Source organism: Podarcis erhardii (assembly GCF_964252035.2).
Source record: "Podarcis erhardii genome assembly, chromosome: 5".
Lineage (NCBI taxonomy): Eukaryota > Metazoa > Chordata > Lepidosauria > Squamata > Lacertidae > Podarcis > Podarcis erhardii.
Window position 1 is genome coordinate 21,681,600 of NC_138509.1, and position 121,896 is coordinate 21,803,495.

At 42.1% G+C, this 121,896-nt stretch overlaps 6 long non-coding RNA genes across 9 annotated transcripts; 4 read left to right on the forward strand and 2 right to left on the reverse strand.

Annotated features, from left to right (window-relative positions):
• Positions 1-27,945: 27,945 nt before the first annotated feature.
• LOC309341628 lies at positions 27,946-30,576 on the forward strand. Its single transcript, XR_014156462.1, has 2 exons — positions 27,946-28,080; positions 30,086-30,576. It is a non-coding gene; the product is annotated as an uncharacterized lncRNA (long non-coding RNA).
• Positions 30,577-37,414: 6,838 nt separating this feature from the next.
• Positions 37,415-39,946, forward strand: LOC309341650. The gene is made up of 3 exons (XR_014156497.1): positions 37,415-37,527; positions 37,928-38,244; positions 38,373-39,946. It is a non-coding gene; the product is annotated as an uncharacterized lncRNA (long non-coding RNA).
• An 8,493-nt stretch (positions 39,947-48,439) lies between these two features.
• LOC309341678 lies at positions 48,440-59,496 on the forward strand. The gene is made up of 3 exons (XR_014156526.1): positions 48,440-48,536; positions 55,222-55,381; positions 58,994-59,496. It is a non-coding gene; the product is annotated as an uncharacterized lncRNA (long non-coding RNA).
• Positions 59,497-60,312: 816 nt separating this feature from the next.
• On the reverse strand, positions 60,313-93,764 carry LOC309341625. Of its 4 annotated transcripts, none has more exons than XR_014156453.1 (6): positions 93,679-93,764; positions 86,385-86,500; positions 81,093-81,283; positions 80,849-80,951; positions 60,645-60,755; positions 60,313-60,544 (listed from the first exon to the last, which is right to left on the reverse strand). It is a non-coding gene; the product is annotated as an uncharacterized lncRNA (long non-coding RNA). The 4 variants fall into 4 exon arrangements; XR_014156454.1 differs by having other exon boundaries at positions 80,849-80,997; XR_014156452.1 differs by lacking the exon at positions 81,093-81,283 and having other exon boundaries at positions 80,849-80,997.
• On the reverse strand, positions 66,911-70,452 carry LOC309341667. The gene is made up of 3 exons (XR_014156516.1): positions 70,352-70,452; positions 68,368-68,572; positions 66,911-67,088 (listed from the first exon to the last, which is right to left on the reverse strand). It is a non-coding gene; the product is annotated as an uncharacterized lncRNA (long non-coding RNA).
• A 14,719-nt stretch (positions 93,765-108,483) lies between the features above and the next one.
• On the forward strand, positions 108,484-109,703 carry LOC309341674. Its single transcript, XR_014156522.1, has 2 exons — positions 108,484-108,986; positions 109,520-109,703. It is a non-coding gene; the product is annotated as an uncharacterized lncRNA (long non-coding RNA).
• The last annotated feature ends 12,193 nt before the right edge of the window (positions 109,704-121,896 follow it).

A 121,896-nucleotide genomic window follows, 5' to 3' on the forward strand; every position in this document is an offset into this window, starting at 1 on the left:
GGAGCTGGGGACCCTCAATATTCCACAGCTGTGATGGGCCCTGTCGGACCCTCCCATGGTGGCAATAGGCCCCACCAGGCCTACCCACAGCCATGATGGGCCCCATTGGGCCTACCCGCAACAGCAGTGGGCCCCATTGGGTCTGCCCATGGCTGCAAGTGCCCCATTGGGCTTCCTCCTGCCATGTGACATCACACACATGCTGTGCTCATGAAAGTTGGGTGGAACCCGGCATATGTGACTAGACCTTAGCATCTTTAGCATTCCATCCTCCTCGGCCCAAACACATGCCCTCAGTTTGCATCAGTACCAGGTTGGGGCTGGAACAGTTTAGAGCTCCTGCCACATGGGATGAAAGGGGAAAGGTCTCTTCCTCGGTTCTGATGCAGCTTTGGTTTCAGCTCAAGACATTATGGTACCCGAGGTAGAGAATTCATATGGCACCTTCCCTTTGACAATTTATGCAATAATTAATGAATTAAAAAACAGCTGCCCCATGTTGTTTTGTGGAAGGCTCAGTTTGGTACCAGGACTAGTTCGTTTGCTGGGTTTGTAAGATGTCTGTCCCTTACCAGATTAAAGAATTCTTCAGATTGTATAGAATCTCTAATCTAAAAACAAGGATTATGAAAACTGGCAATGAAAAAAATTAGTGCATCTGCAGTGGGCCAGATTTTGCTTCCTGGAGGAAAACTGGCAGGTAGGTATATTCTGATAATACACCAGACATGTTTTGATATCTCCATCTCTTCTGGGCTGCTTGAAGCCCATAACATTTCTGCCTCACTGACAGATTTCAGCAGCAGAAATGTAGAAAATGCTTTGAAATTATACATTTACAAAGTCAATCCTTAGGGACAAAATACTGTCTTCTTGACAAAACTATCCAAGCTCAAGAATATAAATAGTTTACAAAAGTAACTTTTCACTTTTTAATTTTTTTCTAAATTCATATTGCATGAATCTTTGGAGAGAGATACCTAACTCTGTGTATGTATGATTTGCGTCTGATATATTGCAGCCCTATCATAATTCTTGCAAATACAGTCATACCTCAGGTTACAGATGCTTCAGGTTGTGTTTTTTCAGGTTACGGACCGATGAAACCTGGAAGTACTGGAACAGGTTACTTCTGGGTTTCAGTGGTCGTGCATGCGCAGAAGCACTAAATTGCGCTTTGCACATGTGCAGAAGTGCCGAATCGCAACCCATGTGTGTGCAGATGCGGGTTGCGAACGCTGTGGGTTGCGAACATGCATCCCGCATGGATCACATTCGCAACCCGAGCGTCCACTGTAAAAGAAAGATACAGTGGTACCTCTGCTTCAGGTGACAGATGCTTCAGGTTACAGACTCCGTTAACCCAGAAGTAGTACCTCGGGTTAAGAACTTTGCTTCAGGATGAGAACATAAATCGTGCCGTTGCAGCGGGAGGCCCCATTAGCTAAAGTCCTCAGGTTAAGAACAGTTTCAGGTTAAGAACAGACCTCCAGAACGAATTAAGTTCTTAACCTGCGGTACCACTCTAATACAGGGAGCAAAATTTGGAAGTCTTGATGGTTCAAATCAGAATTTTTACTCTAAAATCATTTCACTGCATCATAGCACACAGAGACCCCAAAAGCAAAACACACCATCTGCAACTTGTGTCCAAATATGGATTTCCCTTTCCTTCCTCCTCTTGTAAGTAAAAATATACTTTTAATTACAATCTATTTCCATCACCGCAATGAGCAGTGAAGCAGCATAGGAGAGGAGAATGGAGACCTTTGCAGCTCAGCTGGGGAAACATGGAACTTGCTTTAAACGCTTAGATGAAGGTTTCAGAAATATATATAGAAGTACTGAATTATCAGCAGGTCCGTATTTACAATTTTACGGAGATTATAAGAATGCACATTTTTTTCCTTGGTACGTTAAAAAAAAAAAAAATCAAAGCATGTTGAAATGCCACATTAAACACGGAAGACCATAAGAAAAGGCTGTTGGATCAGGCCAATGACCCATCTAGAATCCTGTTCTCACAGTGGCCAACCAAACGCCTTTGAGAAGCACACCAGCAGAACCTCTGCTGCTTCTGGTCCTTGCCAAACACTCTCTTCCATATCAGGGGACTCTGAGAGTTCTGACTCTGCCCTGACAACCTGAATGTAATAGCACAATCTCCTTCTGTGGTTTCCAGCAACTGTATTTTTAAGAATATGCCCCCCCCCTTACTTTGTAGTCTCTTGAGATTGGATTGGTTCCATTTTTATATGGATGGAATGCTGAGAGTTGGGCGGAGGGGGGGGTTAGTTGAGAAGTGTTATTCACAAACTTAACATGTTGTGATCTACGATGTTTTCACCAGCCTTATTTAAGGGATTTAAGATGATTTAAAGGGAGTTTTATTATGTTATTTTCAGATTCCTACATTACAATTTTCCATCTCGAAAGTGGATTTATTAATGTCTCTTCCCTACTGTTTTTAGTGTACTATAATATAAGGCAACAGGAGCCTTAAATAATAATAATAAAAAAGTTAAATGTTCATGTTCTTCGTGTGCAGCATAATCTATGGCTGGGTTTTTATGGCTTTTTAAATTTTATTTGTTCGTGCATAATGAAGCAACACAATGTAAATTTAATTTATCCTGTTTGGATTTTCTCCCCTTGTTCTATTCTGGTGTGAATATGCATTATGTATACGGATTTCATTCTGCCTCTGGTTATTGTCTTTTTGGTATGTGATAATAATAAAAGGATTAGTTATTTTCTTCTGGATTGGATTTCCCCCCTTTCCTTTATATTGTAGTCTAGAGAGCAATTCCTAGCTTGTTGGTGTTTACCCTGTGATTAGCATATGAATATTGCAAATAACTTGAGCTTTATTGAGAGATAAGTGCTGCTTAGTATGTTTACACATTTAACTCTCAGAAAATGGTCTTTTCTTACCTAGACATCCCAGAATACAAACAGTTAGGACTATGCAAAGGTGTTTTCCCCTTTGGTCACTGGCCTGAGTACTAAGGACTGCTTCTGCCCCCTCTCTCCCAATATTTTATATGAGAACTATGCATAATAAATAGAGAATGTACCCAATACAGTTGAAATAAGCACATTCCCCACAGTCTGTTGGTGATTATGAACACTGGCCAGAGAATGTACAAAATTCGTATGGGAGATTATGCATATTGTCTGGGAAATGTGAAAGGACTGTGTGCACATTCTCCATGAGATCTGCTGAATATGTACAATGACCAGTTGTTATGTACCTTAACTACTCAACCTACATTCCTATATATGTATATATTTTCTGATATAGAATTGTTTTTAACTGCTTTGACATATAGAATTGTTTTTATTGTTGCTGTTTTTATAGTTTCTAGATATTTTAGAAGAGGAGATTCAGAAAGGGAATTCAATAAATAAATAAAATTATGCCACATGTCAGCCAGCAACTCAATTATTACATTCTTATCCCTCCTTTCTTTCTTGGGATAGCATATGTTGTAGTCTCCCAAAAAGTCTGCCGTCTTGGCGTCAACCAGACCCAGCACTGCCTAGCTTCAGAAAAGTTGTTGCATCGTGTTTGTGGGACCCATGCTAGCACTGTCTCACAAGTGTGTGTCAGATATTTCTGAAACAGTAAAGTAGAAGATGGCTTTCCAAAGAATCACAAGTGTCAGTTTGCAAAGTGAATGTACAGGAAAGGGTTTGAAGCAAATCAGCAGCAAAGGCAGTCAAAGAGATTCAAGAGGCTTGAGAGGCTTGCCCAAGAGACTGTCGTAAGTGATAACGACTAGGAAAAAGAAAATAACGTGTGCAAGTTGGCTTGGGAGGAGTATGTCTATCTGGCACACTGAGAAGAAAATATCAACCGGGAAAAACAGCAAGGGGTAACACAAACAAAGCCCAAATAGTTTATTATAAAATGTAAATATGACATTTTCAGAGTAAGATGTTAGTTATGGAGTCTACTGGGAGGGTCCAAGGATTCTAACAGACTGTTTATTGACAAAAGGTGTGTCTTGTTAAAAATTAGATGAATTATTTTCTCATGACTTCCCAGAGGAAAAGAGGGAACTCAGCTAGGAAACAAATTTCCCCGGGGGGGGGGGGGGGTTAAAAGAAGACATCCAGGAGGAAATCAAGTGCATAGTAGAACAGATTCTTAAGAAATTGAAACGTCTGAGGGCTGGCAAAATGCCCAAGGCTTATCGCAGTGAGAAGTGGTGTGACTGACCAGAGAAGAGGTTGCCTCTACCCAGAAAGACAATGTTAGGAGATTCATGAAATCAAGGTTGAAAGTATTGGCCTAAATTCTCTCAGGCAACTCTAACAGCTCAGTCTCTTTGAAAGGAATGAACGGGTACAAATGTGAGAAGCATAGCAACATTCAGGCATTGCTAGAAAAGCACTTCAGTCAGCAGTGGTTGCCCATAAATAGGCATCATAGCCCACTTTGCAAGATCAGTGTAGGCCCAAATTAAACACAATGTTTAAAAAATGCATTTTTATTTAGCACACATGCTTGTTTAATTTGCATTTTTTAAAGTATTCAAAGATTGCACTTGAAAATGGGGGGAAGTTAAATGAAAATAGCAGTGACTACTATAATCTGGACCACAGATGCACTCAGCATTCAAGGGGTTGTGGTGAAACTGGCTCATTGTGGGAAGCCCTGTCCCTAGCCAACACTCATGCAGTTGATGGATTGATAGTTTGCATGTCTACAGTAGAAGAAGAAGAGGAGGAGGAGGAGGAGGAGGAGGAGGAGTTTGGATTTGATATCCCACTTTATCACTACCCTATGGAGTCTCAAAGCGGCTAACATTCTCCTTTCCCTTCCTCCCCCACAACAAACACTCTGTGAGGTGAGTGGGGCTGAGAGACTTCAAAGAAGTGTGACTAGCCCAAGGTCACCCAGCAGCTGCATGTGAAGGAGCGGGGATGCAAACCCGGTTCACCAGATTACGAGTCTACCGCTCTTAACCACTACACCACACATAATTGGGGGGCCTTACTTTTTGCTCAAAAAGCTTTTGTACAGAGTTCCAGCATGAAGTTTTGTTGGGTTAAACTTCATTAACAGACTTGATTCTGTGGGTGTGGTTTCAATATTACTTGGGGATGGCTTTCTAATTCTAGAAAAACAACTGCCCCTCTTTAGGTGATAATAACATTTTTTCTTGCTAATTGGAAAGGGACAGTCTGATTTTATCTTGATTAAGTAGGCCCATGATAATGTAGCATCTTATTTATTTATATATTTAGAGTGGCATTCAACTATGTTTCACTCAATGTAGACCCACTGAAATTAATAGACGTAGCCACATTTATTAATTTCAGTGGGTCTACATATTCCCACCGCCTTTTTTGTAAATCCATCCATACTGTACTACAGCACTCTCTGGGCAATTTACATAAATAATTAAATAAAATGCTCAATAGAGCCTCTGAAAGGTTATGCAAAATAAACAGGTTACTAGCCAAGTCAATAAGTAAACCCCCTTGAAATCAATAGGGAAGGGATTAAAGGTAAAGGTAAAGGGATCCCTGACCGTTAGGTCCAGTGGTGGCCGACTCTGGGGTTGCGGCACTCATCTCGCTCTATAGGCCGAGGGAGCCGGCGTTTGTCCGCAGACAGCTTCTGGGTCATGACTAAGCTGCTGCTGGTGAACCAGAGCAGTGCACGGAAATGCCGTTTACCTTTCCACCAGAGCGGTACCTATTTATCTACTTGCACTTTGACGTGCTTTCGAACTGCTAGGTGGGCAGGAGCTGGGACCGAGCAACGGGAGCTCACCCCGTCACGGGGATTCGAACCGCCGACCTTCTGATCAGCAAGCCCTAGGCTCTGTGGTTTAACCCACAGTGCCACCCGCATCCCCAACAGGGAAGGGATTACTTGCAGGTAAATGGGGTTAGAATTGCATGCTAAATTGGATTCCTAACCCTGCTGAATTCAATAGGACATGGGGAGCAGTGGGTAAGTTTCTGGGGGTAAGCCCACTCCAACTAATTCCACATGCCGCAACACATGGGTGGTGGTGTTTATAATTATGATTAGCGTAGCTACATTGAATACAAGTGCAACCTTAATATGACTGTTTCCCAAGTGAGTACACATAGGTTTAAGCCACATTACAAATTGTGGTTTGCATTGGGAATGGTTAAGCCAGTTGCAGCCATAGAGAACAGAAGTTCCCAAGTCTATAGGATTCCCTTTAAAACATGAGAATTGGTAAAGGGCATACATATGATGACTAGCACCATAATCCTAACCACATCTGTTCAGAGGTGTGATCTATTGAATTCAGCGGGGAAGGGATTACTCTCAGGGAAATGGGTTTAGGAGCACAACCTGAGTTTTTAAGGTGCCAGAGGATTGTTTATAATTGCTTTTCTCATCCACCTGCTGTTTGATTTGGACAAAGAAATGCAGCATAAGACAGAACAAAACCGACTTCCGTAGCATTGGATGAAGCAAGAACAGCAACCAGCAAAATAATAGATAATTGTCAAGAGACCTACCATTTAATTAAGAGAGGTGCATGAATTCCCTTACTAGGAGATCATGTGAAACAAATGTTATTGAATTCTCTTTAACGCTTTAAGTCACTGGGCACAAATAACACCATGTAAGGGCTTCCTATATGGCAGCTATAGTTAGTCTAATTATGATACATGGTAATTACCTTATCATTGTATGCAAGCGCTCAGTTGTTTGCATTCTCTAAATTACAGAGCAGATTAAAAGGGAATTATTTTGATCTCATGTGCAAAAGCTGGAGAAATAGTTCTAATTACTACGGGCCAGTTCAACTTCTAGCGCAATAAGGTGGGGGATATGGGGTGAAGATCAGCTTGCAGACGTTTGCCCCAATTGTACCAGTGAGGGGACGAGTTGCGTTTCTCACAGAAGTGGCAAAATGCAAGTTCTGGGACAGCATGAATTGCAGACTGAATAGCGGTACTAAGGCCTTCATACAGAGCTAACGACAGAAAATATTCTGCACAGGCTGGATTCAAGCTCTATTAATTTTGCACTGGGTGAGGGGAAGAGGTCATACAACTGCAGCCGGCACATGCTACAATCCACTTATACTGAGCTTTTAGCACAATGCAGAAGCCAAACATGACTGGGGTTCAGAAAATCCATACCCACCATGGAGCCAGATGTTGACACACACTGGGCACTTTCTGGTAATGGTCACTTGAGTGAGCCAAACCTGAAAGATGCTGGGAGGAGGGGTGTTGTGTCAAGGGGCTCATATGATGACCAAAAAGATCACAATATTTTTCTGTGTATAAGATGCCCCCATGTATAAGACATCCCCTATTTGGGGGGGACTCCAAATTAAGAAAACACCCCTTAGCATGACCTGTGTATAAGACGAGCCCCAATTTTAAACCTTTTTTTGTGTGTAAAAAAAACCCTAGTCTTATACATGGAAAAATACGGTATTGCTGATTTTTTTGTCTCGAGTTGAAATCTACTTGTGCCCAAGTGCCCACATTAGAAATGATTGACAATGATCATATGGGAAATGGTCCTTTTATTTTTTAAGTTTAAGAACACACTATATAATATCTACATGCAATTTTCTAACAGCTTCAATAGAAGTCCAGATATTATACTATAGTTCTCAAAAGTAGTCTGGTCCAGTATCCCATTTCAGTTTTCACACTGTAATGATGACAATGATCACTGTATCCAATACATATATAGTTTTGAGGCGTGGCAAGTTTCCTGTGTCCTCTCGTAAGTTAGAAATGAATAGTTCAGGGCATGGTAGCAAGAGTTACCAGTACCATGCATTCTCACTGATAATCTCAATTTGAAAAGAGCTCAAAAACTCATGCAAATTTACCATCTGAGTCATTCTGTTTGAAAGACCAAAGCTGTCTTCTTTCTTTGGCGATCACTCATAGCCGAGTAAGGTTGTCTTCCATAAACACAGTTTAAAAAGTGAGCCCGTAAGTTACTGTGGGGGCCAATTCTGGATCCACACATCCTTCCACAGTGGGGTCATAGGTTTCCAGGTGGGAGTTGATCATGGTGAGCGTTTGCCAAGCATGCCTTCCTCTTAGCGCGTTTCTCCCTTTTTTCCTGAGTTCAAGCATCTTCAAAACTGTATTAATATTCCAGCAGTTCTATACACACTTACTTTGGAGTAAACTCCACTGAACTCAATGGGAGTTACTTCTTTATAAACATATATGGAACTGTACTGTAATTCAATTTGTGTGTGTGTGTGTGTGTGTGTGTGTGTGTGAGAGAGAGAGAGAGAGAGAGAGAGAATGGTTTTGTAATAGCTGGCATGTTGATTTTGATATTTTAGAATTTGTTACTGGGACCCAAGTCACTGCAGTTGTTATCTGTGCAAAATGGCTCACAAAATCTCCATTTAACTGCATGGTTTTAGCTGAGCTAGAAATAATAAGAGCTGACCATTAAAGCAGATGAAGACAACTAGTTGCTATATTTTAATACCTCTTCCATGTATCTGTGCTCCAAATCACTTAGCCAAAGCCCATTCAAAATTAATGAGACTGACCTTATTTTATCCAGTGGGCCAAATCAAATAATGCTTTTCAGCCAGGGAGCAAAGAATTTAATCCTGCTTGGTGCCGCTTTGCCAAAGTGTTCTCTTCAGGGAATGTGATGGCAGAGCAGACCCCTGCAGAAAATAAGACTAAAGTCTCTGTTCATCAGCTGGTGAGTGGAGAATTCAATCCTGCTGAGTGCTGCTTTGGAGAATGTGCCGGCAAAGTAGAACCACTAACCCACTATGCCCCAGGAGTCAAGTTTCCTAGGTGGGCAGTTCTACCTATCATGATGGTGCCAGGTGTCAGAAATTGAAGAGTGGGGTGATAAAGATCTGGCCCCCTGAGAAGAAGAAGAAGAAGAAGAAGAAGAAGAAGAAGAAGAAGAAGAAGAAGAAGAAGAAGAAGATTCCCTACTCCTTGATAAATGCTGTGCAGATGGGCATTGAGTATTTTCCTCAGGCTCTGTGAAACAAGAAGGAACCATCAGCATTTCCTAGGGTTGTCATATTGCCATACGTCTGCATTTTCCTGGATATTTGTCTGATTTCTGCCTGGACACTGCTGCCGACTGCAGTATTCCAGATATGTTCAGGAACTTCCGGACATATGGCAATCCTACAGGACCCCGAGGTTGACATCACAACCATGCCTGTTGGAAAAGAAAAACAGAAAGGGGAGGAAGGAGAGAAGTGGAGTGCTGCTTAGAGGGAATGGCTGTCTTGCACCATCCATGAACAGGAAAATACAATCAGCCACTTTGTTAAGTCAATGAACAGTTCTAATAGGACAGGAAACCACAGTTTCAGTCGAATCCTAAATGCACAGAATCAAACTTCTTGATAAATTCTGCTTTAACAAAATCATGATGGAGTTCACCTTGTATTGTTTCTTATGGGGTTAGGAAAGGAATTGGAGTCTGTGAATCTTAATGGCCCATATTTACAGATAGTTGTAAGCACTGGCTAACTAGAAATTCGGCAGGTAAAGCTTTCTCCCAGCATGCTGATGCAGTAATTGGGAAAGATTCATCTGCTGATTTTCTGCTTGCCACGCAGTTGTCAGAGGCACAGAAGACCTGCCAGGGAGAAAAAAAGTTGGCAGCCTTACTGAATATTGATTAAAAGCTCAATTGGGGTAGGGATATTTTCCATTAGGAGATGAATGGAGTGGGAATCCCTTGTGCATTAGCAACATTACATTATTCTTAAGGTGCAAAAACAAAGACAGCTCAGGATCTGTTCAGCTCCTGAGCACCTTTTACAAAAAATTAAGATCACCAAGGACAGCCATGGTGACAAGGCCCAATGGTGTAATCACCATGGTAATTGCTGCAATTTGGCAAGGAAAGCCTCCTGCAGGTGGCTTGGTTCTAATGTTGCAGCACAGAATCCAAGCTCATTGAGAAGAATGAAATTACTCTGGTCCATAGATCTGCATCAAGCCTGCTATGACTTTGGCTTAATCCAAGAATAAAAGGAGGGCTGTCTTTGATCAGTCTCTGGTTTCCACATAGCTGCACAAGCTCTGCTTTAGCTCTCTTAAGAATGTGGTGCGGAGGGTGATGGAGCTTGCTTTCTGTTCTTCTAATTAAAAAGGATCATTCTTGAGAAGCTATGAGCCAAATAGTTACTAGTGGTTAAGTTGACAGATAGCAATATAGCTTCAATTAGCAGAAGAAGGGTGGCAGAACTGGTGCCGATTAGTACTGCCAATTAAAATGAAGGCTCTGTTCTTCTGTTGGGGAAGAGCCATAGCTAAACGATAAAGCATCCATCTTGTGTGCAGAAAGTCCCAGGTTCAGTTCTCAGCTTCTCCATGTAGGGCTGAAACTCCCTGTCTGAAACCCCAAAGAGCAGCTACTAATCAATGTAGGCCATACTGAGCTAGATGAACTTTTGATCTGAGACAGCTCCTTGTGTTCCAAAGTGGGAGCAATGCAACAGTCTTTTAGACCCTGGACCTATCAACTGAGTTGAGTAGAGCAAATTCTATTCAGAGTCATGCTGCCTTGGACAGTCGAGGTAGAACAGAGCCATCGCATGCATTAATAAACTATTGGACAAAAGTATTTATATATATTATATATGCAGGTTTTGGTGTCCTCGGGTGTCTTCCCGTGTAAAAGTTGGGGTGTCTAGGCGACGTTTCGACGAGGTCTCACTCGTCATCTTCAGGCTGGTGCTTTTGGCTTTTGGAACTTCCTCTCTGCCCAGAACATTGGAGGCTATACACCACACCCCCTCTACAGTATTTATAGGAACTCAAACACTGAGATCCTGCTCTGTTCCAGTAACAAGAAGCCAAAAGCACCAGCCTGAAGATGACGAGTGAGACCTCGTCGAAACGTCGCCTAGACACCCCAACTTTTACACGGGAAGACACCCGAGGACACCAAAACCTGCATTCCTGTACCCGTGAAAATCTACGAAAGCAAATATATTATATATATATATATATATATATATATATATATATATATATATATATATATATATATAATTATTTATTGAAAAATAAAAGGTACAAAACTACAAGTGCACAGAGTAAAATAAGGCTGGATCTAGACACATCAAAGAAGCGTTTCAGTGAAACGTGTTGTAAACTGTGTATGAGAAATCGGGTTGGGCAAAACAGAACTCAGCAGTGCCGTCTGGTGTCACAGTGTTAAAATGCATATAAAGCACTTTTTCTTTGCTAATGTAGCTGAGTCCTAAGACACACACACACACACACACACACACACGAAGAAACAAGAAATGGTGCCCATAAATATTGGACAAAACTAATGTTGATGTGATTGCATGCATGATCATGCTAAAATCTTTTATCCCCTTGCAGTGTTTTTATCGATGTGTGTATGCACATCTGCAACACAGAGAGAAGATGCAAAGGAACTGAAAGCTGCAGCTCTGTATGAAATTCAGAATGATATTTGTGTTTGTGTGTGTGTGTGTGTGTGTGTGTGTGAGAGAGAGATAAAGGAGAAATACTAATGCATTGCTTTCACTTCATAAAAAAAGTTCTGTTAATTGTGAACTCCAAAATCCAAGGACATATTTGAATAAAGAGTATTTCAAAAGCAAAAATATAGTATCTCCCCCATTGTAATGGGAAGTTGGTTCTTAGATTGCATTTTCCAGTTGCAGAAAAACTCTTGGGTTTGATTCCATTGCTTTAAAAAAAAACATAGAAAACATCACTGAATGTAAGCAGCAATTTTGTTTTAATGAGGATAGGACCAGTAACGGACAGTGTGATGGAGCAGCAGGACTTGGCCTCCCAACTGCTGAGGTCAGTGTAGTGTGAATGCACTGGCAGGGCCAAACTGGTGTTCCTGTTGGTGTGTTTGCACCATGCTTACCTTCCTATCATCTCACCCTACCTCCTCCTTCCCAGTAAGCAGCCTCTCCCCACCCCCAAATTGTTACAACTGACTTTCAGTGAGAATATGACTAAATTAAGAGAAGACGTAATACCCTGTGGAGAGGTCTCTTGTTTTAAAATGACATTTTCAGATATAGGATATTCCACGAAAGTAGGGTAACAGTTTAGATATAACAGATTTTTTTGGGGGGGGAGGGAGTTCTGAAATTACTTACTTCAAGCTATGCTAACAAGAAAAAAAATAAAATATCAATTTGCATTTTTCTGTTCATGGAAAATTCCATTTTAGGACACCAGCTCCTAGGTTTGGTATTTGTTTAACTAAACATTTTCTTTTAGAGGTATTAAAAGGTAAAGGTAAAGGACCCCTGACAGTTAAGTCCAGTCGCAGATGACTCTGGGGTTGCGGCTCTCACCTCGCTTTACTGGCCGAGGGAGCCTGGTCATGTGGCCAGCATGACTAAGCCGCTTCTGGCGCAACGGAACACCAAAACCAGAGTAGCACACGGAAACGCCATTTACCTTCCCGCTGGAGCAGTACTTATTTATCTACTTACACTTTTTCTCATGCTTTTGAATTGCTAGGTTGGCGGAGCTGGAACCAAGCACTGGGAGTTCACCCCGTCACGGGAATTCAAACTGCCTACCTTCTGATCGGCAAACCCAAGAGGCTCAGTGGTTTAGACCACAGCGCCACCCGCATCCCTCTTAGAGGTACTAGCCTTGGCATTTAGTCAAGTGACAGCAAATATCTGAGGTTTTCTGATCCCAACAACAAACCCCTGTACATTTGCTGTTGCTGAAAAAGTGTTCCCCTACTCAGTCCAGTAGTTCATCTTGTTCTGTTTTGAAAGTTGGATGGTGGATGGATTTCTACTGTACAAACAACTGTGGCCTGGAAAGGCCTTGCTACCTTATATTAGTGCTACTATGATATGACACGGATTGGCGCACAAATTATTGCAACCCAGCCAGTCTCCCTTTGCTCTTATGCCCCATCAACCTAACTGAGGTAGCAAAACCACACCCTGCCTCCCTTGCATAAGACAGGCTGTGATGTGCACAGATGTGGAACCGCTGTCAAGTAGCTAAGCCAATGGCAGAAATGATGTGCAATGTATGTAATGCTCGACTTGATTCCAGTTCTGCACTGCAAATACCACATCATTGTTTGCACAGATTGGTGCCTTGAATGTGTGATGCCAGTTTGCAAAAAGATTGGGGCATTTGTGAAAATCAAGAACTCAAGACCAGACACCCCTATTGCTGCCATAAGTGATCCTTCTCCATCAAAAGATGTTGCCATAACAAAAGGCAACTGGGTGTGTACCTGTCTTTCTCCCTCTCCCTCCCTCTCCCTCCCTCTCTCTCTCTCTCTCTCTCTCTCTCTCTCTCTCTCTCTCTCTCAAAATTCAGTAATGGAGCCTTTCTGGAGAAAGCTGTGTTTTGATTAAGGAAAGAAGAGAAGGCAACCAAAGAAGATTGATATAAGAAAGGCTGCAAAGCTTATTTTCTTGCAGTGATATTCATGTCAAAAGCAAAATTAAACTTGAGTAAATGAGCAGAGCTTTGACATTTGTGGATCACGGTGAAGATTACTAAAGACTGAAGTTATCAGTGGGGTGGTATATGCAGCCAGGCGCCTGGATTTCAATAACCTCTTGATTGTCTACTTCATGTAATAATTATAACATTTATTTTTATTTCATATTTTGCTCTGCTTTTCAGACAAAATTGACAGAGTGGCTTATGACAATTAAAATGTGGTACATAAATATCCATTATCTTCCTCCTACCCATCCACTCAGCTTCTAAAACCCTGAAACACATTGACTAAAAGGGGCTTGGGGCTTGGTCAGGCATCCAAACTCAACCCTTCTCCTGCCTCACCCCCACCCCAGTAAAGCACTTAATCACCAAATTGTGCTGGCTGCCGTGTCTGTAATTGCAGTTTGGATGCCTCCTTCCTTTCATAAATCAAAATTTGCTGCACTTCATCATTCAAAAGATGCCGCTGCAGAGACATTGTCAAGGATATTTGTGGTGTTTGGGCAGAAAAGTGGTATTTGTGCAGCATGGCAGCTGCAATCTTAATAATAATCACAATTCTAAAGATCTCAGATGTCAGATGCACACTGGGATAAGATGACAGACGAGTGCATGGAGAGCTGCTACCAGTTGCAGAGTGTTTTCATTTGAAGTTTTCCATAGTGCCCGACACCAACATGCTCATTACATGTAGTGGCTATGGGTAAGAAAACAAACATACTCTGCTTTGTGTGATTGAGGTAACTTTGCCAGGCACATACATGGGATGCTGCCTTATGATTTCAGACAGGGGGCACTCCTAGCCAGTGGTGGAGGAAAAGGGGCCTGGGTGGCGGTCCGTCTTGTGTGCCGTCTCTGAGGGGGGTGGCAAAAAGGCAAAGCGCCTGGTGGCGCATGTGCAGCGCACTATGTACGGTGCATGCGCCACATGTAGCGGCACCGTGCATGCACCGCCGGGTGGTTTGCACCACCCCTCAACATCCCACACCGGGTGCCAGTTAGTCTTCCTTCGCCCCTGCTCCTAGTGCTTCTGGAGATGCCAGGGTTTGAATCTGGGACCTCCTGTGTGCAAGCAAATTCTCTACCGCTGGGCTAGGACCCTTGCTATGGTACAGGAGCATCCCATACTCGTGATAGATTTATTGGGAGAGTTTATTTTAACTTAATTTGGATCTCAGAGTCCTGCCTCTGCAACAAGGCCTTTTCTGTGGTGGCTCCCTGTTTGTGAAATGTTTCCCCCAAGGAGGCTTGCCAGGTGCCATCATTATGTATCTTTAGGCTCCAGGTAGAAATTTTCCTCTATAACCAACTCCTTGCCCTTTAACTACCTATGGCCTTTGGGTGGGATGTTTTTAATGTATTTTACTTTCATCTTGTTTTTAATGGATCTAGGTGGGGGTTGGCTGAGGGCACACTGAGTTTGGTGGGGCAGTGCCCACAATTCATCCTAACGTTCTAGTTCTCATTGGCACACATTTTGCCCCTGTGTTCACTTCCAGACAGGGTTCCTTCACACGACACACACAAAATAATTTCAAACAGCATGGCGTCTTTGGGATTAGTGCAATTATTCAAGATTATTTTCATACATCTCATTTGAAACATTATTAAAGTAAATAATACACTATACATGTTCCGTACACTGAAGCAGCTAGCGATTATTTTCCTTCCGGGATAATGACGCCAACCCACAACTCTTTCAGATTCAGTGTTCTTATTACTGCATTTGCCTTCTTAAGAAAATTGCAGACTCTCCCATGAAAAGTTTCTGCCTAATTTGCACAACAAATTAGACAAATTATAACCCCCTTGTGTATATATTATCTCCACCAATTAACAAAAAAAAAGGACAGAGGCTCTTTTTACTGACTTGTATATAATTGCGCCATTATGAAGCTTTAAAATATTCCTTATTGTGACTGGGGGTGGGGGAGTACACAGAGAAATGTACAACCTGGTTTGATAAAAACAGTATTAAGTTTTTGACTGTGTGCAGCTCCTAGCTATCATTGATTTGAATGCCTCTCTTTAAGAAACAATTATGCTGAATTTCAAATGCAAGAGTTGGTGTTTCCTTTCATGCCTTTGTGCATCATTCTTAGGAGAGTGAAGGCTCTTGAAAGCTACTTTACATGCAAATTGATATCCACGCTCAAGTGTCTCATTTTTGTAAGTGTAGTGTAATCACAGAGCTGACCTTTGTTTATTTATTGATAGTCTGTCTCATCACACAGGCTCAGGTGGCTAACAAAAGAGCCAGGATTGTATCAAGCAGGGGTAGCTAACCTGAAAGGTTCCATCTTTGTTTTGGCAAAATACAGGACAGGGTGGCAGTAGGGGGGGGGGGCAAATTCTTTTTCCTACCTGGTACTGAAATACATGAGCTTTCACAAACATGCAGTACTGTATGGTACAGTATTGTACAGCAATACATGTAGCCCAAGGCAAAAAAATAAATACATAAGTGGGCATGTTCTGATGAGGGGATGAGCTTTGTTCCACATGTTAAATTTTTGAAGGAAATATTAGGGGGCAGTGAGAGGGCAAGCCTTGTGGGAAGCTATTTCTCCCTCACTCTCCTCCTCTCTCAAATATTAACCAGATAACTATGTTCAGAACTCAGGCTTCTGGGCTGCACTGACACAACTGCTTGTTTCTAGAGACTCAGAGCGCGTTGCTCTCTGAGGGACAAGGCCCACTGCTCCCAGGGTGCAGCTCTGCAGATGGCTGCCTTAACCCAGTCAAAGCTCAGGGAACTGGAAGTGACAACATGGAAGTCTTGCCTTGGTTTGCTCCTCCTCGGGGGAGAGATGAGGAGAGGGAGAGAAGGGGGGAAAGGAAAGGAAAGACGTGAGAGAGCAGAAGCAGAGTGAAAATAGGGGAAATGCAGGAAACTGCATCCTGTATTGAATCTGCATCTTGTATTGAATCAATACAGGACAAAATGGAAAATGAGCGAGGTCCCAACTAAAGAAGAATGGCAACTTAAACTGATGGAATATGCACAGCTTGCGGACCTATCGTATAGAATAAGAGAAGAAGAACATATGTTTAAAGAAGATTGGAAAATGTTTATTGACTATACGAGGGGAAATTGTGTACACTTTAAAACATTGACAGCCTTAAGATGAATTCAACGGTGTAAATAAGTTTTGATGGATGTAATAATGGAATACTGAATGGTTTAATTTATGTAAAATATGCAGGGCTTTGTGTTATGCAAAATGAACCATGGAAAGAGAAGAAGGGAAGTCACTGATATTTTAAGGTTGTTTAAATGAATACTCTAAACTGTAAAACAGGAATCAATACAGGACATGGCATTTTACATTCTAACAACAATTGTTGTTGTTGTTGTTAATTATATGCTGCCCATCTGACTGGGTTGCCCCAGCCACTCTGGGTGCCTCCAGCAAATTAAAACATCAAAGTAAAACATCAAACACTAAAAACTTCCCCAAACAAGGCTGCCTTCAGATGTCTTCTAAAAGTCCAATAGTTGTTTATTTCCTTGACATCCAATGGGAGGGCTTTCCACAGGGCAGGTGCCACTACCAAGAAGGCCCTCTGCCTGGTTTCCTGTCACCTCACTTCTTGCAGTTCACTGAGCTAGATCTCAGTGTCTGGACTGAGGACGATCCTGTATAATACAGGACAGGTGGCAACCCTACTAATCTGTAGCCATCTATCTGTTGCTAGTCTGCAGCTTGCATCGTCCCTGACCGCTGGCCATGCTGGCTGGGGCTGATGGGAAATTGGGGTCCAACAACATTTGCAAGAACAAAGGTGTGTCATGGATGCAATGCAGGAGTTACATCTGCAAAACTTTGATTCAAACCCCTATTCAGCCAAGAAATTCACTGGATGACATTGGAGCAGTTATCTCAAACTAACCTGGCTCAGGACTGTTGTACTAGTGAAGGCAGGGAGGAGAAACCATAACAAGCACACCACAATATATTCAATAAATATATGAATGAATAAAACAAAACCTTTTTTATTTTAAAAAAATGGCATTTCCCTACCCTTTGCCATTCAGCCCCTAAATCACTAGGACTATGGAAATACTGGGTGCACTAGGAACATTGAGTTTCCCAGGGCCCTTGGCTGCAGCAACATGCCAAGGACCATTCTGTAGTGGCAGCCAAAACAGCTGACAGGGTAACAAATAGGTAAAGGCTTTGAGTTCTCACAGTGAACTGAGGAGGGCACATGGGAAGTTCAGGTGGGAAGTTCAGGTGAGAATTCCCTTCACTAAACCCCTCTTTCACGTGTGCAACTTTGCTTAAGAATAATCCTACACAGTTGGACTTTTTGAGCCCCCCCCCCCCCCCCGGAAAACTATTGAGAAGCACCCTCAAGGTTGTGTGGGTAGGGGTGGATTTATTTATTTATTACAAGATAGTTAAAATTTGGATAATATTAACACCCCACAGCTAGTTAAAATGAACATGGTCAAAATGAACCTTTTCTTCTGATGCCATCGCATCAGGTTTTCCTTAAACGACCGAATGTAATGATAAGTAGCCCTGTAGTTGTCTTTATTTTTTTAGCATTCAAAGAAGTGCACCCCCCACGTTAGAGGTTTCACCCAAGTAGGTCTTCCAAGTTCAATTTAAATTTCTCCGGAGATGTAGGGGGCAGACCACTCCCCCTGCCCACCCTGAAGGTGCAGATGATATTATCGAAGCAATTTTTCTCTTTCCTTAAAATTCCTGCAGTTGCTTTGTCTTAGCAGTTCAAAACCTTAGGTGCTCTATTTGGCTATGCTTCTTTTAAAATCCATCTATGCCTGGAAGCTCAACTTAGCAATTCTCTCTCATCCTTGCAGCAGCCGCATATGCAAGGATTATGCATGCAGCTCATGCATTCTAATTATCAAAAGTAGATTTAAAAGCATTGGTAAGTGTTTTCACCTGTTTGATGAAGGAAGCTGAAGATCAGCCTCACGTTTGTGTGTGTGATTTTTATATTAGTTTAATGGAACCATATCACCACACTCTTTGAGCTGTTTATCCAGAATTTTCTGCAGCTAGTACAAAAACCGTATTTTCACTGTTGCAGACAATGAAGGATGTTGCTGGATGATGCCTGAGCTTAGCTTGGATGCAAACCTAAAGCGTTCAGCAAACCTGCCTCAAAATAAGAGGAGAGTCTTGCATTAATCCCCCCCCCCACGCTTTCTTTCCCACTTTGATCAAAAGCTGGGTGCTTAGAAAAATGTCCTTCTTCCTTCCTGTCATCCCTCCCTACCATCAAAATCCTTTCCCACTAACCCTACTCCACAAAATACAGTTTCCCCCCTTCCCTTATTTAATCTTTCTAGTAGTGATGATGGCTAGCCACAGAAGAAATTGGGGAGCCAAGGCAAGGTAAACCGAACCCCAGAGTGAGCTGCAGGGATCAGCTGCACCCCAAGTACTGATCTTGCTTAACCAGGTAGTGACCCACAAATTGCAAAGTTATTTTTATATTGTCAGCTTAACTGAGAGGATTCCAGATTCCATGGTCAAGACTCGTGCATACCTGAGACAGTACAGGATGAGTCAATGTCACTCTGTCTCGGGAGCTGTTAATGGACCACAGTTTTATGCTAAGGGAATTGGAATCACAAGACAGAGGTGGACATTTACATTGTTTTCATTGATAGTAAAGGTAATTGATAAGGCGGTGGGGGGACAGGTCAGTGTACCCCTCCCCGCAGTGCTGGATCCATGCACAAGTAAACTACAGTTTAGGGCCTCCAAATATGAGGGGCCTCTAAGTAAATAAATAATGTTTAAGTTTTACATAATTACAGAATAATACCCGAGGGAGGTGGTAATGCTATGGGGCCACTTAACCTTGACATAGGGCAGACCTACATCGATGGCCTTTAGCGTTAAGAAGGGTTTTGATAACATAGATGGACACATGAATGACATCCTAATTTTTACGTTCACAATGTGTTATTAACTTGTCTTTTTATCACTTAATATTTCATTGTTTTATGATGCTATATCCATGAAACACTGTTCATATGTCCCTTTGTAGCATTTTACCTTTTTTATTAAAAAAAACTGCATTCAAATGGTATTCGAGGGGCGTTGTTCAGCTTCTCCTCCTGCCATTTTGCTTCTTCATAAAAATGTGGCACCAGAGGGCATAGCAGAGCAACCAGCGACCAGCAGAGAACAAGGACCAGAGTTTTGGCTGGGTATTACTTACATTTGTCAAAAAAAAAAAAAAAAAACACCAAGGTGAAAACCATTTTAAGTAACAAGTGTGCCTTCTGACATTTTAGAACGACATATTTAATATCTTTCTAATAGGGAGAAATAACATTAAACTGGTCAGTGTAGGTCCAGCTATAGTTTAGGGTCGTAACATGTATTAACCCATCCTTGCCTCCCTCAATCAGGGATTGACAAAAAGAATCAGCTGGTCCACTCTGGTCTATGGACACAAACAAAAAAGCTTCCTTAGCTGCTTTGGGTTGCCTCCCTATAATTCCCTCCTTTGGCCAGAACTAAGTGGCAGCATACTCCCTGGGTCCCTGCCTCACATTTCTCACACCACCAATTTAAAGCCTTCTGTCAACTGCATCCTTAACAGTGGCTCCTTTTCCAAGAGAACAATGAGCCTATTCCTTGGACTTCCTGATTGCAAGGTTGGTGGTTCGAATCCCAGCACCAGAGCGAGCTCCTGTTGCTCTGTCCCAGCTCCTGCCAACCTAGCAGTTCGAAAGCATGCCAGTGCAAGTAGATAAATAGGTGCCGCTGTGGCGGGAAGGTAAATGGTGTTTCCGTGTGCTCTGGCACTTGTCAAGGTCCTCCGTGCGCCAGTAGTGGTTTAGTCCTGCTGGCCACATGACCTGGAAAACTGTCTATGGACAAACGCTGGCTCCCTCAGCCTGAAAGCGAGATGAGGGCCGCAACCCCATAGTCAGCTTTGACTGGACTTAACCATCTAGGGGTCTTTTACCTTTTTACCTTTTTACTGCTACTTATTTTTTTAGAATATTGCTAGCCCTTCATGAATAAGGAACTGTGTGCTAGCTGAACAAGTGAGAGCAAGATGTGCACATGCTGCATGTGAAGAAATTTCTGTATGAGAAAATGTGGCTCATGGATCAGAGAGGAGAGGGGTGAGAGCTTCCCCGTGGCCTTTGAAAATCCATCCCTGATCTCTGATTTCCTGCCGTCTGCAAGTCCTGTCTTCAGGGCTGGTGCTGAGCAAACACAGTATGTGGATAAATTGCTTAAGGAATTCGTACAGACATGCTCTCTGGCTGTGTTGGACTAGCCCTTGTTCAGTGACCCATTATAATGTGTACATCTGCTTTACTCAAAATCACTGCAGAGGAAATGCTCTTTATTCCAGCTGTGAGCCGATAATTCTGCTATTTCTCCTTTTTTGGAGAAAAAAAATCAGAATGACACCTCGGCGAACTTCTACCCCGAAGGGATAAGAAATGCCACACACTCCTTTTTACTCTCACCCCTTGCATTAGGCATAGATGCTGATATATATTCCCTTAGACTTTTCTCAGCCTGTTGTGTGTTTATTGTCTTGTCCATCCATCATTATTTATCAAGATTTATGTTATATGAAACATTGTGGTATGTAAAAAGTTATTAATTATATGATCCATCAGTACTCTGGATGGCAGCCTACACTACAGGTAGGAATGAGTGTGAATACATTCAGTTCATATTTTTATGCAAATCTAGTTACCTCTCACTTCTTGAACCAATGCACAAACACAGCTAGCATTTGAAATTCACACTCCTCCGAACTTTGTAATACAATTCATCAACAACAACAACAAAGCATATAAAAACCTTATACTGAAGGAAAGTATGTTTTTAAAATGTATCACATTAGGAGAAATTGCTTGCCAAACTATGTATATTGGGAAACTGCTTGCCAAACTATGTATATTGGACAAGCTGCTTACATACCTTAGGGGAAATTGCAAGCAGAGAAAAGAGAAAAATTCAATTGGTCTTATGAGAAACCGAGTAAAACTGAATTTAAGATTGGGAAAATGTGGAAATGAGAGGAAATGAAATAGATAGGTTAATCCAGCCCAAACTATAGGCTTAAACTGGTTTATTATTAAAACATATTACTATTAAAATAATTTATATACTGTCTTTCATTTCAGAAAAAATACCAAGGCAGTTTAATAAGCCTTCCATCTCCTCAAAGAACCCTGACAATTGCAGTTCTATGAGATGGGCTAGGGAACTTGAATTCTTAATATCTTCACCAAACTGCAGCTCCCACAAATCTTTGGGAAAGCCATGACTGCTATAAACCTGATGTTTGCTGTGCCCTGAAATATTTTTTTAAAAACCTACGTGTTGTAATAAAATGGAGACAAGTCTCATATAATTCACACAGAATTTCATATGGGATGGTGGGCCTGTGTTTATACTCCTATTTTTTCATTCTTCTTTTTTTAATGTTATGATTGCTGGACGAAAGAAGTTCTTTTTATTGCATTTTGCTTCTGAAGGGGCACATGCCAGAATAAAATAAGGATCTCTTCCACCCCATTTATTTCCATAGAGAGAGGGAGCAGGATCATGGCTTTTGCATTTTTCTAAATCCATACATACAAGCAAAATAATATGAATTGCACTCGTTGAGGTATGTTGATGGAAAACCCAGAAACAAAAGAAAAAATCAATCCTCATGGCATCTTTGAAAATGGAGTAATAGGGAACAAATCAAACCAAAATGCCTCATTTTTGAGTCACACACACTAGATAATGCGACTTGGGGCTGACGGGCTCTGTGTGCCTATTAGTTGTCTGTCTGCATATCTGTCTGTAAATGTCAGCTGCCTTGGCTCGCATTTTTGCTTACCCGACCAGACTTTGCTTTATTGATCTCTCCCTCCAATATTCATCTGTCCACCTGGCTCATTCCTTTATGCGGCCAGCCTTGTCATCATTCTCTGTGCCAGCGCGACTATATAATGAAACATGTCCTCTGCTATTTTGAATATGTCTTTTGAGCTGCTTCGGATGGCGTTGGAAGCCAACTGTCCTCGGACGCATGGTCTTGCGCTGAGTTTGGTCACATGAAACAAATGGGGGAACCGAAACGTCGTTGCTTCTGCCAGCCTGCTCTAGGTGGTGCTAGCAGTTGGAAGAAACAAACAGAAGCCCTCCAGATAGATCTCTTCAGGTAGCCATGCAATGACAAAGCATTTGCCAGTGCCCTGCAGCAGCTTACAGCTGTGTGGGTTGTTGCAGCTAGGAAAAGTTCCAGCTTGCCTCATCTGAAATAATGCCACAGCTATCTAAGTGGTCAGATGAGTTATTTGTCCTGGGTGCCATCCCCAAAAAGATTTCCCAAAGCTCCTTTTATAATGGCGATGATGATGATGATGATGATGATGATGATTTATACCCCGCCAATCTGGCTGGGTTTCCCCAGCCACTCTGGGCGGCTCCCAACAGAATATTAAAAACATGATAAAACATGAAACATTAAAAACTTCCCTAAGCAGGGCTGCTTTCAGAAGTCTTCTAAAAGTCAGATAGTTGTTTATTTCCTTGACATCTGATGCAAGCACGTTCCACAGGGCAGGTGCCACTACTGAGAAGGCCTTCTGTCTGGTTCCCTGTAACCTCACTTCTTGCAGTGAGGGAACTGCCAGAAGGCCCTCGGAGCTGGACCTCAGTGTCTGGGCTGAACGATGGTGGTAGTGACGTTTCTTCAGCTATACTGGGCCATGCAAAGGAAGTTTTTTATGTTTGATGTTTTATTGTGTTTTTAATATTCTGTTGGAAGCTCCCCAGAGTGGCTGGGGAAACCTAGCCAGATGGGTGGGGTATATTATTATTATTATTATTATTATTATTATTATTATTATTATTAACATCAGTGGGTCAGAGAGGTTCCAGTGGCCTTTTGGGCAAGGTTGCCAAGGCAAGACTAGTTCAAAGTAGGAGAAAGTGCCACTGTAGTGCTAGGGATGAATGATAATCCACAAATTAAAGTGAAGCATCTTGCATCTCACAGGGTTATATGCAGTTAACAATCAAAGTGCACAGTTCTCCACATGTTGCAATGCATTTCCACTTCAAGCAATGTGTACAGCATACATAAAAATGCATATTTTATGAGGGAGGGAATGCATATTTTAGGGGGACATGCACAGAAGATAATATAAAAAGTGTTTTATTAGGGGAAAATGCATACAAGAGAAGCATATTTTAGAAACAATAGTGTACCAAAAAAAATGCATGGAAGATAAATGAAGCTTTTTCCACACAATTAAAAAAAAAACTCCCACAGAAAACAGACTGCAATGGTGTTGCAACTGAACGTATGTGAAACTGACATGAAATGGAAATAGGCTGATCCATTAATCCTGATGTATTGCACAGTATTATACAGACAGCACCCTATGCCATGGTGTGAAGAGCAAGAAACACTGTGGCAGTTAAGGACCAGATTCTCATTCTTAGTAATTCTTACAATTTAGAATCCGGCAGCCAAGTTATATATCCAATGTAATAAACTCATACACGGCTCTCCTGAGTTGCAATCTTTTGAAGCATCTCTACATTTTTGCAAATGTGTATATAGTAATCAATAGCTGAAGATAAACTATATTTAGAAATGTGTTATTTGAAAAAAGACACATTTAAAAATGTGTTTTTGATTTTTCGGTGCACATTTTTTTTTTTTCATTGAAGAAACGGGATGGAAATAGACTTTGCAAGCAATACATGTGAAACTGACTCAGGCTTGGTTACAGACCCAGCTGCCCATCCTTACCCTGAACGCCATTTCTTTTCCGAGAAAGAAAGATCCAGTAAGTATAATTCAACACAATCAGGACTTAAGTTGCACTGAGCACATTGCAAATTTATTACAATTTTTGTGCGGGATTGTTGTGCCAGAGTTAAACCTCCTTGCCCTCTTTTCTCTTTGCGACAGAAGACAGCAGGCAGGGAACACTCAGGAGGGCTCAGAAGGTGGTTCAGTTGCAGCATCATAAAAGCAATTCACTTGTAGAGGACAAAAATGCTCTGGTTGAAAAAAATGAATTCTCCTCTGAGTTCTTTTCATTTGGGGTGGGGGAAAGAATGCCTAGCCAGGCAATTTTAAATAGTGTAAAAAAATTTAGTTTGCGTTGAATATGATTAAGAAGGCAAGAGCAGCTAGGACAGTTTGTTTTTTTTTTGTTTTGTTTTGTTTTTAAATGCTTGTATACCTATTTCCTTTCCAACCCTTTTAAACTATAGTAGTTTTGTTTTTGTTTTTTTGTTCTCGAAGCTACCAGCATGAGTTTGACCAAACTGCGGGAGGCAGTGGAAGACAGGAGTGCCTGGCGTGCTCTGGTCCGAAGAGTTGGACACGACTAAATGACTAAAAAACAACAAGTTTTTTTTTTTAAAAAAAGAAGACAGGGAGTGCATGTCTACTATGCTTAAGCAACTGCTGAAGATAATAAACAGTGTTTAAATAACACATTTCATTTGATTGTGCATTGAACTGAAATGCTTATGTGAAGACTGCAGCGTATTAATTCATTTCTCTAAGTCCACTATTCAGTTCATTGTGGCCAAGTATAGCCTTCAAAAACTGCTCTTTGAAGGACCCATGGCTCCATGTCTTCTGCTGATGCATCTTGTACATGCGCCTCTTTGTTGGAAAGTCTTGGCCAAGGAAAAGGAGCCGGAGGAGCTTCTTGGTATCCGGGATTGATTTATGTAGCTAAATGATAAGATATGGACAATCTACACAGACAGGCAACTTCTTCTGTCTATTGCAATCCTCCCATCTGTGCTGAACAGCCTTTCAGAGCAGAGGCTGGTGGGAGGGCAATCAAGGTAGCCCACGGCAACAGTGTATAGTGAGGGCCACACATAACACACATTCCCAATGTAGAATATGGTTTCTCAGAGCTCCATTAAATTTTTACACATCATCCCTCACAGGTGACTGCTGCCGTTTCATTTCTTCTGTAGGTAGAATAATCATTTGCATTTGCCAACTTCCACAAGCCTTGTAAGAAACCAGTCTCACTGTCTCTGGATGTCACTGGAGTTTGTTCTGCAACTTTTGAAAAACTATTAATCAGCCCATCAGGTGCTTCATGATGTGGCTCAGAGAATCCACTGTGTATGTTTTAAGATAGGCCTTCACAAACTCCCCCATCTAGGTACTCATACCTTGCTTTTCATAGGCCTTTCCTTTTACACAGTTAACAAAGTTGGGATTACCTCCACAGCACTGCAGCCATACACATTCATGCTAAAGTCTTTGCTAGTAAACCTTGGGGGGGAAAGTGCATATGTTGTGTTGTGGCACATCTTTGGGAAAAGAAAAGGCTAAGGTGTACACAAATCTGGAGTAGAGTCCCTAAGATGGTTGGATGGCACCTTGTATGGCTCCTTCTGGCAACTCCTGCAGCCAAGCTGGTGCCAAATGTATTGCTCTGCTTTCCTTTGGACCACATCATTGAGGCCAAGGGGCAGAGTGTCTTTTCATCTGGGCTGCTCAGGACCTCCATACACACTAATCAGTCTTGCGCAATGGAGAGATCAGTTTGGTGCCACGAATACAGAAAAACAACACAGGAGGCAGCATTTATAAGTTACCGGTCTCTGCAGCCACAGCAAATACTATGAATCTCCAGTGGTGTGACTTCACCCCCTAAGGTACACTCCATTGTCTGTTGAGGCAGTCAGATGCCAACAACAGATTACCTCAGGTTAAGGTAATCAGTAGCCCAAGAGATTATGTTACCCTGAACTGCCTTGGTGTGCTGACGGACTGGTATGTCCATCTTCAGCCTGTGGGAGGGCAGCCCCTTGTTTTCATGTAGGGTTGTCATCAAAAAGCATGGGACACAAGTGGTGCTGTGGTCTAAACACTGAGCCTCTTGGGCTTGCCGATCAGAAGGTCGGCGGTTCGAATCCCCACGACGGAGTGAGCTCCTGTTGCTCTGTCCCAGCTCTTGCCAACCTAGCTGTTTGAAAGTATGCCAGCGCAAGTAGATAAATAGGTACCGCTGCGGCAGGAAGGTAAATGGTTTTTCCGGGCACTGTAGTGTCTGTCACAGTGTTCCGTTGTGCCAGAAACGGTTTAGTCATGCTGGCGACATGACCCAGAAAGCTGTCTGTGGACACACGCCGGCTCTCTCAGCCTGAAAGCGAAATGAGCACCGCAAACCCATAGTCACCTTTGACCAGACTTAACCATCCAGGTCCCTAAGAAGACAGAAGTGCCTGGCATGCTCTGGTCCATGGGGTCACAAAGAGCCGGACACGACTAAACAACTAAACAACAACAAACCATCCATGGGTCCTTTACCTTTACCTTTTACCTCATCAAGAAAAATTCAAGGAATTTCAAACGGGGCAGTACCATCCCAATACTTGCTGAAGCTTACCGAGGGCCAGTGCAGCACTTCTGGAACAGCTGTCAGTTCATCCCCTAAGCCCTATTCTCATTGCTACCCACTGCACTACATCCCCATACAGGTGAGCTGCAGTGATGCCACTGTAGTGAGAGTGGATCCACCCTACCACATCAGCCACTGCTGCTTAGATTGGCTAGTCCTGGTACAGACATTCAGAGCCTGGTCCTGTGCAAATGCTTGGTCATCAGAGCAGGACCCTTGGCTTACTCCATTCTTGCTTCCTCTCCCCTTCCCTCTGAAGCCTTTTGGGTCTAGATATGGGGAAAGCTAGCCATAGCCATGACAGGTACTAGAATGTGGGAAGGCTGACATATCTATAGAAAATAACAGATTTTGCATGTTGCTCGTGTAATGTTTCTTTCTCTTTTTTTCCTCCCTGTTTCCCACTCCTATAATTCCATGGATAAAAGCATTTTAAACATTTAGGGTCTTCATTCTCAAACCTCACTGGAGGGAAAAAAAAGACCTCAGATTGTAGCATGTCGCAGTGTGCCACCTGCACACAGCCAAAACACACTGCTTGACACAACATCTAATGCTGTGGGCGTAGCTGTTGTTTGCTGCAGGAGCTGTAAAAATTGAGCATGCCTGACTGGTTGACCGGTTGACTGGGCAGCTGTACAGGGGATGCTGAGAAATTTCCCTTAACAGTCTGGTTACACCTGCTTTGATTGTAAAGAACTGCAGCATTTCTGCCTCTTAATACAGTGAAGCAGGCGAACCGTGCTTTCTGAGAAGAGTATGGAGACATAAAGAAAATAAATTAATCATGTATGATTTTCCATGCTCACACAGATGTTAAAAACTTGAACACCACCCTCAGTGCATAACATTTCTGCTTGCTCCCATACAGTATTACCATAAATCGCTTTACAGCTTGAAATAGAAAGCATGCACAAAATGTAGAAGATGATCTTCTCTGCCCAAACTGGCACTGCCACCTACACTTCATCAAGATTTAAATTAAGTAAACGTGGGGGGGGGGGGGAGTCCCCTTTCTGTGAGAAAGATTTGCAGAATTGTGTGGGGAGCCAAAACAAGTTGAAGAAGTCAGGGAAAATTTATCAGAGCAGTTCAGCACACCCGACCCATGAATAGCTTTGAATCTCCCAAGATTCCAAGGCAGTTGGATCTTATTCACAATGGCATGTGCAGGTCTCAAAAACAGAAACCCAAAGGTGAGAGCTAAGCTAGAGTCCTGCAAAGTATTTCTATAAGGCTAATATGACATGGGGAAGAACCTGCCTTGACATTGTGTATCAGGTGTGGAAAATCATGGCCCTCTGAATGTTGCTGAACATTAATCAATTCATTAAAGGATGTTTGGGATCTCAGTGCTTCCAATTCCCAACTTTGCCCCAATATGGTATACAACATGGTATCTATACTGACAACATGGGCCAATGGCCTCTTCCTTGTTATCTGTTCTTTTCTTTTCAAAATTGAATACTGGGATTTGAAGCGCAGCTATTCTTAGGCAAATTTGAAACACTATGATTCTTTACAAATTGGTCTGTGGCGTCTACTCTAGACTAGACTAGACAAGGATCTAGTCTTGATGCACAAGTTGCCACAACTCAGTTCTTAGCATTTCCAATTTGAGGGCCGCAAATGAATTTTACTACAATTGAATTCCTGAGGCAGTTTTAGAGGTCTCTTCTTGGGCAAGAACATCCAGATAATTTTGAAAACAGCTAACAGCTTTGATGAAGTGAGAACATTTTCTTGTACTATGTGTATGTGTTGCTTTAACTGTTACTAAATATGTGCGATTTTGAAGTTATAGGCTGACAGAAATTGGAATGATAAACATTATGAGTACAATTAATGGACCCTGGAGTGCTGACACACTCAGTAGCTGCACAATTATCATAAGAGCAGGGAAATTACTTAATAATGGGACCATAGAATATCACTGTGCTATCTCCTGTGCTGCTGTGCAGTTCTGGCATGTGCCACATTAACAAATATAGGCCTTTCTTCTATATCTTACCTACATAAGATGTGACAGCCAAACTGAAAGCAACTGCCTAGTCCTGCTTTGTGACATAGTTCAGAACTGACCATGTAATGAGGCAGAATGAGGCAGCTGGAAAGGCTACAGCTGTTGGGGAGTAGAGAGTAGGGGGCTCTGAAAGAGAGCCCAAATTTTACTTATATAGTGGACGCGCGGGTTGCGAATGTGATCCGTGCAGGATGCACATTCACAACCTGCAGCATCCGCAACCTGCAGCGTCTGCAACCTGCAGAGGTGCGTCTGTGCACATGTAGGTTGCGATTCGGTGCTTCTGCGCATGCACAAAGCGTGATTTAGCAATTTTGCACATGCGCGACCACCAAAACCCGGAAGAAACCCGTTCCAGTACTTCCGGGTTTTGGCGGTCCGTAACCCAAAAAAACAAAACCTGAAGCGTCTGTAACCCGGGGTATGACTGTAATTTACTTATTTGATTTTGCGTGTTATATGTCGGGGCAGATTTACACACACAAAAGGGAAGCCTTTTTAATGTATATTATTATGTTTTTATATATGTTGCAAGCCGCCCAGAGTGCCTGCGACAACCCAGTCAGATGGAAAGGGTACAAATAATAAAATGATTATTATTATTAAGTTTCATGGTACCATAGAATTGTAGAGTTGGAAGGAACCTTGAGGATCATCTAGTTCAACCCCCTGCAATGCAGGAATATGCAGCTGTCACATGCGGGGATCAAACCTGCAATCTTGCAGCTATCAGCCCCAATTGAGCTATCCAGGCTCTCAAGCAAAATGGTGCAAGCAAATGATACTTTAAGAATCCTTTTGAGTGCCTGCAGCCTAAATGGCTTTCTAGGACTTTCTAGGTTTCTTAAGATGCAAATACAAAAAACCTCAACAACAATACATGTTTGTAGCAATGGTTAGCAAACAGGCATGGCGTTTGGCAATGGGTTCCACAGCATGTCTAAAATGGAAAAATGAGGTGGCCTTGATGGACCCCCTGAGGCAAGCTATTTACTTATCAGTGTTACAGGTCTTCTCATCCTGCCTGCTCCCAACAAATAGCATTCTGTGGCTGCTGAGTATGCTCAGTCCTCAGGGTTTTCTTTCCTTCTCTTGGGTTTTGAAGAAGTTTATTTGTTTCTACTTCTGTGAACCTTAGGGCTCCCCTAAATCTGTTGATACCTCCCTCTTGTGCATAGATGTTGCCAGTTTGACTGCTCGATGATCAGCCCTCGAGAGAATGAATTCCCTATGAGTGTCTATGCAATGGAGCCTGGTTTTTAAAAATTCCTCACACTAGCTACATCTCAGGAAGATCTTATAGGAAAGCCAGGCCTTCTGCCGAGATCCTGAAGCACAAAAACAGGAGTCCATAGAACCAGCCAAGTATGTGAACACACTGGTATTTATTGAGATAAATGTTGTTTATGTACACACTCCCAGGAAATGAACTGAGACTACAGCTTGCTCAGTCGCATTTTTAACAGTGGAGAATCTGAACAATCATCAGGCTAAAAGGTATATGGAGATTAATAGGGTTCATTTTTCTTAAGAAAGATTGTATTTATTAAACCATTATAGGAATTTAGGTGGAGATAACCTGTGTGAGAATTCAGATTAATGTTTTGGAAATGAATAATCAACTGTGGATGTACCAAACTCCAGAGAAAATAAAATCGTTGAAGGCTGGTGTGAGGGCTATTTGATCTTAGAATGAGCACACAGGTTAGTCAAGAGCACCTTTGCATGCTATTCTTATAAAGCAGCATAATCAAGGGACAATGAGGCTGACAGAAGCCAACTCCTCCAATAAAATATTTGAAGGGGCTGCCCCCAGTTGATGGGCATTGCTATTCAAATGGTGTTTGTGCAGCACATCATGTGATCAGTTATGTGGGTTGGGGATTACTTGCCCCCCCCCAATATTTTATTCAAGTTGGCACCCTGATGAGCCTGCACAATTGCCCTTCCCCCAAGGGCACATGGCTTCCCTTACCTCTGACATCCGTGTTATGTTTTCTCTTCCTCCGTCTCATGCCTCCTCTTCCAACTCCAACTTTCTTGCCAGGAAACACTCTTGACAGACACCTCCCATTAGCCATTAACATCAGGGGGTGGGAGTCAAGGAAGCAGAAGAGACCTCCTGATGCATTAGCACAGTGTCAGTGGTAGTGAGCTTTGCCTTTGTGATACAGAGCGCAGGCACCACTGAACATTTTCTGTCGAGATACTTCCATTTTTTACTGAGATAATGTATGTGTCACACTCTGAATGCTCAGCAAATCAGCAAAGAAATGCTTACTGTTATCATTAGTAGTGCCAGCTAAAAGCCTGTCAAGTTGAAATGATGGGAGAGGAATGGAGAGCTCCCCATTCTTTCCTTTGCCTGACACCCAGCCCTCCCATCCATCACAGAGGCCATTTACACTGGGAAAGCAAAGAGCTGGGGCCTGGCATGCTTCCCCCAACCTACAGTTGGTTCCTCAAACTGAATACGGCCTACAGACTAGGCCCAGAGGAACTATGGAATGGTTATCCCCTCCAGACTCTGCATTGTCCGCTTCCTGCTTCTTGAAGCTAATCCCTGTTTTGTGTGTGTTGTGGATGACAGAGACACATTGTCCCTCTCTCATAGTCCTGGACTTTAGGATGGAGAAGATGCGTACTGTTTCCATTGCATGTGTTTCCTGGTCACCTACTGTCAGGGTTGTGAGTACTCCCCCCCCCACCTCCGTACATACATACACACACACCATAACCAAGAATTGATTTCTCTATGGGAATGAGTGATACCTAACATGTTCACAGCAGAAAGTAAACGGGTCCCTTGGGAACAGAGTGCGGACTAAATCTGCTTCTTGCCCTTGGTGAACACAGCTACTGAGAATCAAGAGAATCACGGTTTGGATTTTGTTTGTTCGTCACACTATAGTATAGCACAATATGGCATTAAGGGATGGGGTAGGATATGAGGGGCCTCGTTTTTTTCATCTATAGGTTTAATTGAACACAACTGCTTTGGACTCGGACCACCCATGCAGTATGCTTTTCTTTAAGGCTGGGGTGTGAGAACCTTTAGGCTAAATATGGTCCCCAGGTCCCTTTATCTAGTCCTTGAGAATCTTCCCAGACACACCCTTCCCCAGCTACATCTCCTCTCCAGCTCTGTTCTACACCCACTTTGAGTGTGTTTTCCGGGAAGAATGGCAGATGAAGGTGATGGACTACATGGAACTGGCGGAAATGACTGGCAGAATCCGAGACTTGGGAGAAGAGTCGGTGGAAGAAGATTGGAAGAAATTTAAAGTTTATTTACAGAAACATTGTAAAATTAAGGAATGTTAGAAGGAGGCTGGAATGAAGTTATGTGGCTTTAGCAGAAATATTATCAAGGACTAAGTAAAAATAGACTGTTAATGGATGAAAGGAGGAAAGGTAAAGTTACATTATATTAAGATAAATTATAGGATAAAAATTGGGAAGAATGGAAAGGATTTGCTGAAATAGCTAACCGAACTAGAATACAAAAAAGGGAGGTGCGAGGAGGTCAAGGAAACAAGCAAATGAAAGATAAGTTATGGGAAGGTTCGTTGTGGGTTTTTTTTTAATTGTTTCTATTTTTCTATTTTTCTGTTTTTTATAATTATTTTTTTCTTTTTTCTATTCTCTTTTTTTCTTATTGTGACGTGTTGTTAAGTTTGTGTTTAACTTGGTGTTTTTTCTTTTTCTTTTTGTAACCTTTAAAACTTTAATAAATATTATTTTTTTAAAAAAAGAGTGTGTTTTCCACGTTGGAATGCATCCTTAAACCATGATAATGCCTCTTGCTTGCCCAAATGCAGGAGTGTGTGTGTGCGCGCGCGCACGCATGCGCACTCAAGCGCCAAACCCTTTTTGTGTGCCTAAAATGTACCCTACCATAGGAAGATAAGAAATCCCATCCGTTGCCCCACCCACTTTCTTCTCTAGCTGCAGCCACCACTGGAATATGCACTCTGGAAAACATTCTGCCAATTAAAATTGGGACAGGCATCTTTCCGTGCTGTGCTTTCTTGTGAGCCAGCTGGGGCTTCCTTGTCCCAGCCTCCTGTTTCTGTTACAGACAGCAGCTCCCTCAGCAAGCATCACAAGAGCACCTCCAGCTCTTCCTCTTCTTCTTTGTTACGGTCCTCTTCTCCATTGGCTTCTCCTCCTCTGGTGGGGGCAGTCTGGCCTTCGCCACAACCAGCTCCCCCTCCCTAGGCTGTAAATTGGGTGCCTTCCTTCATGCAAAAGACATGGATCTTTTGGTGCCAAGCTCTTGTGGGAGAGCTTGGTGCCGAAAATGGGTCATCCAATCAGAAGCTGGAGTGGCTTCTGTAATTCTGAAAGATTTATACAATCTGAGGTGAAACCAGAGTATGGCTTCAGAAATTCTGGGATGTCCTGGTCAAATCGTGTTGACAGGTATGGGATGACTGTGAATGAGAAAATTTGGCCGCTGGGCTGAAAAAAAAAAATTTCTCATCTGTGTAAGAAACCCATCCACACAAGTTCTTGCCTTCAATGTCTTTTCATTTATATAGATATAGATATTGATTTGTATCTGGAAGTTCTACTGAGTGGGTGTTTAATCTTACCTATATACAAGCAGGTGATTCTCATTCAGAAAAATCTCCATCGCTGCCAGCATTATTGCTCAACATAAATCAGAGTGCATTTAGAGTTCTGATAAAAGCATCCAATAAACTTTTCTCTGTATCATGAAATGAGACCTGTTTGACTCCACTCATTGCTAGCACCACCTTTGGAATGAATATTAGTGAAATGGCTATTCCAAGACTTATTAGAAGGGATGGAGATTCATTCTTTCTTTTTGCTGTGCTCGTCCTTAACCTGCGCAGCCCATCAACACAGCATAATAACAGCAGAAGGAAAAAGTTGAATATTGATATTAGCTTTACCGGCATGTGACAAGCCTGGCATTTGCTTCAATTGGGAGCATCAGTAAAATAGACTCCGAAAGATTATGGCACAAATCATGGTTTGCAAGGAGTTTTCAGGGGCAATGTTTCCGTTCCTCTTTGAAACCTTAACTGTTAAGTCAATTTGGGAAGAAAAGGCAATTATTATTGAATTATTATTGAATATATATGGCATCAAAGTCCAACTTTAGTTTGGGACACTGTTCACATATTAGCAGCGTGGACAAATTGGGTGATCGTCAGCAAGTCACTGTCACTCAGTTGTCCTCCTATAAAATAAGATGGGGGGAAAACACATTTGTCACACTGTATGACAAAGAGGATTGGAACATAGAGCGGAGACTGTTCATTGCACTGTGCATTCTGGGCCTTGCATGCAGGTAGCATGACTGGTTCAGCTGCACTGGGCACCAGTACCACAGGGGGCACCACAACAATGATTTAGAACAGAAGCACAAGAAGCGAGGGGTGCCTTAAATCCGCATCTAAATCACACACAGTTCTTTATTCAGGTCAAAACTGATTATAGTAACCATTGCTGCATGATGATGCCTTATCAGCCTACAAATTCCTTTTTTAAAATTATATATTGGGGATTTTCCCCCCTCTTCTTTTCCTCAATACTGCAGCCATACTGTTTTCCCATGCAAAGCTGGCTGTTTTTCAAGGATTTTGTATACTTTTCTTCATCAAGTGGTAAACAATTCAGAATAGCTGCACATTGCACTTGATGTAGTCTTATAAGTGGGAGGTGACAGCTTAGCTGATCTTATCCAGAGTGAAAAGGTTAAATTAAGGAATGATTTATTCGGTCTTTGCCTTCCATTAGCAATGAATTTATTCATTGAAGAGATGAAAAATCTCCAGTTGTTTATTGTGTGTATATTTTATTTGAAACATGCTCCAAGGCCTGATTTGGTTAAGAATATGCTAACAATGAAACACACACGCACACCCTAATTAAATTGCAACCACAAGTTCATTTTATCTTGACTGCCTTAATAAATCCATTATGCACAGGTTAGTAAACCATGGAGTGATTGTGTTAATGAAAGGGGTGGAGTTAGAATTAGAGTTATACCAGTTTATCTAGGTTTCTTAGGCCTAGACTATGCGATCAACAGCCATGCAGGATGCAAGTATTGCAGGACTGTACCACTTCAGACAGCAGGTAGGGGATCAAACATATACCAGCACAAAACCCCTGAGCGGAGAAAGCAAAGCCTTGATTTCCCCTCTTTTGTACTCCTCTTGAATTCCCATTGAACTAGAAGAACATTAAAAAAATAATTCATGAAAACAGACCAGGCAATTTTTAGAACTTCAAAATTCTAGGGGTGAAATTTGGTTGTGGGGCAGTGGGGGAGGTAGTGCTGTCCTCTGCTACTGATGCACATGGTAGCTACACACCCTGCCAATGGCGCATTCTGCTAGGACGTGCAGTTATGCATGTGCGTTGAGAGCTATCATAGAAGGCTATGCAGCAGCTCTGTGCATGAACATGTGTATGCACTTAGAATTCCTTCAGATGCTAGCCTAATGTGCAGATGGATGAGGCAGTGGCAAGGGGTAGGACGGGTCCATGGGGCCCTGCAAGAATCCCCATGCATTCCTTCAGTAGGTGGGGAGTGTCATCTGAATCCTTCAAGAAACGTGCATTCCAGAGACCCAATTGCATCCCAACAGAAAGAGCAGAAATTATATAATGGACAAGAGAAATTAGAGCAAAAATACTTAGAGAACATTTAGGAACATGGGGCTTTTATTACTCCCACATGATACTGTACAGATGGAATCTAGACACATATTTCAAAAAAACATACTGTGAAAATGCTTTTTTAAAAAAAGCGTTTTGAAAAAAATATTGAATTTGCCATGAGCTCATCATTACCAACTAGTGTCACATTTGCGTAATGCACTTAAAACTCACTTAAAACATTATATTTGCAGCTGTATAGCTGAGTCCTGTATCTTTAAGCATAGCACTTTACCAAACACGGTATCTACTGAATGTTGTCCCAAAATTTAATTTATTATAGACTTAGCTCATTGGCCGATGTCTGGCCAAAAATTAAAACTGGCAAGGGGAGATGGAAGGAATCACTTGCCTGGTGATAGCAAAAAATAATCATATTGGAGGAGCAACACCTATAACCTGCAGGGCTTATTATTCCTCCAGAGCAGGCTATAGCAGCACAGAATCATAGGCAGGCTGTCAACAATGGCTACTCCCCAAACTGTAATAGAGGAATGTGATGGTCATAGTGAAGTTTAGAATGGGATCTGGGTGAAGGGTTGTTAAAAGCAGGACAAGGTGCATGGGGATATTTTGGGAGACAGGTGTGGGGCTGCCAGATGAATTTATTTATATATATATAAAAAATATTTATAAAAATGAATTGAAAATAACAAGGAGCTGATGACTGGTTTGCTGGATTGATAAAATAGATCAAAGTCCTTAATTGGGTTGCTGTTTTTGACCACAGTTGTGACCCCTTACTACAAAGTTCTGATTATAATCGATCAAATGTGGTTCCAAATAATAAAGGCTGCTATCTGCGCCAATTCTAGTGGAGACCTGGATTAATGGAGCTGAGCCATTGCAAGGAGAACATTATAGCATGTACTTTACTATAGATTTCTTTGTTTATAACCATCCACAAGTGCAGGCATTTCTCTTGTCCCATAAAGAGTATATTTGGAAGTTTGGGTTCCCTATATTCCTCACTGCAGAGGACTTAACTCAAACACCTAGCTATTTTTCTTTAAAGAGACCCTATTTAGGCAAGCGTATTATACCTCTTATCAGGCTGTCTTCTTACATAAGCAGGTTGAGGTCACGTAATAAGGATAAGCCCCACAGGAAAACGTAGATGTTTCTTTAAATGGCACTGATGACTCACAATGTGACATTTCCCCCCTTGAGTCACTATGGAACAAATTCTGCCATAGTGTCTGGGCAGGGAACTGAGCAACTAAAAGAGCTCTTTAAGGTGAAATGATAAGTGGTTATAAGATATTTTTTGGGTTCCCTTTCAGTCCTCAGGCCCTGGCTAATTTCTTTTTGCCTGCAGCACATTAAGAAATAAATGTTCCCCACAGCTTCTGTTAGGGAAAAAAGTTATCTCAACTTCACAGCCCTTTGGAAACAAAAACAGTCTTGTAAGTCATGCCACATTGGCCTGGTTTTTAACCCATAAAATTTCTGGAAGCAGTGAAGGATGGATGAATAGGGCAAATGGGGCATTGCCCCACCGACTCCTGTCTATCCTCAGCCAACCCCCATCCAGAGTGGAGCACTTTAGAATGCATCCCAGAGTCTTTGTGATGTCAGCAGTCAGAACTTACTGGAACTCAGTTCTGGCACCTCTCAGGTGGGCAGCATTGCCATTATAAGAGGAGGAGGAGGAGGAGAAGAGTTTGGATTTGATATCCCGCTTTATCACTACCCGAAGGAGTCTCAAAGCAGCTAACATTCTCCTTTCCCTTCCTCCCCCACAACAAACACTCTGTGAGGTGAGCGGGGCTGACAGACTTCAGAGAAGTGTGACTAGCCCAAGGTCACCCAACAGCTGCATGTGGAGGAGCGGAGACACGAACCCGGTTCCCCAGATTACGAGACTACCGCTCTTAACCACTACACCACACTGGCTCCCAGAACAAAGGAGGCGTTCATGGTGAGTTTAAGCACCTCTTTTCCTAGAAAAATAGTTCTGCCCCTACTTGTCTACTGCCTCATTGGCTCTGGCTCCACCTACCGTTGGTCTCCTTGTTTTCTGCCCTGTCAATCCCAATGAGCACCACCCACCACTGATGGCAGTTGATCAGTTCCTGTCTATATTGCAGTCCCTGCAAAACTGGGTGATGAACAGGGTTGGGAAGCTGTTTTAGTCTACTCCTAGAAATACATATACAGAGCGAATGCTGTGGCTCCAGCTTCATGCTAAGAAGCATGAACACACATGAAGCGACCAGCTTAATCCATGCTAGTGAAAAGCTACCAAATGGGGAAATATGTGCCAACTTCTGTTCACGTCTATATGGCAACATTTCCCCTTCCATGAACTTTGCTTACAGGGTCAAGGAAGGCTGTGCCTTTCTGAAGTGTGAAATCTGTTAGTTGCAAGTCATGCAAATAGGACTGAGATGAGCGTGGGGATTGGTGGAATGGCTGCTGACATCACAAAGACTCTGGTGACACTCTAAAGCTAGGAAAGACAGTGATATTTCTGCATACAGTTTCAAAGAGAAAAAATACTGGCTGAAGACTTGCAGGACCGCCAACTGCTATCAGATACTTTCACCTCTCAGTTTCTCTTCAGCGATGCCAACAAATCAATTCAGAAGGAAAAGGAAGAGTCCCAGATGAAATGATAGAAGATTGTGCAAAACAGGTGAGGAAAGGGGGAAGATCTTTTCTCTTATGGAAATTATCACCATTCCCAATAAAAGGAACAATGGTTACACAAGTATTAAGGCAAGGTAACTATTGTTACTCAAACATTTCATTATTGCACTGTAGGCTGGAAGTGCCAAACACAGACCTGAGGTACAATTGCTGTTTCTAACATCAGAATTACCTGGTTAAAATTCAGCTGCTCTGTGAAGCAACTAAATCTGCTCAACACCATCTGGCAGCTACGAAGTGGGGGGCAGGGTGATCTACTTTCTGCACAGGTATAATTAACTGATATTTCACTAGCAGAATGCAGTACGAGACATGAAATGCACATCTCATTTAAAGCACTGACATTCTGTGACATAACTATATGAGACCTTCAGTGTTTCAGTTTTAATATTTCTGAAGGCTTTGATTTCATTAGTGTAGCCAGAGAAAGTGGTAGAAGGGGCAGCCTGTCATGTCTACAATAAAGTCTATTAAATATAAAGGCGCTGAAATAGCCATTCACTTTATAATGTATTGCACAGTGCAAAACATGAAAGGTTGGCCACAGAACACATTTTCTGGAGAGCTTCAGATAAATCTGCTACTTATTTATCTCTTACACCAATCAGCCAATGGTCATACTGGGGGGCTGCAGTCCCAAAACATCTGGAATGTGGCAGCATCTTCATCCCTGAGACCCTTAAATTTACAATATGGACTGCACAATGGCAACGTCAGAGAAAGGAAATGGGAAGGTCGCTAAAGGAGCAAATTGAATTTCTAAAGTGTGATACAGGCCTTTCCTTCAATGAATTCATAAGGGGTTAGTGAAGGGGAAAACTACTTGCCTGGGGCTCTCTCTGTCACTCCAAAATTGGTTCTATTTCTGCTCCTGTTGAAAGTAACATAGATGCCAGAAAGTTGGGTAAGATGGAGGAGTCCTTTATTTAAAATATTTATATGCCACCCTATGTCCAGTATTGTTTCTAGTCTGGTTCCCAGTAATAGTTTATTTGTGGAATTATTTATTTAATAGAAAGCTTTTCTCAGCTGTAAAACAGCCCTCACAAGGCAGCATACAATTCTAGAATAAAACATAACAACGTATCATATCTTCCATTTAAATACGTGCACCCATTAAAAGGAACAATACAAAATGATCCAGAGTGTAGCAACTAATGAAACACAGACTGCAATAAAAACGTTTTTAATAATACAGCCATTTTTTAAAACAGCAACAACCCTAATAAAACACAGAAAATAAACCACAGCAAACAGAAGCATAGAGATGCTTTCAAAACAGAGAGGTTTTCACCTGGTGCCTAAAGGATAATAGTGTTGGTGTCAGGCCAGCCTCCCTGAAAAAAGGCATTCATAACTGGGTCACCACAGCCCCAGTGGCCCTCTCCCGAGGGTCTCTGCACCCTCACATACTGGATGTTTGAAGGAAATGGGAGGCCTTGTCTGAAGCCCCTGGCCCAACCAAGACACAATGTCTTCAGAGCATCGGAATTTCTCCTGAAGAGGAAATATTCCTAAGCATCATCTAAACCAGCACTGGGGAGGGCCCACAAGCCTAATTAGACTGACCACCCCTCCCCATTTTGCCTGCCCTGCAAAGCCATCTGGAGGATGTCACAAGTCGGCTGGATTTGGAGGTTTCTGCAAAGGAGAAATACCTTTCAAGGGAAAGCGTAAGACTTTTGATAAAGCTTATCAGACTTTATCGGGGGTTCCATTCACCCCTAGGTCAGAAACATCGTGGGAGCGCAGGAGCAGGGTGTGCTTGCTGCAAAAACTACTCTGGCTCACCTTGTTCTCTGTATGAACAATTGTAGCATCTGCCTGCCTGCCTGCCTGCCTGCCTGCCTGCCTGCCTACACACTGGGCTTTGCTGATGGTGGGCATAATAAACAATGTTTATAACTCCCATAAGAGGTGGAAAGCTGACATTTCCTAACCCACACTACTAGAAAAAAGAAAGTGGGAATTTCCCCTCACCCTGACACCACCTTCCAAAATGTCAGCAGCAGCCAGAAGCATATTTGTGACTGAGAATGCAACCTATTTTTGCTAGTAATTTGGTCAGTCATCCAGGTATTGCTTTTTTCATGTACCAACATTTTAACTGAATTCATATTAGGTCACGTTAAAAAAAAAAATCAGTACATTTTTCTCCTCAGTTTTAACTGTCCAATATCACCAATACATTAAAGATGGACTGAATTTCTAAATATATTCTGTAAAGTCCAAAATCAAGCACGTGAGATTTAGGAGAGGGAGACAACAGGCAACATATAGTCGTATAACTTCGATGTTTTAATCAATGTCCACACATTCATTGGTGTACCTATTATAATGCACTAGGCATTGGAAGGCAATATTTATAACAAATATTTAATGTGGATTCAGTGATTAAATAGGCAAATTTAATTTTGACGACCTTCTCCCCCCCCCCAGCTAATCAATGTAGAAGTGATTACATGACAAAACTAGAGTGCTTTTATTTTATGAAAAGGCAAATCAAACAGAGAAACTTCACCTTTCAGTTGAGCAATACTGATGAATGAACAGACCGTTTCCCAGGGATTAATGGACAGCTGAGACAGTTGATGGCTGGAGGCCTTTGCTTTGGGCCATTAACCTCAGGTGGTCATTAATTCTGCTAATAATGCCATGTGTCTTGATCATTATCGCGCTTCTACCATGATGGAGTAGCAAAGGTTCCATTTGAGAATATTAAAATATGCATTAGAAAAAATAATTTTTTCAAACCTCCTGGTTTGGTAACCATGACACAGAACAAAAGAAGCCAATCGCCTGATTAAAGTAATTTAGTGGCTTCCATCTGTTTTATTTAAAAAGCTCACCAGCAGCACCTTTTTTCTGTTTGCGATATGCCTGGTAAAAACACTTATACTGGGAGTGAACAGCCCAATCCTGAGGGCTGCTCCACACTGCACATTTATCAGCTGACAACTGCAACATCCTGTGACAACCTAAATGAGTGAATGGTCCATCCTAGATCAAACATCTGAGGTAGAACTCTACATCGCCTTGTGTACAATCTATTTCCATTTCTCACATTTCAAGTTCACTGTGGTGAAATCAAATGAGATGCCCATAGATGTGGGAACATGCTCTGAGAACAGTGACACCAGTAACTGAGTGCCTAGGATGGGGCAAAATGGCAATCATATCAATGTTAGGTTTTGCCGAGGTTGCAGGCTGATCTTGAGTCACTGCACTAGCCAAGGAAGATAGATTCCAACTGATACAGATAATGGTGATGCTTAGAACTGAACGTGGAATCTTCTGCATGTGATCTACCTGTGAGTTATGGTCTTTATGGCTGTGAGACAGATGCCTCAGTCAGACTCAGTCAGTATGCATGTAGACCAGGAAGGCAAGGCAAGTGTTCAGGGAAGGAAGCAGAACTATGGACAGCTCCAAGTAGCATTGTGCAGAATTCAGGCAGCCTAGATAATAGCATTGAAGACCAACAGGCTTGGGAGGATATTGCTGCTTGAAGGTCTAGGTCCAAATTTCCTAGGCCCACCCTTTGATCCTACCAGACACATTCCACCAGAACAGTTCTTATGAGAGTGATTCTTGGACCTAGTCTTCTTCAGTGCTTTTTTTCTTTAAAAAAAAAATGTTTAGGGGTACTCTCATTTTGACTCAAGAAAATCACTGGGAAAGGAAATGAAGTTGCCATTGGAGGTGGTAACAACAAAACTGACCAATCACTGTGCTAGATTCCAACTCCTACTACACATATTAAATGCCCGCTTCCATGTGAGACTCAGGAAACACCGTGACAGGAAATGAGGCTGCCATTGGGGGTAGCAATGGAACTGATGATTCACCATGCTAGAGAAGAAACTAACATTTTTTAAATTTTTAGTTTATTCTCCTGTTAGATTCACAAAATGTTTAGGGGTATTGACTATAATTGTTTTAGCCAGAAAATCTCCAGCTCGTTCTAAGATTATGTCAAGAAAATGTGACAAACTTAACCACTGGCTGTCCTGCGGTATTCACCAAGAATCATACAATCACAGAATTGTAGAGTAAGGAACTATGAGAATAATCTAGTCCAACCCCCCACCCAGCAATGCAATTTATCCAACTTAGAGCTTGAACCCACAACCCCAAGATTAAGAGTCTCATGCTCTGAACTATCCTGAAGACATAATATTTAAAAACAAGGTCTCTGACTTCCCAATTTTTCTGAAATCTAAATGTTGAGATCATCCACACAGATATATATTTTTTCTAAGTCCTGATGAGAAGTGATTTTTTTAAAATTATTTCTGCTAAAAATGCAAACAATTCTCATACATTATATGCAATACCACACATATGGCATAATATGCATAGTAGATACATGCACACTCTAGGTTTTCTAATGTAACACATAAACAGATACAGCAATACATATAACCATATAAGATGCTTTTGTATCAATTATTATAAAAGTACAGTGGTACCTTGGTTCTCAAAGGCCTTGGTACTCAAACAACTTGGAACACAAACACTGCAAACCCAGAAGCAAGTGTTCTGGTTTGTGAACTTTTTTCGGAAGCTGAACGTGCTCTGTTTTGAGTGTTACACTTCCAATTTGAGTGCCATGCTTCCGTTTTGAGTGTTACACTGAGGGACGCCTGTTTTTGCTATTTATTTTGCCTTTTTGTTTTTGTGGCTTTTTCGGTTAGTTTGTTTTTGTGACTGTGTGGAACCCAGTTCAGCTACTGATTGATTGATTGTGTGACTGCAGTACATTGTTTATTGCTTTCATTTTATGGATCAATGGTCTCGTTAGATAGTAAAATTCATGTTTAATTGTTGTTTTAGGGGTTGTTTTTAGAAGTCTGGAATTGATTAATCCATTTTACATTACTTTCTATGGGAAAGCATGCCTTGGTTTTGGAATGCTTTGGATTTGGAACGGACTTCCAGAACGGATTAAGTTTGAGAAATTAGGTACCACTGTATGCTGCAGAGATATAGTAGCGCATGCAGCTTGACCCATTTATGTCACACACACACACATACAAAATAAGTATTTTTTCATACAATGTTGCATTTCAGTAGTCAGGGTTTCTAAACAAAAACACATGACAATGCACAAACGGCTTGGCCACAAGCAGCTGCTAGATGCAAGAGACAGTCTGATGCAGGCAAAGCTCAGTTGGTTCAGGAGCACCAGATTCCATGCATAAATCAATTTTAAATGGACTCCTCCTCCTTTTAAATGGACTCCTCCTCTATCCCTACCTTTGTTGAGCAGGAAATGTCTGCATGAGGTTTCCACTTACATTCACTTGAACATGAGTAGTGCTCTCTGGGAGACCAGTGAGCTGATAAAGCAAGGTCTTCCCTGATCAAGTGGAGGGTCCTACTGATGTTCATGAGAATGTCAGCAGCAACACACAAAGGGATAGATGTGCCATGCGTATGCTGTTCTCACCCTTTTTGGAGGAAACAAAATTGCCACACCTCTTCTCCCCTGGAAGAAGAGGAGAAGTGGTATCTCCCATGGGGGAAACATTATGGTTTGATGGGTGCTTTCGCCCAATGGGGAGAGGTGGTGACAGGCTATTTAAGCTTGTTCCGCCCCACACTTGGTTGAATCTGACTACTTAATTGGTCTTGTAAATCCTCAAGTTGTCACATTTAATAAATATAACCTGTTTATCCACATTTGGTTGTCTTCCTGGTGTGCTGGTAATGTGTCCTTGCCCCACTTTTAAACACTGTATTTTCAGATAGATGGTTGAATGTGGCTTTTGTTCTGACACATACTTAGAATTATCTTGTGCCTTCTTCTTCAACACAGGCCCCAACATCTCAGGACTGCCTCCGAACATACCATGTTCCTAACTGGGTTTAGATCTACTTCTTTTTCAGGTTACTTTTTTTTAAAAAAAGAACTTTTGTACTAGCTTATCTGCATGAATACAAAATATATTAGAATAAATTATTTTCAAATGAATGTAAAAGCTCGAGGTTTTTCGACACTGGGATGATTAAAGTTGATTATCATAGCTAAATGTTGACAATATAATATATTCCCCAATTATGCCTCTGAATACTAAATCTTACATTGCAAATTATTTGCTTGTCATTGAGCTCCTTTTGCTTAAAAATAGTGTCTATTAAATATAGTTTTTTGAAATTTCAACTCACATGCACCAAAAGAAGAAAGAAAATGGGACCATCAGTATACCAGTAACCCAGTAGTCCATCACTACATCACCTGGTCTACTTGTGTATAGGTTATTATTTTAAATGAATGTTGGGAAAAGCAATGGAGGAAGGAAAGTTTCAGATGGGGGTTTCAATCTTTGTAGCTGAGCTCTAAGGTCACTGGTTGCAGGGATGCCACAAGACCTTCACTCGGTTTTGGCATGTTTTCTTTGAGCACAAATATACTACACTATGGCCCAGGAGTCTACATGCTGTTATTATGTCAGGACACATTACCAGCAGATGAGAGGAAAACATGTCTTTCAAGCATCCTTGTGCTGATATTCTCAGATAAGCTGAAATAGTTACTGAGTCTGTCCACTGATTTAAGAATCTTAGTTGATCATTCTTCTTTTAATCAATTAAATAAATGTGCATGTTACAACTTCTATAGGTCTCTTTTTGAGTTAATGAAGCTAGTTTGAGTGAACTTACAATTTGCTGTGTGATCTACGAGTGTCTACTCAGTACTAAGGCCATTAAGTTCATCATGGCTTACTCCTAGGTCAGTGGCTTGGGGAAACTAGCCCCAGTAAATAAAAGCTATGCTCATTATTAGAAGGAAAGTCTCTCTTTAATATTTTCTTTCTCCTTCCTTATTAAATAAACACAGCAGAACCTCCAAAGGCTAAAAAATAAAGAAGTGTTGCCCTTGTGCCTCAGCTCCACCAATTAATCAACTAAACCTTTGGTTGATTAATCTACAGATTAAACAAATGAAAGTGTGCAGACCTAATGGAAATGAATAACTGGCTCAGGTTAATGATGAACAATTGGCTGGTCTCTCAGATCTCATTAGCCTTTAGTGAGTGTCATCAAGAAAGCAGTCATTTGGGTGAGCCTTACAATAGCCTCATTTTTCTGAAGACTGCCTGGTTTCTGCAGTCAACTGAAATGGTGTGCTGGTGTAGGAGAGTGGGGCCTCCACAATGCAGTAGACATACATACTTTCTGGTAAATACCAAATAACATGAATTGGTCCTCCACATGATTTGCAATTCATGCTGAAGGTCATGATGACACCAGGGAATATTTCATGACAGAGGGAAGAGGTCTGCACCACGTTCCACAACATTTATTTCAGTGTTGTCCTAGCTGAATTAGGAGTGGTGTGCATGCATTGCTAAAGGTATTTCCAAAGCACATTGAAATCCTCAAAGCTTAAAAATAAGTGATGCAGAAGCAACAGGTTATAAATAAAAACTGTCTGCTCACGAATCTTGATCAGATAGATTTCACGAGTGGTAGACAGTAATGCTCTCTGTCACTCAAAAGCTATTAAATTCTAACTCAGCAAACAGACCTAAATAAATAAGGGCAAGATTTGATTTATGTTTCATGCTAGAATGACATCTTTGGGAGAGCTTTTCTTTGTTTTCTGCACATCTGAAGTTCAGAAAAATGCATCCCAGGTTTTCAGTAGTTCAAAGGGAAGAATTGTGTAGCTGTTGTTCACCTACTATGTGGTTGTATGTAGAACAAACTGTGTATTCATTCCTTATGTAGACAGCCCTAGCGTCCTGACTTCACAATACACTAATGGAATCTATATTTGCAGTAACTATCCAGGAAACAGATGTTTGAGAATACAACTATGCTGGTGGCAGCAAACACAGACTAAGGGACACATGCTGTTGTTTATTCACCATACAGAAATTGAAAGAGGGGAGGCTTTGAGAGGGAGGAATTAAGTATGCCTCATTAGGGCTTTATAATTTTATGGGTGAAACTTAATTTTTGCAAATTTCTTCAGTGAGGGGTCTTAAAAATATATTTCTTGGTGCAAAGAATTCAAATCTATTTTATTTATGTGACTGGACAACATTTAGCTTGGTAAGTCTACATTTGATGAAGAAGCACAGAAACTGCTTTTGGAAAACCAAAGAATTATAATGCTACCTTCTGAAAATAACAAGTAATGAGAAGAAGAAGAAGAAGAAGAAGAAGAAGAAGAAGAAGAAGAAGAAGAAGAAGAAGAAGAAGAAGAAAAAGAAGAAGAAGAAACAGCCAGTGCGCTCTGGCTAGAAAAAAAAGAGCCTTGGTTATAGCATAGTATCGATGTAAGGTTGCAGTGAGGTGTTACAATCCATGCTAAATACACATCAATCACAGATTCCAAATAAAAGTTTTTTTTAAAAAAAAAAAATGGATAGACTTTAGGCAAGGCTAGTCAACTATCAGCCAGAGTGAGGCAGCCACCAAAGATAGCTGATTTGGGGTGTCACGGAAGGGCAGCAACTTTCTAGTATTTAATTTATTGTTCTGTTTTCCTGCCAGAGAGGAGAAGAAATGGCTTTTCTGCCTCAGCTACCAAAATGACTTAACAGTGCACCTTGCCTTTGCAGAGAGATGTGTACAACATTTGCTGCTAGTACAGCTGCATTTCGGCGGATTATAGCAGCCTGCTTTTTAAAAATGCAGCTTCTGGTTTGGAAGCGGGGCTTCTCACCAGACTTGACATTTCACAGCTGGCTACCCTGTTTCTTCCCGAAGGAGCAGCAAAGAATCAATGCTGGTAGTAAGTGGTAATGGTGTGAAGTCACCTTACCTGGTCTGCCAAGTTCTCTGGCTGCAAGTGCTGGCCTTGCAACACTGGCCCCTTCTCAACACACCTCCATGATTGTGGACTACATTGTAAAGCCATTCTGTGGGCAGAGGCGCATTTAGGGGAACGTGGCCGGTTTGTCCACACTGGGTGTCAAGGGAAGAAGAAGAATTTGGATTTGATATCCCACTTTATCACTACCTGAAGGAGTCTCAAAGCGGCTAACATTCTCCTTTCCCTTCCTCCCCCACAACAAACACTCTGTGAGGTGAGTGGGGCTGAGAGACTTCAGAGAAGTGTGACTGGCCCAAGGTCACCCAGCAGCTGCAGGTGGAGGAGCGGAGACGCGAACCTGGTTCACCAGATTACGAGTCTACCGCTCCTAACCACTACACCACACCACACTGGCCAGAGGGTACTACCGGAAGGGTGCCACAACACTGACTTACAACAGAAGGCCAGAGGTGGGAGGGAGCACCAAATTTTGGCTTCACACTGGGTGCCGCTGAAATTTGAAAGCCCAAAGTCCCCCACTGCTGGGGGTCCCAGGTCACTGTAGGTATTCTTACCAGCTTTTTTATGTCCTATTATTGTCTGAGTTAGAGCAGAGTGGAAATTCCTCAGAAATATGCCTTCCCAAGTGTTTTCTTTTTCTCACCACCACCACTCTGAAGGAAAAATCCACTTCCAGAACTTTCTCTGAATATTCACCACTATTTCTTTTGGAGCAGCTGCCATTTCACACACACACACACACACACTGCCTTAGAATGACATTAGGTTCAGGGTTTTGCTGGGGATACAAAATGGTGGCTGGGCTGCCAGCATAACCTCAGGGGCCTTTTGCAGAAGCAGCAAAACAAAACAAAACTTTTAAGGGAGAGATGGCAAGGGGAAGGTGTGTTCTTGCCACTCCTCAGTGGTAAGCCCCACCCCTGAGAAAATTCTTAGAGAATTTCTCCTCCCTCTGGAGAAATTGTTGAAATGTCTCCCTTCCACGCTATTTTTCTGCCCACAATATAATGTTGAGAGGTCATTTGTGCCTCATTCTATCCAGGATTCTTTGCTACTGCTGTTCAGTGTTCCAGTATGTATCAGCGGGTATTAGTTACGACTCACAGCCATGTTCTGCTGGTAGCTTTGAGAAGATTCATCTTCATAAAGGAGATCATAATTAGAGAGTATCATCTTGGCAAGCAGTACCTATCTGTTCCTTAGATACCTACCATGTAAAGATGCCTTGGTGGAAGGAGAGATTATAGAAATATAGGTGATTTCATTTGTTAGCAATATTACAAATTTCAGAACAACAAAGAATTTGCAGTTAGTGTTTCTTTCAAGAGCTTTTTAAGCATACGGCTAAAGGCTGGTTTGAACAAAATCAATTAACTGTTTTTTTGCAGTTAGCATTCTATTACCTGCTGAATTTATTTCTGATGATTAAGAAGTTCCTGCAGTGAGGTGTGGTTCTGTGGATTTGAGCTTTGGGCTTTCAATAAAAGGTATCTAGAGATATCTCTTTATTCTATTAAGAAAAGCATAATGAAGTAGAATCTTTAGATCATAGTGTGGGGCAAACCCAGCAGGGGTAAGAGTTTTCCGCCTTCCTCTGAAGAAGGAAGATAGGTACTGCCTCTTAGTACGAAGAAAAGTGTGTGTGCCATTCCTGATCGCAAATGGAAAAGGCTTTATGTCAAACTATTCAGTTAAACATTTTAAGAGGGGAGGTGCAGAGGGGTGCCACTAGGGAGCCTTATCTGTTTTGGTTACATCCGAGACCAATAATTTATGGCTCATCTATATCCGGTGGCTTGGAATGTGCACCATAATGGCAAACAGATAAAGTGGATAACAAGAGACCTCTGAATGTGTTGCTATTTTGGGTATTGCTTTTAATTAGCTAACTGGTGGTTTTCATGTTGAGTAAAGTAGTGATTTAACTGGTGTTTTATCTTAAAATGTAGCAAATGAATTAGTGGATGATATCCCTGCTGAATTACTACTCAAGTAAATGAGGGATGGGGAATATGTGGCCCTCCAGTGATTGTTGGACTACAACTCCCATTGTCCCTCACATTCGTCCATGCTGGCTGGGGTGGATGGGAACTGGAGGCCAACACAATCTGGTTTCTCTCTCCCTAAACTAAATGATGAACTAACCGATCAACTAAGCCAGGCTTTCTCAATCTCGGCCCTCCAGATGTTTTGAGACTACAATTCCCATCATCCCTGACCACTGGTCCTGCTAGCTAGGGATCATGGGTGTTGTAGGCCAAAAACATCTGGAGGGCTGAGTTTGAGGAAGCCTGAACTAATCTGTGGAAAGAGACAAGGATATCCACTGTCTACATTGGCAATGGGACACTTTGTCACTGAGGTTCAAAATAACCTAATACTAAAGGTGTTGTGATAAACCATACTGAACTGAAGAGGCCAATTTGTGTGCACCACTGTCTTTAATAGGCATGTCATCACCTGAGCCATTGCTGCATGAGTCCGTGGTGGTTATCAGACTCCAAGATTCCTCATTCTCCTTCCCCCATCCTCACTCCAGCACACCAGAGGAGTATCATTTTTTGATCTGATTTATTTAATTATTAAGGACAGAAAAATTGCCTTGCTTGATCTGATCAAGCATGCTTCTTTCAAAGAAGCAACCTCCTGGATGCTTATAGAAGATCACAAGCCGGGCACAAAAGAGATGGCCTTCCCCTGTTCTTTGTCTTCTACATCTGACAGTCTGTACCTGGAGGCTTCATTTATCTACAACAGCAATAACTGATGGTAGGCTCATTCACCATGAATTAAAATTATTAATGTTACAGGCTTCACATTAGGACTGGAGGATTTAAACCTACAACCTCAGACGGAGGCTTCCTGCAAAAAGGATCGCGCAGCAAAAATTGTAGCATATTTAAAGGACAACTTTCAGCCAAATGCAATTGCCACCCAAGGAGATCACTGAGAGAGGCCCTTCTCCATGTTCTGCCACTGTCAGAGGTTCAGCTGTGTGTGGTCTTTAATGGCTCCCAGGCTTTGAAATGCCCTTCTCCACCAGAACAGCCATCCACCCCCCACTTTGCCAGCATTTTAACAATAACTACCAGTGATGCTAATGCCCATTCAATTCAGCCTTCCTTCCAGAGCGATACGTTCCTTAAAATGGATGGCTGCGGATGGTGACTGAAATGTATTTTCAGTAATCCCAAGCAGAAATGGCATAAAATAAGGCAAATATGCACTGCAGCTTGGCACACTGGGACTCTGTCTCCTTGTTCCATTCATTGATATTCGTATCAGCAACACCAGACTGTCATTTAACCAAAGGAGCTCATCTATCAAACCCAAGATTGCTATTTTTTCAGTGGCTAATACAGATGGCCAAATCAAATACCGTTAGGAAATAAGGACCTTAATGGTATATGTGTTATACAACATGCCATAGAGCAGGTTCCTGGTCAAAGTAATGCTCTGCTGTAGTGTCAAGAACATCTGCTGCACTAAAACACTCCTCTTTGGCTAAGTAGTGCAAAATCTAAAGATGGCAACTTTTCCAGTATTTCAAGAATACTGCTCAGGACTAGCTCCAGGGTTGAGGGGGTCTCACAAAGTGCTGTCTGAGGTGCCACTTTCAATCTCACACACCCCAACTCCAGACTTACTTGACAGAAGCAGTAGGTGGTTTATGAAACCATCACTTTAAATCGTCCACAGTGCCACGGGTGCACCAAAGCACTGTGGGAAATGTTGCTGTTTGATTCGTTTTTTCTCAGACCAGCAAAATCTGACTAGAAAACTTAACTTAGCTCAGCCCAGACACTGAGGTCCTCCTCTGGGGGTTTTCTGCTGCTTCCCTCATTGTGAGAAGTGACATTATGGGAAACCAGGCAGAAGGTCTTGTCAGTAGTGGCGCCCTCCCTGTGGAATGCCCTCCCTTCAGATGCGAAGGACATAAAGAACTACATAACTTTTAGAAGACATCTGAAGGCAGCCCTGTATCAGGAAGTTTTAATGTTTGATATTTTACTATGTTTTATGTATGCTGTAAGCCTCCCAGAGTAGCTGGGGAAACCCAGCCAGATAGGCGGGGTATAAACAATAAAAATATCACCTTCATCATCATTATCATCCCGCATTCGCTTCATATTTAAACCATGCATGTACCTATGAGATAGCCACTGCACATGCACAGATGATAGCTTCACTAATAGGAGCTTTGCAGGGTGGTACAGAGGTGAGGAAACATGTTTGTCAAGTGAAGACATCCTCGCTGCCTTTCTGATGTGTACATCACGGTGCAAGTGCAACTTGAAACTCAGTGGTGGGAAATGGCTTTGCTGTGCTTAATTAATGTGTACATACCCTCAGTCTACAGATCTATAAACCTTTCTGCAAGCTGGTTCACCCACTGTACTTGGGACTGGAACTCAGGGCTTGCAGTACAATGTGGAGGCAGAAACTTTGTTGTGGGGGAGGAAGGGAAAGGAGAATGTTAACCGCTTTGAGACTCCTTAAAGGGGAGTGATAAAGCGGGATATCAAATCCAAACTACTACTACTACTACTACTACTACTATTCTTCTTCTTCTTCTTCTTCTTCTTCTTCTTCTTCTTCTTCTTCTTCTTCTTCTTCACAAATAGCTTTGGCTGTGAGATAGCTTTGGCTAAGAGAAGGTGATTGGCCCAAGCTCACTCAGTAGGCTTCATGGCTAAATGGGGATTTGAACCCTAGTGTCCCAGGTTTCCGTAAGAGAAAACACTTGACCATTTGGTTATGTGTGTGTGTATGTGTGTGTGAGAGAGAGAGACAGCGATGTAGCATGGGTTGTCAGCACCCGGGGCAAGGCAAGTAATTTGCGCCCCTAACCCCTAACCTGCCACTGCTGCCAGCTTCTTCTTGCTGCTGCCTGGGCTGGTCGGGTGTGGTTCTCTCCCGCGCTCAGCACTGTGCTGGGCGGCCGCTGCACTGTCCCTCCCCCAGATAGTCCCTCCCTCCCTCTCTCTCTGCTCCGCACCGCAACGCACGCCTGGCACCCTCCCCCTCCACAGTGGGCAGCAACTCGGCAGCTCGGATCAGATTCGCACAGCCAGCACTGCAGTGAGAGAGAGTGAGTGAGCCAGGTAGGGGCAGAGAGCTGCGAGTGCGAGCACCCCCCCCCCAATGTTGCGCCCGGTGCGGCTGGCCCCCCTGCACCCCCCACGCTACGCCACTGGTGAGAGGGGGGGGGAGGGAGGGAGAAATGGAAGCTTCGGCAATAGTTAATTTAAGGAGGCAGGCATATCTTTTCATTCAGCACTACAATAAAATGATGGTTGAACATGTTGCACATATTCTCTCTCACAGTTGTTGTCCTCCCTGTGCCAGATGTTATCCGCTTTCATCAGCCAAGCCATCTTCAACCGTTTTCTCAACATGAGCCAACCAATTCCCAACTGCCACATGAACACAGCTAGCTTCCATAAAAACAACATTCCAGGGTTACCCCTAGCAACCTAATGGAACTGGGTTTCTTTCTGTGAGCCTCATAAAATTGTTACTGATCAGGTTCGTGCACACCACTACCAATCCAAATTATAGCATTAATGGAAGCCTGTTGGAAAGGGCATTAGTTTGATGCAGTACATTAGCTGGTATGTAATGGATGGACAAATAGGGGATGAGTCAAGAACTATCATAAAACACTGTGTACCAGTGTTTTAGGGATTAAACTGAGACCTAGGAAGTTGCTTCATTCAGATTTTTCCTCTACTATGAAACTCACGAGACAGCCTCAGACAAAACCAACATTCTTTCCCCAGCAACCACTCAACACTCGCCTACCTAACAGGGTTTGGTTTATTTTAGTTTGTTTATAATATGCCTTTCAAAATAATCCCTCCCAAGGCAGCATACAACAAAAATATTGAATTAATGTGTTTAATTGAAGTCATCACTAAAAATGTATGTAGTGCACAGCAAAGTGGAAGATCCCCAGTTCTCCTTGACCCACTTCTAGGATCTTGAAGCAGAGCAAAACAGCAGAAGCCATAGACTATAAGTAGCAAGGTTCAGTATGTATTTACTGATTTAACCCACAGTGTATTCAGCCTACACACGATGGACCTGATTCAATGAATGAAACCTGCTAGCAGAAACCAATGCAAAGCCTACCATTAACCAATGGGCTTTCCAGCCCTCTCTTCCTTTGTGTGCCCCCTGCACCTGTCCAACTGACTTGGCAACAAACCCCAGAATAGCACGCGGGAGGGGGAGGGGAGAGGGGAGAGGGGAGAGGGGAGAGGGGAGATCATTTCATCTGGCAAGCTGAAATGCTTGTACTGATGGAACGATTTCCTTAGTGCTATGCTGATTTCCTCAAAATACCTTTAAAGCACATCTGAAGCACATTCTCTTCCTGAAATAATTCTGGGCACTGTAGTTTATTAATGGTTGTTTGGAATTGCAACTCCATTATGTGTACCTGACAGTGCCCAGATTTTTTTGCATTTCTCTCTTGATTAGGGATTTAAAAGAAATAGCTTTATAAGTTGTGTGTCTTTCCCAATTTGATTCTCTTACATGGGCTTTGCATGTATTGTGGTATTTTATGCATTGTGACTCGCAGGGTTCCCCCCCCCAATCATAATTTGGTCATTATTTATTGTAATTGTTAAGAGTAAATTTCTGTTTAATTATCATTTGCTGATGTTTTGAGAGTTAATTTTATTCTGTGCTATTATATCCTAATCGATTATTGAATATTACTATATTTGATACAAGCTGTTCCATTTTAAAGTTATGTTTTACTACAACTTTTTGTATTGTGTTAGATTATTGTAAGGTGTGTGTCATTTGCTGTATATTTTGTTGCTGCCAACCACCTTGTGTATGTTATTGTTTAGTCGTTTAGTCACGTCTGACTCTTTGTGACCCCATGGACCAGAGCACGCCAGGCACTCCTGTCTTCCACTGCCTCCCGCAGCTTGGTCAAACTTATGTTCGTAGCTTCGAGAACACTGTCCAACCATCTCGTCCTCTGTCATCCCCATCTCCTTGTTCCCTCAATCTTTCCCAACAACAGGGTCTTTTCCAGGGAGTCTTCTCTTCTCATGAGGTGGCCAAATTATTGGCGCCTCAGCTTCAGGATCTGTCCTTCCAGTGAGAACTCAGGGCTGATTTCCTTAAGGCGGTATACAAATTAAAAGTGAAATGAAATGTGCACACACAGCCTAATAAGTGGCAGTCATGCCACACGAAGGGGAATCCACATTCAAAGAGACTGTGGGAACTGAGAGCTCGCTCTCTCAGCAGGCGTATGTTTCATGTGCACTGATTATGAGACAAAGGTATAACAGCGACATGGCTGAGTGGGCTTCATTTGTCTAGCTCTCCAAAGCAACATAAATAGGCCCCAGCTGGTCATCCAATTTTGTGTGAGTAAATATATTAGCAATGTAATTGTGGCACAGCTGAGTAAATCAGTGATATTTGCATGCCAGCACAGGTGAGCCCCAATCTTTATCACTGCCTGCTCATATATCCCCTCAATCTCGTTTCATCAGCTCGTAAGTAGCCCTTATCCAGTAGTCTCTAGTGAGCGCTGACAGATGCACAAAATCAAGATAAAGGGGGCCAAGTTCAAAGGAAGCTTTCTCCAAAATGTCTCACCATGGTGGGAAAAGGAAAGGGGGCTTCTCCTCTCAAATTCTACCTTGGCAAATGAGAGCCTGGCAGTCGCTTAGGCAGTTCCTCATCAATCCTTTCTCTTCGCTCCTTTATCCACTTCCTTCTACAAACTTCTTTGGCCGTAAGAAAAGGAGCTGCATATTTGACCCCGTCTTAGCAACCTTTTAGAAAATCATATTCAAACAACTTTTCCCCAAAGGAAATGGAACTGTTGTTTTATTTCCAAATGCTGCAAAACAGCCCAAAGACCGTAATTGCTACTTCAAGCTGACAGTTATTTTCAGAAGAAGCATGCCCCTAATCCTACTGATGGTTTGCAGGTCACGAATAACATACAGCTGTCAAATTCCTATTGAGATAAACATGCAAACACTTATTTAACTACTTTATGACTCTGAGTCTCTCCCTAACCCCCCCTTTTTTTTTACCAACCATAGACATTTCATCTACATAACATCTTTTGAAATTAGGGCAAGAAATGGAGACCTCTGCCCTGTTGTTATCCTTACATGATTTTTGTAGCGCTGCTGCATCAGAAGAACGTGAGGGATGGATGGATGGAGAAGGGCAGCAGGACAGTGAGGTGGAATCAGGATGAGTGAGAGGATCAGGATGAGTTGGTTGAAAGGACCAGAAAGGAAAGGGCTGGTGACCAAAAGAGCTTGCTGTGTCAGTTGATTAGGTAGGACATTATCTCTCCTTCTTTACTGAGTGTCTGCATACTTCTGTTTGTTAAGTTCCATAAATATACACAACAGTTGGTTCAATTAGTATTCAGTATGTGCTGATTCAGGACTGCAAAGCTTGAGGGAGTGACACTCTGGTCTCTTTATCACATAGGCAAAGTGAAGGACAACCAGGCGCTATCTATTGGCTTCTGACTGACCTGCAATGTGGGTCTAATGCCACTGGACGACACTGAAAGGTTCTTGTAAACCTTCTCCTTCTGTGGTGATCACTCGTAGCTGAGTAAGATTGTCTTCCATAAACACAGTTTTAACAATGAGTCCGGGGACATTGGTTTCCAGGCAGGAGTTGATGGTGTGGATTTGCCAAGCATGCCTTCCTCTTAGCACATTTGTCCCTTGTGTCCTGAGTTTGAGTGTCTTCAAAGCCCATGACACCTTTGGTAAAGGCTGTTCTCCAACTGGAGCACTCACAGGGCAGTGTTTCTCAGTTGTCAGTGTTTATACTACATTTTTTTAGATTTGCTTTGAGAGAGTCCTTAAACCTCTTTTGTTGACCACCAGCATTATGCTTTCCATTTTTAAGTTCAGAATAGTTGTTTTGGAAGATGATCATCAGGCATCCGCACATGACCAGTCCAACAAAGTTGATGTTGAAGAACCATTGCTTCAACACTGGTGATCTTTGCTTCTTCCAGTACACTGGCATTAGTTCACCTGTCTTCCCAAGTGATGTGTAAAAATTTTTGGAGACACCGCTGATGGAATCTTTCGAGGAGTAGGAGATGGTCCATGTTTCACCAGCATATAGTAAGGTTGGTAGTACAATAGCTTTGTAAACAAGCATTTTGGTAAACCACTCCCAGTATGAGCTGCAGTATTCAGTGTCAATTACATGGCAGAGCTGATATGAATCACTCTATTCTAGCCGCAGCCCCTCCCAACATACCTTATGGAGAATGAATTGTATTTGGTTTGGAATTTATATTAGTGGGTATATACAGTGGTACCTTGGTCCTTGAACTTAATCTTTTGCAGGAGTCCATTTGACTCCCGAAACAGTTTGAAAACTAAGGCGCAGCTTCCGATTGGCTGTAGGAGCTTCCTGCACTCAAGCAGAAGCCATGTTGAACTTTCAGCTTCCAAAAAAACATTTGCAAACCGGAAGACTCACTTCTGGGTTTGCTGTGCTCGGGAGCCAATATGCGCAGGAGCCAAGCCATTCGAGTACCAAGGTACCAATGTACACACACACACACACACACACACATATACACACACACACACACATAGAATTCACACTAAATAAGAACTCAGTAAGATGGTGAATTGTATTCTTGCTGCTACCTCTGGAAAGGTTTTGAGATGGGGCTAGCACATTGGCACTCCATCCCACTCAGCTTAAAATCATTGAGATCTTTATAAATTCCCATGGACAACTCTTATCCACCTCTGTGGATGTAACTGGGAATATAACTTATTTTAAAATGTAAGAACTATTTCATATAAGAAAAGTACGTTTTGCATTCAAACCTGCATAATCAAAATTTGTGAAATTTTAGTGTCACATTGAATATTCATTTCGGATCGTGGAGCTGAATTTCCTTAAAGGCATCACAGAATTGTTTTCATTGTTAAAATCAAGTGTTATGGGGCAGGATGGTGGCAGAGAGAATGCTCAGCTGTTATTCATTGCACAGGCTGGTTCTATTCTTGATATTCATTTAAAAACTTTTTAAAGGGTTCAGCTAAAAAGGGGGGGGGATAAAGATTGTGTATGGCAGACTGCAGCAAAAGAGGGTAGATATCCAAAATCAGGGCAGGGAGAGAGAAAGCACCAAATCATCATTATAATTTGACAGTACAAATCAATCATTTGTGACCCAGAGCACAGCAGGGGGCTGTAGTACAAGTAACAGAGAAGCCAGATTGCAACTCGTGGAGAAACGTTGCCGAGACAGATTGTCAGGGAAATGGCTGCCTTCCAGTAATTCTTTACAGAATATGGGGAAAGGGAACAAGTATTCATTTTGACAATTATCAGACAGCTGATTTGAGAGAGGAATTTAGCTCTTTTTCAGAATGGGGGAGTGCCATGACATTTGGAAGGTGATAGAAAAAGATGACAAAGCATAAATTTCTAAATAAGGCACGAAGAGGACATTTTGCAAACCATGATACATGGAGCAAAAGAGGCCTATGCCACCTCAGAAGACTATCTGGAGTCATAGCTGCTCAGGGGAACAGACAGAATTGTGAAGGAACTGGTGCCTCTGAGCACATTCCCAGCTCAGATGAGGAATTTTGTATCTGTACCAGAATTCTGTCCAGAGCTCCTACACACAAAAATCTACTCCTTGTCTATCCCAAGTTTTATTTGTTTCAGCAGGCAACTACAGAAACAGAGAGGAAAACCCTTTTTTAAAATTTTATTTATTGAACTTATATACTGCCCTATACCCACAGGTCTCAGGGTGGGTACCTTTTTGTACCTTTAATTTTAGGTTGTTGTTTTTTATTAACAGTACATGTGTGTCACGCAGTAACTTAGTTTCTTGGGAGGCTTATTTATGTGAAAGGGGATTACAGAGAAATGAATGTACATGTTTCACCCTTTCTGATGTTTATTATGTTGCTGCCCCTTTAAGTAAAAGTAAACAAACAAGTTGAAGTCTGGGAAAGTGAGGGGAAAGAGGTAGACCCCCAAGGGCAGTTGAGTGAAAGTTCTGTCATGGTCCTACTCTGTTTAGGCCCCTGTAGAAATGTTGAAGTGGCTCTGGATCAATAAAAGTTTGTTCTGTTTGCATCTCTCTGGACTGGACTGTAACATTTAGCAACCTGAAAGGGTCTCACCCTGAAAGGTGAAAGGTGACTGAAAGGGTCTCACCCTGTGAAAGGCAAACCTACAGAACTGTGGAAGAAACAACTTTGCTTCCACAGTTCCCAGCCAAATAACTGAATGGACCAGAAGCATTATGACTACTAGAGATGGGCATAGTCTTTCCATTTTAATTCTCAAACAGATATACTCCTGCATACCTAGGGGGTCTTGTGACTGTGAAAAATCATGGCCATACAGTGGTGCCTCGCAAGACGAAATTAATCCGTTCCGCGAGTCTCTCCGTCTAGCGGTTTTTTCGTCTTGCAAAGCAAGCCCATTGACGGCTTAGCGGATTAGCGCTATTAGCGGCTTAGCGGCTTTTAGCGGCTTTTAGCGGCTTATCGGCTTAGCGGATCAGCTGATAAGCGGCTTAGCAGCTTAGAAAAAGGGGGGGAGGGGGAAAAACCCGCAGGAACTCGCAAGACATTTTCATCTTGCGAAGCAAGCCCATAGGGAAATTCGTTTTGCGAAGTGCCTCCAAAACGGAAAACCCTTTCGTCTAGTGGGTTTTCCGTCTTGCGAGGCGTTCGTCTTGCGGGGCACCACTGTACTTCGGATGATTCCATCTGAGTTCTAAACCAAAAGCCACTTGGCTATCAGGGTGCTTGCTTGTTTTTAAGGCAATGTTTCCCACACTTAGGTTGCCTGCCATTTCATGAATTTCCCCCTTGCATATTATGAACAATTTCATTCTAAGCAATGTGCTTCTTCCCCCTGCCCCTCCCAGCAATGCATCTGGAGATTCCCTCCCACCGCATGGCAACACATCTTGAAGCGACACCATACCTCTCCCCCATCCACAGCACATGGTCAAGATATTCTGCTTCTAGCAATGAAACCAGGTGAATGCTAAGTCAATGTTATTGCTTACTTTTTATTTGAAAAGACTGAGACGCAAGCTGAAATGATGAAGAAGCATATTAAATCAGGAAAGCAGGCATGAAAAACAGATGGTCAGAGGGACAGCCTAACTAGCGGAACAATCCCCCCCCCCCGTCAGCAAAACCTGTTACGGTGCTTGCCGTACTGTACGAGGCCAAAAAATAAAATAAAATAAATTTGGCTCTAGAAAACAAATGTAAAATGGAGCAGGCTAATAACAGAATGCAACGGAACTGTCTCTGGAAACTAGTATAGTTTATTTGTCTTTCCTTCAATTTGTACTTTTATAAAATGCATTTGGAGTTGTGGGAGCCTTGTGATTGATAACTCTGCAGGCAATTAAAACCACAGCTGAAATAGGAGCTACTAAACCTGTGGTAGCTTTGTAAGGTAAAGGTAAAGGTAAAGGTAAAGGTAAAGGTAAAGGTAAAGGTAAAGGTAAAGGTAAAGGTAAAGGTAAAGGTAAAGGTAAAGGTAAAGGTAAAGGTAAAGGTACCCCTGCCCATCAGGGCCAGTCGCGTCCGACTCTAGGGTTGCACGCTCATCTCGCTCAAGAGGCCCGGAGCTGGCGCTGTCCGAAGACACTTCCGGGTCATGTGGCCGGCGTGACTAAGCTGCATCTGGCGAGCCAGCACCAGCGCCACACACGGAAACGCCGTTTACCTTCCTGCTAGAAAGCGGTCCCTATTTATCTACTTGCACTTAGGGGTGCTTTCAAACTGCTAGGTAGGCAGGAGCTGGGACCGAACGACGGGAGCTCACCCCACCGTGGGGATTCGAACCGCCGACCTTTCGATCGGCAGGTCCTAGGCTCTGTGGTTTAACCCACAACACCACCCGCGTCCTTGGTAGCTTTGTAAAGGTTTTGCTAAAATAAGTAGCACACCTTTGAAATTGTTTGGTTGACCAGACGGTGCACCACAAGATTACTGCTCCCTGAATGAGTTTGTGTTTCAGCTCTCCTCCTCATGGTCAACCCTCTCTAATTCTGCCAGAGTCTTAGCACTGAAAGGACTGCCCATTATTAAGATTTCTACAGTTTTAACATGTAGGAAAATGTCAGCAGACTCATCTCCATGGGAATGTTGATGGTCTTTCATATTTTAAGTAACAATAATATTCCCCACAGCTTGGTGGCCAGAAGGTTCATGAAAAGGTGCTCACTTGTTTGTGTATGTATAAATTTTATTATTTTGAATATTCGCTCCATGGTTGTCTTCCAATGAATAAACTGAGCTCACACAATAGAGCAATCATATTGGTAAAAGCAGTACAACTGGACTTCGGAAAAAAAACACACAAAGCTCTTCATCATTTCCCTCATCTTCCATCTTTGAAATCTGCAGAGTTTTGAAAGTTTAGCCAAGGATAGTTGCTGATGCTTGACTCCAGCCTCCTGCAGGGTGAATTCGTGTTAATTGGATTGTGTAGTCCAAACCTAACAAACCTTGACAATGCCATTTTGAATAGTTTTACTGATAGTTTCTGTCGCTTACAGTTGAATAGTGGAGAATGCCTTGTTAATGTATGTCCCTCTTTCCCCATCTCTCCCCTTATCCTCCTTCTTGTTGTATATCCTTGGCTGCTGCTTTGGTGTTCTGGTACCTCTGAAAGTAGAATCAAGATCCTGTGGTTAACAAGAGGGGGAAATCCAGGGCTTTCTGGAGAAAGAAAATATTCCTGTTAGTTTTTAATATGTTGAAGCTAAAGGTAAAGGGTAAAGGGACCCCTGACCATTAGGTCCAGTTGTGGCCGAGTCTGGGGTTGCAGCGCTCATCTCGCTTTACTGGCCGAGGGAGCTGGCATACAGCTTCCAGGTCATGTGGCCAGCGTGATTAAGCCACTTCTGGTGAACCAGAGCAGCGCACGGAAACGCCGTTTACATTCCCACCGGAGCGGTACCTATTTATCTACTTGCACTTAGACGTGCTTTCGAACTGCTAGGTTGGCAGGAGCAGGGACCGAGCAACGGGAGCTCACCCCGTCGCTGGGATTCAAACCACAGACCTTCTGATTGGGAAGTCCTAGGCTCTGTGGTTTAACCCACAGCGCCACCCTCTACTGGAGTTTAAAGCAAGGACTTCACCTGTAACAAAATGTAATGTGGGTTATAACCTCTAAAGCAGTGATCCTGTTAGCTAGGGATGATGGGAGTTGTAATCCCAAAACAGCTGGAGGGCCAAGTTTACCCATCACTGCTCTAAAAGGACTCTGATAGAACAGCTTGTCACTTCGCATAGGCCCATCCCCAAGGAAAGCAGTTGGAATCTCATATCTTCCAATATTTCTCTGATGAAAATAGGGACATCCTATTTCATCATCATTATTATTATTCCCTGCCCATATGCCTGGGTTGCTCCAGCCACTCTGGGCGGCTTCCAACTTATATAAAAATATTAAACATATTAGACATATGCCTTCATATGTCTTCTAATGGTTGTATAGTTGCATATCTCCTGGGCTCAGGGGTTGCATAACTCCATATCCTCTAACATTTCTCCAGTGAAAAGAGGGATGTCCTACTGTACCCTCCAACACTTTTCTGATGAAAATAGGGATGTCCTAAGGAAAAGTTGGACATTCCAGGATCAAATCAGAAACTGGGAAAGCTTCTGTAAATCCCGGACTGTCGCTGAAAACTTAGAGGGTCTGGAATCTGTTCATCCTAAAAGTTTCTGAGCATGAATTAGATCCTTTCCACAACCCCCAGTGCCTCCCGTAAATCTAATGGGTCGGAGAAACTGGTCATCCAGAGGGAGTGGTTGGAAAGGCTTGATTTTGCAGCCTGGTGTTTGCAACTGGCTTGGAGGCCCTGATTTCACAATAATGGCACTGTTTGTACATCAGAGTTTAGAGCAGAGGAGGGCAACCTGGGGCACTCTCAGTTCTTTTGAACGCTATTTCCTATAAGCCCCAGTCAGAATAGCTAATGGCTAAGGATGATGGGAGTTGTAGTCCAACTAGAGTGCCTACCCTGAACTTGAGAGGCTCCAAGACAAGCTAAGTGTTGTTCAGAATCCTCTGTAGACCCATCATGCCATATCAAATCTAAATTGAAATGTGTCCACAAAGTTTGACGCCTCAAATCGCCGACCAGGTCCTGAATCTACAGCTGGAACCTGGTTTGTTTTCCACTCCCAGTTTTCCGTGGCACTCATAAGGGTCACTCTACATGATGGCTGCCTCTGTGATGCCAGCAATTTATCTGGAGCTACCTGCTACCTCCCAAAAAGCTTGCTACTACCAAACTGAGAAGTTTGCAGCAACATGAAAACAATAGGCTTGACTGCTTCAACAGCCTCATGGTGTTGATTTAAAAGGTGCTTCTTCAAGAGTGCTTGTTTGTTTGTAGCTGCTCTAAAAATTAAAGTTCATGTGAAATCACTCACAGTTAATGCAAAGATCTTGTAAATGTGTGAGGTGTAACGAAAACAGTTCTTTTTAAGGCTGGGAGAAAGTGTTAGAATGCTGGAAGAGCAAACCTGTATAAAAGAGCTAAGAACTGAATTTGTGAGGAAGGATTAAGAGCCCCCAGTGCCATAGCTTGGTTTAGATTGTAAAAGCCTACAGGTATTTTACAGGGAGAACAGGGGTTTATTTAATGATATAGTAATATTATACATGATAGTATAACTAGGAAGAAATGGTCGGAGAGAAAGGAGAAAGTTTTTCTGAACTAGTAGATTAGGATGTAGTTAAATTCCCCAAGGGAAATGGCTGGAATAGAATTGCTTTGGGTTTTGGGTTTTCAAGATTAGACACCATTATAAGGAGTGATTTGACACATGAAATAAAATGAGTGATTTGGTCTAAGCAATATTAAATGTACAGAAAATTTTCTACATTCCAGTTTGCCCTTTTGGAAAAAGTGCAATTCTATATCTACTCAGAATTAAGCCCCAAGTATTATAGTACAGATGGGACGTGGGTGGCGCTGTGGGTTAAACTACAGAGCCTAGGACTTGCCGATCAGAAGGTCGGCGGTTCGAATCTCTGTGACGGGGTGAGCTCCTGTTGCTTGGTCCATGGTCCTGCCAAACTAGCAGTTCAAAAGCACGTCAATGTGCAAGTAGATAAATAGGTACCACTCCAACAGGAAGGTAAACAGCATTTCTGTGCACTGCTCTGGTTCGCTAGAAGTGGCTTAGTCATGCTGGCCACATGACCTGGAAGCTGTACGCCGGCTCCCTCGGCCAATAAAGCGAGATGAGCGCCGCAACCCCAGAGTCATCCGCGACTGGACCTAATGGTCAGGGGTCCCTTTACCCTTTACTTATTATAGTACAGTGGTACCTTGGTTCTCAAACGTAATCCATTCCAGAAGACTGTTTGACTTCCAAAATGTTTGAAAACCAAGGCGTGGCTTCCGATTGGCTGCAGGAGCTTCCTGCACTCAAGTGGAAGCTGCGTTGGATGTTCAGCTTCCAAAAAACGTTCGAAAACAGGAGCACTTACTTCCGTGTTTTTGGCGTCTGAGAGCCGTTCGAAAACCAAGGTCCGACTGTATTTGCAAAATTATGAATTAACCACAGACTAAATTAAAACAAACTATACTTAGCAGTGTGTTGCCACAAAGCAATATACAAAACTGAAACTAGTCATGTATTGTACTGTACTCCCTTGTTTCCTTTTCCTGTTGGTCTCACCCATAAATGATTCCTCCCATACAACCAAATCACTTTAGTTTCTACTTACTCATATTATGAGTATGATAAGGTAAAGGTAAAGGTACCCCTGCCCGTACGGACCAGTCTTGACAGACTCTGGGGTTGTGCGCCCATCTCACTTAAGAGGCCAGGGGCCAGCGCTGTCCGGAGACACTTCCGGGTCACGTGGCCAGCGTGACAAAGCTGCATCTGGCGAGCCAGAGCCGCACACGGAAACGCCGTTTACCTTCCCGCTGGTAAGCGGTACCTATTTATCTACTTGCACCCGGAGGTGCTTTCGAACTGCTAGGTTGGCAGGCGCTGGGACCGAGCAGCGGGAGCGCACCCCGCCGCAGGGATTCGAACCGCCGACCTTTCGATCGGCAAGTCCTAGGCGCTGAGGCTTTAACCCACAGCGCCACCTGCGTCCCTATGAGTATGATAGGATTGCTATTAAAAATATGTTCATTGTGTATTTAAAATATTTCTAACCCACCCTATATCATAAGTGATATTAGGATGTGCTATAATCATCAACATCATAAGAATATAATAACAAGAGCAATGCAATGGAGACAAATGGATGAAATTAACAGTAGCAAAAACAATTGGACCATAGCAGATATTAAATCTCCCATACAAGCCTGTTGAAAGAGGTGTGTGTGTGTGTGTGTGTGTGTGTGTGTGTGTGTGAACTAGGGATGGGCAAATAGGTCAATTTCAGGTTCTTTCAATTTCTCATTTTTTCCTGTCAAATTCTGTTCCCCACATTTCCACAACAGTTTGCAATTTTTTAAAAAATAATTCCTCATGAAAATTCATCAGTATTTTAGCCAGAACACCTCCTAATAGGCACATTTACATGCAATATAATGAATTATATGCAATTTCCCCTCATATACACATTTTCACAACACATTTTCCTCTAAAATAATTTTTTACTTGTGCAAATACATTTCTATGAACAGCTTACCCTAGTTTATGCAATTTTGTACGTGTTATTTCACTGGATAAGTGCACTGAGACATTTGTAATGTGCAACTTTCAAAGGGTGGCTGTGTTCCAGTTAATGTATTGTTTCAAAAAGTGCAAATTTTATTAGCTTGCCTATAACTGAATCAAATTTATCTGCTATCACTCATACTTTATACTTATTTGATGTATAATTAATAAAATGTAAGTTAATCCCTAAAAAAAATTAACGGGTTATAAGGAAGAAGGTTATGAGTAAACTAGATGTTTAATGCACAGAAACTGCTTTGCTATGCTTGCTTTTCTAAAGAACCATCGTCATCAGTAATTGCTCTAGTTTTCATTCCCCCTAGAGAAAGATGTTAACCACATCTGTTTTAATTATGCCTTTGCTATTCCAAAGAGAACAGAATTCTTCAGACTGGCTTAAGTAACCGCCCCTCCCCACCCCCACCCCCCAAAAATGTTTTAAGTATGCATGATTAGGGCATTTAAATAATCAACTGTTTTCACTAAACCTGCCATCATGGCTGATTGACAAAACATTGTTCAACCGGAAGTAGCAATTAATTACTTGATTGGGCCATTAAGCATCTGCTAAGCCTTTATAACTCAATAAACTTAACAAGTTTCATTAAAAATCAGTGGAACATGACTGGGGGTGGGTGGGGGAGTCTAAAACCAGGTCTGGGTTTTTTAACAGGGTTTGTGTGCATGTGTGTCTCCAGCACAGCAATGATCGTTTGTGCCTTTTACCAGCAGACATAATTCCGTTCTAAAAAATGTGTGTTCTTTTATTTCCACAATAAATCAGACCGTTCTCTTATATTTTGGCTGGCAGGTGGTTAATGAGCAATCTTATTAGGCCATCCTATTGCCCCATTTGTCTGCGGGTGGAACTAGATGATAGAAGAAGCACAGGGCTGCTGCTGTTGCTGCCACTTCCATTTTTTTGTTTTCCTCAACATAATACAGCTTGCAATGTGATATCCTTGCACTGTGCATTTTCCCTCCATGGCAATGCACAGCATTATAATATCATAATGTATAGAGTAGGGTTTCCCAAACTTGGGTCTCCAGCTGTTTTTGGACTACAGTTCGCATCATCCCTGACCACTGGTCCTGCTACCTAGGGATGATGGTATAGAGCATGCACTACAGCAGCCCATGCACCAAAATTGGCCTACAGTGAGTTCAGTTTTGCCCTTAAGCAATTTCCGCAAAAAAATGCCCACCTGTCAATCAACTGATGTCACTGGGTGAGGTCAGCTGATGGGTAGGGGTGGGGTTCAATCCTCTGCAGCTGAGCTCCACAGAGAGCAGGACCAAAGCCTCTGTTCATCAGGGGAGAGGGGAGAATTCAACCCTGCTTGGTGTTGCTTTGGCTGGAAATGTTCTGGCAAAGGAGACCCCTGCAAATAGCAAAACTGAACCCTTCATTCATCAGCCAGTGAGCAATGAGTTCAGTCCTGCTGAGTGCTACCTCACCAGCACACTGGCAAAGCATAACCCACCACAGATCAACTTGGGCAGGTTTGTAGGACAACTCCCTATATGCCACCTGATGTCATCCTGACATAGTATTTGGAGAGGGACAGGGGTGGGGACCCATATATACAGTTCTACATAGTGTAGGGCTGTCCTACGTCCAGATTTTCCTGGCCATTACCAGGATTTCAAAGGTGGGATTGACACCCAGGGAGAATTTCTGAAAGTTGGTGCATTGTCCTGGATCTTAGGCAAGTCAATTGAAAAATGATTCAACAACTTTCGAGGTGCCCTGGTTGTTACTTTTTTGAAATATGGCAACCCTGACATAGTGCAAACCTCGGTAGTAGGGAAGTGAGTTACAAATCAAAAATTTAGGCCTAGTTTTCAGCTCAAGGTCAATGTAGGCTCAGTTTTAAGTTATTGAGGGAAACTAAGCTAAAGTATAACTGTAGGCCTCAGTGCACATGGGTTTGAACAATGCACCAGATAGTTTACTCAGCAGAATGCAGCCTATAAATGCAAATTCTGGTAAAAGACCCGGGGGGGGGGGAGAAGACCAGGAGAGAGAGAGAGAGAGAGAGAGAGAGAGAGAGAGAGAGATCAGGATGGTGTTATGTGTCAACCCATTCCAGCTGCTAGAGTGTCCATCACCCATAACTGTACTTATTGCTTCTGAATCCAAAAGAACAGCTGCCCTTGGCAGAAAATTGCATGAATTCTTGTACATCTGTCTTCATGGAAAAGATGTTGAACAAAACCTTGTGCCTAAACAAATTTTCACATGAAGAGAGTCCATGTTGGAAAACAGACTTAAAATTCACTGTGTGCTATCTGATAAAGGAAAATGAAAATTATTTACAGGTAGTACCTGACCCCATCCAAATTAGCCAAAATAAAAATAACAGCAATAAGTGATGGAGATGTAAACAAAATGGAGGGACCTTATACCACATGTGGTGGACATGTCCCCAAATAAAAAAAAATTGGGATATGATCTATGAGGAACTAAAAAAATAATAAGCTAAAACATACATTTTTAAAGAAGCCTATTAGCTTCGGTTGATCGCCAAAGAATTGATGCTTTGGAATTATGGTGCTGGAGGAGACTCTTGAGAGTCCCATGGACTGCAAAAAGCTCAAACCTATCCATTCTGAAGGAAATCAGCCCTGAGTGCTCACTGGAAGGACAGATCGTGAAGCTGAGGCTCCAATACTTTGGCCACCTCATGGGAAGAGAAGACTCCTTGGAAAAGACCCTGATGTTGGGAAAGATGGAGGGCACAAGGAGAAGGGGACGACAGAGGACGAGATGGTTGGACAGTGTTCTCGAAGCTACCAGCATGAGTTTGACCAAACTGCGGGAGGCAGTGGAAGACAGGAGTGCCTGACGTGCTCTGGTCCATGGGGTCACAAAGAGTCGGACATGACTAAACGACTAAACAACAACATTAGCTTTCCTATTAGGCATTCTAACGATAAGCATCCCAAATGATAATAAAAGTGTTTCTTTATGCGACAACAGCGGACCCCCAATTGTGGTTTATCGTTAGACACACTTCACCTAATGCCTATGCCAGACCTTTCACATCTGAATTTGAACCCAAAAAACCTCTGTTTTTAGGTCTTGACTGGTTATTTCACCACATAGGGAGCGACTGGCTCATGGAACCTTGGCATGCGATAGGATGGTGGATTATGGGGGCATTTGGGCTGATCTAGCAGGGCTCTTATGTTTTTATATACATGGACATCAGTAGTAGCCACAGAAGCCTGCTTCTATGCATCCCTTGATGGACGGGGTGCCTGTGATTTTTGCTTTTGTTTTGCAGTATGTGTCCCACTTATCCCCAAATCCATCCAGCAGCCATCACTATTCCCATGTTGGAGATAGGAAAAAGAGGTTGAGATATGTCAAGATATCTCAAACGGGGGCAGGGGGGAGAGAGAAGAAGTACTTTATAATGCCCTTATTCCAAATTTATGCGCTCTCCCTCCCCTCCTGCAGGTAAAGACATTGGAGAAGCCGGGAGGGTGAATTGTCAGCCCATATTTTAAAGAGCAGTTCTGTCATAAGCAAAATGTTATGTGCTGCAGTACATAAAAGCTTTACCTGCGTATGAATGCAGCAGCACTGGCTTGTCAAAGGGGAGGGGAAATACTGAGCGCTATTAAACAGAATGGGCCTCATTCTGGTCGCTGACACCTGCATATGTCTGAAAGGGAATGGGATTGTATTCGCATCAACGTTGTGTCAAAGAGAGCTGAATCTTCCTGGCTGCCAGTATCACTTCTGGTTTGCATCCTTTTTACAGGCCCTGGTGGGTAAGATTATTGAAAATCAAACAAGCCTATAGTACCATGAATATTTTACTGGGCCAAGGATTTTTAATACAGGAATCTGGTTCTTCCCATTTTCATGGCATGCCTGCCATGAAATAAAGCATGAAAGCAGCCAAGCAGCCTTTGATGAAATACATCAGGACAAGGTTGAAAGTAGTGCAATTACGAGATAAACCAGAGATGTTTTCCATCTTTTTAATTGACCCTGTGGCTGTCTAAGACTGCAAACCTAGCCACATTTACTTGGGAGTAAATGCCATTGAACATAGTGGGGTTTACCTCTGAGTAAACATAGCTAGGACTGAGTTGTATTTAAAGATATCAAGATTTGGTTTGATTTCTTTCTTTTTTAAAAAACACACAACTAAGAACAATTTTAATTTCTGCAGCTGTAATCCTGTGTACATTGCTTTGGAGAAAGGCAAACAGGGATCAATGGGAGCTTTTGAGTAAATAAACAGGAATTAGCTCAAGGGCAGATTTTTAATTTGCTTTGTACTTCGTACAACTGCAGAGTGATGCTGCCAATATTAGTGCCGACTCCGTATTGTCTTCTGGATGCAATGAAAGAAAGCCAGTGTGATGCAATGAGTAGGGTGCTGGGTTCAAATCCCCGTTCAGCCACAAAACCCACAGTGTGTCTTATGGCAAGTCGCTGTTTCTTAGTGTAACTGAACTCTCACATGGCTTTATAGAATAAGGCAGCTGCGGGAAACGTTGGCCATCCAGATGTTGCTGAACAAAAACTCCCATCATCCCGGTCATGTTTGCTGGCCAGCAATATGTTTTCCTGTGAAGTCGGTTTAAAAAGAAGGGTGTGAGGGGTTGTAAGCTAGGTCTTGTCCTCTTGGCATAAGCCCTCCCTAAGTCATTGCAAGGCTGCATACATAGTTCTCTCTCTGGCTCATTCCCAACAGGCCTGGAAGGGCTGGGTCTTGACTGTCCCTACTGCTCAAAAGGCTCCTACTGCAGAAGATATCTAGAGACCACCTAGCTGCAGGTCCTGCAGGTCCTTGTTTCTTGCAAGAGCCAGGCACCCTCCCTGCCCCATCTCCGACTCCCAAACAAACAGAGATAAGGGCTGAAGACCTACACCAGGAACAAGCTGCTGAGATGTAAAGCAAAGCCTGTGAATCTTGCTCTTTTGAGATTTAGTGATGAGGGAGATCAGCATTAACTGACAGTGAACTCAAGGAAAAACTTGAGGGTCTTCCACCCTCTTCCACTCTCTAACAGGCTGTGGATATCCACAAACTGAAAGCCCAGGCTCAAATCACATCAGCTGAAGCAACAGCACTTGCTGCTGAAGCAAAAATGAAAGCATCCTTGCAGTTTGCAAAACCTCCAACACAATCTGCACCACAAGAGGGCTGTTCAGTAGCCAAAAGCAGGGCATGCAATAGATGTAGAAACACGCAGAAGCCTAGATTGTGTTTAGTCTTCTGAGTATTTTCCTACAAATGCTCTTGAACAAGCCACTTTGCAAAAATGTGGCAGCTCGAAAGTGGAACAGGTTATGAGCACATTGCTGATAGGTATAGTGTCATCTCAGTGACTTGCAGAGTACAAGAATGGTATAGCACAGTTCCCGTAGCTGCTGTAACAATCTTTCTTAAATTAGATAGTGGAGCAGAAACAACCACTAGTCCAACGGACGTAGCGGATGACAGGCAAAATGCATCCAGGGTCAAAGCAAACAGGTTGTTTGGGGAGGTGCGCACCTCAAGCAAAAAGGTGCAGTTATAGCATACCACCTTTTCTGTGATAGATAATGATGAATCACCATTCCTTGGGTGATAAAGACATCACGTTGAACCCACCCCAAAGGGTTGGCAAGATGTCTTGTGCAGCACCTACAAGGAAGGATGGCCTTTTCAAGTCGATTTCCTGGTACCTACTGCCACATATATGCTGTATTGTTTTTAACACTTGATTGGAAGCCGCCCAGAGTGGCTGGGGAAACTCAGCCAGATGGGCGGGGTGTAAATAATAAATTATTATTATTATTATTATTATTATTAGTGAACCCAGCAGAACCACAGTTGCACATGATTGTAGGAATAATCCCTATTCTTACCCTAAGAAAGTTTAAGTCCATAACTGAAAACCCCAGAAGATACAGGCAGGGCTGGATATAGGTTTGTTGAGGCCCTAAGCTACTGAAGGTAATGGGGCCCTTTATATGTCCAGCTGTCCTTTGTCAACAACAAATTGTCGCTGTTTTTTGTGTTGAATATATGCTATATGGTAATTTATGGACCTAATAGGTACCTAAAGCCATTTGCACATGCAAAATGTAGGAACCCTATATATAGAAATGAGCAAACCAGTGATATTTTAGGGAGCAGGCTAGCAGGTGGGGCCCATTACTTACATCATAGGAGCCTACACAACACAAAACACCGTTGCTGTATGTAGGTTTTATTTTATTTGTTTTTTATCTTTTATTTTGGAAATGTACATCCAGTTTTTTCCTTTAATTTTTTGTGGGGCCCTATGCTATAGCTTGTTTGTTGTTGTTGTTGTTGTTTAGTCATTTAGTCGTGCCTGACTCTTTGTGACCCCATGGACCAGAGCATGCCAGGCACTTCTGTCTTCCACTGCCTCCCGCAGTTTGGTCAAACTCATGCTGGTAGCTTCGAGAACACTATCCAACCATCTGGTCCTCTGTTGTCCCCTTCTCCTTGTGCCCTCCATCTTTCCCAACATCAGGGTCTTTTCCAGGGAATCTTCTCTTCTCATGAGGTGGCCAAAGTATTGGAGCCTCAGCTTCAGGATCTGTCCTTCCAGTGAGCACTCAGGGCTGTTTTCCTTCAGAATGGATAGGTTTGATCTTCTTGCAGTCCATGGGACTCTCAAGAGTCTCCTCCAGCACCATAATTCAAATGCATCAATTCTTCGGCAATCAGCCTTCTTTATGGTCCAGCTCTCACTTCCATACATCACTACTGGGAAAACCATAGCTTTTACTATACGGACCTTTGTTGGCAAGGTGAGGTCTCTACTTTTTAAGATGCTGTCTATAGCTTGTTTAGTTTATACTTAAATCTGGCACTGGATACAAGAGTCATCACAAAAATGACTGGGTCCACTCCTTGGGTCAACAGCCTGGTGAACACACACAGGGAGGGGGGAATAGATCACTATGACTCTGCTTTGACCATAAAGCTATGCTGAGACAACGGTTCTCTATCCCCTTTTCGCCTTTCTTAAAAGTACCATTTGCACTTGCAGCAGCACAGAATTCCTCTCAGAAGTTTCTTTGCTGCCAGAACTTCCTACACTAATCATGTGAGTTTGCATGGTCACGTGGTTATTCTAAAAAGTGCTCCTGGCAGGGAAGCTTTTGTGAGAAGAGCCACACACAGACAGACACAGACCCTATCGCTGCAGCAGGTAGAAGTCCCGACACACAGAAAACAGATCACTTTGCATACTTAACGAGGCAAACACAGTGCAAAATTCAAAAGCAACTTTGTCGAAGCTCTTTGCCCTGCTTGCCTTTTTTGTAGCTCTATTCACTTTGCATGCACTAGCCTATTCACTTTGCATGCACTACAGCTGAAGATGATCATTGTGAAAGGTTTTGCCCAGCTCAACCTAAAATAGTTGCTGAGTCTTCATTTTAAAAGAATCATAGATTCATGATAAAGTAAGGCTTGAAGGAATCTGTCAGAATGCACCCTAAAATTAATCACATAAAACTAGTACAGTGGGAGGGTCATTCTCTCTTAGAAACATATCAATATTCTGCTAGTCATTTCTCTATTAAAAGGGAACAGCGGCAAGAACGAAAAGCAAAATGTGCACATGCACATACTGTATGTACAGAGGACGTCAATTATATTGACCTTGTACAAGAGGGCATATTGACTTTACGAAACCCAAGTGCTTTCCATGAATTTAGTTAATATTTGCAGAAGAGTTTGCCCAACTCCTTGTAAGAATTAGCATTACTATGAAGAAATATTGCTTTTGTTGTTGTTTGAAGAAGAAAAAAAAACCCAAATCATTGTCTACTTAGACACTGCCAAAAAAGAGGACAAAAGAGGAAACAAGAGTCAATAAAATTTGTGTTTGCTAATTTATATGTAAAGATGTACATTTAGAACTTATTGCTATAAATTAAACAGAAATGCAATACATTGCACCATAGTGCGGAAGACTGTAAACAGATGACCTGTTCGCCTGATCAGTCTGGTGTCGAGGTGCTATTGATGGGCACGTTCAAGGCCTGCTCTTCCCTCTTATGGTTCTATCTTTAAGCCAGGCTTACACTGGACAGGCCTTCAAAGAGAGGGCTATCCTCTGAAACCCTTTCTAATAGAGTGACTTCTGTTAAGTAGGGCACATGGCCACCCCATTTCCACTTTATTCTTAACATTGCTTTAATGCCTGAGGTTGAAGTAGCAGTTCAAGCAACTTGTGGTAGGATCTGGTTTCCTTTTCTCAAATATTTATGAAGGAATTGGTGTGAAAGTATCAAACCATAGGATCTCTCAAGGAGGGCAACCAAGATGATCAAGGGTCTGGAAACCAAGGTTTATGAGGATCGGTTGAAGGAGCTGGGTATCCTTAGCCTGGAAAAGAGGAGACTGGGAGAAGATATGACAACCACCTTCAAATATCTCAAAGGCTGTCACATGGAAGAGGGAGCATTGCAAGCTTGTTTTCTCCTGCTCTGAAGGGTGGGACTCGAACCAATGGCTTCAAGTTACAAGAAAGGAGATTCTGACTAAACATCAGGAAGAACTTTGTGACAGTAAGAGCTGTTTGACAGTGGAATGTTCTCCCTCAGGAGGTTGTGGACTCTCCTTCCTTGGAGGTTTTTAAGCAGAGGTTGGATGGCTGTCTGTTATGGATGCTTTAGCTCAGGCTTCCTCAACCTCGGCCCTCCAGATGCTTTTGGCCTACAACTCCCATGATCCCTAGCTAGCAGGACCAGTGGTCAGGGATGATGGGAAATGTAGTCTCAAAACATCTTGAGGGCCAAGGTTGAGGAAGCCTGCTTTAGCTGAAATTCATGCATTGCTGATTCTTGTATCTCCTTCTTTTTACCCCTGTTCCCCACCTCTCTTAATTCCCCTTCTTGTTTTCTTTTCTTCTAAGTAGAACAGGGGGTGGGGAGACAAGGGTGGTATGCACAAAGGAAATGCCATGTACACTTTTTCACATTTATATCATTAAACTAATAGGTAAAATAGCTGGTAAAATTGAATTGGGCATAATTCCAGAAAGTTTCTAACTTTCTCTTTCCCCCCAATATTCTTCTCTCCATCTCCTGGAGCCATAGACATCACAGCCACCATTGCCTAGTCTTCAAAGCTCACCCATGTGAACTCTTTTCTTAATGAGAGACCACTGGGTGCTTTTCTGGGAGAGCCATTGCAGTTAAAACTGAATTCCAGCTACTTTGGGCCTCGGATCCAAAACCCCAACATTTTTTATGGGTGACTTCAAACTGTTTGATGTCCTTCAATGGAGACCAAATGAGTGCTTAGCAACAGTATATTGCTTTGATGTTTGAAGGATGAGCTGGCATCTCCCCCACTGACTGAGGCTCTGTGTTCTCTGAGTTAGGGTGATGAGTAACTTAACCCTGCATGCGGTGTTGAGCGTTGAGCGTTGAGCTTATGTGGGTTTAAAGTAAGTGAGTTAACCTCCTCTTTGCTGGAAAGTCAGCTGGTGAATTAAGAATGTTCTAGCTCGAGAAAGGGGATTGCATATTGGAGATCGGCTGGAAATAGAACTGGGATGAGTACTGAAGAATTGAGGGGGAAATTGATGACATGGAGACTGTTTGAGTTATGAAACAGAAACTGGAGGGGGAAGACTTTTTGTAAATCCCCAACCCTGATAATTTTAATTTTAGTAGGCATCCCCTGTAGCTGTATCCTCCTTGTAGATCTCCCGACACAAATATGTCTGGCCAGCTCTCTTCATATGCCCAGAAGACATATTATATATTTTTTTTAAAAATTGCATTGAATTAAACTGGTTAGCCATTGTGGGAGCCAAGGAAAACTATATATTAAAAAAATGAGAAACAATTCAGCCCTCATTAAATACATTTTTAAGTGCCATTGATTTCAGTGACAGAGTTAGCACTATCCCACTGAAATCACTTGAGACTTAAAAGTCCATTCCTTTGTCTGAATCATGCCCATAATAAATGAAAATGAAGACCTCAAAATAAACAAAATGATATGGTTAAAGAGGGAAAACTGAGGCATGCAATATCCCTCTTCAAATATGATTGTTATTTGCTGCCAGCCAAACAGATGGCACATTCAACTGGCTGCATGGAATTGCCACATCTCAGTATGCTTTGTTGTCTCTGATAAACGTGACTAGCATTAGCATATGACCCAGGGTCTATGGAAGATTGACTGGCTCACTGAGCCATGGTCCAGTGTCTTGGAGAGCAACAGATATACTGTCCTAAAGTATGCAGCTCAATGGGAGAAGAGTAGGCAAACTTCTACCATGTTCTCTAATACATTCAACAAGTTCAGTTCTGTTACATCATGACATGTTTTCAAACTATCTCCTCTCCACACATTGTTACACACTATTGAAGTTCTCTGAATTTTCTCTACAGCAAGCTCTTTGCAGTTACCCAGTGTATAAATGAACATGGGGGGGGGGGAGGGTTGGAATCCTGTCCCCAATGTGCTACTTGCCACACACACACACACCTCTGCACATTCCATTTCTTACTTCCAGTGGCCTGCACACGTATCAGAAGTGGTCCATACCCTACATTTTTGTTCCAAGGCTCTGTGTGTAGACCTCTGTGTAAATGGCATCTCAGCTGCTTGAGGGTCAGGAATGGGGCGAGCACCCAGAAGGAACAACCCCACCCCAACAGCAATGAAACTTTCCTATCATTCATGACCATTTAATAATGAATGTGGATTGACACAGTCTTCCCAAATGAGTCTTGAAAACTGTTGAGTACAACACAGGATTACATTATCTTTCATGCAGAAATGAAAGAAAAAGAAGAAAAGAATTGTAAATCATGAAATAAGACAACAACAAAAATGGCTCATCAAACGTAGTCTGAAATGTATTAGGCCATGTGCTAATTGAGATGGGCTGTTACAAGCTGCAGAGCATGATATTTAATTAGATGAGTAATGAGTGACACATTTTTGAAGTCCTGGAGTTTTGGTTAAATGGGTTTTTTTATTTTTTACTTCTGTGTTTCTGAAAGTGAAAGAAAAGGTCATAAGGAAACGAGACCCCCCCCCCCAAAAAAATCATTTGACAGCAGCCTGATTCAATAAGATGCTAGTGGAAACTGTCATAAAGCCCAGTAGCAAGGTGTCTTGCCCCTTGGGTTCTAGTTCCCCATTGTTTGATTTTACCCTTTACTTTGGAGTCTGAAAGTTGGAAGAACCCTGAAACTTTAAGCCAACATATTGAGACCTGATCGATGCTCACCCAAGAGTTTTGTTCAATAATATTTACTGATCCCTTTTAACTTGAGTTACTGGGGATTGTACCTAGGACCTTCATGCAAAAATATACTCTGTCGGTGAGCTATGATCTTCCTCCTGTAGAGCATAAAATTAGTCAACAGCACAGCACACATGAGAACAATTACTCACAGAGGCCTTCCACAGAGTCTCACCCCCCCACACACTGAAATTAGGGACGAAATGCACATTCTATTGTAGTGCTTATAATGGGTTGTGGTATATGTTTCTGTAGTGTCCATGAAATTTTGTCCAGTTTGCAAATGTAGTCATGGGCCCCCAAAATGTTCATTGTCCCTGTTATATTGTATATGCTTTTTGCAAAGTTATTCTTTCATGGAATTGTGAGTCACAACCGTAGAAGAGTTATTCTTAAAGAGCTAAACAGAAGCCCAATGACATTTGTCTCTTTTTCACTAGCATTTGCCCAATGCTATAAATTAAATGATTTTGGACCACCAGCTTTGCTGTAGAAAACCTTGTGTAAGCTTGATCACTACCTAGATAGAGAAACCACCTGAAAGAAATCACTCTGAGTCACCAAAGAAAGAGCAACATAATAGAAAAATAAATAACAAATATTTGACGTGATAACTGCTAATTCCGATACAATACTTCAGCTCAACATTTCTCTCACGTTGTATCTGCATATTTGTTTTCAACACTCCTCCAAGTGTCAGCTGCATTTGTGGACCACCTTGTCTTCCTAACATTCAAGAGAAGATAATTGTAACAAAGTGTAACTATCTTGAGTCAGGAGCAACCGTGGTATCAGATTAGTGTTTTCTGGTTACCATGGAAACAACAGATGCACCAGAACGGAAGCTTCTTGTGAAAGGGGGTGGATGTGGAGAGAATGCAATTGCTCCTAATATCATCCATGTTAAAATATCGCCACAGCAACATCAGTAAATGGAGATTTCTCTTCATGGTGATTGAAAAGCCTTATTTGAATATGCAAGGACATAACTTTGATGTGAATGTAGAGATGCGGTGGGCAACAAACAGTGTTTTTGTCTTGTGGCTATGGGCCTGTTAGGTTGGGAAAATTTGGATTCCAGACTAGGATCACAAACCTACAGCTCTACTAGTGCTAGAGAGTTTGTTCTCCAGTTCATAATCAATGATGTTTCCAAAACTCTCTGCTCGTCTAGATCTTGCTGCAGAATTTGGCTTCGCAGTTACACTGACTTGTTTCCAAAGTGGGAGTGACATACAGTGGTACCTCGGGTTAAGAACTTAATTCATTCTGGAGGTCTGTTCTTAATCTGAAAGTGTTCTTTACCTGAGGTACCACTTTAGCTAATGGGGCCTCCCACTGCCGCTGCTGCCGCACGATTTCTGTTCTCATTCTGAAGCAAAGTTCTTAACCTGAGGTACTAATTCTGGGTTAGCGGAGTCTGTAACCTGAAGCGTCTGTAACCTGAAGCCTCTGTAACCCGAGGTACCACAGTACAGTATTAGGTATTCTCTATTTTTTTCTTTAAAAAAATATATTTTCTCAATTAATTAAAAACTTTTCTACCTCACCTCTCAGTAAAAAGCAGTCAAAGGAGATTCGCACTAAAACCATCAGTAGCAGTAGAACAGCAAGAGTTCTGTTCCTGTTGTTCATTGTGCTGTTGGCAGCCAGTACTTCTCCCCTTCCCCACAATGTCCTCTTGAAACAATGTAAGTCATGAGGACTCTCATTATCAGTTGCCGTTTCATAGAATGATAGTTGGAAGGGACCCCAAGGCTCATCAAGTCCAACCCCCTGCATAGCCGCCCTGAGCCCGGCCTTGGCTGGGGAGGGCGGGGTATAAATAAAATGTTGTTGTTGTTGTTGTTGTTGCTGCTGCAGGAATCTCCCCCTCCACAGTGTTCTTATAACAATGCTATGCCCCACAGGCTTGCAACTATTTCCTTTCCAGGTCCATATCAGTGCATAAAGGCTTTTATAATAGTATAAGCTTTCAATTTATACTATGAATCCTCTGCACACAGGTTTGTAAAATGTTGTTCGCTCCACTCGACCAGCGTTTTCAAACTAGCAAATTCCATGAAAGATCAGCTTTCCACCTCCCTAATTCTGTGCCGCTGTTTCTGCTGTCTCTCGAGACAGACGGATGCCAAAAACAACTTGCTCTGTTGGGCAAAGCTGCAAGAGATACAAAGTTGAAATTCTCTTGTCCAGTATTTTACAGTGGTGGGGAGAGCAGGGTGTTAAAAGTATTACAACCATGAGACGAGGATAAGGCAAATTATTTTCAGGTGCAGCTTTAAGAATACATGTTCTATCTCTTCTCATGAATAATAAAGGGAAGCCAGTCACCCGCTCTCTACGTTTAAAAGGCATATAAAAGAGGAGTACGTGCACTATGGAGAAAAATCTTATGGAGTGTTGCTACTCTCTCTGTGCAAGTGATGATTTTGTAGGAATTTCTTTTGTGTGCATGAAAAAGGTTCTGCAGTGGTGTCATGCAATAAACTTATGATTGACAGAGCAAATATTAGGATTTCTGCCAACACAGAGAAGTACTGTTTTGACAACTGTGTCATCGTGAATAGGAGTTACGGAAAGAGCAGACTGCAGCATCTAGCTTGGGCCTATGAGGAGGTCTGATCAAGTGACTCATTCAAAAATTAAAAAAGGTGTTCCTTTGCAATGATAATTCTGTGAAGGGAAACTTAAGTCCATGCTATCCAATTTGTGAAATGCTGCTGTGAACCGCCTTCAGATGAAGGTTGGTATAAAAATGCAATTAATAATAAAGGAATGTCCCCCTTGACAATATATATTTTGCACAGAATTGCATAAACGATTTCTAACTCAGCCACAAAGCATTATATTATGTGAATGAAAAGCTCTCATTGGGTGCTTCTGCCAACTGATGGTGAAAGGTAGTTTGTAGAATAAGTTAAACATAAACATTTTCAGAAATACAGCTTGACAAATTTCAACATTTAAAACTCCCGCAATCTTTTAAATTTATTCTTAAATCCTCTTAGCAGTAAACACTGTTTTGAGTACAGTTGACTCTCAATTTAAGCGAGGGTTACATTCCAGGGATAATGCATAAAACCAAAATCATATATATACACTCTCCCTGCACCCCCAAATTCTCTCCCAAGGTGGGTACTATGGCAGGTGGGACTGCCGACTCCCCCCCGCCTGCTTGATGTCCGCCCCTTTTAATTTAAAATAATAATAATACATTTTTTGGCCCTGCACATAAAGCTGAATTTGCACAAGTTAAATGCTGGAATATTCTGAAATGAATAACAGACTCTATTCCTACGTGGGTTAGCCAATTGCTGCCATACTTTGTGCAACTGCTATAGCTTATAAAAGGGTCACTGATCACTGGGATCATACAACATGTCTGAGTTAAAAGCCCACCAGTTCCCCTGAACATTCCTATAGTCAATTGTTTGATGGGGGGTGGGGAGGCATTTGAGCTGAGCTGACTGTTTCATGGAAGAAATATTGATGATCAAACACCACCCCAATTATTATTGTGACTATTTCTGCCTTGCTGACAAGAAGCATCACATGCCCAAGACAAAAATCCACAAAAACTAAGCAAGGGAATCTTTCTAGGGGCAGAGGCAGGTTTTTTAATTACGTTGTGTTTTGTAGGTTATCATCTTGTTCTCTTTGGAGAGGGATCTGGAAGTTCAGCCACATTTTGATATGTATGATTCTCCGTTGATCTCCAGTAATGACACTGTTTTCTTTTTTATGCCCTGTCCTTCAGTCTCCGGATCGTTTATTAATCCGTTCTTTACTCCCAATGTGCAACATAAGTTAGTCTTGCTTATTCAGTCATGTGAAAAAAAATGGATTCCATATGTTCTCCCTTTTGAGATATGGGTTTTTCTTGAGTCAGCAGGAGCAATGTTTGATCTTTTGCTATTTTTAGGTACTTATTTTGCATACAGTTTAGCATCCCAGCAGAACTGTGCATGACTCCCCATTCTAAAGCCCAGGAGTTCTACTGGTATGACCTCATGTCCCATTCAAAGAAGAAGCGTTTGGATTTGATATCCCACTGTATCACTACCCGAAGGAGTCTCAAAGCAGCTAACATTCTCCTTTCCCTTCCTCCCCCGCAACAAACACTCTGTGAGGTGAGTGGGGCTGAGAGACTTCAGAGAAGTGTGACTAGCCCAAGGTCACCCAGCAGCTGCATGTGGAGGAGCGGGGAAGCGAACCCGGTTCCCCAGATTACGAGTCTACCACTCTTAACCACTACACTACACTGGCTCTCAAAAGCAAACATGTAGCCTTGTACCATTTTTATTTGCTGATCAAGATACAAATTCATGTATATGCACACCATTCCCCTGGTTCTCCATTTGCCATCTCCAGAGAAGGGTCTCAAGGAGTGGTGAGGATGCCCTGCAACAGAATCAAGGGTAGCCTTATATTTGGCTTCAGATGCTACATATTGGCTCCATTGCCCTTGGTAGAAAAGAAGAAATAAATGGAAATGTGAAGACCAAAGCAAATACAACTGATCAAGAGAGGGACAGGGCAGGTGGGGGGAAATTAAAGCATCTTAGTGTAAAATACAGGGCTTCGACATCCATATGTCTTCCCCACAATGGCGTCCTTGTCTTTTTTAACATGGGAGAAGGAAAATTGAAACTGATGAACTAATGAAGGTGATTTGTTTGTGCTTTAATATTTCTGGTCTTATTTGATCACTGGCCTACTTTGGGAACTTGACAAAAGTACACACACACACACACGAAATAAGGGTGGAAACCTCTAATACTCACCCATGTCACTTTATCATGTCTTCACTCCTGAGCCTGTTCCATCCTGTTTCCAGTGCTGGATTACCAAATAGGCAGAGTAGACACCTGCCTATAGGTCCCACACCTTTTAGGAGCCCTATGACAATGGGTCAAAATAATAATGATTTGATCTTGAAAGAAGATTACATCAAGCTTTCTTAGTTCCATGTGTCAGGCAGAAGCAATTTTTATTTTTAATTTATCTTTTAAAACATTTATTTCTCACCTTTTCCTCCATGGGGCAGAAGGTGGTGTACACAGAACCAAAGAATCACAGAACTGTAGAGTTGGAAGGGAACACAAGGGCCATCTAGTTCAGGAGAGGGGGCTGGCCTCTGAAGACTCCTGAGGGCAAAATGGAGAGAGTGGATGCCATGGTCTTCAGATTCCCATCCCTACCCCAAGCCTGTTATTTCCCTGCACAGGAAGTCAAGGCGTTTAAATTTCAGTGTGACAATGAATGCCGAAAAGAGACTCTTCACAAATTAGCCTACATAACAAGAAAGAATCTGTTGTTGAAACAGATTCGCCAGTCACTCTTCAGCTGTTGTGGTGGGCTATTTGCAAGCATGCAGTTGCATTTAAATGCGGCTCCTTCTTACAGATGTTTTCTCAGGCGGAGCTCGAGGGAACATAGAGCCAAACTACACATTAATGCCTCTCACATGAAAAGCTGCCCAGCCAGCTCTTCCTGTTCAGAATTTTGAAGCCTTTTTGCCACCAGGTTGTTTTTTTAATAAAAAAAATAAACAAAGCTGGAGGGGATTGAAGTCATATACACAGGAAAGGAGGAACTGCTCACTGGCTTTCTTCTCCTCCTCCTTCTGTGGGTGTTGTTTATCCCCAGATCTCTCTTTCATCACAGCTAACCTTCCTAGGAGTTGGGGGAAGGGGAAGCAGCAGACTCGCATGAGATATTCACCACATCATTCATAATATTCCAATCCTGATTTTCAGATCAAGCTGCATCGTAAAGCAGTCTATGATAAATCATGCTAATGATGCAAATAAGGCGCTCCTGATACAAACTGCAATTCTGAAACACTTCATATTATTTTCTTTCTGCTGTAGGTACACCATTTAGAGCAGTGGTGGAGAACTTCAGGCCCGGGGGCCAAATGCAGCCCTCTGTAGACTCACCCAAATTTCTAATTGTCCTGCGATTTCTAGGCATGGGTCAGAAAGTTTTTCCTTTTTCTTTTGTCGTCCCACTTTCCCTGGGAAAATTCCCTGTTTACTGCTAATTGGAACTATTGTGGATTAATGTTTGTAAATTTGGCAGTAAACCATGGGTTTCCCTGAGGAAAGCGACAGCCACCCCCCAAAAAGAAACCCCAACCCCATCAGACCCCTGCCTAAAAATAACAGGACAATGAGAAGTGTGGGTGAGCCCTCTGTTGTGTATTCAGTGGTCTGTGTTTGCCTGAGCTTGAGACTAGACTAAGGATTCTGAGCCCCTGTGTTCTGATTCGATACATGATATCCAATCATGTAGCATTATCAGGTTTTGGGCTACTAGCATTGGCTCTTAAACTCTGAGTTATGATTTGCAGCTTGCAGGTTTAGACAGCCAATCACATTGAGAGTGGGAGTGGTCTAAGTCTTTAGAAATACATATAAGCAGTTGCATTGCCCCTGTTGTTCAGTTCTGTTAGCTCAATAAAGTCTCTTACTGTGATTTATTTATTGATTGGTTTTACCTTGTGGGCTTATAGCCGAATAAAGTATTATCTATCTATCTATCTATCTATCTATCTATCTATCTATCTATCTATCTGTCTGTCTGTCTATCTATCTATCTCTTACTGTGATTACTGTGTCTCACCTCACACAAACCCATATACTCTTCACCCTCTGTCTGGCCCTTGAGACTTTCCACCAGGCTACAGCCCTGCTCAGCTACACCCCTACTTCATACCCTCCTTGAGAGCTTTGGGTTTTCCTCCTCATATGAATCCACTTGCATGGAAGGGGGAAGGAGGATCACATGTTCCTGACCTGCCCCCTGTATTGCATCATTGTTGCCTGATTGACATGCCTCTCACATGTTTCAAGGGTAACTTTTGCCATGTGGCAAAATGGAAGCATTTCAAATCCTGATCTCTCAAAGCTCTCAGTTGCATGAGGAGCCTGCATGCTTACAGCAAGATCCCCACTTGCAGAAGTCACCCTTATCGAGGTGCACAGATCGGGCAATGGTGACACGACAGAGGGGAGTGGTGACCCCACTCTCTTCCCTCATGCGATTGCAGGTGCACAAGGGGGGAAAGCTGAATAAGGCCAATGCCATGCTAATTCATCTGGAATCACAAAGGCCACAAGATACAGATAGGTAGCCGTGTTGGTCTGCCATAGTCAAAACAAAACAAATTCCTTCCAGTAGCACCTTAAAGACCAACTAAGTCAGTTCTTGGTATGAGCTTTCGTGTGCATGCACACTTCTTCAGATACACTGAAACAGAAGTTTCCAGACCCTTCTATATAGTGAGAAGGTGGGGAGGGGTATTACTCAGAAGGGTGGTGGGAATGGGTGATTGGCAGATAGCTGTGATGAGCCTGTTGACGACTCTTAACGACTGCAATAGGTCTTACAGGAAAAAGCAAGGGGTGAAAAGGTGAAAAATGGCTTTGTCATGTATAATGAGATAAGAATCCAAGGTCTTTGTTCAGACCAGGTTTCTCCATTGTTTTGAGTTTGGTGATAAGTTGTAATTCAGTAGCTTCTCTTTCCAGTCTATTTCTGAAATTCCTTTGTAGTAAAACAGCTACTTTGAGATCTTGTATAGAATGTCCTGGGAGATTGAAATGTTCTCCTACTGGTTTCTCTGTCTTGTGATTCCTGATGTCCGATTTATGTCCGTTTATTCTTTGGCGTAAGGTCTGGCCTGTTTGTCCAATATAGAGAGCTGAAGGACACTGTTGGCATTTTATGGCATACACAATGTTAGACGATGAGCAATTAAATAGTCCCGAGATGGTATGTGTGATGTTGTTGGGGCCAGTAATGGTGTTGTCCGGGTGTATGTGGCAGCAAAGTTGGCATCTGGGTTTATTGCAGGCTCTGGTGCCAGTGTCCGTGTTAGGTCTGGTTGTAGTATTATTGTGGGTTAGGAGTTGTTTAAGACTGGGTGGCTGTCTGTAGGCAATGAAAGGTCTTCCTCCCAGAGCTTGAGAAAGAGAACTGTCATTGCCCAGGAGAGGTTGTAGATCTCTGATGATGCGTTGTACTGTTTTAACTTGGGAGCTGTATGTGATGACTAGAGGTGTTCTGTTATTTTCTTTTTTGGGTCTGTCTTGCAGCAAGTTCTCTCTGGGTATCAGTCTGGCTCTGTTGATCTGTTGTCTAACTTCATCTGTTGGGTATTTTAGTTCTAAAAAGGTTTGCTGTAGATCTCTTAGGTGAGAGTCTCTGTCTGTAGAATTGGAACAGATGCGGCTGTAACGTAGTGCCTGGCTATATACAATGGACTGTTTGGTATGTTTGGGATGGTAGCTAGAGGCATGTAGATATGTTTGTCGGTCAGTTGGTTTACGGTATAAGGTGGTGTCTATGTGCCCATCCTGTATTTTTATAGTAGTGTCCAAAAAATGTATTTCTTGCATAGATTGATTCATTGTTAGGTTGATTGTGGGGTGAAAATCATTGAATTTCTGGTGGAAGGTGTCCAGGGTCTGTTGACCATGTGTCCAGATGATAAAAATATCGTCAATGTATCGCAGGTACAAGAGAGGTTTGAGTGGGTAGGAGTTTAGGAAACGTTGTTCTAAATCTGCCATGAAGATGTTGGCATACTGTGGGGCCATGCGGGTGCCCATTGCTGTGCCGCTGATCTGAAGGAACAGGTCATCACCGAATTTGAAGTTGTTGTGGGTAAGGACAAATTGGCAGAGTTTGGTGGCAAAGTCCGCTGTGGTTTTATCTGAAATGGTGTTCCTTATAGCTTGTAAACCATCGTTGTGTGGGATGTTGGTATACAGAGATTCCACATCCATAGTCACTAGTATAGTATTGTTGGGAAGATTATTTAAAGATTGTATTTTCCTCAGAAAATCTGTGGTGTCACGTACATAGCTGGGAGCACTGATGGCATATGGTTTCAGAACAGAGTCCATATAACCGGAGACACCCACTGTAATAGTGCCAATACCTGAAATGATGGGGCGTCCTGGATTTCCTGGTTTGTGTATTTTAGGTAGAAGATAGAAAGTTCCTGGTCGAGGTTCTGTTGGTGTGTTAGTGAGGATCTGTTCTTGGATGTGTGGGGGTAGCTCCTTAACAATCTTGTTTAGTTCTTTTTTGTATTCTTGTGTGGGGTCTGAGTCCAATTTTATGTAAAAGGCGGTATTGGAAAGTTGTCTGTGAGCCTCCTGAATGTAGTCAGTTTTGTTCATGATGACAACAGCTCCACCTTTGTCCGCTTCTTTAATTATAATGTCTGGGTTGTTTCTGAGATTATCTATGGCTCTCCTTTCAGCATGGTTTAGATTTTGTTGTAAGCGATGGTGTTTTCTGGTCACATCTGTTTGGATTCTGTGGCGGAAGCAGTCAATGTACAAGTCCAGTGTGGTATTGCGTCCATCAGGAGGGGTCCATGTGGAGTCCCTTTTTGTGTAACACTTTTTCGGTGGTAGTTGGTGGTCAGTGTTCTGTTGGGAGGGTGGTTGTTGTTCTCCAGTGGGTTGAGAGGTGTTGTGTTGTGAAGTTGTTGCTTGTTCTGCTTTGTCTTGTTGTTGTGTGTGTTGAAAATACTCCTTCAGGCGTAAACGGCGGAAAAATGCTTCCAAGTCCCCGCAGAACTGAATCATGTGTGGGGATTTGGCAGGGCAGAATGACAGTCCACGTGAAAGGACTGATTCCTCAGCTGGGCTGAGTGCTTGCTGTGAGAGATTGACAATATTGTTGATCTTGTTTTGATTTGTAGCCTGTAGGTTGGAAAGGTTAGAGAGTTTCTTGTTTTTCTGTTTTTTCACAAGAGTCTCCATACTAAATGTTCCACTACAATTGCAGCAGATGGGTGAAATTGTATCCCAAATGCTCCCCAGTGTCTGGAAGCAGCAGTTCGCGGTCTCTTAACATGGAGTTTTACCAGCTGTTTTGGAGGCTGTGTAGAGATAGGGAAGCTGGTGAATCCTCCGGCAGGCAGACTTTGGGGGTTTCCTATATTCCAACATAGATGTCCAAAGTTGCACAAAGTTAACTGAGCAAAGATTTCTACTTCTGAATCTACAGCACATGCTCTGTGCTGACGAATCATTTTCCAGGCTCCATGATAGCAGATCATTATTATTAGACAAGATGTATTAAGGAAGCACTTAGATTTTCAGAGAACAGATTTCTCATCCTACTGCATTATATTGCAATGCAGCAACAGAGAACCATTCTGCAATTGTGGTAACACTTGCTAGGTAAACAGAGTATAGTAGTACTGTATTAGGTTTCATCTGAGAGTGTTTTAATGGTACCGCCTCACATACCATCTGTTTGAATGATTTAAAACTCTATACTGGGCTGGCTTACCTTATGACGCTCTGAGATGAGTTGACTACAAGTTCAGTGAAGGGGAGATATCTATATCCACCCTCTGGCAATCAGCCCCATTGTCCACAATCTTGCCATATACAATACAGCAGAGCCTGGGAATAAAAACAGAAGAAGGACCCTGTTAGTTCATACCAAAGACATATCTAATCCAATGTTCTGTTTCTGACTGTGGCCCGCTAGATGCCTCGGGGAAGCAAAACACTCCTCCTCTGTTGCCTGCTATTTAGATGTAGGCTTATAGGTAAGAATAAATATAGGGCAGGAAACCTGTAACCCTCAACTCCCATCACATTTGAGTCCTGGCCATGCAGCCTGTGGCTGATGTGAACTGGAGTCTGAAGGTCAACTAGTTCCCCACCCTGTCAGTAGACCTATATCCCATTAATTAATTTAAAAGTCATTTAATTATGGTGGTTATCACCACATCTGGTGGCACTGTATCCCATGTATCCATTAGGGATTGGGTGAAGATTTGCTTTTTGTGGCTGTTGCTGTTCTGTTATGAACCTACCACCAAGCAGTTGCCAATGTTCTGCAGAATTACTCAACTGTGATCATAACATCTCTGCCTGCATGCTTTGCAACTTTCCATGGAGAATCATTGCATTGGTGCTGAATACTCAGGTACACTGGGGTTGTCAGCCATTAGCAGTGCTACCGAACTCCTGTTCTATAGTGGCAGTGACAGATGTCATGGCAGTGATGACCAGAAGGAGAAAGGCTGCAGGGAGCCAACAAGCCCATCACCTACAATACCTCCTGCTGTAGGCATATGTAGCAGCAGAAGCAGCTGTATGGATGAAGTAATGCTCCATTTACAACTCAGTCATCTGTCTCCTTCACCTGCTCGCTCAAGAAGGCATGCAGGTGTGTTATGCAGCAGGCAAGGATGGACTGATAAGATCACTGCAGAGAGAATGTACAGGAGGGTCCGTGACTATCCTGCTTCAGTGAGGTTGCGCAAGTGCAACGTCTGGAGTCAGAAGTGACAGCCTTAACATTCAATACTGAGTAGCATTGAAGGCTCAGCTGCAAAATAATGCATCTTGGTGTGATATATTTTTTTAAGTCACACATGTTTGAAACTAGCATATAGAGTTGGCAGGCTCTCACTCAGAGACCCAATTGTCACTTCAAGGCTGCAACCATCTTATGCAAGCTTCCCTAGAGATGATCCCACTGAACTCTATGAGCCCGAGTAAACAAACTTGGAGTATCAAATTGTCATTTTAATTTCCCCCTCACGTGCAACCACACTGATTTGCCACTTTTACAAAATGGAACCTCCAGGTTTAGAGGTTGGGAACAAGCAGCAGACGAGGACTGCTGCTTCCTGGAACCACTGGCCAGCTTCTGAGAAGTATCTGGCTGGTCACTGCAAGCAACAGAATGCTTTTCTGATGGCAACTAGAAGCCTTTCTTAGTCTCTCTTTGAATTTCAAGAAAAACCTGAATTTGTGTGTGTTATGGCTCCCTTAATTAATTCCAAAGCTCCGTTCCATGCTTCTTTCCCAATTTTAGCCAAATCATGCCCCACTGTTAGCCAGTAACTAAGGCCGCCATCACAAAAATTAGAGGACTAGGCCACCCTGAAATGCTAACACTGCTTCTGAGCCTCCAACAGACACCGTCCATATATCATTTACTAGATTTGAATGAACTGTAGGGGTTGGGCTCAGGCAAGGGGACAAAATCCTTAAAGCTCCATGTAATCCTTTTTTTAATCCAAACTGCTCAAGCCGAATCATTTGGGGACTATGGTTTCGATGTAAAGTATAAATGCCAGCCACATAAATCATAGATGATACGTAACCCTCTTCAGGCTGCATTTGTGAGGCCTCCAACAATTTGCCAGCAGATGGAACTAAAAAGCAGAGAGTGTTTCCTTCAAGGAAAGTTATGCATCTGGTCATCTTATGCATAAAGACTTGGGAGGCGGGTGCCCTTCGGTCTGTTTGTTTTAAAAATTCAGCTTCTTGCCCATCAGGGTGCTTTTGTGTGAAATACCTTATTCAGATCGTAGGTTCATATTTTATAGGGAAGAAACCCAGGCTCTATACTTCAAGGGTACAGAGGATCCACAGCTATACTCTGCATAAAGTATCCTCTGGCTAAAGTATCTCATATTTCAGGGCCAGGGAAAAATTCTGCCGGAAATCCTGGAGAGCTACAGTCAGAGAAGTTACTGGGCAAGATATATCTAATTTAACATAAGCCAGCTTCTTATAGTCATAATCATGTTGTTCCATTAATATATAAACCTTTGGCTCTGCTGATAAGTGACAAGTTAATGCTACAGTCCTAAACACACAGACATGCACACACCTTCTTAAATTAGCACTGCGATTCTGAGTACGCATACTTGAAGTCATAGGATAAGACTAAGTTAATCAATTGCCCAGAGTGGCTCTCGAAATATAAAGGGAATATTTGCTCCATAGTATTAGGTTAATAACAGTTTCACTGGCATGGTTTCCCTCAGAGAACCTTGAGAATTGTATTTTGGTAGAGGCGCTGAAGATTCTCTGTTAGAAATCCCTAGTCTCCCTACCCTTTGCAGAACTACAGAACTACACCAATATTTCACTGTAGGCATGGGCTCCATCAACACAGCTGATTTTATGTCAGCATTTAGATTCATTAAGTTGACGTCAATAGACCACTGCAGCCAAGCCCCTTTTTAAGCATGAGATGTCAAGAGCTTCCATTTAAGCCACATCTTTATTTTTCCCAGTCATAATGCTTGAGTAACAAAGGCCAAACGCGCAGGTGGGATCCAAGTGGGTGGGATTTGTATATCAAATGCCTAGAAGTGTTGCCGGACAAAGTGCCTTGTCTTTCATTGAATGGCTTTTCGTACATAATTTTACCCCTTGCAAAATGTCTCATGAGTCAATTCAAGTGCTATGCATAAATCTCAGCATGGTTCTGACGTGAATCATTTCCCCCTACTATCCAATATTAAACTCAGCACTTAGGGCAGGGAGTGGCGGGATAACATTTTATTGAAAACAGTTTGCACCTTGGCAAATAAATTACATGTTCCAAAAATTACATACTGAAGAAGCCTGTTCCCCCACCCCTAGCTCTGGTACATGGTTTTAGCCTATCATTGGGATTCCTTGCCCTGCTGCCTAACTGATTTGCTTAACTGATCAGGATGTTGTGGAGGTTCATCACGTATGGATGGAGGTAGAATTCAAACACATCTTCATCTAGAATAAACAGGAGTGGCATGTCCCATTTCACTGCCAGAGGTAAAACAGTAATGTGCTGCTATGTTGCCACAGAAGCCTCCCTTATCTGGTGGTGCCCGCAAAGCAGAGGCAATGGCAACAGGTTCTGGCAAGATCTCATGAGATTTCACAAGCTCTCACGGGCCAGCCCTGAGCAGAAGCAACATATAATGGTCATTTGCAGAGATGTATCACTCTGAAATATAACTACCCCAGTGCCTAGTAGCTATTAGAAGATACTCAGTCCACACCGAGATCCAGCTTGGCTGTGCATTACATTGGGAATGGGGGTCTTGAGAGTGCTGCTCACATATCCTAAGCTCAGTGTGGGCAGGGTTCTCCCAAAGCTGAAGTCATCATGTACTTGCTTAAAAAATCCTCTAGGTTTCTGCTCCCTTATCAACCTTTGTTGTTGTTGTTCTTTAGTCATTTAGTCATGTCCGACTCTTCGTGACCCCATGGACCAGAGCACGCCAGGCACTCCTGTCTTCCACTGCCTCCCGCAGTTTGGTCAAACTCATGTTGGTAGCTTCGAGAACACTGTCCAACCATCTCGTCCTCTGTCGTCCCCTTCTCCTTGTGCCTTCCATCTTTCCCAACATCAGGGTCTTTTCCAGGGAGTCTTCTCTTCTCATGAGGTGGCCAAAGTATTGGAGCCTCAGCTTCACGATGTGTCCTTCCAGTGAGCACTCAGGGCTGATTTCCTTAAGAATGGAGAGGTTTGGTCTTCTTGCAGTCCATGGGACTCTCAAGAGTCTCCTCCAACACCATAATTCAAAAGCATCAATTCTTCGGCAATCAGCCTTCTTTATGGTCCAGCTCTCACTTCCATACATCACTACTGGGAAAACCATAGCTTTAACTATACGGACCTTTGTCGGCAAGGTGATGTCTCTGCTTTGTCATTGCTTTTCTCCCAAGAAGCAGGCGTCTTTTAATTTTGTGACTGCTTTCACCATCTGCAGTGATCATGGAGCCCAAGAAAGTAAAATCTCTCACTGCCTCCATTTCTTCCCCTTCTATTTGCCAGGAGGTGATGGGCCCAGTGGCCATGATCTTCGTTTTTTTGATGTTGAGCTTCAGACCATATTTTGCGCTCTCCTCTTTCACCCTCATTAAAAGGTTCTTTAATTCCTCCTCACTTTCTGCCATCAAGGTTGTGTCATCTGCACATCTGAGGTTGTTGGTATTTTTTCCGGCAATCTTAATTCCGGCTTGGGATTCATCCAGCCCAGCCTTTCGCATGATGAATTCTGCATATAATTTAAATAAGCAGGGAGACAATATACAGCCTTGTCGTGGCTTGCCAGTTCCTGCTCCAGGTGGATCATGTTTGGTCAAAACTCTCCACTATGACCTGTCCATCTTGGGTGCCGTGCACGGCATAGTTCATAGCTTCTGAGTTATTTGAGCCCCTTTGCCACGGCAAGGCAGTGATCCATGAAGGGGCTTATCAACCTACAAGACCTAAAATTGACTTATTAACAGTTTGACTGAAATTGGATTAAGAGCTCTTGAAACCTGTTTCCCCTCTTATTTGTGGTAAGCTAAGTGATGATGGAATGCACCCAAAAGCCTGGGATAACCATTGTCTGACAAATCCCTCTGCAAACAAACCAGAGGAAATGCTCAATAAACAGGTAATCTGGAAGAGGCATGCATCATTAAAATTGAAGGGTTTATATATTTACATTCCTATCCATACATCCATTATTTAAAAAAAGAAGCCTCCCTATTCATAGGGGAAGTTTATTGGGAGGGTAGCCTAGCCATCTCCCTTTTTCCTTAAGGGAATTTTGGTGCCAAATGCCATCTGCCAACTGTTTGGAGAGTTTCTGAGCCAGCCCTGGACCCCTGGCAGAACATCTATTGCTGGTGTGAGACCGGTGGCACCCACAACCTCCCTGCAAGACAGTTTAACTAAGAACTTGCCCCAAGTTCTCTGAGTGTCCCAGGTAGGGATGTGCAGAATAGAACCTCCCCATGGAATATATCTAGTCTTATCAAAATACTTTGGGCTTCCCTCAACATTTTTTTTTAGTGGAACTCCTCAAAATTTCACTTTTGGTGGGGACTCTACCACACGCCATTGCAGGAAAACTATTTGCCTGCCCTGTATTAAAAAGTTAGCATGTTAATGTACACCTTTTTAAAGATCCTTTTTTAGGCTCACGTGAAGGGGAAAAAAAATCCTTATTCCCCCCCCCCTTTAAGGTACTTGCTTGAGGAAAGCTGGTTACATCTGGGTCCCCCCCCCCATTGCATTCTCAGTGCTTTTGTATTGACAAATGCACTCCATTGGCACCTTATTTGTTTTTTTATTGGATGTAGAAGCTTGTGTTGCGTCCCCATTCCCACTTCATGTTGATGTCAGACAAATTTACATGGATGATTACTCCCTTAGCATGCTTATCCATCATCATAATGGCAAGATGTCACCATCCCAACAAACTCAAAGAGATCACCCAAATTCTCTCAGTTTGTCTAAAGGGTGCATTAACCTTCAGAGCTTGATTTATTCTTTATTTACACAACTTCAGTCTCCCAGGTGCTTGCTGTATGTTTTTACCTCACCTTTGTCTTTGAAGCAGGTGAGTTTTCATTGTTTCTAATACCTCATTTATCCTGAGCAGCTGGAATATGTCATTATAAACCATATCAGCCTGCCACCATTTTGTTTTCAGGCCAAAGAACCACCCATTCATTTCCTCTTCAATTCTAATAAATAAAATAATAATAATAATAATAATAATAATAATAATAATAATAATAATGGTGTTATTATTAAGTCTCTAAGCAGCAAGCTCAGCACTTATCCAGGGTTCGGTTTCCTTGACATGAAGGTCAGTAGAGACTGTGGTCTTTTTAGGGTATATGGCTTTATTTATACAACCTGAGCATAAGATGGAGGGGTCCATGGCATTAACACCCCAGCATCTAGTTTTACCCTAGTATCTGTCCTCTTTTGCATCTGCCTTTCACTCCTCATTAGAACTCTGTTCTCTGATATTTAATCTCCTATGTACATCAATTTTTGTTTTGGACAGAGTAACATTTAGATGAGGAATGTTCCCTGCTGCCCCTCCCCAAATCTATCACACAGACACACAGTTCCTACCTCATATTTGGGCTGTATGCGCAGACTACATTAATCACTTGCTAGCTGCAGATGAAGGTACCATAATGCTAAATAAGGTCGTTGATCTATCTAGCTCACTTTTGTCTTGCTGTGGCTGTCAGTGCCGTGAACATTGTCAGCCCTGCAACTTGAGAATTTTTGAACTAAAGGACAGAATCTGGGACCTTTTGGCTGTGGGTACGTTTTGCACATGCAGGCTATCTTTATAATGAAAGGGGTACGACAGAAAAAAGCAATCTGGTGGCTATATTCAGGACCTTGTACACTTCCATGCTGTCACTATTTTTGCAGGTGTGATTCAGTGGCGCGCGCACACACACACACACACTCAAGCTGTGCCGTTAAAGTGGATCCCATGGTCCTGCACATCAAACTTGCTCACTAAACAGGTTTTCTGGAAGCACCCCGAGACAAAATTTGTTAAGCAAAATTTTCTCTGCCCACCACCATCTCAGATAGCCTCAGATTTATGGCTTTGCCTGCTTGGATATTGTAGCTGTGCTTTTATATCATTTATAACAGTATGACATATTCATAAGAGAAAACTCTTGATTTATCTGCTTTTTAGTCTGTTGTACTTCCATTGGTTCTCTAATGAGTCACCACTGTTGCTTGCCAAAATTATGTTGTTAATACCCAACGCTTGGAGTTAATTCAGATTATTGGCTACTGAATGAAAGTGGGTTGAATTTATCAGTGCCCTTTACCAGATAATTTCTAGTTATATGTTGTCTCTAAAAATATAAATTGCTCTTTTAAATGCTTACTTGTGAAGAGTTCTTCAGGCATAACTTGTAAGATGTATGCTGCTCTGTCTTGTTTGAGTCAAAATAGTGATATTAGTTGAATAGAAATCCCCGCAAACACACAAATTCCTTGTCTTTTTAATTCTTACCTTTTTCTGTGCCATTGTTTCCTCTGGTTTGTCCTTCTTTGTCTCTACATGGATCTGTTACATGAGTGATCCAAGCCTTTCAGGGATCCCATACTGAACAGGATGACATCACAATGCTACCTAGTCAATCATATTAGGCTACACAGTGATATCACAGAGGTGGGGTGAAAACAAACCTAATCAGCCTTGCCTGTCTCAAGGGGCTGTTGTCACAGTGAAGGAAAGGTGAAATATAAATGTAATAAAACAAGTTATGATAAATAATAGTTAGATATGCTGCTCCATGGATATATTTCTCCTCCTCATGATTGAGAAACTAGTGGATTAGACATAACCATGACTGATAGGTGTATCAAGGGCTATTAGCCATTTTCGGTAACTGAATCTTCCCTGTTTCAGAGGCAGTATACTTGAACACTAGCAACTGGGAATGGGCAAAAAACAGAGATTGTTTTCATCCCATTCTTGTGGTCTTCTCAGAAGCAACTGGTTAGTCAAAATTGGGGAAAGGACGTTGGGCTAGATAGACCTTTGGTCTGATCAAGATGCAGGGCTGAACTCAGGCAGTAGTTGGGTGGGGTGTTCTTGTTATGTTGTGGGTGAACATACCAGACGACACAGCAGTTCTTCAAAAAGCTCTTGTTTATTCACAGGCCAGAACAGAACTGAACTGTAGGGTTCAGCCAGCCTGCTTATATAGAGCTCCAGTACCACGCAACTGTAACAACTTTCTGTAACTATCCAATCACTGAATGTCACTTTCAATCCCTTATTTGCATATGCGGACCCAAGTGAAAACTATCTACAGTATCCCCCTGCTGGCCCAGGGTGAGAACTTCAGTACATAACAGTTCTTGACTTTATATTTCACTGCAATGTCTATTTTGCATGTGTTCTTCCAATAATAAAGTAGAATTACTGAGTGAGTTGGAAACACATATAAATAACCATAGGCATCTTCTGAAGAGCAGGAGTGAATATGAGATTAATCATTATTATGTGGCAAACAAATGCTGCTGTGTAATGACCATGCAGACTATTAGGTAAAACAAAAAGTGTTCTGGAGCTTTTGAATTGTATCTCTCTCTCCCCGCCCCCAGAGGAGAGCACTTAGGTCAAGAGTGAAATTTGATAGTTAACATAGGAAGCCTGTGGATACCATCAAAATATACCTGAATGTTAAAAGAACAGCAGGTTACATTTTTTACCCAAAGTGTGGTTTAGTCCAGGTGGTATCTTAATTTTGTGAGGGGTTTTTTTAAAGTCTCCTTACTGGGTCAAAAGCCTTCAATAGAGGCAGAAGTGAGCATTTAAATAAGAGTGGTCAATAGAGGAAGCTTTTTATCAAGTAAAATGCTGTTTTGTACTATGTCTTGAAGTGTGGAATCAAATTCATTTTCATTTCATTTTCCTAATGCTCAGTAAGGTTTTGCAGCTCAGGACCACAATACAGTGGTACCTTGGTTTACGAATTTAATCAATTCCGGAAGTCCATTCTTAAACCAAAACCATTCTTAAACTGAGGCACGATTTCCCTAGTGAGGCCTCCCGCTGTCGGTGCCCTTCCACTATTTGGCTTCCGTTCTTAGACCAAGGTAAAGTTCGCAAAGCAGGACACTACTTCCGGTTTTGCGGAGTTTGTAAACCAAATAGTTTGTAAACAGGGCTGTTCTTAAACCGAGGTACCACTGTATCTCAAGGACTGCCTCTTTCCATAGGAACCTACCTGGAACCTGAGATCACCACCTGAGGTCCTTCTTCATGTGCCTCCTCCATGAGATATCTGGAGGGTGGCAACACGAGCGTGGGCCTTTTCTTTAGTGGCTTCCCTGCCATTACACATCTTTAGACACTAGGTGAATATATTCCTCTTCAACCAGGCCTTGGGCTGATCAATGTCAGGTACCCTTTTAAATGTGTTGTGGGAGGGGGGAATTATTGGTTTGTTTTTGGTCTTATTTTTATTAAGTATTTTGTTGGGGGGTTTGTATTGTAATTTTTTTGTTGTGAACCGCCCTGAGATCTACAGATAAAGGGTGGTATACAAATTTAATATAATAATAATAATAATAATAATAATAATAATAATAATAATAATAATAATTTATTTATACCCCGCCCATCTGGCTGGGCCTCCCCAGCCACTCTGGGCGGCTTCCATAAAAATAAATAATAATAATAATAATAATAATAATAATAATAATAATAATAATAATACAATGGCATGTATTTCCTCATCGTCATCTTGTTGAAGCAAACTTCACCAGCCTGGTGCCCTCAAATGGCTGTCTGGTGGCAGATGGGAACTGTCTTCTAAAACACATGGAGGGCACCAGGTTGGCAAAAACTGTCAAAAAGCTCTCCTATAGGCAACATATAAGTTTTCTCTTTGCTTGAATGGAGGATGCCATGGAAGGCTGAGAGCACAACTGGGCAGATTAGGATCTAGTTTGGGGTCCCCCCTAATAGAATCTCAAACTTAGCTGGAGCCAAGTTGAAAATAGCACCTTAGAAAGAATCGCAGACATACACCTAAAATTAGAGCTAATCTGAGTTGGGATCCAACAACAACTGGAGAGCCAAAGGTGTCCCATCTCTGTACTAGAGGCTGCCTTTTGCTTTTAAAAACAAGGAAAAACACAAGAGAAGAGTGGCAAACAGCTGTGAATATCATGTAGTTTGATCATAAGAAACAATGTTTAGTTTCATTTGCTTGTGCATTTGGCGAAGTGTCATTGGGACTTCCCCAAAGTGTTCTTGGTATGTTTTGTTTTTGCATTAAATGTCGCCTGTCATTTGGAAGGCGTCTTCCATCCGAGTCGCTTTATAATTTGTACATACAGTCGACAGCCCTGGAGATAACAGAAAAGCTCCATTTGTGTCTGTCTAACTGCTGAGTAATTTCCTCTGAAGAAGAGCCTTCCTGTTCAAAATGTGAATGGATTCAGCATGGAGCAGCACATTTAAGAAAGTTTTGACACCTGATGGTTTGGGCTTCTTGTATTTTCCTCTCAAAAACTCAAGAACCCAATGCATTATCTCAAAATACGTGGGACAGGAGCTCCCAGTTTTGCTATGAATGAAACTTATGGCAATTCTAGTGCACAACGGAATGCCAGTAAGAAAATGAATGGAGGATATCAGTTATGCAGAGCTTCCACAGGGCTATGGGTTGGTTAGAAATGCTCCCAAAATTCTTCTCATCCAGATTTCTTCCTGGATTATGGCATTCCAAATTAGCTGGCCTTATTTCCAGAGTTGGATCCAGATCTAGAGGGCAACCCATACCTCCTAGCACCAGGCAGTGGGGGGTTGGATTGGGTCAAGTGTCCTTCCACACTGCCCTGCCAGTCTCCACTAGCACAGAGCTCCCCCTTTCATCCCACCAAATAGATGAGCAGTCAAAAATGCCACTGGCAGGACCCTCACTAGTGGAAGTCAACAGAAAGTCCCACTGCATCCTGAGCCAGTCCTAATGTTGCCACATGATCTGATTTAGGCCTGATCATTGTTCCATTAAGTTCTGCCACAATTGTGTTCCTGTTATTTCCAGCTAACACAGATTCCTGAGTATGCACATTTTCCTGCAATTTCGAGTTCCTTCCATTCATTCATGCACCCTGGCCCCCCGGTCCCGCATTCTACATTGTTAATCGGCATGCACAACAAATAAAGTACTGCAACAACAACCAGAAAAAAGCAACCTTAATGTAGACATGATTGCATCAAAGTTCTTTTTCTTGGGTGTTTGACATCTGCACTTCAGCATATTAAGAGACTGCAAAAAGAATCGTGATAAGACAGGTATTCAAATCGGTACTATTTTTTCTAGAATAAGAGGTGCTGGAACTCACAATGAACACCTCCCTTGTTTTCTTAGAATGGCAATGGCTCCCACCTGAGAGGTGCTAGAACTGAGTTCCTGTGAGCTCTCCCTGAAAAAAGCCCTGTATACAACCACACCTTTTGTTTGCAGAGCATATTGCTCACTGGGGAGGCAGAAAGACCACTCAAATGAAATGGAAGCAGCAGTTACAAGTTGCTCTGCATGCTCCAATTCCAAATGTAATTTTAGAAATTATCCAAGTTAAATCAGAATTCAGGAGCAGTGCAAAACAGGAGAGAGCAAACCCATGGAACGATAACACAATAGGGGGGATTCTCTCATCCTTAGGCATAGGGGGGGCACCTAACATCAAGTATTGCTGTCACTTAGGGAGCAGGCAGGAGCAAGTTTTTAAAGATTACTCAGGAATTTTAACAGGTCTCATTTAACTGAGCACGTTTCACAGCACTATCCTGTGTCTGTCTACTCAGGAGTAAGTCCAACATGCATCATATACATTTTAAATCAAATTATTCTACTAACAAGTCTTCCTGGCTGTGAACGTAACCACCAAGAAGCCCTTGTAACATTCTAGATCGGGGTGGCGTACCCTTTGGGGGTCAGAGGGTTGAATTCACCTTGGATAACCCCATGGGGGGGCTGCATGCCAACAGTTTGTGTGACCACCCTACATTCTTGCACACATGCACATAGACATACATAAAGGTAAAGGTGACCCCTGACCATTAGGTCCAGTCGTGACCGACTCTGGGGTTGCGGTGCTCATCTCGCTTTATTGGCCGAGGGAGCCGGCGTACAGCTTCCCGGTCATGTGGCCAGCATGACTGAGCTGCTTCTGGCAAACCAGAGCAGAGCACAGAAACGCCATTTACCTTCCTGCCAGAGTGGTACCTATTTATCTACTTGCACTTTGATGTGCTTTCGAACTGCTAGGTTGGCAGGAGCAGGGACTGAGCAATGGGAGCTCACCCCGTCGCGGGGATTCGAACTGCCGACCTTCTGACTGGCAAGTCCTAGGCTCTGTGCTTTAACCCACAGCGCCACCCGCGTCCCTATAGACATACATACCCCCCCCATTAGCCATGTAGGTCAGCTGAGGGAGGGGGGAAACTATCTCCCCTCCTCACATCAAATTATCCTCTCCCCCTTCCCTTTATCCTTCACACATTGCTTGGGAAATCTGCACATTCCTCTAATTTCTCATCTGTGATAAAATGGCTCCTTTCCACATTAATTGTCATATAATTTAGGGCAGTAAATCCCCACCTTCTAAAAATGACATTTTAATCTCACTCCTAATTTGTTTGTTATCGAATCCCAATAAAGCAGTACATGAACTGATGGGGAGAATCTTCCATCTGGCTTTCTCTATAAAGAAAAATACAAACCCAAATAGAGCTTGATTTTTTTCTCAGAGATAAGAACACATAGCAAATATGAATTTATCCCAAATAACTTCATTGCTAACCACGTTGTAGGAATGCTGCCCTAAATCTCAACAAGAAGTGAGTCTCCTGCTCTCCCATTCCATTAAAAATACAAATAATTCTCATATATTACATACATTATGTGTTATTATATACATTATTATACATTTAATCTTACAGGCATGCATATACTCCAGGTTTCTTGAAAATAACTAGCACATACACTGATAAATGCAATATAAATCCAACAATGCATAGAACTGCATAAAATGCATATAATGATAATGATAATGATAATAATAATATTTATACCCCTCCCATCTTGCTGGGTTTCCAACAAAATATTAATATCCAACACTCCATCAAACATTAAAAGCTTCCCTAAAATTATGTTGTGGAAATATAGTACAGCATGGGGTTTCATATATATATATATATAGAGAGAGAGAGAGAGAGAGAGAGAGAGAGTCATATTTTTATTCTTACAGTGCTACCTCGGGTTACATACGCTTCAGGTTACATACGCTTCAGGTTACAGACTCTGCTAACCCAGAAATAGTACCTCAGGTTAAAAACTTTGCTTCAGGATGAGAGCAGAAATCGGGCTCCGGCGGCGCAGCAGCAGGAGGAGGCCCCATTAGCTAAAGTGGTGCTTCAGGTTAAGAACAGTTTCAGGTTAAGTACGGACCTCCGGAACGAATTAAGTACTTAACCTGAGGTACTACTGTATTGCTATTTTTGTAGAAAAAGAGGTGCCAGAACTCACCATGAACACCTACCTCATTCTCCTAGAATGGCAATGGTGCCCACCTGAAAGGTGCTAGAACTGTGTTCTGGCTGAAAAAAAGCCATTATTGTTGTTGTCATTATTATTTCAATTTATTTATTGTCTTTTATCAAAAGATCCCAGGACAGTGTACAATAATAAAAACATAATACAGAACAGGCTTTTATCTTTTAAAGGCCAGTGTATGAGTGGCTCAGACATAAGCAGGCCCTCGAGACTGGTGATGGTTCAATGCAGGCAAAGCTTAAGTTGGTCCAGAACTGCCAAATTCCATGTGGAAATCCATTTAAAACAGATTCCTCCTCCATTCTGAGGCAGAAAAAACTCTTATCAGCTTCTCTTGAAATTATCCCATGATGAAATCCTCTGAAACTACCTAAAAACGTTGCTTGTGTTGAAGTTTGGTAGCCCCTCAACAGAAAGAAAAACAAACAAACTGAAAATTCTGGAGGCTCATAGAAAACTGCCCTGCAGGAGCTATATTTCCAGTATCTTTGAGAATTTTCAGGTTGCTTTCCACTGGGAGTCACAGCTTTTATTTTTGTTAAGTGAATCTTCTTGAGATTGCCTGGCGCTCCCCCATCTTCTTCCCAGGCTCAGATTTCCTATTGAAATGGAACCATGACTGTACATATTGTCTGGACCTGACTATCCAGGCAGGCAAAATGGGTGGCCATTTGGCTAGATTATCCGAATGAAATGTGTGCCTTAGTCACACTAGACCCGGGAAAGTTTGCCAGGATTAAGGCTTGCCTTCCTCTTTTCCAGCTTTGAATCAAAAGCATTATTACATTTGTGTGTGGAGTGAATATCTGCTGTATTCATTATTGCTATTATTTATTTGCCTGTTTTTCACCAGCTCCTGGGGAAATTGTTCATTTTGAGGGGTCACAGAGTTGCTTCCAAATGTGAGCTTTGTAGGGGAGCAGCTGCAGGGAGGGGTGGAACCAGCCCACAACACCCCTCATACCTTATTTCAATGGCTATTTCAACTATACAAGACCTTTTGAGCAAAAATTGAAACCTAATTTGGCTCATGAATTAGAAAATTGCATCCTCAGCTTCTCATATATTTCTGATAACTTCCCTCTTACTGGTCTTTAGCTCACAGCATTTGGGGATATAATTCTGTACACCATGAAAGAAAAGGACCTGTACCTTATTTTTTATTAAACGGTCACAGTTCCCTTTTGACATCCAGACTAAATTCAATCACAACGAGGTTATATTTAGCTTTCAGAACGTCACCACTTTGGTAATTGCTGGAGTAAAGAAAAGATAAATATAAGAGAGAATTAATAAGATGGATTTCTTAAGCCAAAACCTTTATACAGCAAGCGAGATAGTGAGTTGGAATCTCTTTATTATTTTCCTTTCTCTCCCCTTATGAGACATCTAACAAGAGTAATATTACCACCTGAGACGAAAAGACATTATATTTGAGTAATATGTATAAGCCATTTAAATGCAATCATCCCACTATTGGAACATAATTTAAACACAAATGGGAAAAAAATGTTTTGTGGGAATAATCCATACCAAATGGATGAAAATGAATATAGAATATTGTTAGATTTGCATATATACACAGAATATGCTGGGAGTTAGCTTTCTAACTAACATCCTCAAGAGAGTTCTTTGGCTTCAGTAATAGGTCTGTCAAATCTCACCAGTGGGGAATCTGCCCCATTATTTAATTTAGTAGTTATGCTTTAACCAATATTTTTTTAAAAAATAAAAAAAAATGAAATGGGCCAAAACCTGATTCACAAGTTATTGGTGTTGGGTTTTTACTGGAGGCACACAAGGTTACTTATACCCAACAACTATTTCTGTGTGGCAGCTATTTCTTCTGGGCTGGATCTTTATAATGTCTGCGGAACAGAACTGTAGACTGATGTGGTTCTTTCTCACCCCTGCTGTGTTCCTGTACGAGTTCCTACACATATCCTACAGTAATACAAATCAGCATCATGTACACAAGTTTGGAAATTTTTTTGCTGGTTTGGTGGATCCACAAGAACACAAGACTGGACACAACACAGGAAGCTGCCTCATACAGAGCCGGCCCATTAGTTCATCTAATTCATATGTTCAAAGATGACCTCCAAGTGGTATTGGACTACTATTATCACCATCCCATTGACCATGTTGGCTGGGGCTTCTGGGAGTTGTGATTCAACAACATCTGGAGGGCACCATGTTAGTTACCCCTGTTCTGCATTGGTTCTCTGTGGCTCTCCAGGTATTCAGACAGAGAATATTTCAAGCCAACCTGGAGATGCTGGGACTGAACCTGAGACTTTCTACATGTAGAGTTGAGTTATAGCCCTTCCCGGGACTGTTTCAATCATGTCACCACAGCTAGGGAAGTCAACTTGGGTCCTCCAGCAGAGGAGGAAGCCCATCTGTGGGACATTTCCCCTCAAACGGGGACAATATACTACTAGCTCTTCAAACTCTTCCAATTAAGGCTGTGTAGGAAAAGGGAAATCTTACGTTTAAGGGCTCTGTTGGAGGAGGGGCCTCCCCTACACATAGAAAACTAACATGTCAAGGAGAAGAGTTTAGATCTTCTTAATGGATTTGTGGGGGTTTTGTGGGGGAGGGATAATGCAGTTCCTTGCTGGTGCATGAAGTAGTAGAATCCTGGAGGAAAAAACAATTATCCTGCTAATTTGCTAAATGTATATATACCCTGGCCTTCACAATGCGAGCTGTTTACATCAACACCATTCAGCACGGTTGTGAGCATTTTCACTTAGAGTCATAGAGACAACAAACTGGTCAATATAATTAAACATTTATTGGTTTACAAAGCGACCTGTGAACTGCAGGCATCTTCCTGATAAAGTACATCCCACTGTAATATATAAACACAAAATTAAGTATTAAACAATGCTCCTGTCTGGTGTTCAAGCAGCAAGTGCAAATACAAGCATAATTAGGGGTTGACTCTGCTTCTGCTGACTTTCCCTGCTCCCGAGAGCATAAAGATTGCACAATGTAAGGAATGCAAACTCCCATCACCTCCTTAGGACACTGCTTTAAATCTCTTCTCTGGTTACTGCCCTTCCTTTTACTGGAGGATTTTATCTTACACTGTTATTAAAAAAACATGTTGCTCATTGAAGTAAATGTACTGTATTTAAGTCTTGTATAAACACACAGTTTGGATGGACTAAATGTGTAGTTAGGGATTTTAAGGCATACTCAATTAAGCACACATTTAGGCATGTGGATTATTTTCACAATAGCCTCTGATAGTTCCCAAAGAGCACTTATAATATGCAGTGAATATAGTTTTCGTTTTATGGGTTATTGATCCAATGGAGCCTTTGAGTCCTCAATACTTACCCCGTCAATGAGGTCACCATACACTACACAGATGCCCAGAATCACTGTTAATTCTACCAAATGAAGCAGCACCAATGCAAAACAGTTGTTGTGTTGTTGTCACGGAATAAATCATCACCATAAAGGAAATAAAGAAAACTGGAAGTTATGGTAAGTGGGTCTGATCTGAAACTACCACCAGTTTTCAGGAACATATCCAGCAGTATTGGGGGGGGGAGTGCTGTTTCAATAGCCTTTTATTTTGTACTGGTTTAGTTTTTTTATCATCTCTCTCTTGTGTTCATGCTTCCCCTATGAAATCATCACATAACTAAAAATGATTGGCCATGTAGCATAGTGATGCCATTATGTCTGCTGTGTGCTCCCTGATTGGCTGGGATAACCTATATGATCAATCTATTGTCTTCACATTCAATAGCCTTAATTTACCTTCAGTGGTATCATCATGTAGCCAAATCTTAATGGCTATGTTGTGCAGCAATAGCTACTCATTCACTACATAATCCTCATTTGGCTGGGACACAGACATACCCAACATTCACACACATGAATAATCTTGGAAAGAAAGGGTAGCAGTAACTGTGACAGAAGAAATGATGCCACGGTGATTGTAAAGCAAGGACTAAGGCAAAAGAAAAAGGGGGGGAAAGGAGTGAAAAGAGGGTACATTTGCACAGTCAAATGGCTTTTAGGGAGATATTTCAACACACCCAAATCACTATTTCACACCCACCCACCCATTGAAACTGCAGAATATTTGGTGCAGTCTTAATGTCATATACAATGTCACACACATAAATTTATTTCATTTTTTTTAAACTCCCATTAATTTTTGGGCTTTATTGTGAATGCAATGCCTATATTTTAGCAGAATTTGAGAGATATTATTAATTTTTCTCTGAATTGTCTGCTATTGATATCAAATCATATCACTTTGCAGAGAAACACAAGCAATAAAAGATTCCTGTCCCAAGGAGCTTGCTTCAACATTGACTACGTAACATCTCACCCACTGAAATCAATAAGGCTTAAACATGCTGAATTTCAGCTCAAGTGTACGTTGCACTGTTTGAAATGTATCTTTTGGGATTCTTCAAAATAAAGTTGATGTACAAAATTCTAGACACATTGCTAAGGAGGTGGGGTGGACTCTCTAAGCTTTCATAGCTTTGCATTGGCTTGAAAACTGATGACTGTATGGTTTTTGAGATTATAGTCACTTCACATGAACAAGCTCACCACCTTTTAGAAACTGCTAAACAAACAAAAGTGAAGTTGTGGCTCCAATGAATTTGTCCAGAATGGCGGAAGCAGAATAACATCGGCAGCAGCAATATCAAATCTTGACTATCCCTTGAGGCACATCTGGGCCTGGCTAGGCCCAACTTGACCACCAACTTGAGTAAACATTGGAGCAGCCATGCTGGGCCAAAATGGATGACAATTGACAAGTGAGCTGCTTGGAACCTTTGCTAAATCACAGTGACACATTTTGGCACCTTAGGTCTCAGGGATAAGGTGCTAAAGAAAACAACAATGGGCACCTCAACAAATGTGAAATTATAACATTACGGGATTGTTTTAAAGACTATGCAGGAATTTGAATAACTGCCAAAAAGCAGTGATTTCATTTACGCTTTTCCTTAGTTAGATTATGGTCGGCCTTTAGCAACTTCTGTCATGGGTTTGCTTAAGTGAAGAATTTGAGGGGAGAGATGGAAAAACCTGATCCAGTCACTGATCAATATAAAATGTTTCACAGACTCATTTTTCTCTCCTCCTTTTTAGCCCTTGGTCACACACACCTTCTCTTCTTCACCTAGCAGAAAACAACATGATCCGGACACACACCATTGACTGGGTGACAATGACCTTTATTCTAAGGTGCTAAGAATGATAGGAAACTTAGATTTCTTTCTTTATTTATTTTTTTAAAAAAAACTAGGGCAGCTCGGGAAGTTCTGAGGACAAATATTCAGCTAGGTAAAAAAACAGCAAGCCTAAGCTTCACATTAAAACAACTGATTGCTTTGACAGCACAATTATAATGCTATTCTTATGTCACTCTTAATCTATATTTTCTAAATGCTATATTGCATTAAATTCTGTTTTACTAAGTCTTTATTCAAAGCTCACAATATGATTTTCTATATGAAAATTATGCTGTTCTCTGAATGAAGCTGTACATATAGAAAAAATGCTCCCTGACACATCAGGACCACATTAGATCATTTGTTTTATATTGTATGATTTTATACTGTTATGATAATTTAATTTAAGTATTTTTTTATGAGTAGGTGGTTTATAAATATCTCTTTAAATAAAAACAAATGAACTGCACCACCAAATTAAACATGGGATATATCTTTTCATCACTTAAAAGTCAGAGGAGATATAATTAAAGTGGCATTGTGTGATACTGATCTGTATCAAGTTATCTAGCCACACATATATTTTGATATTGTTGAAATGCAAGTGAGAGAAACATATCTATATAATTCTGAGATTGTCAAAGAATCAAAGGATAGCAGCCTGACAGAGACATGAAGATTTGTCTGTCTCAAAGACCAAGAGGAGTGTATCTCGGAAAGGACAGGCCTGATCAGGAGAGAAACCATTTTAGTAATTGAAGGTCTTAATTTTATTCAGGAGGCATGGCTTCATGATACTCATTGACATCAGAGAAAACCTCAAGGGGCTCAACATCTGTGTGCTTGCTGTTGTTTGGGGGCATGTCAGATTCACATCACTGAACAACACAAGCAGATAAAATGTTCAGAAACACACCTGCCGCTAACCAATTTCCAAGAGATGGTATCACTGCCGAGTTGCCCATGCCAGTTGATTTTAGTCCACCTCAACCACACAAAGCGGCATTTCTGCTACACAGAATGCTCATGGATTATCCTGACACAGTGGTGCTGCTTCTTGACAACTTGTGGCAGTTGCGCAAGAGTTCATGGATGCCAAGAGACAGGTGCCTAGCTTGAATAGTGCAACCAGAATTCTCCCAAGGTAAAATAGTTGGGCTTGAGACGTGGGGAGGAATTCAATATTGCACTAAGGTGATCAGTTTGCCATGGCAAGCATTTTGGCTTACTCAATAGAATAAGCCCACCCTCTCCTCCCTCCACAAACTGTTCTTGGTGGGGGGGGGGGATTCTTACCATTGGAGAAAAGGAAATGCATTTAATCCTCTTGTGTGCTTCTAGCTAATACATATGTTACTTTAAAACACACATGTCTAGTGATCTAGCCAACCCCTGCTTATACCTTCTTTGTCTAAGTTAACTCCACCCCTAAAAGCTGAGACATTTTGTTGTTTTATTCTCCCAAGAGATTGGGAGATGTCTGCTATTTTTCTCTCTCTAATCACTCATTCTGTATGTAGTTCCTGCATGAATAAAGCCATTGAACTCCAGCAACTGTGATTATTCAAATCTAATTCAACCAAACTGCAAGGTTTGCTAACTTCCAACCGACCTCATTCACAGTTGTTGCTGCCACCAGTTCACGAACAATGCATAATTGATTGCTTTTCTTCCCATTTGCATTGTGTTGCATTGACATGAACGGAGTAAAATAATGTAATGTCAATGTAACTTAATTAATTTGCATATGGAATTAATTTACATACTAAATTAATTTAGTTGCATTGACATTATGTAAAGTACATCATTTCATCACAGTGGACAACAAGACAAATAATGTTTTTGGCAGAGAACAAACTGAAGCGGAAGGGAAACAGCGTTGCATGTGACAAATACAGGTTGGAACAAAAAATGATGCCTTCTTACATCCCTATGCACCACAAACAATTCTGAAGGACTGTTCAGCATAATCTCTGTGCAAGCTTTTTTTTTGCAAGCAAATCAGGATGAATGCTCAATAAACAGGTAACCTGGAGAAGACTAAACAAAACAAAACAAATTCCTTCCAGTAGCACCTTAAAGACCAACTAAGTCAGTTCTTGGTATGAGCTTTCGTGTGCATGCACACTTCTTCAGATACACTGAAACAGAAGTTTCCAGACCCTTCTATATAGTGAGAAGGTGGGGAGGGGTATTACTCAGAAGGGTGGTGGGAATGGGTGATTGGCAGATAGCTGTGATGAGCCTGTTGACGACTCTTAACGACTGCAATAGGTCTTACAGGAAAAAGCAAGGGGTGAGAAGGTGAAAAATGGCTTTGTCATGTATAATGAGATAAGAATCCAATGTCTTTGTTCAGACCAGGTCTCTCCATGGTTTTAAGTTTGGTAATAAGTTGCAATTCAGCAGCTTCTCTTTCCAGTCTATTTCTGAAATTCCTTTGTAATAGAACAGCTACTTTGAGATCTTGTATAGAATGTCCTGGGAGATTGAAGTGTTCTCCTACTGGTTTCTCTGTCTTGTGATTCCTGATGTCAGATTTATGTCCATTTATTCTTTGGCGTAAGGTTTGGCCTGTTTGTCCAATATAGAGAGCTGAAGGACACTGTTGGCATTTGATGGCATACACAATGTTAGACGATGAGCAATTAAATAGTCCCGAGATGGTATGTGTGATGTTGTTGGGGCCAGTAATGTCATGACAGTTCTCTTTCTCAAGCTCTGGGAGGAAGACCTTTCATTGCCTACAGACAGCCTCCCAATCTTAAACAACTCCTAACCCACAATAATACTACAACCAGACTTAACACGGACACTGGCACCAGAGCCTGCAATAAACCCAGATGCCAACTTTGCTGCCACATACACCCGGACAACACCATTACTGGCCTGTCACAAGACAGAGAAACCAGTAGGAGAACACTTCAATCTCCCAGGACATTCTACACAAGATCTCAAAGTAGCTGTTCTATTACAAAGGAATTTCAGAAATAGACTGGAAAGAGAAGCTGCTGAATTGCAACTTATTACCAAACTTAAAACCATGGAGAGACCTGGTCTGAACAAAGACATTGGATTCTTATCTCATTATACATGACAAAGCCATTTTTCACCTTCTCACCCCTTGCTTTTTCCTGTAAGACCTATTGCAGTCGTTAAGAGTCGTCAACAGGCTCATCACAGCTATCTGCCAATCACCCATTCCCACCACCCTCCTGAGTAATACCCCTCCCCACCTTCTCACTATATAGAAGGGTCTGGTGACTTCTGTTTCAGTGTATCTGAAGAAGTGTGCATGCACACGAAAGCTCATACCAAGAACTAACTTAGTTGGTCTTTAAGGTGCTACTGGAAGGAATTTTTTTATTTTGTTTTGACTATGGCAGACCAACACGGCTACCTTTCTGTAACTGGAGAAGACTGCTCTCTTAGGCAGAGCCTGTGTTTTGCCATACAAATACACACAAACACAAACACTGTGCATGGCTACTATAGACACTTGAGAAAGAAGAAGAATCCACTGTCACCACTTTCACATTATGTGAAAAAACAGCCTTTCAACAAGATAACCACTGTGTATTTTCAGGTCACAGAGGGAGCAAGGCAGGCAGAGAAAGAACAGGAGAATCATATCCTTTTTCTCTTCTGTAAGGTAAAAAACAACCCCTGACAGGGTGAAGAGACAAGATGACAGCCCGTAAGAGACAACATTAGCACATTACTATTTTAGACTGCTATTTGATTTTGATACCATTCCTATTTTACTCTTAGAATGGTATGTCTAAAGATGATGGTTGTCCTGGATGTCAGGTGAGGCTGTCAATTCGTGTTCTCTCCAGGTCATCCCTGGACATCTGGCAACCCTATCTTAATGTCACTGCAATCATGCTTTGCTGGTTTGCTACATCCCTCAAATGAACTGTGCTCCAGATGATATTTAAAGGTCATCGCCGAGGACTGCTCTCTCTCTTACCCTTGACTAAATCTCCCATGGCATAGGGTGGAAAGAAATTCTGCAGGTGATGTTAGCACCCATGAGAAAGGGTGTGTGATTTCTCAGTTTGTCTCTAAGCTTCTTCTTTTTCTGGGAGCCGGCAGTTGCCTGGTCAAGGCCACAGTTCCTTTGTTTTCTAATACATGGGTATTTCCACCACTACCACCCTCAGATGTTGAGGTGTGGGGCGTAGGAAGAGCTATGAGTCCCATGTGGCTGCCCTACACCCACTACACTAGTTTGCTGCCCCCAAGTGCAGACCCCAAGTGTCTGTTCACTACCAGTTCAATTGGTATGTGCCATCTTGATCTTCTCCTCAGGCAGCAAAATGTCTGGAGCTGGCCCGGATACATAAACTATTGCTAATCAGTTCCTCATTTAAAGAACAGATACATCTATTTTATATTGTCCCAAGATGACTGACAGGGAGATAATTCAGACAAGTCTGAAAACAAATACCCAAATTGTCATGCAAATAGACCCATGGGCTATTGATTTATCTTGTTCAAATCAGGAAGCCAATGTGTTAATTGTGACAACTGTGTCTATTTTCTGCAGAGAAAAGGGCTGTTTATTCCAAGGTTATCCTTTCTCTTCCTCTGAAGATCTGAAAAAGAACTTAAGATGCTACCATGCAGATTCTGTAGGTCTTATACCAATATAAGTTCAAATTGTTTTTCCCGCCTGACCATATTCTCTGTCCTAAAACAAGGCTGAATGACAAACTGATTGCCAAGCAAAATGCTTTTGTTTTGTTTTGTTTTTGTTTTTCCTTTACATGCTAGAGCTTTGAAGTTGCAAATGGAGGCAGGGAAATGGTGCAGCTGTAGCCCCAGCAGTGAGCTGCTTAATTCACTGCTTTGTGCTGTTTTCTGGTGAATTCTCTGGAAAATGAAATTGAAGTGAATTCAGAGAGAGAGACAGAGAGAGAAGCGTTCATGTGGGCAAAAGTGGGTGAATGTTGAGGTAAGAGTGTGTTAGTGGGCAGTGGCGTAGGAAAGGAAGGGGCTGTGGTGGGTGTGATCTGCCCTGAGTGTCATCACTGAGGGGGTTAACAAAATGGCAAAAATATGTGTTTTTGAAAAAGAACTCCCGCACCCACTGCACGCCCCTTCCTATGCCACTGCAGGAGCACTCTCCCCTTGAGTGATTTCCCAAAACCAGAAACATTGCGGTCTCCAACTTTGCAGGCAGAGCACGGCCTTTATGGCTAGTAGCCTTCAACAGCCCTCTCCTCCATGAATCTGCCTAATTCAGAGGCGTAGCTAGGTGAGGCGGAGGGCCCTGCACATTGCAGGGCCTGCAGCGTGCCTAAGCCACACATCTCTCCTGAGGGGGAGGCAGGGTGCGGACTGCCTGCAAGTTCTGTGCTGCTTTTTCGAGCAGCATGGGGCTTGCCCTACAGCTGAGGGGGAGGCTGTGGAGAGGCTCCACGCAGCAAGCCCTGCCTTAGCTCGCCCCACCCCCATAGGCAGCTTGACCCACCCCAATGGGCAGCATGCTCCGCTCCCGGCTGCAGGGCGCGCGCACCGCCCCGAGCACCCAAGTGGCTAGCTACACCGCTGTTAGTGGGTACAGAATTTGTGTGCGTGAAATGGTATTGATTGAGTACAATTTTAGTTTATGGATTTTGGGGTTGTGGGCTCACCCACTCCTCTGCTTGTCCTGTGCCTAGAAAGCACGGGCCCAATAGGCTCTTTCTAGGCATGGCTCAGATCAGTTTTTCATTTGTCCTACCACTTTCTCTGGGAAAATCCACTGTTTACTAGGGAAAATCAGAATAAACATTATACACACACACATACACACATATATACACACACTCACCAACAATTAACACCTGTTCCAATTCAATGGTAACTGTGGGTATTCCCAGGGGAAAGCAGCAAGACAAACAGAAGGGTGGAAAAGCCCCGTATTTGTTTTATCGCTTTACATACAGACAACTCCTAATTTATGTGGGGTTGTGTTCTGCACTTCCATGTATGTAACTGAAATCAAATATATTGGGAGCACCCTGGAGAGTCCTTCTGGCTCATGAGGAAACTCTCCCCAGAGCCCAAAAAGGGCCCTGGGGAGAGTCTCCTCAGGAGCCTGAGACTCAGCTGTGCTTTACTGAGGCCTAGCATCTGGTATGCAGGGTAGAGTAGCTGCTGCCACTGCTTTCGCACCTGTCAGCTGTGGAAGCCATCTTGTATCTCTGGCAGACGAGCTGGAGGGATAGCGCAGTTTCTTTGACCAGCACAGCTGAAGCTTCGATGGAATTTTCCAATGTTAAACCTTCAGCAATACACATACAGAGCTATTTTCCAATAAAATGCACAATCAAACAATTATAATTAACACAACTGAACCTTCATTAGCCATGACTAGAACAAAACTGGGATGGCAGCCCAGCAGCAGGGCCAACAAAGAACATTTAAGTTATGTGAGAACAAGGTCTCCACTCCATTCCACATATGGAAGCCAACAGGGCTGGCACTAGAATTTTGCCTCAACTCTTGTGACACGACAGCATGCTCCACTGCACCTGAGGACAGCAGGTTAACTTATGGAGGGTACAGGACAGGCTGCATGGTCCTCACAACTTTGTCTCCACTGTCATCTGAGGAGGCTGCTGCACTCTGCCAAACAGTAGGGCGAGGCCTGGGGTGACTGGTATTTGCAAACATTTAATTTAATTTATTTATTTTATTTGGACAGTTTGGATACCATTTATATTTAAGCAAATCTCAAAGTGAAACAACAACAAAGCAATCCTGGCATACCCAGAGAATTCCCACACCTTATAAGACACAATCAGGTAGAGGGCCTTCTTGGTAGTGGCACCTGCCCTGTGGCACGCCCTCCCATCAGATGTCAAGGAAATAAACAACTACCTGATTTTTAGAAGACATCTGAAGGCAGCCCTGTTTAGGGAAGTTTTTAATATTTGATGTTTTATCATAGTTTTTTATATTCTATTGGGAGCCGCCCAGAGTGGCTGGGGAAACCCAGCCAGATGGGCAGGGTATTAATAATAATAATAATAATAATAATAATAATAATACAATCAGCAATGAAATGGAGCATCCTCTTTAGCATCAAAATAAGCATTTGCACTACAAAAACACAAGGGGAGAATCCACGCTGTAAAACGCAGCTTTAAAAAAATCCTCTAAACATAAAAAATGAAATGTTGCAAATGGAAATCAACTAAATGTATGAATTCCACCATTTTCAATAAAGCGATTAACAAGTAAAAGAAAAACCAACTCAATCATATGCCAAATCAATCATTTAACAAGCCAGCCTAGTTAAATCCCCAACACACCTATACAACAATAAACACAACTTAATCTAACTACAGCTAAAAATACATCCCATTCAGTACCTCCCAAAAACACTCTTACATGATTGTATCAATCAGAAACAAAAACACTCTGGACCCATATATGCACGCTTACTATTCTAGTATACCTTTGCAATTGCATTCTCCACACTCTGAAACCATTCCCATAAGTCCATTTCACATCAATCAACATCCCACTCACGTGTCAACCCAACGAGACTCAGAAAAACCTGGAAAAATACTGACATATAAGCAAGCAACAATACATAACCCGCCCCCAAGCATTCTCCCTCATCTCTCATTGTGTTGGGGCAGAAACTATCCTCCATGCCACCCAAAGGATATGGAAACCACTTCCTACAGCTTTCTAACAGATCAGTTAATGACGTCCATTCTCTGTCCCCCCCCCCCAAAAAAAAAGCAGGGAAAGAAAAGGACCTTGAACATTGCTCTGACTTGGCCTTCTTTTGAAACACAGAAAGGAAACGTTTCTGAGTTCAGGCACTTCTTGCTCACGACTCAATTAAAAAAGCAAACCTTTTGTAGCCAAATGTGATTCCACCAAAATACAGACAATGCCTTATGTAGTATAGCACAAAAAGCGAAAGGAGAACTATGTGAAAGGAGAACTAGGACAAGGACTGAAACACAAGTAAGGTCTGCATGAGGGAGTTTGTTAGGGCTGCGTAGTCACTTTTAGGCAATAAAAGTGTTACTGGGAATTCACTACACTCTCTGGCATTCATAAAATACCTTTTGCATGCATGGACGTCATTCAAGTGAAGCGGCTCCCCTGATTTTAATTCTGAAAGAATACATTATAATTCTGGGGTTCTAGAGTTCTCTTCCCCCACTCGGAGATGTGAGAAAATGCCCCCTCCAAAAAAACCCTGAGGCCTTTCTCCTTCCAAATCAGGGCAACATATGCTGGACTCATTATTATTTACATCCTCTCGCTGTGCTTTGCCATTAACTTTCCTTTACTTTGCATGAATGAGTGCCCTTGAAAGCCTACTAGTGTCACTATTAAACTGGAACCCTATTAGTGTCGAAGCTCAACTTTTGTGCATTTACGGGAGTTCCGATAATTAATATCTAGCATCTACCAGCCCTCTCTCTTTTATTATTAGATTTTTATTGATTGCCAGAATGGCTTTATGAGTATTCTTATCCTTGATCTTGTGTTCTGACAATGTAGCAATGTTGCAGCAAAGCAGGAACAAAATATCTTTCAGGGGAATAATGGAAAACAGCCATAAACAATTCCCCCATATTTTTAGCTGAAATAATGGAATGACAAGATGTGCCTTTAAAGAATAAATGAGGAAGCCTCTCTCTCTCTCTCTCTCTCTCTCTCTCTCTCTCTCTCTCTCTGTGTGTGTGTGTGTGTGTTTGTGTGTGTGTTCGGATTCTGCCAGTTCTATCCTTCTCACACAATAGCAGTGCTTTTCTAAATGAAAACTATATTTGAAAATAGTAGACCAGTTCCAATGAAGCAGCTGGAAAGATGTCATACCATAGAAGGCAAGTGGGTGGTTTAAGAGGACTGACAATTAACCCCTTTGTGATGATTCCCAAGAAACCTGAGGTCTTTCTGTTAGGTATAATGGGATCAAAGCTTACGAAGGAATTGTTTAATTTCTTTATGTATGCTAGGATGGCAGCAAGAATACACTGTGCACAAAAATGGAAAGAAGAGGAAGTCCCAGCGAAAGAAGAATGGCTTATGAAGATAATGGAATGTGCTGAGATGGCTAGACTAACTGTGAGAATTACAGAACAGAATGAAGAAAAAAATTCTTGAAGAATGGAAATATTTTGTAGATTATTTGAAAAAAAAACATAGTTATGTTAAAACATATGCCAGATTTGAAGAATAGCAGCTGATGAGAAATGGTAGTTTAATGATTTATAATTAACGTATATAATGGGTAAAGTATAAGCGATACAGTGGTACCTCAGGTTAAGTACTTAATTCGTTCTGGAGGTCCATACTTAACCTGAAACTGTTCTTAACCTGAACCACCACTTTAGCTAATGGGGCCTCCTGCCGCCGCATCACCGGAGCATGATTTCTGTTCTCATCCTGAAGCAAAGTTCTTAACCTGAAGCACTATTTCTGGGTTAGTGGAGTCTGTAACCTGAAGCGTATGTAACCAGAAGCATATGTAACCTGAGGTACCACTGTATAGCAGCTTTATAAGGAACGAAAAAAATACCATGGAAGGGTGAATAGGGAGTCAATGGATATAAGATGTATGTTTTGATGGTTGCTGAAAAGTATTTGTAAAATCTGAAAAGTATATACATATATATCAATAGTATTGGGTCCTTCAAGCTTGGCCACAGTCTGCACCACCAGGAAATGATCTCATCTGTGGACCCTGGTAGACTGTTGGTTGAGACAATGATAGAGAAAGGGACTTGTGGAACTGTGTTGGGTGTCTCTAACCTTGTGTAGGATTTCTAGGCTGGAGGTCAAAAGGAATCTGAGGGGTGGTGATGGTCACTTACAATACTATCTCTTTCCCAGAGACCCTGTACAAGAAGTCCAGTAGAGAAGCATGCAGGTCATGGTGGTCCTTCTCAGAATCCCTAAAATGAATCATAGTCAACTGGCAAAGGGTGAGTTTGAGAGCCTGTATCTGCCTCCAGCTGCAGTGGGGAAACCCAAATCAAATCTACCCCAGCCAGCATGGGCAATGGTCAGGGATGATAGGAATTGTAGTCCAACAGCAGCTGGAGAGTCACAGGTTCTGTATTGGTCCTGGAAGAACAGAATGATTAGCTTACATATTCTAAGCAATTCTTTGTATGTATGTCTATAGGTACTTGAGGTAGGATGAAGTGGCATTAGCTAGTCATGTTCTTCCTAACCCATTCATACTTAGGAGAGCAGAAGGAAACACTAGTACAAAATGGTTTGTTTTGAACCTGGAATTAGGGGAGCATCTTAAAAGTCATGTTTTATATCATATGATACCAGTCTCTGACATGGGTTTTATAAATATTTTTAAAATGCTTTTGAAATGTCCTTAAAAAATACATTCTTTTCTGTTGGTTCTGCTAAGGTCAAAAGCAAAACTTTCACTGACACCAGTGCAGCTGTGTTTGAAGCAAAGGGAAGTTCTCAGGAGGCTTGAATAGGGAGAAGGGAGTATTTATAGCTCTTTTAATTGCCAATTGTGTATTTCTAAATCAATCACAAGATTTTTCCTCTCCCAATTTTATTTGAATGGGTAGACCTGGAATGCAGGAGTTGCTGAAGATCGTGTTATTGGAAAAGTCATTTCCCTCATATTTGCCACTTCAATTTTCACCTTGAAGCTTGATAGATTAATTTAGCTCTTCTGGATGCATGACCAGTCAGACTTGAATTTCTCTTACATTACTAAACACTGAAGGTCATGTCTAAGTCCTTGGTTAGTTTATGAGAGAGATCCCAACCTCTGTGTTACTTCTGTTTCCACTAATCTTTCCATACTGCTTGCCTGCCATGGTTGCACAGAACATATCTCAGGTCCCGTCCATTTTGCTAGAGGGATGTGGTTGTATACCAGAAATGTATATGTGCAATTAAACTGGATTAAAAGTTCTCTGTTGCAACAAATCCACTTGTCTGGGTTCTGTATATGCATATATGCAATATGTCCAATCCCCTGGACAAGTCAATACTTATGGGGTGTTCGATTTTGATTTAATTTGTTTATGATACTTTTCCAACACTATTGAGCTCAAAACAGCTTAAAATCGAAACAAAGCATGAAAAGTTAGCGAGCAACATTCCTGACAATATAATCATTTCCAAAAACACAACAGCATATAAACAAAGCAAAAACAAGCAATCTAACAAATTGTTCAGTACAAACTCGTAATTCAAAAATAATCCATCAGAAATGGCTGCTGAGCATTTGCCTGATCTCAATTGTCATAATCTCCTGAGGAGGGTCTTCTTCACCCAGTACAGCAGCAGAACCCCCCCACAGCAGATTCTTCCATAGTTCTAGCCACAAACGAAGTGGGGCTGGTCTCACTCAGCCCTGGATGAGAAACCCTTGACAGTCTACTCAGCAGAGACTGCTACCACAATCCCATGCTGTCCGGTGTCTATTTCATTTGCTAGGGAAGCGGGTGGCGCTGTGGTCTAAACCACTGAGCCTCTCGGGCTTGCCGAGCAGAAGACCGGCGGTTCAAATCCGCACAACAGGGTGAGCTCCCATTGCTCTGTCTCAGCTTTGGTCAACCTAGCAGTTTGAAAGCACACCGGTGCAAGTAGATAAATAGGTACCGCTGTGGCAGGAAGCTGAACAACATTTCCGTGCTCTCTGGTTTCCATCATGGTGTTCTGTTGTGCCAGAAGCAGTTTATTCATGCTGGCTACATGACCCGGAAAGCTGTCTGTGAACAAACACCAGCTCCCTCGGCCTGAAAGCGAGATGAGCACCGTAACCCCATAGTCGCCTTTGACTGGACTTAACCGTCTAGGGGTCCTTTACATTATTATTATTATTATTATTATTATTATTATTATTATTATTATTATTATTAAATTTACACCTATTAAACATCTGAAAAGAACTGCTGAAGCTAGAAACAGGAAGCATTGGCTCTCTTCTGGCTGCCCCCCGCACTGAGCCACTTAGGGCTAGAGAGCAAAAGGTTCCCAGGGCTATGATGTGCTCCCAGGCTCCAAGCCAAATCTATCCACCCAAACATCCAATTGGTTTCCACTGAAGATGCTACCTAGAAAAGATTCAGAACTGGGCTTTACCAGGGCAACGGTCAGCATGGGCCTCACCTGCCTGACTACTATCTGTGCTTCCCCTGCCTGCTGTATTCTCCTGGCCCTAGAAAATCGTGCCTTCTGCTCTCCACCCAGCTGGCTGTTCAGGCTGCTGATAGCACACCATCACAATAAGATCAAGACACTATTACTCTCAACAAAATTCTGAGCAATGGGGTGGGCATTGCCTGTCCCTTTGTGAAACCTGTTGGAAGATCTGACAACTTCTGGACTTGACTTCCTCTTTGGACTATTTTAATACTTATTCTCTTGTGTCTTCTTAATGACTGGCAGCTGATCCACCATCACTGATCTTCCATTGCAACCAAAGGGGAGGGAGCGTTGGGGACATCCAAGACCTGGCTGATTGCCTGCGTAAACTGACAAGTGTGCTCCAGAATGTGCCCCAGAAGAATACAGTGCAGATTAGATCCTTGGCAGTCAAATATGGAAAGGGTTCCCTGAGGCTAGGAAGTTTGTAAACACTGCCATAGCCAATTGATTCAACTGGTTATGGCTAATTTGGATATGTGTCATGTCAGCTGCATTCATTATATCCCACCAACTGATAACACCAGGGAAGCAGTGTGTAAATGGCTCCCTCAGTATCAATGTGCGTTGTGTTGCCCTAGCCCAGGCTGTAGCTCATACCAGATAAAATTGTGCGAAAACATCATCATTCATTTGCCTGCATTCTAGATTTGCTTTTCTTGCTTGGGTTTCCACTCTGGTGGTTCTTTGCCCTGCTGTCCCCACAACAATATTCACCATGGCAGCTAAAAGTTAGAGCAAAAGTTGTCAAACATTTTAGCAATACAAGGGGAATATGGGCTGCTGAAAAAATGAGCCAGGCTTATAGCTGGAGATCTTACAATGGAGAAGCCAGGGGAGCATTCTGCATCAGTGTGCAACAGCACAGGTAGTCTAACCGTGCACCCGAAACCGTAGATCTCCCAGGATGAAAGAGTTTTGATTTGGTGGGTCTTGGGCTTTCCATGGTTCAGCCATCAAAATTTAAGAGCGCATAACTTATGCCAGTTTAAGTCCCCCAGAAGGGCCTTTCTAGGGTTGTGGTGGGGGCAGGTCAAGGAGAGACTTGCACCTATTCCAAACCCTGTCCAGCTCAGCCATGTGACCTAGGGCTCAGGATGACACTTCAGCCAGTAGTAGTCCCTCCCAAAGACTCCTGAACAGAGTTTTGAATACCATATTTTTTGCTCTATAAGACTCACTTTTTCTCTCCTAAAAAGTAAGGGGAAATGTGTGTGCATCTTATGGAGCGAATGCAGGCTGCACAGCTATCCCAGAAGCCAGAACACCAAGGGGTGTTGTTCTGGCTTCTGAGATTCAGAATATTTTTGTTCTTGTTTTCCTCCTCCCAAAACTAGGTGCATCTTATTGCCTGGTGCGTCTTATAGAGTGAAAAATACGGTAGATTTTATTTAGTTAGGATTGCTCTGTAAGATTTAGTTTATTAAACAATTTGACAGAATACAACCACATTTTAATAATAAAAAAGGCAAGCGTTTGTCGATTAGCCCCCTAGCCTTCTCACTCAATGGCCTGAACAGTGAACAATGGAGCTTGAAGGGTTTTTTGGGAAAGATATGGGCTGCATAGATTTTTCTTGTATAGCTGGGAGGTGTTTATACACATGCACACACATGAGAGTAAGTTCGGGGAACGGGTCCCACAAAGGGCTGCTCTAGATGTCTACAACTCTGGAACAATGATTTTAGTAGTTTAACACTGCAATGAAATTTGCATTAGAGATAATTATTTCCCACTATGTTGTTGTTGTTTTTTAAAAAAAGTATATGAATTTTAACTCACAGTGCTGAAACCAATGAAACATCTTTTGAATTATACCCAGTATAAGTTGGCATTTTTTCACCACTGTACCTCATCCCTTGAGAAAATAGCTATTTTCCTACGATCACGCTATGTGAAAATTGGCATTTGCATATAGCTGCAGCAGCTAATAATGAGTGGGTTGTATGCAAAAGATTATGGAAGTCCCAAATTGCAATGCTTTGCAGGAGGAAATTATACACAATTGGATGTGTTATTAGCAGAGACTGTTTTAAAAGAACCTCCTCACAGGATCAGATTTCACCTAAGGACTGGATCTGTTCTGCAGTCATCCAAGCAGCAAAATCCAGGGTACATGGGCTCGGAATCTGCAAAAAGTAGGGGTGCTGATCTCACTGAGAAAGCTTCTACATCTACTCAGAACTTGTTAATAAAGGACTTCCGGGTTGGCGCCTCCGGCAATGGCGGAGCTCCTCCGATCGGGAGGAACTTACTCCATGAAAAACAGGGTCTGACCGCCACGGCGAAGGCGGAGACCCATTGAAATCACAAGCGGGAGAATCTTGTGAACCTGGGATTCGGCTGGCACCTTTTGCGGCTCCCCTACTCGCGGGGAAAGCCTGTTTTGGGGATCCGGAGCGACGTGGGGTGAGCGGCGAGGTGCTTTGAATCGAATGCTTCGCTCACGGAGTGAAGCCGCATTGCTGTTGCTGGAGAGCGCTGACTTTTTCCTGTGGACAATTGGATTTTAAACAACTACCCGTGAGTAGAACAGAAAATTGGAACTTTAAATATCTTAATTTGGCGCTGAAGCGGGAAGGTCATAAACAGGAAGTCTGCCTTCCGCTTTTGTAAATAGACTGAAGCAAAGACGTTACAAGCTAAAGTCTTTGAAAGCTTTTGACAAAGGATTAAATTTCCATCGGTTAAAAATACAAAACCCCCCCTTGGAAGCAGGTGAAGAGGGGGGAAATTTTGAACTTAGTAAGCCTGCAGGAGTGAGGGGAAAATCAAATTACCACAGCTCTGAACCTGGGAATGGGCTGCCAGATGACGTTTGGGGAAAGTTCATTGACAGAACGGATTTGACAGCTAGCTAAAATAAGAGTAAGATACTATTTCCATTGTCCTCTTCTGCATTTAAAATGGAGGAAAAGTAACTGAAAATCGAAACTATGTTTATTGCTTGAGTTGAGCTTGAAAGAAGTGATACAAGTGGAGACTGTTTCCCTCTAGAGGGAGCTTTTGAAACTGGGAGATCTCCAGCTGCAAGATAAGGATTCTGAGAACCAGAGATTGACCTTGGACCATTCAAAATGTTGATAAGAGAAGTTATTGTGACTGCATTATGTAAGATAAGCCATTCGCTGGAAGAGCTTCATAAAAAGATGGATGACATGAATTTTAAAATTGATAACTCGGAACAGAAAGTGACTAATTTGAGACAAAAAGCGAGCACCAATACAGAAATAATTCAGGACCTGGCACAGGAACCTAATTTGGCAGAACAAATGGTGGAGGAAAAGGAGAAAGTTGTTGTTTTTGAACCTAAAATAACATAAGCGGGATCCTTAGTTTTACAGAAGCAAATTGAGGACTATAAATTGAGGCCTTTTATGATTGAATCTAGAAAAAGTCAGATTTTGAGGATTGGATCCCGGCTTGGACTGAAGAAGGAAAGTTGGAAAGATCTCTCTATCCAGGGATTAATTGACTTTTGGGACATGGACTTGGATTTGGAGGAGATTGAAGTTTTGGGGGCCTTTGGATTTGGAGGAATCTTGAAATATGTCCTGAAACACTTTGTAGACCCTAGCTTCAACTATGGAAATTTGGCTGAACTGTCCAGAAGGAATAAAAGTATTGTTAGGATGGAGTTTTCTCGAGATTTGCTCTCTAGCATTAAAGAATATGAAGAAGATCTGCAAAAGGGACCTGGAAAAGAGTTAAGAGCCTCGGACATAAGATCTCCAGGTTGATGGACTATATGGAGTTGACCAATGGGACTGGCAGAATCCGAAACCTAAGATTGGAAAATTTAAAGTTTATCTATAGAAATATCGCAAAATTAATGAGTGATAGGAAAATGGTGGATTGATACTTTATGGATTTAGCAGAAATGTTATAAGGAGTTAAGCATATATAAGTATTTTAGATTTAATGTTAAAATAAGGTTAAAAAAATATGTTATTTATAATATGATAGAGAATAGAGAAAGATGGAAAGGATTTGCTGAAATAACCAGCAGAAGTGGAATACAAAAAGGGAGGTGAGAGGAGGTCAAGGAAACAAGGGAATGAAAGAAAGAGTATCGAAAAGGGGGGATGTATTTTTTTTTTTTAAAAAAAATTGTTTTTGTTCTGTTTTATCTAGGGTTAGGGTTAGTGAGTGGGTTTTGTTTAGTTTAGTTTAATGTGTTTAGGTTAATGGGTTTAGGATGTGTTTTGTATATATTATATTGTATTGTCTCTCTTTTTTTCTTTTCCTCCCCTTTTTTCTTTCCTCTTCTGTCTCCTTTCCTTTTAAAAGTAATAATTTTTTTTTTTAAAAAAAGAACTTGTTAATAAAGCCACTTACATAATGCAGATGGAGTCCCCAGAGAAATGTGATAATAGATTACCGAGCAAACGGAACAGAATCTGTATCATTTAAGGAGAAAAGAATAGAGGTTTTGTCATTGTTAGACTTAGGCCTTGTACATAACAGGAAGACATTCAACCAATCCTATAGACACTCGAAGCAGCTACACTCCAATCAGGGTAAGGGAAGAGACACCACTGGCCTGGTAAGGGAGAAGAGCTTATGGAGCTCCACCAGCAATCCAGAAATCATAAGAATCACAGAGTCATAGAAGCAGTCTGCTGACACCTCCTTGATGGAAGCTGCCTAACTCCTCCACTTGGCCTTGCTGGGTTACTTCCATGGCCCTTGCCCACATCTGCCTGTGTGTCTGTTGTTCCATGCACCTCACACTCTCATTAATTGCTACCTTGCCATTGGCACTTTTAT